The sequence below is a fragment of the Sinohyriopsis cumingii genome, unplaced genomic scaffold (genome assembly GCF_028554795.1).
Source record: "Sinohyriopsis cumingii isolate HCF-2022 unplaced genomic scaffold, ASM2855479v2 utg000695l, whole genome shotgun sequence".
Lineage (NCBI taxonomy): Eukaryota > Metazoa > Mollusca > Bivalvia > Unionida > Unionidae > Sinohyriopsis > Sinohyriopsis cumingii.
The window spans coordinates 2,256,480-2,400,658 of record NW_028315924.1 but is presented as its reverse complement, the minus strand read 5'-3'; the positions used below and the strand labels follow the sequence as shown (position 1 = coordinate 2,400,658).

The 144,179-nt window shown below is 37.5% G+C and overlaps 2 protein-coding genes and 1 long non-coding RNA gene across 4 annotated transcripts; 1 reads left to right on the top strand and 2 right to left on the bottom strand.

The window, feature by feature from the left end:
* Positions 1–61,902: 61,902 nt before the first annotated feature.
* On the bottom strand, positions 61,903–139,713 carry LOC149773290 (uncharacterized). Of its 2 annotated transcripts, XM_089946522.1 has the most exons (12): positions 139,635–139,699; positions 135,336–135,443; positions 125,942–126,265; positions 113,051–113,181; positions 109,836–110,064; positions 103,329–103,607; positions 81,278–81,559; positions 77,708–78,034; positions 76,548–76,847; positions 75,286–75,402; positions 69,038–69,062; positions 61,903–64,854 (listed from the first exon to the last, which is right to left on the bottom strand). In XM_089946522.1, the coding sequence occupies exons 2-12, from the start codon at positions 135,385–135,387 to the stop codon at positions 64,719–64,721; spliced, it is 2,202 nt and encodes a 733-aa protein (XP_089802648.1). In that variant the 5' UTR covers positions 135,388–135,443; positions 139,635–139,699; the 3' UTR covers positions 61,903–64,718. The 2 variants fall into 2 exon arrangements, with proteins under 2 accessions (XP_089802648.1, XP_089802649.1); XM_089946523.1 differs by lacking the exon at positions 77,708–78,034 and having other exon boundaries at positions 139,635–139,713.
* Positions 86,489–95,135, bottom strand: LOC149773292 (uncharacterized). The gene is made up of 8 exons (XR_016417400.1): positions 93,054–95,135; positions 92,324–92,399; positions 91,648–91,867; positions 91,123–91,202; positions 90,530–90,645; positions 89,839–89,898; positions 87,627–87,806; positions 86,489–86,687 (listed from the first exon to the last, which is right to left on the bottom strand). It is a non-coding gene; the product is annotated as an uncharacterized LOC149773292 (long non-coding RNA).
* On the top strand, positions 95,371–103,312 carry LOC149773291 (uncharacterized). The gene is made up of 6 exons (XM_089946466.1): positions 95,371–96,239; positions 96,270–96,380; positions 96,572–96,623; positions 96,765–96,833; positions 97,742–97,803; positions 98,563–103,312. Exons 1-6 carry the CDS (start codon positions 95,744–95,746, stop codon positions 98,886–98,888), a joined length of 1,116 nt encoding a protein of 371 aa, XP_089802592.1. The 5' UTR covers positions 95,371–95,743; the 3' UTR covers positions 98,889–103,312.
* Positions 139,714–144,179: the final 4,466 nt, after the last annotated feature.

Below are 144,179 nucleotides of genomic sequence, written 5' to 3'. Positions count from 1 at the left end.
ATGTCTCCGCCCAACATGTCAAACAATTCAGGACAAAATAAGAAAGACAGGATTTTACCCCCCTCAGGAAATTTCATCAGGAAGCGACGAGCTGTTTTGTGGTATTCCAGGGTGACACTTTTTTTGACATTCTCCAAAGCTCACAAAAACACGGCATTAAACCTGGAGCTTATGGTACTGACCAAATGTTGACCACTAAAATAATAGCTGGGGGAATGAACAATTGGTAGGTTCACGTTTTAGTTTTGTCATTATAGGTTTTGTGATCATATTTGACATTGGGGGGATTCAAGTGCTGTTGCAGTTGCTCGTCATGAACTTCCACCGTAAAATAATTTTGATTGGGAAGGACATTGTGGACTTGGGTCGGGTGAATGATTTCCACTAAAGCCACTTCCCAATGGGCTTCGTGATCTGACGGGATGGCTTGAGGTAATTTGGCCGTGTAACAGCACAACTTGTTGTTGGGAAACACCTCCATGGAACTGTCACTGGGTAAGGTTAAGTAAAATTGGTTTTGGTGACTCATAATTCTAGAGTTCTGTGGCTGTCCGAGGGGTTACTGGACGTCAGAGGCGTGTCTCCGCTCAAAAATGGGGTTCTGGTTGTGGTTGGAGTGGTGACTGGCACTGGTACTGGACACAAGGTTCCCGTGGTTCCCGTTGGAAGAGAATTTCAGGGAGGGGTTGGGAAGCAGGTAACCGATGCAACTGCTCAATAAAATGGTCCACAATTGTTTGTCTCCTTGTTGCAAACTCAAATTGGCGATGGCTGCCCCGATGACACAATACACCACGAAGATTTGGCAGAAAAAGACGATTTGCGTTTTAGGCACACGTTCTCCGCACCACACCCACAAGGGTTGTTTTTGTAAATCTTGCACAGAAGAACTAGGTGAAGGAGTGGTCGACGTAGCTGCGTCTGTGTGAAAGGGCATGATGGTCACGTCTTTTTATAGTCGATGACTTGCGAAGCGTCGATCCAAGAATCAAAACTGGGTGGATATCCTTTCCAACGTACTTTCACTTCTTTGACACGTCGTTTGCCTACTTTACGGGTTCTGCGTTCGAGAATGCTTTCGATGTCGTACACGTCGTCTTCTTTTTTGGTCACACGTTGTAACTCGGGCAAATAAAACGTTCCTTTGAGCACTTCTCCGTTCATGTCTTCCAATTTATAGACGGCAGGATGACGACCATGCACTCGTCCAGTGACGCGAAACAATTCGGTCGTCCAGTTAGGTAAGTAACCTTTGTCGAAAGTGCGTTTGGTTTTGCCAATGCGCACCCAATCTCCTACGGCCAACTCTCCACTTTTCTTGGGGACAGCCCTCGTCTGGGACGTACCAAACAGACGCTCAAACACCAGCACTTCGTTGTCGGGAGTCATGTCTTGCGGGGCACGTCCGATGCTTCGATGGTAAGATTGGTTGTACGCTTGCACCAGGTGCGGTAAGATGTCGATGTAGTTCAGAGTGTGGTGATGCGTACAATATTTCCGCATGCGTTCTTTCAAAGTGCGTTGAAAACGTTCCACGATGCTGGCTTTGGTTTCGGGATTCTCGGTGGTAAAAAAATGAATGTCACGTTTCTTTAATTCTTTTTGGAAAGCTTGGTTCAGAAATTCGGTGCCTTTGTCTGTTTGCCATCGAAGAGGGTGACGACCGCTTTGTTTCAACACCCGTTGCAGGGCTCGCACTAACTCGCTGCTGGATTTGGAAGTCAAGGGCACGACCCAGGCAAATTTGGAAAAGACGTCGATGACACAAAACAAATATTTGTAGCCACGATTGTAGCTGGCCAAATGAGAGACATCGGCTAAATCGGCTTGCCATTGATGATCGATGCCTTCCACTCGGGTGCGACTTCTGGCAAACTTGCGTCGAATGGGTTTGTGTAAAGTGTAGGTAGCTTGTTCTTGTAACCATCTGAGGTAAACGGAGACTTTTCAGTCGAGTTTTGGCAGCACGATACAATTTTTGAACTCCTGCGTAACCTGCAGGATGCGAGGGATCGTAGTAAATGCTGGCTAAGACTTTTTCCATTTTTTTTGTGTTGGTTGGTGTGTTAATAAGACACCCACTCTTGGAGGATGCTACTCTTTTTCTCTTGGGGTACTTTCTTGGATTGCAATGCTTTGCGTGTGCAGCCGGCAATAGGTGTTGAAGAGGAGGATATCTGAGCGGGGGATATCGGTTCTTGTTTCACTTCTGTCTTCACGTCTGTCTTCACTTTCTTTTTCTCTTGTGATGAAGAAGGGGTGGCCATCATCTTTTTAATCCATCCAATTCTGGAGGTAGGTGGTGTTGTTAACTTGCGTACTTTTTCTGGTGGAGTTTGAAACCCTTCTTCTTCTTCTTCTCCTTTTTCTGTCTTGGTCACTGGTAGTGGTGGTACTGGTACTGGTACTGGTGATGGTGCTGGACTTTTCATCAAGGTCTTAAAATCTTTCAGAGTGGGTAGAGCTGTTTCGTCTAAAGCTTTCTGGTGAAAGAGTTGCAGTCGTTGCAAGAGTTGACCGTACTTTTGCGATTTTTCTGTTTCGGACAAATCTTGGCGATCCATTAAGGACTGCAATTCGTGTTGTAACTGGGACATCTCGCTCAAATGGGGATTGGGAGGTAAATGCGGGGTGCGTTGTTCTTGCCACCGATGGTATTCCATCCATCGTTTGTAAGGCACTAAAGCTAGTTTTCGTCCTTCCATGGGGTTGTCAGGGGTCGATTCTGAGATCTTGGGACTTCCGAGGGCCTTTTTATCTTGCTCCCACCAGTCCTCCCAACATGGTTTCCAAGACTCCTTTCAGTATGGGACCTAACAAGAGAGGTAAAATGCCTCCACGTTGGACCAACATCTTCTTCTTTTGACGAATGGGAATTTTCTTTTGAACCATTTGGCGAAGAACGTGATGATGTTTGCTTAAGCATTGTTTCTGGTGTTTGGACAAAGAGATCGTGCCTTTCAAAACGTTCAAACAACATTCGCACACGGTATCGATGACCTCTTTGGAGGCCGATTGAATGAGTTTTTTTCGTAGAGGTGGAGAAGCTTTGGACAGGACAGATAACATGTCCCCATGTTTGACTAAACGTGGTGGTAGTCCTTTTCTTTTCTTTCCTTGGGGTTTTCTGGAGGGTGACATCTTTGAGTCTTCAGGAGCACCAAAAAACACTGATACCCCCGACTTGGTCACAGGTCTTTTTTATACTGGAACGCATCGCCACTGATTGTCTTTACGTCGTATTAGTTTGAGGACAGGCATGACACGTCGTGGAGGGGTACGCAACGGACTAAATCGAGCCAGTTCTTGCTTGGACAAATCCAGTAAACTTTGTAATATGCCCGATCTTTCATGGACTTTGATTTTGGGAGAAGGTACTTTGTGAGCAGCAGCCACTGCCACTAAATTGGAGGGTCCTGCCACTGGCGAAGTTCTTTTTGGGGTCATCAACGGAGAAGTTCTTGGTGTGATCAACGTCTCCAAGTACTCTTCAGTTCTTGGTGTCATCAACGGAGAAGTGGATGAACGTGAGGCTGCCGGAGAGGCAGTCACCGCCGTGGCAGGTCGTGGTTTGCGAGTGTAAATTTGCGTCCTGGCCGAAGTGCCTCTCTTGCGACTAGTTTTCTTCTGTGGACTTTTCTTTTTCTGGGGACTTCTTTTCTTTTTCCGGGGTGGCGTCTGGTAAGAGGAGGATCCCGCCACTGGAGACGGTCTCCTTGGGGACCTGGTCTTTTTCTTCGTCTTGGAGCTTCGTTTGACTTTTTTCTTGGGGAGAACTTTGGGAGCATTAGGATCCCATCTTAAGAGAGAGCGAATGATGAACCCTCCTAGAGTAACGCTCCCTCCATGTTTCATAATGATTTGTTTTTTGGTTTGAGTATCGATGCGGGGATCAGCCAGTTGGACCAAAGCGACTTTGTTTCGATCGAAAAAGCGTTTGGTTTGATGAGGAATCTGAATGATCCCTTGGAGTATTTGACGTGCCGTCACCGTGAACCATCGTAAGACTTCTTTGAGACTAGCTTCTAAGACACGAGCTCGTATTTGTGGATTTTTTTCTCGACTGATGCCATACAAGGCACGAATCAATTTGACGGGAAGATGCGACTGAAGGGACGTCATGTTCACACTGTGTGTGAGACAGACGAAAAGGGTCTGAGGTTTTTATAGATTTTTTTCATGTGGAGTGAAATTAAGTCGAGGACGGAGACGTGTACAGGACAGGCCGTCCGTCTTGGCACCAGTGGTGAAACAAGTGGGTACGAAATCGCAAATCCTCGGGGGTCGTAGGTTTCAAATCGACGAGTAAATAGGCGTGTGGAGTTTGAGTGGCATCGTCGTACGCCTGAGTCAGCCAAGGGGTTCCTAACTGTTTGGCTAAGACTTGCACTTGCGATTTATCTCGAGGGCTTTTAAACAAGATCACATGATGCGCATTGAGACTGATGGTGCGATGGGCTTTACTTTGTTGAAACAAATTTTGGGTGATGTAAACGACACTGGCATTACGGTGATGCCCTTTGCGCGCGAACCACAGTTTAATGTCTTCTTCGTCTTCTCCTAACATGTCAAAAATGACCAAATGGGTTAGACGGGAGTCAGAGACGATGCCGTCGTCTTCTTTAGGAATGCCTTCCACAAACACGATGGAATCGCCTTGACTTTCTCGCAAGAGGCTGTACGCCGATTGCCACTCTTTGTAACACCACACGATCCGCTGAGCGGGTCCATCGATCAAATGATGTTTATGTTCGATCAAACGTTTGACGAATTCGGTTTTGCCTGAACCGCTAGGTCCAGCAATGAGCATGTTAAAGGGATGGCGAAGATACAAAGCCTCCCAACTGGCACGATCTAAGTGTTCGTCGATGACTTTGACAGTAGAGGAAGAGGGAGCAGAGACAGCAGAGGTAGCCATAGTGTCTGGAATGTCACTTGTGATACGAAAACAAACAAGACTAGAGTTTATATACTTTTTTTCAAAACACATTTATTGAATGTTTCAAACATGAATACGAAAGACAAAAATACATAAAAGCCAAAGGCTTAAGTACAAGGATAAAAGGCACATGATAACCATTAACGTGGAATAAACACAAGTGTCTGTACTACAACATGTTTTGGGTAATGTTCTGACCAGATCTATAGTAGGGGGTAAGGTCACACAAGTGTCCTCCCGAAAGGGTCTTTCAGGCCTGTCCACGACAGTCCTGTCCTGGGTGACGGGTTCTTCTGGCACCGTCACTAACACAGGTTGAAAAGTCGCAAGGCTCACAATCGCATTCCACTTCACAAGCCCCACACTTGAATTGTGCCTGTCTAAACTTGTTTTGTGTTTCTCTGAAAGTATTCATCTTGTTCGCTCGGTCTTGGTAGTCACAATGAACTATCGATCTTGCCTAGGGTTCCTTTTTATATACAGACCAATACCGACGTGTCCATACGGTAAGGTGAAATGATTGGGAAGTCGCACTCGCTTCTGGTACACGATTTGATAAACTTTTTCCAAGGGTCGACTGACGATGTGGTTTGTGGGTAAACGTACAATTTTGTTCGGTTGATAGGTGGTCACTTTAAAGTTTGCATCCTCTCCCGATTGCAAGGCTTCTTTCAATACCCCAAAGTTCACCACACGACTGGTACGATAATTCAGAGTCAATCCTTTCACTTTACACGTCGTGTGCAATTCTCCTTGTGGGTCCCGGTATTCGTAGCCGTAATTTTTGGGACCACCACTGACGAAACTTAGAATCTTGTCGTCGGGATGTTCGTCTGTCCAGGCTCCTAAACGGTCTCCTTCGATGTCAGGGTGCTGTTGACTCGGGTGATGGATGTAAATGCAACTAACCGTGTCAAAGTACAGGACGCGTTCCCCTAACAGTTCTAAAGCTTCGTACAATTTTAAGCGAGCATGAGCTGTCACGTAAGCCGCAATGATGACATTTCCAAAGGGGTCGTCTTGTAGAAAGTCCAGATCTTCTTCATAATTGACCAGGATCAAATCCTCGCGAACGACGTCCACGTGTTTCATGTATTTGGTTTTGTCGTGAATCATCTGAAAGTAGCGGGAAGGTTCTGTCAAATATTCCGTCTTGGGTAAACACGGTCGTTGTGCCATTTTACCCCAAAAACAATTTAACATCACTTTGGCAAACGACCGCCTGCCTTCGTTTTTCTCGATGTGGTCTAAAGAGATGCCTTCTTGTTCATAGTATTTCTCTTTGAATGTCTTTTCGTCTTCGGAAGTGTGACACCAGGAAGGATAGCCGCTGGCTTCTTGCTTCAGTTTCAAAAAGGCATCCACGTAGTCGGCGAAAATGCCTTTCTGACTGGGGTCACCCTTGTGGTATTGTTGTGTGTTGGGAAAGTGGCAAATTTCGTACACTTCTAACAGTTGATATCCCATGTCCAGAGCTTTGAACAATTCTGCGCTGACCCAGGTTCCCGTCAAGGCCCGTTCTTCCTGGGTGTGCTGACAAGGTTGGTCTTCGTTGCACGTTTCGGCACAAGTACGACACAATGGAAACATCAGTTTGCCTTGACAATGGTGAGGTAAGACGGGATGGTATAGGTTCGTGGGTGGCAAAACTTTACACTTGATCAAGCCTTCGTATTGTCGAATGTTTTTCAGGTCGATGTGTTCCGTGAACAATTGTGGGTGCCCTGCAGGAAAGCGACAATATTTGCACACGTAAGGATACAGCGAACACACGTCCAAATATTTGATTTCTTCTCCTTTCTCTTCGTCGGCTTGGTACAGCAAACAGGTGGCATTGGTCCTTCCTCCGTACAAACTATCCCTCGGGTTTAGGGGGTCCATCAGCTTGTAACTTTCCACGGCTCTTTTAAACTCGGGATCGATTTTCATACGGTGATCGTACTCGTGTTCCCACATTTCCACCACTTGGTATCCTTGCTGTTCTAACTTTAGGCGTCGCTGACAAGTGTCCTGGTACAAGTCTTCCATGGTTCGTTGTAAAAACTGATTTTTAGTGCTACGATCAGGGTAACAGACGGGACATCCGTGAAATAAGCAACCGTTAAACTCGTACACGATCTTGGGGTTTTCTAAAGTCCCAGCCATTAACCGAATACGTTCCGATTGTCTTTTCGCCTCCTCCGTTGCGGGCATGCTGAATCCATTTGTCTTCCTTGTCGCACAAGTAATGTAACCAACGTAGGGCTTTGACCGAGTACTGACGTTTGACATAGTGGGTCGTTTGAGGACTGATGACAGCCACGGTGTTTTCAGGCATGAATCGTTGTCGATACACTAAGGAACACGCTTTGGCAATGGTGCAAGCTTCTTTCAAAGGATCGACCCCTCCGTGTTCCATGAACAGTTCTCGAAATTTTCCACAGCAACGCCGTAAAATGTCCACGTCGGAACGACAATACTTTAGCATTTCTTCCTGAAAGTCGAAAGGGTCCGAGGCGTGAGTCTGGTACCAAGCATAGAAAGCTTCTCGTTGTTCGGTACGCATGTTGTCGGGGTCGTAATAGTGAGCCTCAGGCAAATGGGGTAGAACGGCGTGTTGATTGGCTTCCGTATTGAAAAAGTGTGGAAAGTACCCTTTAGCCATTTCTGTCATTCCAAACGTTTCAGGCATTCGACTCAAAGGCATGGCCAAATAGCTCATCGAATCTTTAAACTGTACTTGTCCCACTTGCATGAAAATGATTTTGGCTCCGTTCAAAGTCACTTTAGGACGTTCGGTGCCTTGTTCCGTATAGTATCTGAGAAGAAACTGTCCATCGTATCCGGAGAAATTGTGAGCCATCACTGTGGCATGACGATGACAATCTCCGTAACGTTCGATGTCCTCTTGGCTCCACGTCTTGTCGATGGGATCTAAGACCCATTGGGCAAAATCGGCTAACGTGTTCGGTCCTCGAAAGATTTTTTCACGCCCTCCGGGAATCTTGCTGCAGTGAGGGCAATGACTGAAGATAGGTTCTTGAATGCACTTCTCGCACGCTCGATGAGCCACGCAGAAATTAGGAATGTGAATGCCTGTCTCTTGCATGCATTCGAAATCGAAAAAGATGAAATTGCCTTTCTTCTTGTGACCGTCCTCTTTCTCTGGTGGGGGTTGGTATTTTTGCACGTAACATTCGTGTTCCAAGTCCACAATGTGGTGACAAATGTGACATTTTTTCTTTCCTGAACATACGTGTGCCTTGGCATTATTGGTACGTAGGCCTTGTCGACACGTAGGGCACAATCTCAGCAGTTGACAAGCACATTTCTGCTGTGAACCTTGCGTCTTCAGATGTTGTTGGTAACAGGCAGGGCTGACAAAGGTGCGCAGACAAGCAGGACAATGTACTCTTTCTTGTCCTTCGCTCAGACAGGGTGGAGAGGCCAAACATCCTGGACATTTCCATCCGCAATGTTTGTGTTGCTCTCGATTGTTATAGCCATAGTCACATTTCTCACAGTAATAACTGTATCCCAGGAATCCAGTGATAGTGGTAATGGTATCGAAATGGTCATCGTGATAATAGACATGAATGTATTTTCCGTCCTTAAAGTCTTTCCCTCGAAACAACAGAGGTCCGCGCATTTCTTGAGGGTGCACTTTCAAGGTGTAGAGTGGAGCTAGGACATCTTGCAATTTCTGCATCTCAGGAATGCCACAGGGTGTGTCTTTGGACAGTCCGGCTTGTTGTAACAGGAGTTCTGCTTCGTTTCGTTGTTTGGCTCGGTCGGATCGTTGAATAGTTTTCCAGGCTCTTTTCCATTCTACCGTGTCGTTCTTGTTGGCATAGGTTCGTCCCACAACGATGGCTCGGGCTAAACACATCTGGTCTTGAGAATTGTGAATTTGGACGAGACTCTTTTTGGTGTTGCGAAGGTCGTTCACCAATAACACCTTATTGCGTTGTCCGGTCCCTTGAGGAAGAGAGACGTGGGCCATTTTCAGTGTGGCTTTACCATCGGTGATGTCAAACTGGTCATTAGATTGTTGTACGTGTTGAATCTTGTCCATGACTTTGGAAGGGGTTAGTTCTGCGGGTCTGCTAAACTCGATCCAAACAGGGGATTTCAAGCTGTCGTGATCTATGGATAGTGTCAAGCGATCGTCGTCTTTGGGTTGAGATTGTCGCTTGAGTGCGGTGAGCAAATAATCCCACATCTCGGTGATAAACCCTTCTGCTTTCTCCAATGGTACGTCGGACTTGAAATCTTTAAACTTCACTGTGTAGGTGTAAGCCGTGGTTCTAAATTTTCTAGAGGAGCGCTTTTCCGTCTCTCGAATGGAATAGTACTTTTCAGGGTTGACTAAGGGTGGTGAACTTTGTTTAGAGGGTTCGGATTCTGGTTCACTCATGTCCTCTTCAAAATCACTGGCATGAATTTGTGCCAAGACTTCAGCTCTGGTACGAGGCGATAGATCACGTTTCTGCCTCTTACTTTCTTCTTCTTCTTTCTTCTCGAATGAATAGGATCGTTTCATCTTGAGTGCAAAACGTCAAATGACTCAAGTTTAAACACCATAGACTAATTTATAGTCATGGCAAACCAGCGTATATAAAAAGGGTGTGTGTCTTGTCCTTTCACTATTCATTTCACTCTCAAACCGAGCACAACGATGGAAGAGACTACCCAGATGGAACGTTTCATCAGAGCTTTGCGAGGGGTAATTAGAAAATTCTCTTCAGACCAGCCCACGGACTACTCTCCTTACTTTGGAGACAAAAGTCAAGATACTTGCTATATCTGTCAGAAGAAAGGGCATTGGTCTTCAGAGTGTCCAGACCGTCAAAAAAGAACAAAAACAGGGGCTAGAAAAGACAAAAGTCAAGATACCTGTTATTATTGTCAAGAAAAAGGACATTGGTCTCCAGATTGCCCAAAAAGGAAACAAGAGGAGTCGGAAGAAAAGAGGGATTCTTCAGAAGAAGAGAGAGATTCTTCAGAGGAAGAAAGCAGCCAGGTGAAGAAAAAGAAACAGGAGAAGAAAAGAAGAAGGGAAGAAAGTGAGGAGGAAGAGGAGGAAAAGACTGTGACGGTGAAGAAATTAAAAAAAAAGAGAGAGTAAAAAAAGAAACAGAAGAAGTGAATGTAATTTATAAAGTGTTCTGTTGTGAATTGTGAATTGGATTGTAACTATGGAGAAAAGAATACATTAATTATATAAGGTAAGTGTCTCTGAGTTTTGATTTTAAAATAAGAAGCTACACTCACGCACTCATACACAGACATGTACTATAAGGGTAAAATGGGTTTTTTTTGTTGATTTTTGAGTTATTGGCAAATTGAAAAGCTATCTCTTTTCGAGAGAAGTGGGTGGCCCTGAAAAGGGCCTTTTTTGGTGTAGGGGTGAGTTTAAGCAATCAACTTTAACTGCCTTAAGCCTTTGCCACGGCCGAGGCCTACTTCTGATGATGATGATTGGGTTGAAATCACTAAGGGTGGTACGATACGCTTAGTCACAGGGTTGGCGTGTTTAGCTCGGGAAGGTCGTATTCTCTTCGGTCGTGATAAAGAAGTCTGATACATTTGTTTCAGACTTCTTAACTCCGCTAAAATGTCCAACAGTACCGTAGCCGTTTGATTTTCACCCTCTTGTTTCTTTGCTGCTACTTCTTGTTGTTGTTGTTTTTTTTCTTACCTCTTCTTGTTGCTGTTGCTGTTGCTGTAGGAGAAAACCTTGTTCCGCTTCCTTTTGTCGTTGCATAAATTTCTCCAATTCTTCTTTCTGTCTCTGTCTAAAATTCTCCACTTGCGGTAATGAAGAATGAGACGAAGGTTCCGGAACAAATTCTTGCGAGGTAAGAAAATCCACAAAATCCCAATGTACCTCTTCTGAAAGTAAGTCCGGGTTCCCTTGGGCGGTCTCCACTGCTGGTGCACCCCAATGGATCGTTTTCTGAGTTTCCGTCATGTTGAATCACTGTCGCATAGATTGACAGCACACAGGCGCTAGCGAATCTATATAGACCACATGACGTCACAGACTGCTCTCTTCGGATTGGATGCGGACTGACTGAATTTTGTAACGCGTGATCGGATTGGTGAATGAACTCAATCCGTTTCAATCCTTCCTCTACCTATAAATAAGCGCAGTTCACTGCATTGATTCACCTGTTCTCGTCGCCTCACGATGTGGACCACAGTTGAATCATCCACCCTTGTGTCTTCAATGATGTTTAGGACGGACATGCTCATGTATGTCCGGTCCAAGTGGACTGTTGTTGATAGGACAGATACTAGTCTATGGATGAGAAGAGTTTACATAGAAAGACAAGGATGCCTGAAGAGGGTACTTGTGTATGGACTTGCAGTTAGAAGGAGTTTAAGAAGAAGAAGATGTGACAGATGCCGTCTATGTTAATATTAATATTAACATAAACCCAAAGGCCCTTTTCAGGGCCACCCACATTTCTCGAAAAGAGATAGCCTTTCGATTGCCTACCCCTTTATAAAAATTTAAAAAAAAAAAAAAATCCCATGTTCAATTCCCCTTGTCCCTAAAGTAGTTTTTTTTCTGACATGTTCAATTCCTCTTTGTCCCTAGACAAACCCAAACTCTATTCCCATGTTCAATTCCCCTTGTCCCTAGACAGACCCAAACTCTATTCCCCATGTTCAATTGCCTTTGTCCCTAGAATCGATATTTTTTTTCCATTGTTCGAATACCTTTGTCGCTAAAATCAATATTTCCTTTTTTTTCCTTTCTCCAATGTTAAATTCCATTGTCGCTAATCTTACCCAGGGTTTTTTGCCCATGTTAAATTTCCATTGTCGCTAATCTTACCCAGGGTGGTTAATGTTAAATTTCCATTGTCGCTAATCTTACCCAGGGGGTGTTTTTAATGCTAATTCCCATTGTCGCTAATCTCACCCCTTTCACTACTATTATTTTTTGATTTGGTTCTTAATGCTACAACCGCTCAGGTGGCATAGTGGTTAGAGCGTCCGCCTCTGATGCGGGAGGTCGTGGGTTGAGCCCCGGCCGAGTCATACCAAAGACTTACAAAAATGGTTTTTACAGCTGCCTCGCTTGGCGCTAAGCATTAAGAGGTTAGTGTTAGGACTGGTCGGCCTGGTGTCAGGATAATGTGACTGGGTGGGACATCATGCTACATGTCTGCGGCATGATGCCCCAGTGCTAGACATCACTATACACTGCCACACTGCAGACATCGTAGCACTATGACTGAAAAAAATGTTAAAGTTACGTTAAAAATCCAAATCACATCACATCACACATCTTAATGCTACAAGTTCCTCTTAAATTATAATTTTTAAAACTTAGAGAATTAAATTATTTGCTAAGTTTTACAAGAAATTGTTGGTTTTGGTTCATTCTGTTACTTAGTTTATGACCATAGAGCCGTAATAATAGAACTTCTATACACGTTAAAGTGTATTTGCAATCCAGTTATTATTTTCCCTTGATGTGTCTATGTCAGTGTTGCATTCATGCAACATCAAACACCGCATCAAAAATCTGATTTTTGGTTTTCATTTTGTTAATAAAAGTAAGGGGGTTGTGATCATAGCATACAGTAATCGGATAATGAGCTGAAGTATTTTACACTTCAAAGTGTTGTAAAGCTAAAATTAAAGCCATGCACTCGTTCTCGGTCTTGGAATAATTTCTTATGTGCTCACTTAGTGTTTTTGGACGAATAGCACACTAGACGATAATCATCATTTTTGTCTTCTTGAATGAATACTCCACCAGGGTCTACATAACTTGCATCAAGAGACATTTCTAATGATTGGTTAAAATCTGGAACTGGAAGAACTGATGCAATCGTAACTACGGTCATTAACTTATCGAAAGCCTTTTGACATTTTTCAGGCTAATAGAACTTGATTTTCTTACTCAACAAATTAGTCATGGTTTCAGGAATTATGGAAATATTCCAGCAAGCTTTAATAACTGATAATATTCACCCTAAAATTCGCATCAGTCGATTGATTTCTACAGACTGAACTTGACCGTGTCTCACAATACAGTATGTCTTAAAATTTTGCACAAACACGACATAATTTACTTTTTTTCTATGTAATTGTCAAATCTGCATAACTCAGTCGATCAAAGAACTTGCGAATGGTTTCCATACGATCTTTCCAAATATAGTTGTATATAATGAGGTCATCAATGTATGCAGTATATACCATTAGTTACCATATTCATTAAACGCTGGAATGTTGAGGGAGAATATTTCTTGCCGAAATTTCTTTTGCTTTAGCCATGCTATATATGTTTAAGTATTATTATTTCTTATTTTTTTTTCTTCATGATTATATGTTATATAGATCTTTATTATGTACTTGATAAATAGTCCCATTAGTTTAACATTGTTAATACGGGTCAATACCAACGGTATTGACCGGAGCTAAGTAAAACTATTCACCGCTTCCTTCTATGCTAATTACTTGCCCGCGTTCAAAGAATTATTTTTGTCTACGTCGAAATAAAATTGCAAACCAACGCTGACTGCGTCCAAATTGAGACGTTTTCAAATGTTTAATCGAGATGAATCCAGAAGAGATAATTTTATATATTCAACTGTTTGAAGAAGAGATAACGGTGGAAGCAAGAGATCTATAAATAAATCCAGTTGATGTGGAAAATGTCATATAAAATCAGAAAAGGCACATTACCATGAAGTGGCGAAGCAGCGATATGTAACAAATGTTCAGCTATTGTTATGGAATGTGAAGAGCGTAGGACAACAGAAAATATCCACCCAGATCTATTGAATATCTATCTTAGTGAAATTTTGGTTTCTATTCTAAATCTGACGGCTAGATTTGAATAACTTAACAGAGTAAAAAAAAAAAAACCTTCCATATATTGCACTGTTATGCAAAGATCCCAAAAATTCAAAACATTATTAAAAATGGGAAACCTGTATCCTTGTTAAATTTAGATTATAATATTTTGTCTAAAGTCATCCTAAACTGATTAAGTAATGTTATGCTAGCCATCATACCCATTGATCAAACAAGTGGAGTTAAAGGACTCTCAGTTTTCGATAATGACCACTTTATAGAGCAAAAAGAAATCCTCTGTGCGTTTATCTACCTAGATCAGGAAAAGGCATTCGATAGAGTTAACACAAATTCATCTTTAAAACTTTAGAATCTTTAGGTTTCCATGCAAATTTCATCAAATGGATTTCAGTATTTTACACAGACAGATATATAATCATCCGTCAGGGGTGTAGGCTTTCTCCATGATGGTAGATCATTTGTTTTATCAATACTACCATATCCCGCACATCTCACGTATAAGATGCTTGTGTGTTTGTGTGTGTGTGTGTGTGTGTGCGCGCATCTTTGATATGCTATTTATAGAAAATGAGATTGGCGTCTTGCACCTTCACTAGAGCAGCATGCCATTCCACAACTAGTATGGTATGGTATGCCACAAATGGACAAAGACATATAAACAAATGTATGCTTGCAAAACCACCACTAACAACAAAATCCAGATTTATCATTGCCAGCAACGTAAATTTTAAATGTCCAAAGGGTTCCGAAAATGTTGGAAAAAGCCAGGCCAGCGGAAACAGACATCATCTGAAAGTACTAAAAATTATCATAAATGACAAATTGTAGAAACTAATGTGCTTACAGAATATTCTTTTTCACCATCTTAATACCCAATCAGTTTAATTATACAGGAGTGTGTGTGTGTGTGTGTGTGTGAGAGAGAGAGAGAGAGAGAGAGAGAGAGAGAGAGAACGAGAAAGAGAGAGAGTCTTTCATAATGATTCATTTAAGTTTATAAGAAATGTAGTATATTTGTGTTTTGCGCGAGGATTCTCTTTGACATGTAACGTGTGTGTGTGTGTGTGTGTGTGTGTGTGTGTGTGTAAAGTTTTTAATCTCATGTAAAGACTAGTTATGGCAAATCTGCACTGTTAACAATATTGCTTTTTCTTTGTATTACATCAGATAAAAACAACATACAGCTTCAGGGCAGATGATCAGAAATGGTCGATTGAGATGGTAGAAGCAATGATTTAGTTCCTTTGAACATTTTCGCAGCACTGTACAAACTAAACAAGAAAGCAAAACCGAAAATATTTGAACTAAACATCGATATCAAAATTAAAATTGCTTTTAACTGGTCTTTTGATATGGTGTAATTTGCGGAAGTCTGTCATATGACGAATTGTAAACAATATCGCGGTCCCAAACTCATTATATAGAATTAATTTGTAACCATGATTTAAATTTCGTTCCTAAAATACAAGGAGGAGGGGCACGCTTTTTTTTTCTCTTCAAAAATAAACTTTACATTACATCTGTTAAAAAATAGAAAATAACATATGTTGTGAAATGCTGTTCAAATAACCTCTCCTTTCTATACATGCGACCAATATATTGAATTATTAGGGAAAATTGTAGACACTGTATCAGCACAGTCGTCATTTTGGGGAATAAAAATAATATACAGAAAGAAATGTACATCTAGTTGCTCAGTAGTATTAATATTAGCACACCGACTTCGTGGAGGTTGATGCTACGACATGGTACTAAAATGCACTTAAATACTCTTAAATATACTCCAATACAATCAATTAAAGTTTTTTTATTTCAATGTTCTAATGAATGTAATGGATGTTTTACTGATTATGAAAAAAGAAATGCAGAAACAGAATCACTTGTATTGTGTTCAGTTTTGATTTGGATTTAATTTTTTAATCCAATTATTATCCACTGGCTGGAAATACAAAATGAGTAGTGAAGGGGGGGCCATTCAGGGTCTATGGGACTTACCATTAAAAACAGGGTCCCGGCACTATAGGGTCTATGTAAATTTAACATGGGGAAAACTAGCCCGGCACTATAGGGTCTATGTAATTTAACATGGGGAATACAGGACCGGCACTATAGGGTCTATGTAAATTTAACATTAACACCCCCCTGGGCCTGTACAGGGTCTATGTAAATTTAAGATGGACAAAAACCCCTGGGACTGTATAGGGTCTATGTAAAATTGAAACAGGGAGGGTCTCTATTTTTTGTTTTAAAAAAAATAAATAAAATAAATAAAATAAAATAAAAATAAAATTAAAAAATGGGTAGGCAATTGAAAGCCGATCTCTTTTCGAGAGATGTGGGTGGCCCTGAAAAGGGCCTTTGGGTTTCTTCTTCTTTTAATTTCTTCTATTTCTCCACCGGCTTCTTATTTTCTGTCCTACACTCTTTCTCTTCTTTTCTTTCTTTTCTTCCTTCTTTTTCTCTTCTTTCTTCTTCTCCTCCTCTTCTTTCTTCCTCTTCTCATTTTCTTCTTCCTTTTCAATTTTTTCGTTCCATACTCTCATCTTTATCCTTTCCTCTTCATCCTCCTTCTCCTCCTTTATTTCTTTCATCAGAGCACTGATCATTTCCTTTACTTTTCTTAAATTGTTGATCTCCATCTTCACTCGATGGGGACTATAAGAATAGTGATCCTCGTTTAACCTCACTAACATTTGCTCCATCATACCCAAATTGCCCAGGACGTCTTGCAATGTTTTCATTTTATCAAGTTGGTTTGAAGCCATCTTCTTTTTTATTCTATGTAGAATGGTTTGAACGACGAATACTGTGGGTTCTTATAGTGAAAGCGCGGACGTGATGGAAAACATCCCCATAAACGTAAAATTGATATTGCCTCGATTATCACTTAAAACGCGCGGACGTGAAGGAAAACATCCCCTACTTTTCTCATTTCATATGATCTACTATTCACATACGTAAAGCAGCATTAAACAAACACCCAAATCTACTATCCACACACGCAAAGCATTAAAATGAAACCCAAATCTACTATCCACACAAACGTACGTGAGCGCTTACAAACAAACACACACACACACACACACACACACACACACACACACACAAAGAAAAAAGAGTCAGTGTTTATAGTCACACTACTCTACCTACATACACACATTGGCAAATCGATTACTATTTCTTTTCTAAAGGTTTGGGTAGCCCTGAAAAGGGCTGTTTTTTTTTTAACTCCATGGCACCTGGTTAATGATGGCACCTTCCAGGCCTGGCACCTCACACACATCTTCTTCCCCAGTCTCTTTTCACTCTTTTTTGGGGGAGAGCAGAGGCAGGATAAGTGGCTTCAGAATCCCAATTTTCTGTCTCTGGGATTCTGAAATTTTCTTCTTGTGGTTGTGGTACAGCCATTCCTCTCTCCTTTTCCTCCTCTTCTTTTTTTCTTCTCTCCTCCTCTTCTTTGTTTCTTCTCTCCTCCGCTTTCATCCTTCCCTCTTCTACAATGGCTTCCGCGGCCAGTTCATTTAGTATGTGCTTGACATATTCCAGGTGCACATGAAGTTCCAACAGTTTTGCTAGCCTTCTGCTCATTATCAAGTGTTGATCAATCAACAAGGGTAGCTAGACTGCCGAGCGAGTTTCAATTTATACTAAAATCGCGGACGTGAAGGAAAACATCCCCCTAAAACAAAAGTTATATTACCTAGATCATGACCAAACAAACGCACGGACCTAAAAGAAAACACTCACTTTTTTATATTACCCATTACTAATTTAAAAATTTTCATTAATCACTTTAATATACTATCCACATACGCAAAGCAATCAAATCAAACCCCAAATCTGCTCTTCACACATGTCAAACAGCAAAAAAAAAAACATGATCATTCTCTACTATCCACACAAACACATACACTCACACCAGAAAAGAGTTAATGTTTATATTCACACTACTCTACATACACGCATTGGCAAATCGATTGTTATTTATTTTCTAGAGTATTGGGTAGCCCTGAAAAGGGCTGTTGTTTTTGTTTGCTTGTGTGAAGTTGAAGCTAGGGCAATCTTTTAGTTTCTAAGAATGCGACGTCCTCTGATGATAGACTTTCTGACGATAGGTCTGCTTCTTCGGAAAGAGAAGAAGAACTCTTTGGTGTCGATACGACAATCGACAAAGCCTCTGTCAGCTTCAGGTTCCTGCTGCTGTTGTTGCGGTTGCTGCTCTCTCTGCTGTTTCTGAAGTCTGTACTTCTCTGTCCATTCTTCTTTCTCCCTGTTCACTTCTTCTCTGAAGAGCTCTTCTATCAGGTCTTCAGTGACTTTTAACATTCTCACATTCTCTATCTCTTCTGGCTTCGGTATCACACTGTGCCTGACCCTATGCAAATTCACGTAGGCTTCGTTTAGCTTAGCTAGTTTGGAGTACATCTTCGTAGGAGGATGAGTCGACAATGGATAGTTAGACTGGAGGCTGCCCCGGCGTTAAAGTCAAAGCGCGGACGTGAAGGAAAACATCCCTCTACGGTTTTCGAGTCGCAACGTTCAACGAGTGTCATGAGAGGGATAGTAAGAAGTCAAAGAGCATGAATCAAAAGTCTTATAGCCAAACAAAAGACAAAGGCATTTTTTTTTTCAAAACACAACATTTTTTATTCAAAAATCACTTAACACTAACAAACAACTATAATATTTTTTAACAATAATTCAACAATATAACATTTTTTTTCAATTACCAAACATTTTTTCAACTAACACTCTACTTTAAACAGGGCTGATAACGTTGTGAATGAAATTGTGATTTCCACTGTTGGAAGTCATTAGGCCATTGATGGACACTACGTTTCCTACCTTGAGACAAAAGATAAGCATAATGGTCACAAAACCATTGATCTACTTTCACATCGTTTCTAGAAGAAGAACGAGGATTAAAATGAGTCACTAAATGTTCTAAGGAATAGCCCAGGCTGCGATGATGCAGAAAATACACACAATATTGTCCACACACCAAGGAATCTGTGCCTTGTAATTTCACATTATTGAATCGGGTGGTCTGAGCATTTCTTCTCATAAAGTCAATGATATCGTCTTCCAAAGGGGGCAATCCGTACGAATCGAAATATTCCACACATCCTTCTTGAGGAAAGTAGACGGCTACCCAGTGGGTTCCTGGAAGATGACTGTCGTCCGTGTTGATCACATAAGCTAGATGGTCTTGAGGTTTGCGATGAGGGAGTTCATCTTTAGCACAGACGACAGGATTCCAAGAAGCCGTGTAGGAACTGTGGTTCAAAAGGTAATAAAGTTCCCTGGTATCCATTTTTTGTGTGGTTTTTCTTCTTCACAGGTAATAATAAGTCATCAATTCGATCCTGACTTTTTGCTTGAGAATGTCTGACAAATAACGGTTTCTTCGTTTCGTCTCCCCACTCTGATTCAGGAGAGGTTCGATACGATGGATCTCTTGCGTGGTTAATGGTGGACAAGAATGTTCACGCAAGTCTTTATACCACTGGTGCAACACGACTTCGTCTGAGATGAGACTCCAAGCTTCGTCCAGATACTCATCCAATTTTTCTTCTTGACTCAGCATCAGGCATTTATCGTGTTGAATTTGACTGGGATGATCGTTTTGACATCCATAGCAATCTTTCTTGATCAATTCCGTCATTTTTTCCACCAAGCGTTTGGCAAAACAGGAGACTAAATGGGCTTCTTGTTCTGGCCATCTCGACTTCATCATGATAACTTCTTCTTCCACAGTCTCTTCACATTCCATGTCTAAAGTTTCCCCACTAGGTAAAGAGGGATAACAGTCTTCCATGGCTTCTAATAGTCTAGAATGACTTCTCTCAAACTGTTGATTTCTATGGTATTATCAAATTCGGCATACAGGATGACGTTCACCGTTACATCAGGGTCTCGGTTTGGAAACTGAAGTTCCACACGAATCTGACCAGATTTTATAGGGTGGAAATGTCCTTCGTCGCTGCCTTGGTCTGGAGTGAAATCAAAAGCCCACAAAGAGTAGCCTCCTGCATAATCATCGTACGAAATACCGTGACTGGTGTTGGTTCCTAACTGACCGGTGGCTTCGTACAGCGACAAGTACGATCTCAAGTAATTGTTCTGGGTAAAGTTAGGCTCGAAAGGTCGGGTACACATGGTCTTGCCATCGCGACTGACTTCAATGTTGGACACGCCAAAGTGTCGAAAGTTGAAAGGATTTTTATCGACAGCTCCGTTGAAGGCTGTATTTTCGACGATACCAAGGATCAAACGTTTGGGTAGATGTCCGTGGAACAGATGATCTTCGATCATAGATCGCTGTCCAGCGGGAATGGTGAATGTTTTCACTTCCACTCTTCGTATCGGATACTTGGCAGTAGTGAAGTGGGTCACTTTAGCGACAATGGGAATTAGCATTACAGAGACCCCTGGGTCACTTTAGCGACAATGGAAATTTAACATGGGGAAAAATCGTGGGTCACTTTAGCGACAAGGGGAATTGAACATGGGAATAAATCGTGGGTCTGTCTAGCGACAAGGGAAATTAACATGGGGAAAATTGTTGGGTCACTCTAGCGACAAGGGGAATTTAACATGGTACTATAGTGTGGGTCTGTCTAGCGACAAGGGAAATTAACATGAGGAATAGAGTTTGGGCTTGTCTAGGGACAAGGGGAATTGAACATGGGATTTTTTTTTTGTTTTTTTTTAAATATTTTTTTTTTAAATTTAAAAAGGGGTAGACAATTGAAAAGTCATTCTCTTTTCGAGAAATATGGGTGGCCCTGAAAAGGGCCTTTGGCTTTCTTCTGCTTCTTCTTCTATTTCCTCCATTTACTCATCCAGCCCCTAATCTTTCCCCAAATTCCTTTTTTCTTCTTCTTTTCATTTTCCGGTATCCAGTCCGGGTGACCCATGGCTCGGAACTTCTGTTGGTTTTTTATCCAGTTATTGTTCAGTCTCTCATATTCTTCTTTTTTCTTTCTATTCTCTTGTTCTTTTCTATCTTTTGCCCACCTGTCCTTAATTTTCTGCACTTCTTCCTCTATTATCTTTTTCATCTTTTCATCCGCTTTCTTTAGTTGTTCAATGCCCCTTTTCACGAACTTCCACTCTGACCATTTCTCTAGCTCTTCTAAATAGCATCTCACTGCTTTTACTTTGTCGATAGACTCTTTTATAGTCCCCACTCTTACATACTCTGGTTGAATCAATCCTCTCAATCTCTTAACTTCTTCCTCTATCATCTCCTCTATCATCTTCCTCGCTAATTGTAGTTCATTGACATAGTCAAGACTTTTTCTCAACCTCCATTCTCTTTCTATCCTTTCAATAGTATACTCTCCATCCATCATCCAAAAGTAAACATTTCTTAAGTCGTTAAACAACGCCGACACTTCCATCTTGTATCTGTTATTCCGTAGAATGGTTCGAACGACGAACGTGATGGGTTCTTATAGTGAAAGCGCGGACGTGATGGAAAACATTCCCCTAAAAACATAAAATTGATCTTACCTAGATCATGACCAAACAACGCGCGGACGTGAAGGAAAACATCCCCCTACTTTCTCATTTCATATAATAAAACCCAAACTATACTCTCCACATACGCTAAGAAACAATTAAGAAACCCATAATCTTCTATTCACACAAACATACCTGAGCTCTTACAAACACGAACACACAAACACATACCCTCACACTATTAAAAAAAGAGTTAGTGTTTATATTCACACTACTCTACCTACACACATTGGCAAATTGATGGTTATTTCTTTTCTAGAGTATTGGGGTAGCCCTGAAAAAGGCTGTTGGTTTTTTTTGAACTCCAGATGCACCTATCTAATGATGGCACCTTCCTGGCCTGGCGCCACACACGCATCTTCTTCCCCAGTCTCCTTTCACCTTTCTTCTTGGGAGTGCAGAGGCGGGATGATTGGCTTCAGCACCCCAATCCTCTGTCTCTGGTATCTTGTAAGTCATCCTCTCTCCTATTTTCTTTTCCTCCTCTTCCCTCTCTCTTCTCTCTTCCTCTTCCTTCTTTATTCTTGCCTCTTCTACTATGGCTTCCGCTGATAGTTCATTTACTATGCGCCTGGCATATTCCAGGTGCATCTGGAGTTCTAGCAGTTTCACAATTCTGGTGTTCATTCTTCTGGTTGTGTTGATCAATGAACAAGGGTAGCAAGACTGCCGAGCGAGTTTCAAGTTATACTGAAAGCTCGGACGTGATGGAAAACATCCCCCTAAAAAACATAAAATTGATCTTACCTAGATAATGACCAAAAAAAAAAACAACGCGCGGACCTAAAAGAAACACTCACTCACTTTTTATGCTACCCATTCCTATTCTAAAAAATTTTTTTTCATTAACCACTTCAATAGACTATCCACATACGCAAAGCAATCCAATCTAACCCCAAATCTACACCTCAAACACCAAAAAAAGACATCATTTTAATCTACTATCCATACCAACCTACGTGAGCACTTACAAACACACAATCTTATACACAAACACATACCCTCACATTTTTTTAAAAAAGAGTTAGTATTTATATTCACACTACTCTACCTACACACATTGGCAAATTGATGGTTATTTCTTTTCTAGAGTATTGGGGTAGCCCTGAATAGGGCTGTTTTTTTTTTTTTTTTTTTTTTTTTTTTGTTTTTTTTTGTTTGCTATGGCAATCTTTTTTTAGTTTCTAGAATGCGATGTCCTCTGAGGATAGACTTTCTGGCGATAGGTCTGCTTCTTCGGAAAGAGAAGAAGAACTCTTTGGTGTCGATATAATAATCGACAAAGCCTCTGTCAGCTTCAGGTTGCTGCTGCTGCTGTTGTTGTTGTTGTTGCTGTTGATGCTGCTGTCTCTGAAGTCTGTACTTCTCTGTCCATTCTTCTTTCTCCCTGTTCACTTCTTCTCTGAAGAGCTCTTCTATCAGGTCTTCAGTAACTTTTAGCATTCTCACATTTTCTATTTCTTCTGGCTTCGGTATCAGACTATGTCTGACCCTATGCAAATTCACGTAGGCTTCGTTGAGCTTACCTAGTTTGGAGCATATCTTCGTAGGAGGATGAGTCGACAATGGATGGTTAGACTGGAAACAACCCCCGGTTCTTAAAGTCAAAGCGCGGACGTGAAGGAAAACATCCCCCACACCGTTTTCGAGCCGCAACGTTCAATGAGTGTCATGAGAGGGATAGTAAGAAATTAAAGAGCATCAATCAAACATTTTTATAGCCAAACAAAAGACAAAGGCATTTTTTTTCAAAACACAACATTTTTTATTCAATAATCACTTAACACTAAACAACAACAACTCTAACATATTTTAAACAATAATCCAACATTATAACATCAAACACTTTTTTTTCAAAACATGACAAACATTTTTTTTTCATTCACAGTCTACTTTAAACAGGGCTGACAACGTTGTGAATGAAATTGTGATTTCCACTGTTGGAAGTCATTAGGCCATTGACGGACACTACGTTTCCTACCTTGAGACAAAAGATAAGCATAATGGTCACAGAACCATCGATCTACTTTCACATCGTTTCTTGAAGAATGACGAGGATCAAAATGAGTCACTAAATGTTCTAAGGAATAGCCCAGGCTGCGATGATGCAGAAAATACACACAGTACTGTCCACACACCAAGGAATCTGTGCCTTGTAATTTCACATTATTGAATCGGGTGGTCTGAGCATTTCTTCTCATAAAGTCAATGATATCGTCTTCCAAAGGAGGCAATCCGTACGAATCGAAATATTCCAAACATCCTTCTTGAGGAAAGTAGACGGCTACCCAGTGGGTTCCTGGGAGATGACTGTCGTCCGTGTTGATCACGTAAGCTAGATGGTCTTGAGGTTTGCGATGAGGGAGTTCATCTTTAGCACAGACGACAGGATTCCAAGAAGCCGTATACGAACTGTGGTTCAAAAGGTAATAAAGTTCCCAGGTATCCATGTTTTGTGTGGTTTTTTTCTTCTTCTTCACAGGTAATAATAAGTCATCAATTCGATCCTGACTTTTTGCTTGAAAATGTCTGACAAATAACCGATTCTTCGTTTCGTCTCCTCACTCTGATTCAGGAGAGTTTCGATACGATGGCTCTCTTGAGTGGTTAATGGTGGACAAGAATGTTCACGCAAGTCTTTATACCACTGGTGCCACACGTCTTCGTCCGAGATGAGACTCCAAGCTTCGTCCAGATACTCGTCCAATTTTTCTTCTTGACTCAACATCAGGCATTTATCGTGTTGAATTTGACTGGGATGATCGTTTTGACATCCATAGCAATTTTTCTTGATCAATTCCGTCATTTTTTTCCACCAATTTTTTGGCAAAACAGGAGACTAAATGGGCTTCTTGTTCTGGCCATCTCGACTTCATCATGACAACTTCTTCGTCTTTGTCTTGGGATTCTCCTTCCACGGTCTCCTCACATTCCATGTCCAAAGTTTATCCACTAGGTAAAGAGGGATAACAATCTTCCATAGCTTCTAATAGTCTAGAATGACTTCTCTCAAACTGTTGATTTCTATGGTATTATCAAATTCGGCATACAGGATGACGTTCACTGTCTTGTCCAGTGGTTCTGCAAACTGAAGTTCCACACGAATCTGGCCTGATTTTATAGGGTGGAAATGTCCCTTGTCGCTGCCTTGGTCTGGAGTGAAATCGAAAGTCCACAAAGCGTAGCCTCCTGCGTAATCTTCGTACGTAATACCGTGACTGGTGTTGGTTCCTAACTGGCCGGTGGCTTCGTACAAGGACAAGTACGATCTCAAGTAATTCATCTTCGTGTCACTAAAGTCAGGTTCGAAAGGTCGGGTACACAAGGTCTTGCCATCGCGACTGACTTTGATTTTCTTCACCTTAAAGTGTTGAAAGTTGAAAGGATTTTGAGTGAAGGCTCCGTTGAAGGCTTCATTCGAGACCATACCAAGGATTAAACGCTTGGGTAACTGTCCCTAAAACAGATGATCTTCGATCATGGAATGATGGCTAGCGGGAATGGTGAACGTTTTTACTTCCACCCTTCGTATGGGATACTTGGCGGTCGTTCTGCTCAACGTTTGACTGATGTCGTTTCCCACTTTGGGTAACATTTCCACGCGTCGTACGTAGAGTTTGGCCTCCTCGATTTTGCTTTTAGGATTAAAAGCATCAGTATCAGCCAACAAATGGAAAGCGGCACTGCTACGATTCAGTCTCAAGCGGACATTGACCCCGTTCAGCAAACATTTCTCTTGCATCCACATGTCCAAATGCAAACGATCCATCAGTTCTAAACTCTTTCCACCTGTGATTTTGCTTCGTCTTTCCACAAAGCCCTCATTGTCTTTTTTTAATGTGTCAAACTCCTTCGCTTCGTCAGGCTCCCATAGCACACAGGCATTGAGATGAGTATTCTTGGCATCTATTCCGTACGTCAAGAGATTTTCCAGGTAGGCACGGTAAGGGTAAGTATCCATGCTGCATGGTCATCATGGTGGGGGGCATGGCAAACAGATCCAGTTCCGACTTGGAACAGGCGCATGACTCTCGGTGCATCATTTTTTTGTTGATGTGTCTCAATAATCGAAAACGTCTAAGTCTATAACGGTTATTCTTCTTTTCTTGATCTTTCTCGCTTGAAGTCTGGTGAAAGGGTGTTTTCTTCGTCGTCTCTTTCTGCCTTGTCCTTGCTGAATGCCTGACTCGGTAGCGTGCAGGGCATTTATAGGTGTGTCTCGGCGGCCCAAAAGGTCTTTACCCGTTTGCAGCAAGAAATTTTTGCCTGCCCTCATGAAGGCTTCTTTAGGGCTTTTTTTGTCGATGATGACATTTTGGAGAAATTCTTTGCCTTGCGTCAGTGCCGCGTCTTTCAAGGCATGCAATCCGCGTGTCACCATCGGTTTCAACACCGGAGCCACCGAACGAAAGGCCGATTTTAACATGTCTCCTAAACCGTGTCCTCGCTGTCGAGCAACCCCTCGGTACACTGGATACATGACTTACGAGTCGTGAGAGAATCGTTTTCGAAAATGGAGTTTCACCGTGACTTTTCCTTTGGTGAATGGAATATTTTGTCCCAAATCTCCTTTTATAGCAATGTTGACCGTGTCCAAATACGACTTGCTGACAGGTAAATAGTGAGGATGGACAAATTCGCGGTGGACGTGGTAAGTGTTTCCACCTTCCTCGTCAGTGGCCGTGGCATAATTTACTTTGAAAGGAATGACACGCAGTAACGGCACAGAGGTGTGTCCCACCACGTTGTACTCCACCACATCGGAGTACACAAAAATCAAATTCAGTCCCTGGTACAGTTCTACCGGGAAACGAAAATACCTTGCAAAATGCCCGTTGTTGTCAATGTTTGCTTTCTCAATTTGTTAGGTCAGCTTATCCGTGACCATTTTGAGGTCTCCACCCAAAATGTCATACAATCCTGGGCAAAATTTAATACGTATACTTTTTTCCTCACTTTCAAAACTGATGAGTAGACGGTGAGACAGTTTGTGGTACTCAATGGTGACACGTTTTTTTAGTCCGGTCAGAACTTTGTCAAAGGTTGCATAGAATGTGTCAGCGATGGCCTCCACCAGATGTTGACCACTAAAATAATGGCCTGAGTTAATTTTAAAGTGATAAATGTAAAAAGTAGGTGAAGTGTCACTGCTGTTACGTGGTGGTAATGGGTCCTTCGCAAGATGTGATCTATGTTGATGAGTGTTCGTCATGGTTTGCTGCACAGTTGGGTCCAGAATTTCGACGTCAAAAGTGTTTTGAGTTTCAGTGATGTTTTTGATTTGTGTTGGGTGAATCATTTCTACCAAAGCCACTTCCCAATGGGCTTCGTGATCTAAGGGGATGGCTTGAGGTAATTTGGCCGTGTAACAGCACAACGTGTTGTGGGGAAACACCTCCATGGAACTGTCACTGGGTAAGGTTAATTAAAATTGGTTTTGGTGACTCATAATTCCAGAGTTCTGTGGCTGTCCGAGGGGTTACTGGACGTCAGAGGAGTGTCTCCGCCCAAAATGGGGTTCTGGTTGTGGTTGTTGTTATTGGAGTGGTGACTGGCACTGGCACTGGACACAAGGTTCCTGTGGTTCCCGTTGGAAGAGAATTTCAGGGAGGGATTGGGAAGCAGGTAACCGATGCAACTACTCAATAAAATGGTCCACAATTGTTTGTCTCCTTGTTGCAAACTCAACATGGCAATGGCTGCCCTGATGACACAATACACCACGAAGATTTGGCAGAAAAAGACGATTTGCGTTTTAGGCACACGTTCTCCGCACCACACCCACAAGGGTTGTTTTTGTAAATCTTGCACAGAAGAACTAGGTGAAGGAGGAGTGGTCGACGTAGCTGCGTCTGTGTGAAAGGGCATGATGGTCACGTCTTTTTATAGTCGATGACTCGCGAAGCGTCGATCCAAGAATCAAAACTGGGTGGATATCCTTTCCAACGTACTTTCACTTCTTTGACACGTCGTTTGCCCACTTTACGGGTTCTGCGTTCGAGAATGCTTTCGATGTCGTACACGTCGTCTTCTTTTTTGGTGACACGTTGTAACTCGGGCAAATAAAACGTTCCTTTGAGCACTTCTCCGTTCATGTCTTCCAATTTATAGACGGCAGGATGACGACCATGCACTCGTCCAGTGACGCGAAACAATTCGGTTGTCCAGTTAGGTAAGTAACCTTTGTCGAAAGTGCGTTTGGTTTTGCCAATGCGCACCCAATCTCCTACGGCCAACTCTCCACTTTTCTTGGGGACAGCCCTCGTCGGGGACGTACCAAACAGACGCTCAAACACCAAGACTTCGTTGTCGGGAGTCACGTCTTGCGGGGCACGTCCGATGCTTCGATGGTAAGATTGGTTGTACGCTTGCACCAGGTGCGGTAAGATGTCGATGTACTTCAGAGTGTGGTGATGCGTAAAATATTTCCACATGCGTTCTTTCAAAGTGCGTTGAAAACGTTCCACGATGCTGGCTTTGGTTTCGGGATTCTCGGTGGTAAAAAAATGAATGTCACGTTTCTTTAATTCTTTTTGGAAAGCTTGGTTCAGAAATTCCGTGCCTTTGTCCGTTTGCCATCGAAGAGGGTGACGACCACTTTGTTTCAACACCCGTTGCAGGGCTCGCACTAACTCGCTGCTGGATTTGGAAGTCAAGGGCACGACCCAGGCAAATTTGGAAAAGACGTCGATGACACAAAACAAATATTTGTAGCCACGATTGTAGCTGGCCAAATGAGAGACATCGGCTAAATCGGCTTGCCATTGATGATCGATGCCTTCCACTCGGGTGCGACTGCTGGCAAACTTGCGTCGAATGGGTTTGTGTAAAGTGTAGGTAGCTTGTTCTTGTAACCATCGTTGCACTTGAGGTAAACGGAGCATTTTCAATCGAGTTTTGGCAGCACGATACAATTTTTGAACTCCTGCGTAGCCTGCAGGATGCGAGGGATCGTAGTAACTGCTGGCTAAGACTTTTTCCATTTTTTTTTGTGTTGGTTGGTGTGTTAATAAGACACCCACTCTTGGAGGATGCTACTCTTTTTCTCTTGGGGTATTTTCTTGGATTGCAATGCTTTGCGTGTGCGACCGGCAATAGGTGTTGAAGAGGAGGATGTCTGAGCGGGGGATATCGGTTCTTGCTTCACTTCTGTCTTCATTTTCTTTTTCTCTTGTGATGAAGAAGGGGTGGCCATCATCTTTTTAATCCATCCAATTCTGGAGGTAGGTGGTGTTGTTAACTTGCGTACTTTTTCTGGTACAGTTTGAAACCCTTCTTCTTCTTCTTCTTTTCCTTTTTCTGTCTTGGTCACTGGTACTGGTGGTACTGGTGCTGGTAGTGGTACTGGTGACGGTGCTGGACTTTTCATCAAGGTCTTAAAAACTTTCAGAATGGGTAGAGCTGTTTCGTCTAAACCTTTCTGGTGAAAGAGTTGCAGTCGTTGCAAGAGTTGACCGTACTTTTGCGATTTTTCTGTTTCGGACAAATCTTGGCGATCCATCAATGACAGCAATTCGTGTTGTAACTGGGACATCTCGCTCAAATGGGGATTGGGAGGTAAATGCGGGGTGCGTTGTTCTTGCCACCGATGGTATTCCATCCATCGTTTGTAAGGCACTAAAGCTAGTTTTCTTCCTTCCATGGGGTTGTCAGGGGTCGATTCTGAGATTTTGGGACTTCCGAGGGCCTTTTTATCTTGCTCCCACCAGTCCTCCCAACATGGTTCCCAAGACTCCTTTCAGTATGGGGCCTAACAAGAGAGGTAAAATGCCTCCACGTTGGACCAACATCTTCTTCTTTTGACGAATGGGAATTTTCTTTTGAACCATTTGGCGAAGAACGTGACGATGTTTGCTTAAGCATTGTTTCTGGTGTTTGGACAAAGGGATCGTGCCTTTCAAAACGTTCAAACAACATTCGCACACGGTATCGATGACCTCTTTGGAGGCCGATTGAATGAGTTTTTTTCGTAGAGGTGGAGAAGCTTTGGACAGGACAGATAACATGTCCCCATGTTTGACTAAACGTGGTGGTAGTCCTTTTCTTTTCTTTCCTTGGGGTTTTCTGGAGGGTGACATCTTTGAGTCTACAGGAGCACCAAAAAAGCACTGATACCCCCGACTTGGTCACAGGTCTTTTTTATACTGGAACGCGTCGCCACTGATTGTCTTTACCTCGTATTAGTTTGAGAACAGGCATGACACGTCGTGGAGGGGTACGCAACGGACTAAATCGAGCCAGTTCTTGCTTGGACAAATCCAGTAAACTTTGTAACATGCTCGATCTTTCTCGGACTTTGATTTTGGGAGAAGGTACTTTGTGAGCAGCAGCCACTGCCACTAAATTGGAGGGTCCTGCCACTGGGGAAATTCTTTTTGGGGTCATCAACGGAGAAGTTCTTGGTGTGATCAACGTCTCCAAGTACTCTTCAGTTCTTGGTGTCATTAATGGAGAAGTGGATGAACGTGAGGCTGCCGGAGACGCAATCAGTGCCGTGGCAGGTCCTGGTTTGCGAGTGTAAAGTTGCGTCCTGGCCGAAGAAGAAGTACCTCTCTTGGGACTAGTTTTCTTCTGTGGGCTTTTCTTTTTCTGGGGACTTTTTCTCTGTTTCTTTTTCTGGGGGTTCTTTTCTTTTTCCGGGGTGGTGTCTGGTCAGAGGAGGGTCCCGCCACTGGAGAAGTTCTTCTTCTTCTTGGGGACCTGGTCTTTTTCTTTTTCTTCTTGGGGCTTCGTTGGACTTTTTTCTTGCGGAGAACGTTGGGGGCATTAGGATCCCATCTTAAGAGAGAGCGAATGATGACCCCTCCTAGAGAACCGCTCCCTCCAGGTTTCAAAATGATTTGTTTTTTGGTTTGAGTGTCGATGCGGGGATCGGCCAGTTGGACCAAAGCGACTTTGTTTCGATCGAAAAAGCGTTTGGTTTGATGAGGAATCTGAATGATTCCTTGGAGTATTTGACGTGCCGTCACCGTGAACCATCGTAAGACTTCTTTGAAACTAGCTTCTAAGACACGAGCTCGTATTTGTGGATTTTTTTCTCGACTGATGCCATACAAGGCACGAATCAATTTGACGGGAAGATGCGACTGAAGGGACGTCATGTTCACACTGTGTGTGAGACAGACGAAAAGGGTCTGAGGTTTTTATAGATTTTTTTCATGTGGAGTGAAATTAAGTCGAGGACGGAGACGTGTACAGGACAGGCCCACCGTCTTGGCACCAGTGGTGAAACAAGTGGGTACGAAATCGCAAATCCTCGTGGGTGGTAGGTTTCAAATCGACGAGTAAATAGGCGTGTGGCGTTTGAGTGGCATCGTCGTACGCCTGAGTCAGCCAAGGGGTTCCTAACTGTTTGGCTAAGACTTGCACTTGCGATTTATCTCGAGGGCTTTTAAACAAGACCACGTAATGCGCATTGAGACTGATGGTGCGATGGGCTTTACTTTGTTGAAACAAATTTTGGACGATGTAAACGACACTGGCATTACGGTGATGCCCTTTGCGCGTGAACCACAGTTTAATTTCTTCTTCGTCTTCTCCTAACATGTCGTCAAAAATGACCAAATGGGTTTGACGGGAGTCAGAGACGATGCCGTCGTCTTCTTTAGGAATGCCTTCCACAAACACGATGGAATCGCCTTGACTTTCTCGCAAGAGGCTGTACGCCGATTGCCACTCTTTGTAACACCACACGATCCGTTGAGGTGGCCGATCGATCAAATGATGTTTATGTTCGATCAAGCGTTTGACGAATTCGGTTTTGCCTGAACCGCTAGGTCCAGCAATGAGCATATTAAAGGGATGGCGAAGATACAAAGCCTCCCAACTGGCACGATCTAAGTGTTCGTCGATGACTTTGACAGTAGAGGAAGAGGGAGCAGAGACAGCAGAGGTAGCCATAGTGTGAGAAATGTCACTTGTGACACGAAAACAAACAAGACAAGAGTTTATATACTTTTTTCAGAACACGTTTATTGAATGTTTTTTCAAACATGAATACGAAAGACAAAAATACATAAAAGCCAAAGGCTTAAGTACAGTGATAAAAGGCACATGATAACCATTAACGTGGAATAAACACAAGTGTCTGTACAACAACATGTTTTGGGTAAAGTTCTATAGTAGGGGGTAAGGTCACACAAGTGTCCTCCCGAAAGGGTCTTTCAGGCATGTCCACGACAGTCCCGTCCTGGGTGTCGGGTTCTGCTGGCACCGTCACTAACACGGGTTGAAAAGTAACTTTTTTCCTTGAACAACTCTCGTGCATACTGGGCCACTTCTTGGGTCCAAGCCTCAAAATCCCATTCTTTCCAGGCACGGACATCTGTCCAATGGGGATGTAAGTCACAAGCTACACACACATCGTCATACACGTCTTCGGTAGCTAAACGTTGACGAATCTTTTTTTCCCGTAGAGGTCGAAAAGTATCCAGATGAAAACGCAAGGCTTTGAGCAAAAGGAGTTTTTCGTGACCATTTAAGGCCATTGAGGTGGTAAGTACTGATCGTAAAGAGTCCACAAGGAATCGGCTGGTAAACGAAATCCCAGAAAACAAGTCACTAAGACACACACCACTAATCGACCCAAATTGAATGGATACAGGTCTTGTAATAATCGATGGTAATGATCCACGGTTTGAATATGGTCATTGCGTTCCTTCCACGGAATCTGTTCAATCACTTGTGACATAAGCCGTGGCATGGATTCCTGTTTTTGTACTCTCTTTTTTTCGGAAGCAATACACGAACAATCTACCCACACATCTTCGTTCTCCAAAAGGAAATCTAGAATACTGTAACCTACAGTTCAAACTTCGATTAGAAGTTTTCTCTTCCACTAAGTAGATTCCATGTAACAAATGTTGGTAATCCTTTAAGTCGTCTTCCTCAATGCGTTGCTCTAGGTGAATCTCGACGTAATCAAAATGATGAACATTTCGTTCATTCACTAACTCACTAACAAGGTCTGACCACTGAAACAATTTCTGACGAAATCAGTCCTCTTATACCATTCAGGTACCAGTGGTTAAAGATCTGGTGACGTAACGGATGCAATTGTTCTTTACGTTTGACTTGTATTTTCACCAGCTCTCGGTAAATCCTTTCTCTCAACTCCTCAGGCAAGCCCAAAATGTTCTCTTGTAAAGTATCCATAAGTATATACACTGTTTTTGGAATCCTTGGGTGGTGGCCAATAGCCTCGTTTACCTTTGTGCCTGATGTAATATCCACTCATAATCAGTCTTCTTATACTTTGAAACAGAGCATAATTTAAAAACGGTTCAATAACTTTGAGTTTGCGTTTCACTTGTATTTTGATCAGTTCTCGGTAAATGAATTCTCTCAACTCCACAGGCAAAGCACAAATGTTCTCTTGTAAAGTATCCATGAATAGGTCATACTAAATCCTCTTTTGGCTGACACAAGAAATGTACTGTTTGCACAGACATCGTTTTAATTCATTGTCGAATCTAAATCGTTTCATCACTAATCTACACATTAAAATTCGTTCAGAAGTTTCCTCTTTCACTAAGTTGACATTGCGTAAAAGATGTTGGTAATTCGTTAACTCTTCCTCTGGAATTGGATCCAGTACGTTTACAATGTAGTAGATAGAATCATCCATACCAAACCAATTCTTTTTATAACCAGGAGGTCGTTGATCAATGTCTGTCCAATGGAACAGTTTGAACTCAATCAGTCCTTGTATAGCATTCAGGTACCAGTGGTTCAAACATCGGTGACGTAACGGATGCAATTGTTCTTTACGTTTCACTTGTATTTTGACCAGCTCTCGGTAAATGCGTTCTCTCAACTCCACAGCAAAGCACGAATGTTCTCGTGTAAAGTATCCATGAACAGATTATGGTAAGTTACTTCAATGTCTCGGTCCCACTATGGGTAAGTAATGACAATTCGGTGACCATCGAGCATGTTCTACGTAGGCCGAATCTTGCGGTTCCCAGTAATGAAGTGACACACCGCAACTGAAGCACTTGACTTTATCTCCTTCGGCCAAGTAGAAAAATCCGGCTCTGGCTAATTCTTCGGGGGTTGATCCTCCCAGATACTTAGGCCATTTTCCTTTGAACGATTGAAGACGATTTTCAAAGTCGCAGTATTCCGACAAACGCACAGGAAACGAATATTCGTCTTTCACAGGTTCGTTTCGATGAGGGTTGGGTGACATAAACAGGAGTTTGCTCAGGGCTGGATGACATCCGTAGGGGGGTAGACGTGAAGGTGAACATTCCCCTTTAAAAGGAAACCCAGTAAAATGTCCAAGAGGACGAGCGCCATCACTTTCGCATCCCTCAGGTTTGACACGCACAGCATCACTTTCCATGATAGGGGTAGTGACACTAAAGTTCATGTGATGCTTTACGGCATCGCTAAGGTCACAACGTACAGCATCGTACCCATCGCAAGGCTCACAATCGCATTCCACTTCAGAAGCCTCACACTTGAATTGTGCCTTACTAAACAACTTGTTTTGTTTTTTCTCTGAAAGTATTCATCTTGTTCGCTCGGTCTTGGTAGTCCCAATGAACTATCGATATTGCCTAGGGTTCCTTTTTATATACAGACCAATACCGATGTGACCGTACGGCAACGTAAAGTGATTAGGAAGTCTCACTCGTTTCTGGTACACGATTTGATAGATTTTTTTCCAGGGGTCGACTGACGATGTGGTGAGTGGGTAAACGTACAATCTTGTTCGGTTGATAGGTGGTCACTTTAAAGTTTCCATCCTCTCCCGATTGGAAGGCTTCTTTCAATACCCCAAAGTTGACCACACGACTGGTACGATAATTCAGAGTCAGTCCTTTCACTTTGCACGTCGTGTGCACTTCTCCTTGTTTGTCACGGTATTCGTAACCGTAATTTTTGGGACCGCCACTGACAAAACTTAGAATCTTGTCGTCGGGATGCTCGTCTGTCCAGGCTCCTAAACGGTCTCCTTCGATGCCAGGGTGCTGTTGACTCGGGTGATGGATGTAAATGCAACTGTCCGTGTCAAAGTACAGGACGCGTTCCCCTAACAGTTCTAAAGCTTCGTACAATTTTAAGCGAGCATGGGCTGTCACGTAAGCCGCAATGATGACATTTCCAAAAGGGTCGTCTTGTACAAAGTCCAGATCTTCTTCATAATTGACCAAGATCAAATCCTCTCGAACGACGTCCACGTGTTTCATGTATTTGGTTTTGTCGTGAATCATCTGGAAGTAGCGGGAAGGTTCGGTCAAATATTCCGTCTTGGGTAAACACGGTCGTTGTGCCATTTTACCCCACAAGCAATTTAACATCACTTTGGCAAACGATCGCCTGCCTTCGTTTTTCTCGATGTGGTCAAAAGAGATGCCTTCTTGTTCATAGTATTTCTCTTTGAATTGTATTTGGTCCTCGGGAGTGTGACACCAGGAAGGATAGCCGCTGGCTTCTTGCTTCAGTTTCAAAAAGGCATCCACGTAGTCAGCGAAAATGCCTTTCTGACTGGGATCACCCTTGTGGTATTGTTGTGTCTTGGGAAAGTGACAAATTTCGTACACTTCTAACAGTTAGTATCCCATGTCCAGAGCTTTGAACAATTCTACGCTGACCCAGGTTCCCGTCAAGGCACGTTCTTCCTGGGTGTGCTGACAAGGTTGGTCTTGGTTGCACGTTTCGGCACAAGTACGGCACAATGGAAACATCAGATTGCCTTGACAATGTTGAGGTAAGACGGGATGGTATAGGTTCGTGGGAGGCAAAACTTTACACTTGATCAAGCCATCGTATTGTCGAATGTTCTTCAGGTCGATGTGTTCCGTTAACAATTGCGGGTGCCCTACAGGAAAGCGACAATATTTGCATACGTAGGGATACAGCGAACACACGTCCAAGTATTTGATTTCTTCTCCTTTCTCTTCGTCGGCTTGGTACAGCAAACAGGTGGCATTGGTCCTTCCTCCGTACAAACTATCCCTCGGGTTCAGCGGGTCCATGAACTGGTAACTTTCCACGAGGCGTTTAAACTCGGGATCGGTTTTCATACGGTGATCGTACTCGTGTTCCCACATTTCCACCACTTGGTATCCTTCCTGTTCCAACTTTAGGCGCCGCTGACAAGTGTCCTGGTACAAGTCTTCCATGGTTCGTTGTAAAAACTGATTTTTAGTGCTACGGTCAGGGTAACAGACGGGACATCCGTGAAATAAGCAACCGTTAAACTCGTACACGATCTTGGGGTTTTCTAAGTCCCAGCCATCGACCGAATACTTTCCGATGGTCTTTTCGCCTCCTCCGTTGCGGGCATGTTGAATCCACTTGTCTTCCTTGTCGCACAAGTAATGTAACCAACGTAGGGCTTTGACCGAGTATTGACGTTTGACATAGTGAGTCGTTTGAGGGCTGATGACAGCCACGGTGTTTTCAGGCATGAATCGTTGTCGATACACTATGGAACACGCTTTGGTAATGGTGCAAGCTTCTTTCAAAGGATCGACCCCTCCGTGTTCCATGAACAGTTCTCGAAATTTTCCACAGCAACGCCGTAAAATGTCCACGTCGGAACGACAATACTTTAGCATTTCTTCCTGAAAGTTGAAAGGGTCCGAGGCGTGAATCTGGTACCAAGCGTAGAAAGCTTCTCGTTGTTCGGTCGCATGTTGTCGGGGTCGTAATAGTGAGCCTGAGGTAAATGGGGTAAAACGGCGTGTTGATTGGCTTCCGTATTGAAAAAGTGTGGAAAGTACCCTTTAGTCATTTCTGTCATTCCAAACGTTTTAGGCATTCGACTCAAAGGCATGGCCAAATAGCTCATCGAATCTTTAAACTGTACTTGTCCCACTTGCATGAAAATGATTTTGGCTCCGTTCAAAGTCACTTTAGGACGCTCGGTGCCTTGTTCCGTGTAGTATCTCAAAAGAAACTGTCCATCGTATCCGGAGAAATTGTGAGCCATCACCGTGGCATGACGATGACAATCTCCGTAACGTTCGATGTCCTCTTGGCTCCACGTCTTGTCGATGGGGTCTAAGACCCATTGGGCAAAATCGGCTAACGTGTTCGGTCTGCGAAAGATTTTTTCACGTCCTCCGGGAATCTTGCTGCAGTGAGGGCAATGACTGAAGATAGGTTCTTGAATGCACTTCTCGCACGCTCGATGAGCCACGCAGAAATTAGGAATGTGAATGCCGGTCTCTTGCATGCATTCGAAATCGAAAAAGATGAAATTGCCTTTCTTCTTGTGACCGTCCTCTTTCTCTGGTGGGGGTTGGTATTTTTGCACGTAGCATTGGTGTTCCAAGTCTACGATGTGGTGACAAATGTGACATTTTTTCTTTCCTCGACATACTTGTGCCTTGGCATTATTAGTAAGTATACCTTGTCTACAGGTAGGGCACAATCTCAGGAGTAGACAAGCACATTTCTTCTGTGAATCTTGCGTCTTCAAATGCTGTTGGTAACAGGCAGGGCTGACAAACGTGCGTAGACAAGTTGAACAAGGTACTGGTCCTTCGCTTAGACAGGGTGGAGAGGCCAAACATCCTGGGCATTTCATTCCACAATGTTTGTGTTGCTCTCGATTGTTATAACCATAATCACATTTCTCACAATAATAAATATATTCCAGGATTCCGGTGATAGTGGTAATGGTATCGAATTGGTCATCGTGATAATAAACATGAATGTATTTTCCGTCCTTAAAATCTTTCCCTCGAAACAACAGAGGCCCGCGCATTTCTTGAGGGTGCACTTTCAAGGTGTATCGTGGAGCTAGGGCATCTTGCAATTTTTGCATCTCAGGAATGCCACAGGGTGTGTCTTTGGACAGTCCGGCTTGTTGTAACAGGAGTTCTGCTTCATCTCGTTGTTTGGCTGGATCGGATCGTTGAATAGTTTTCCAGGTTCTTTTCCATTCTACCGTGTCGTTCTTGTTGGCATAGGTTCGTCCCACCACGATGGGTCGGGCTAAACACATCTGGTCTTGAGGGTTGTTAATTCGGACGAGACTTGTTTTGGTGTTGCGAAGGTCGTCCACCAATAACATCTTTTTGCGTCCAGTCCCTTGAAGAGGAGAGACGTGGGTCATGTCCAGTGTGGCTTTACCATCGGTGATGTCAAACTGATCATTAGATTGTTGTACGTGTTGAATCTTGTCCATGACTTTGGAAGCGGTCAATTCTGCAGGGGTGATAAACTCGATCCAAACAGGGGATTTCAAACCGTCGTGTTGTATGGAAAGTCTCAAGCGATCGTCTCCTTTGGGTTGACATTGTCGCTTGAGCGCGGAGAGCAAAGAATCCCACACCCCAGTGATAAACACTTCTGCTTTCTCTAACGGCACTTCAGCCTTGAAATCTTTAAACTTCACTGTGTCTTTGTAAGCCGTGGTTCTAAATTTTCTAGAGGAGCGCTTTTCCGTCTCTCGAATGGAATAGTATTTTTCAGGGTTGACTAAGGGTGGTGAACTTGGTTTAGAGGGTTCGGATTCTGGTTCACTCATGTCCTCTTCAAAATCACTAGCATGAATTTGTGCGAAGATTTCAGCGATAGATCACGTTTCTGCCTCTTACTTTCTTCTTCTTTCTTCTCAAATGAATAGGATAGTTTCATCTTGAGTGCAAAACGTCAAATGACTCAAGTTTAAACACCATAGACTAATTTATAGTCATGGCAGACCAGCGTATATAAAAGGGTGTGTGTCTTGTCCTTTCACTATTCATTTCACTCTCTAACCGAGCACAACGATGGAAGAGACTAGCCAAATCGAACGTTTCGTCAAAGCTTTGCGAGGGGGTCATTAGAAAATTCTCTTCAGACCAGCCCACGGACTACTCTCCTTCCTTTCGAGATAAAAGTCAAGATACTTGCTATATCTGTCAGAAGAAAGGGCATAGGTCTTCAGAGTGTCCAGACCGTCAAAAAAGAACAAAAACAGGGGCTAAAAAAGACAAAAGTCAAGATACCTGTTATTGTTGTCAAGAAAAAGGACATTGGTCTCCAGATTGCCCAAAAAAGAAACAAGAGGAGTCAGAAGAAAAGAGGAAGTCTTCAGAAGAAGAGAGGGATTCTTCAGAGGAAGAGAGGGATTGTTCAGAGGAAGACGAGGAAGAAAGAAGACAATTCTATTTACAAGAGGCAAAGAAACAGGAGAAGAAAAGAAGAAGGGAAGAAAATGAGGAGAAAGAAGAGGAAAAGACGGTGAAGAAATTAAAAAAACAGAGAGACTAAAAAGGAGAAAGAAGAAGTCAATGAACTTTTTATTAAAGTGTTGTGTTGTGAATTGTGAATTGGATTGTAACAATGGATAAAAGAATAAATTAATTATATAAGGTAAGTGTCTTTGAGTTTTGATTTTAAAATAAGAACGTACACTCACGCACTCATACAGAGACACGTACTATAGGGGGTAAAATGGGTTGGTTGTTTTTTGTTTTTTTTGAGTTATTGGCAATTGAAATTGTATTTCTTTTCGAGAAATGTGGGAGGCCCTGAAAAGGGCCTTTTTGTGTCGGGGTGAGTTCAAGCAATCAACTTTAAGTGTCTTAAGCCTTTGCCACGGCCAAGGCCTACTTCTGGACTGCGTAATGTTGATGATGATGATTGGGTTGAAATCACTAAGGGTGGTACGGTAGGCTTAGTCACAGGGTTAACGTGTTTAGCTCGGGAAGGTCGTATTCTCTTCGGTCGTAATAAAGAAGTCTGATATATTTGTTTCAGACTTCTTAACTCCGCTAAAATGTCCAACAGTACCGTGACCATTTGATTTTCACCCTCTTGTTTCTTTGCTGCTACTTCTTCTTGTTTTTCTCTTACCTCTTCTTCTTGCTGCTGTTGCTGTAGGAGAAAAGCTTGTTCCGCTTCCCTTTGTCGTTGTATAAATTTCTCCAATTCTTCTTTCTGTCTCTGTCTAAAATTCTCCACTTGCGGTAATGAAGAAGGTAACGAAGGTTCCGGAACAAATTCTTGCGAGGAGAGAAAATCCACAAAATCCCAATTCACCTCTTCTGAAAGTAAGTCCGGGTTCCCTTGGGCGGTCTCCCCTGCTGGTGCACCCCAATGGATCGTTTTCTGAGTTTCCGTCATGTTGAATCACTGTCGCATAGATTGACTGCACACAAGCGCTAGCGAATCTATATAGACCACGTGACGTCACAGACTGCTCTCTTCGGATTGGATGCGGGCTGAATGAATTTTGTAACGCGTGTTCGGATTGGTGAATGAACTCAATCCGTTTCAATCCTACCTCTACCTATAAATAAGCGCAATTCACTGCATTAATTCACCTGTTCTCGTCGCTTCAAGATGTGGACCACAGTCGAATCATCCACCCTTGTGTCTTCCATGATGTTTAGGACGGACATGCTCATGTATGTCCGGTCCAAGTGGACCGTTGTCGACAAGTCAGACACCAGTCTGTGGATACGAAGAGTGTACGTAGAAAGACAAGGTTGCCTCAAGAGGACACTGATTTATGGCCCTCGAGTAAGACGCAGCTTGAGGACAAGAAGATGCCGCAGATGCCCTTTATGTTAATGGATACATTAACATAAACCCAAAGGCCCTTTTCAGGGCCACCCATATTTCTCGAAAAGAGAATGACTTTTCAATTGCCTACCCCTTTTTTAAATTTAAAAAAAAATATTTTTAAAAAAAAAAAAATAAAAAAAAATCCCATGTTCAATTCCCCTTGTCCCTAGACAAGCCCAAACTCTATTCCTCATGTTAATTTCCCTTGTCGCTAGACAGACCCACACTATAGTTCCATGTTAAATTCCCCTTGTCCCTATAGTGACCCAGGGTTTTTCTCCATGTTAAATTTCCCTTGTCGCTAGACAGACCCACGATTTATTCCCATGTTCAATTCCCCTTGTCGCTAAAGTGACCCACGATTTTTCCCCATGTTAAATTTCCATTGTCGCTAAAGTGACCCAGGGGTCTCTGTAATGCTAATTCCCATTGTCGCTAAAGTGACCCACTTCACTACTCTTGGCGGTCGTTCTGCTCAACGTCTGACTGATGTCGTTACCCGCTTTAGGTAACACTTCCACACGTCGCACGTAGAGTCTGGCTTCTTGGATGACAGTTTTGTAATCGTTAGCATTAGAGAAAAAAGAGGGAAAGCGGCACTGCTGCGATTGAGTCTCAGGCGGACATCCACTCCGTTCAGCAAATACTTTTCTTGCAACTACATGTCCAAATGTAAACGATCCATCAGTTCTAAACTACGACTTAGTGCAATTTTCATTCTTCGTTCTATAAATCCCGATAAATTTTGAGCATCCCCATCAATTGTAGTGCTGTCGAACTTTGCACCTAATGCGTCAGGCTTCCATACCACGCAAACATCCAGATGAGTGTTTTTGGCTTCTTTTCCGTACGTTAAGGATCCATGCTGCTGCTGACCAGTTTGTTATTCAAATACAAGTCCACTCCACTAAACAAGGAATGCATGAAATTGTTGACGGGAGCTACTCTGGACGTATTAATGAGAGGGTCACCGTCCGCTTCGGTTACTTTGACCTTCAAGTACAGGTAACTGCTATTCAGATCGATGTAATCTTCAGGCTGTCCTTTGATTTCAAACTCGATGGGAGCGGAATCCGTCAAAGAGGAGACGGGATTAAATTCCACCCACTGGGATTCTTGCATGGTCATCATGGTGGGGTGTTTGTCAAACATTTCATGTTCCGACTTGGAACAAGCGCAAGACACTCGGTGTATCATTTTTTTTCTGTTTCTCAATACCTTAATAATCGAAAACGTCTAAGTCTCGAACAGTTCTTCTTTTCTTTGTCTTTCTAGTTTTAGACGTGTGAAGTCTGGTGAAAGGGTGTTTTCTTCGTCGTCTCTTTCTACCTTGTCCTTGCTGTGGCGTCAGGGAAGTAGGAATGCCTGACTCGGTAGCATGCAGGGCATTTATAGGCGTTTCTCGTCGGCCCAAAAGGTCTTTACCCGTTTGCAGCAAGACATTTTTGCCTGCCCTCAAGAAACCTTCTTTGGGATTTTCTTTGTCGATGATGACATTTTGGAGAAATTCTTTGCCTTGCGTCAGTGCCGCATCTTTCAAGGCGTGCAATCCGCGTGTCACCATCGGTTTCAACACCGGAGCCACCGAACGAAAGGCCGATTTCAATATATCTCCTAAACCGTGTCCTCGCTGTCGAGCAACCCCTCGGTACACTGGATACATGACTTACGAGTCGTGAAAGAACCATTTTCGAAAATGGAGTTTCACCGTGACTTTCCCTTTGGTGAATGGAATATTTTGTCCCAAATCTCCTTTTATAGCAATGTTGACCGTGTCCAAATAAGACTTGCTGACGGGTAAATAGTGAGGATGTACAAATTCGCGGTGGACGTGATAAGTGTTTCCACCTTCCTCGTCATTGACCGTGGTACTATTCACTTTGAAAGGAATGACACGCACTAACGGTACGGAGGTGTGCCCCACCACGTTGTACTCCACCACATCGGAGTACACGAAGATCAAATTCAGTCCCTGGTTCAGTTCTACCGGGAAACGATAATACCTCGCAAAATGCCCGTTGTTGTCAATGTCTGCCATCTGAATCATTTTGGTCAGCGGATCCGTGACCATATTGAGGTCTCCACCCAAAATGTCATACAATCCAGGGCAAAATTTAATACGTATACTTTTTTCCTCACTTTCAAATTTAATGAGTAGACGATGAGACAGTTTGTGGTACTCAATGGTGATAAGTTTTTTTAGTCCGGTCAGAACTTTGTCGAATGCTGCATAGAATTGTCAGCGATGGCCTCCACCACATGTTGACCACTAAAATAATGGCCTGAGTTAATTTTAAAGTGATAAACGTAAAAAGGAGGAGAAGCGTCACTGCTGCTGAGGGGTAGAGCGGTCTTCGCAAGAAGTGATTTATGTTGATGAGTGGTCATCATGGTTTGCTGCACGGTTCGGTCCAGAATTTCGACGTCAAAAAAGTTTTGAGTTTCAGTGATATTTTTGATTTGTGTTGGGTAAATCATTTCTACCAAAGCCACTTCCCAATGGGCTTCGTGTTCTAGTGGGATGGCCTGAGGTAATTTGGCCGTGTAACAGCACAGCGTGTTGTTGGGAAACACCTCCATGGAACTGTCACTGGGTAAGGTTAAGTTAAATTGGTTTTGGTGACTCATAATTCCAGAGTTCTGTGGCTGTTCGAGGGGTTACTCGACGTCAGAGGCGTGTCTCCGCCAAAAATGGGGTTGTTGCTGTTGTTGTTGGAGTGGTGACTGACACTGGCACTGGACACAAGGTTCCCGTTGTTCCCGTTCGAGGAGAATTTCAGGGAGGGATTGGGAAGCAGGTAACCGATGCAACTGCTCAATAAAATGGTCCACAATTGTTTGTCTCCTTGTTGCAAACTCAAATTGGCAATGGCTGCCCCGATGACACAATACACCACGAAGATTTGGCAGAAAAAGACGTTTTGCCTTTTAGGCATACGTTCTCCACACCACACCCACAAGGGTTGTTTTTGTAAATCTTGCAGAGAAGAACTGGGTGAAGGAGTGGTCGACGTAGCTCCGTCTGTGTGAAATGGCATGATGGTCACTTCTTTTTATAGTCGATGACTTGCAAAGCGTCGATCCAAGAATCAAACCTGGGTGGATATCCTTTCCAACGTGCTTTGACTTCTTTGACACGTCGTTTGCCCACTTTACGGGTTCTGCATTCGAGAATGCGTTCGATGTCGTACACGTCGTCTTCTTTTTTGGTGACACGTTGTAACTCGGGCAAATAAAACGTTCCATTGAACACTTCTCCGTTCATGTCTTGTAATTTATAGACGGCAGGATGACGGCCATGCACTCGTCCAGTCACACTTTTCTTGGGGACAGCCCTCGTCGGCGACGTACCAAACAGGCGCTCAAACATCAGCACTTCGTTGTCGGGAGTCACTTCTTGCGGGGCACGTCCGATGCTTCGATGGTAAGATTGGTTGTACTCTTGCACCAGGTGCAGTAAGATGTCGATGTACTGCAGAGTGTGGTGATGCGTAAAATATTTCCACATGCGTTCTTTCAAAGTGCGTTGAAAACTTCCACTATACTGGCTTTGGTTTCGGGATTCTCGGTGGTAAAAAAATGAATGTCACGTTTCTTTAATTCTTTTTGGAAAGCTTGGTCCAGAAATTCGGTGCCTTTGTCCGTTTGCCATCGAAGAGGGTGACGACCGCTTTGTTTCAACACCCGTTGCAGGGCTCGCACTAACTCACTGCTCGATTTGGAAGTCAAGGGTACGACCCAGGCAAATTTGGAAAAGACGTCGATGACACAAAACAAATATTTGTAGCCGCGATTGTAGCTGGCCAAATGAGAGACATCGGCTAAATCGGCTTGCCATTGATGATCGATGCCTTCCACTCGGGTGCGACTTCTGGAAAACTTGCGCCGAATGGGTTTGTGTAAAGTGTAGGTAGCTTGTTCTTGTAACCATCGTTGCACTTGAGGTAAACGGAGACTCTTCAGTCGAGTTTTGGCAGCACGATACAATTTTTGAACTCCTGCGTAACCTGCAGGATGGGAGGGATCGTAGCAAATGCTGGCTAACAATTTTTCCATTTTTTGTTTGTTTGTTTGTTAATAAGGCACCCACTCTTGGAGGATGCTACTCTTTTTCTCTTGGGGTACTTTCTTGGATTGCAATGCTTTGCGTGCGCAACCGGCAAGAGGTGTCGAGGAGGAAGATATCTGAACAGGGGATATCGGTTCTTGTTTCACTTCTGTCTTCACCTTCTTTTTCTCTTCTGATGAAGAAGGGGTGGTCATCATCTTTTTAATCCATCCAATTCTGGAGGTAGGTGGTGTTGTTAATTTGCGTACTTTTTCTGGAGGCGTTTGAAACCCTTCTTCTTCTTCTCCTTTTTCTGTCTTGGTCACTGGTAGTGGTGGTGGTGGTAGAGGTGATGGTGCTGGACTTTTCATCAAGCTCTTAAAATCTTTCAGAGTGGGAAGAGCTGTTTCGTCTAAGGCTTTCTGGTGAAAGAGTTGCAATCGTTGCAAGAGTTGACCGTACCGTGCGATTTTTCTGTTTCGGACAAATCTTGGAGATCCATCAAGGACTGCAATTCGTGTTGTAACTGGGACATCTCGCTTAAGTTAGGATTGGGAGGTAAAATGCGGGGTGCGCTGTTCTTGCCAACGATGGTATTCCATCCATCGTTTGTAAGGCACTAAAGCTAGTTTTCGTCCTTCCATAGGGTTGTCAGGGGTCGATTCTGAGATCTTGGGACTTCAGAAGGCCTTTTCATCTTGCTCCCACCAGTCCTCCCAACACGGTTGCCAAGACTCCTTGCAGCAATGGACCTCACAAGAGGGGTAAAATGCCTCCACATTGGACCAACATCTTCTTCTTTTGACGAATGGGAATTTTCTTTTGAACCATTTGCCGAAGAACGTGACGATGTTTGCCTAAGCATTGTTTCAGGGATCGTGCCTTTCAAGACGTTCAGACAACATTCACACACGGTATCGATGACCTCTTTGGAGGCTGATTGAACGAGTTTTTTTCGTAGGGGTGGAGAAGCTTTGGACAGGACAGATAACATGTCCACATGTTTGACTAAACGAGCAGGCAGTCCTTTCCTTTTCTTTCCTTGGGGTTGTTTAGAAGAGGGATGTTTTCTGGAGGGTGACATCTTTGAGTCTTCAGCACCAAAAACACTGATACCCCTACTTAGTCACAGACCTTTCTTATACTGGAACGCGTCGCCACTGATTTTCCTTACGTCGTATCAACTTCAGGACAGGCATGACACGTTGTGCAGGGGTACGCAACGGACTCAATCGAGCCAGTTCATGCTTGGACAAATCCAGTAAACTTTGTAACATGTCCGATCTCTCTTGAACTTTGATTTTGGGAGAAGGTACTTTGTGAGCAGCGGCCACTGCCGTTAAATTGGAGGGACCTGCCATTGGGGAAGTTCTTGGGATCATCAACGGAGATGTTCTTGGTGTGATCAACATCTCCAAGTACTCTTCAGTTCTTGGTGACATCAACGGGGAAGTGAATGAACCTGAGGCTACCTGAGACGCGGTCACCGCCTTTGCAGGTCGTGGTTTGCGAGTGTAAGGTTGAGTCCTGGCCGAAGTGCCTCTCTTGCGACTAGTTTTCTTCTGTGGGCTTTTCTTTTTCTGGGGACTTTTTCTCTGTTTCTTTTTCTGGGGGCTTCTTTTCTTTTTCCGGGGTGGTGTCTGGTAAGAGGAGGGTCCCGCCACTGGAGAAGTTCTTGCAGACACGGGTCTCTTTGAGGACTTGGTCTTGACACCGTGGCTCCTTTTCTTCTTCTTGGAGCTTCGTTTGACTTTTTTTGGGGGAAGAAGTTTGGGAGCATTAGGATCCCATCTTAAGAGAGAGCGAATGATGACCCCTCCTAGAGTAACGCTCCCTCCAGGTTTCAAAATGATTTGTTTTTTGGTTTGAGTGTCGATGCGAGGATCGGCCAGTTGGGTGAAAGCGACTTTGTTTCGATCAAAAAGCGTTTGGTTTGATGAGGAATCTGAACGATCTCTAGGAGTAATTGACGTGCCGTCACCGTGAACCATCGTAAGACTTCTCTGAGACTAGCTTCTAAGACACGAGCTCGTATTTGTGGATTTTTTCTCTACTGATGCCATACAAGGCACGAATCAATTTGACGGGAAGATGCAACTGAAGGGACATCATGTTGAGGTTGTGTGAGACAGACGAAAACGGTCTGAGGTTTTTATAGACTTTTTGTGGAATGAAGTTAAGTCGAGGACGGAGACGTGTACAGGACAGGCCCACCGTCTTGGCACCAGTGGTGAAACAAGTGGGTACGAAATCGCAAATCATCGGGGGTCGTAGGTTTCAAATCGACGAGTAAATAGGCGTGTGGAGTTTGAGTGGCATCGTCGTACGCCTGAGTCAGCCAAGGCGTTCCTAACTGTTTGGCTAAGACTTGCACTTGCGATTTATCTCGACGGCTTTTAAACAAGACCACGTGATGCGCATTGAGACTGATGGTGCGATGGGCTTTACTTTGTTGAAACAAATTTTGAGTGATGTAAACGACACTGGCATTACGATGATGCCCTTTGAGCGTGAACCACAGCTTAATTTCTTCTTCGTCTTCTCCTAACATGTCGTCGAAAATGACCAAATGGGTTTGACGGGAGTCAGAGACGATGCCGTCGTCTTCTTTAGGAATGACTTCCACAAACACGATGGAATCGCCTTGACTTTCTCGCAAGAGGCTGTACGCCGATTGCCACTCTTTGTAACACCACACGATGCGCTGATGTGGTCGATCGATCAAATGATGTTTATGTTCGATCAAGCGTTTGACGAATTCGGTTTTGCCTGAACCGCTAGGTCCAGCAATGAGCATGTTAAAGGGATGGCGAAGATACAAAGCCTCCCAACTGGCACGATCTAAGTGTCCGTCGATGACTTTGACAGTAGAGGAGGAGGGAGCAGAGATAGCAGAGGTAGCCATAGTGTTAGGAATGTCACTTGTGACACGAAAACAGACAAGACAAGAGTTTATATACTTTTTTCAGGACACGTTTATTGAATGTTTTAAACATGAACACGAAAGACAAAAATACATAAAAGCCAAAGGCTTAAGTACAACGATAAAAGGCACATGATAACCATCAACGTGGAATAAACACAAGTGTCTGTACAACATGTTTTGGGTAATGTTCTGACCAGTTCTATAGGAGGTAAGGTCACACAAGTGTCCTCCCGAAAGGGTCTTTCAGGCATGTCCACGACAGTCCTGTCCTGGGTGACGGGTTCTTCTGGCACTGTCACTAACACAGGTTGAAAAGTAACTTTTTTCCTTGAACAACTCTCGTGCATACTGGGCCACTTCTTGGGTCCAAGCCTCAAAACCCCCCTTTTTCCAGTCACGGACATCTGTCCAATGGGGGTGTAAGTCACAAGCTACACACACATCGTCATACACGTCTTCGGTAGCTAAAAGTTGACGAATCTTTTTTTCCCGTAGAGGTCGAGAAGTATCCAGATGAAAACGCAAGGCTTTGAGCAAAATGAGTCTTTCGTGACCATTTAAGGCCATTGGGGTGGTAAGTACTGTTCGTAAAGAGTCCACAAGAAATCGGATGGTAAACGAAATCCCAGAAAACAAGTCACTAAGACACACACCACTTGTCGACCCAAATTGGATGGATACAGTTCTTGTAATAATAAATGGTAATGATCCACAGTTTGAATATGGTGATTGAGTTCTTTCCACGGAATCTGTTCAATTACATGTGACTTAAGCCGTGGCATGGATTCCTGATTTTATAGTCTCTTTGTTTCGGAAGCAATGAAGTTACTTTCTAACTAGACATCTTCGTTCTCCAGTAGGGAATCTAAATCTTGCATACTGTAACCGAGACGTCAGAGTTTATTTAGATGTTTCGTCTTCCGCTAAGCAGATTCCACGTAAAATATGTTGGTAATCCTTTACCTCGTCTTCCTCAATACGTTGCACTAGGTGAATCTCAAAGGAACCAAAATTACGAACGTTTAGTTCATTCACTAACTGAAAGTGTTCAACAAGGTCTGACCACTGAAACAATTTCTGACGAATCAGTCCTCTTATACCATTCAGGTACCAGTGGTTAAAGATCTGGTGACGTAACGGATGCAACTGTTCTTTACGTTTCACTTGTATTTTGACCAGCTCTCGGTAAATGCGTTCTCTCAACTCCACAGGTAAAGCACGAATGTTCTCTTGTAAAGTATCCATGAATAGGTCAGTCCGTAACAATTCACAATCTTCTCCTAGAGCAAAAGTAATCCAGATAGTGAGTAATTTCTGACCACTGCCATTCAGGGTAACGTCCAAGAATCTCACTGAACTCTTTTGATGTAAACGATCTAGAGTGATATAATAGGACGAATTCACTCTTGACCCAAAGAAATCTAACACAATCTGACTTTTTTCACTTTCTTCTTGTGAATTTCTCGGCACAAAAGTTCTACAGTCACCCGTTGAGATTTCACTCTGGCAAGTCCCTGCCAAACTTCCTTGTAAATCTTCTCTTGCAGTTCTTTAGGTAATGATTCAATATCGTTTTTGAAATGAAGTTTAAACACCGGTCTCGGTGATGTCCAACATTTCACTCCTAGCCAATCTGGTTTCTTCTTCGTCAACGACATGGTAAGTTACTTCAATGTCTTGGTCCCACTAAGGGTAAGTAATGACAATTCGGTGACCATCGAGTATGTTCTACGTAGGCCGAATCTTGCGGTTCCCAGTGGTGAAGTGACACACCGCAACTGAAGCACTTGACTTTATCCCCTTCGCCCAAGTAGAAAGATCCGGCTCTGGCTAATTCTTCGGGGGTCGGGCCTCTCAGATACTTAGGCCATTTTCCTTTGAACGATTGAAGACGATTTTCAAAGTCGCAGTATTCCGACAAACGCACAGGAAACGAATATTCGTCTTTCACAGGTTCGTTTCGATGAGGGTTGGGTGACATGGACAGGAGTTTGCTTAGGGCTGGATGACATCCGTAGGGGGGTAGACGTGAAAGTGAGCATCCACCTTTAAAACGAAACCCAGTAAGTGTCCATGAGGACCAGCGGCATCGCATTCGCATCCCTCAGGTTTGACACGCACAGCATCACTTTCCATGATAGGGGTAGTGAGAACAAAGTTCTCATGATGCTTGACTGCATCGCTAAGGTCACAGCGTACAGCATCGTTCCCATCGCAAGGCTCACAATCATATTCCACTTCAGAAACCCCACACTTGAATTGTGCCTTTCTAAACTTGTTTTGTGTTTCTCTGAAAGTATTCATCTTGTTCGCTTGGTCTTGGTAGTCACAATGAACTATCGATCTTGCCTAAGGTTCCTTTTTATATACAGACCAATACCGACGTGTCCATACGGTAAGGTGAAATGATTGGGAAGTCGCACTCGCTTCTGGTACACGATTTGATAGACTTTTATCAGGGGTCGACTGACGATGTGGTGAGTAGGTAAACGTACAATCTTGTTGGGTTGATAGGTGGTCACTTTAAAGTGTTCATCCTCTCCCGATTGCAAGGCTTCTTTCAATACCCCAAAGTTGACCACACGACTGGTACGATAATTCAGAGTCAATCCTTTCACTTTACACTTCGTGTGCACTTCTGCTTGATTGTCCCGGTATTCGTAGCCGTAATTTTTAGAACCGCCACTGACGAAACTTAGAATCTTGTCGTCGGGGTGCTCGTCTGTCCAGGCTCCTAAACGATCTCCTTCAATGTCGTGGTGATGTTGACTCGGGGGATCGATGTAAATGCAACTGTCCGTGTCAAAGTACAGGACGCGTTCCCCTAACAGCTCTAAAGCTTCGTACAATTTTAAGCGAGCATGAGCTGTCACGTAAGCCGCAATGATGACATTTCCAAAGGGGTCGTCTTGTAGAAAGTCCAGATCTTCTTCGTAATTGACTAAGATCAAATCTTCGCGAACGACGTCCACGTGTTTCATGAATTTAGTTTTGTCGTGAATCATCTGGAAGTAGCGGGAAGGTTCGGTCAAATATTTCGTCTTGGGTAAACACGGGCGTTGTGCCATTTTACCCCACAAGCAATTTAACATCACTTTGGCAAACGATTGCCTGCCTTCGTTTTTTCTGGATGTGATCTAACGTGATGCCTTCTTGTGCATAGTATTTCTCTTTGAATGTATTTTGGTCTTCGGGAGTGTGACACCAGGACGGATAGCCGCTGGCTTCTTGTTTCAGTTTCAAAAAGGCATCCACGTAGTCTGCGAAAATGCCTTTCTGCGTGGGGTCACCCTTGTGGTATTGTTGTGTCTTGGGAAAGTGGCAAATTTCGTACACTTCTAACAGTTGGTATCCCATGTCCAGAGCTTTGAACAATTCCACGCTAACCCACGTCCCCGTCAAGGCACGTTCTTCCTGGGTGTGCTGACAAGGTTGGTCTTGGTTGCACGTTTCGGCACAAGTACGGCACAAAGGAAACATCAGTTTGCCTTGGCAATGGTGAGGTAAGACGGGATGGTACAAGTCCGTGGGAGGCAAAACTTTACACTTGATCAGACCTTCGTATTGTCGAATGTTTTTCAGGTCGATGTGTTCCGTCAACAATTGTGGGTGCCCTACAGGAAAGCGACAATATTTGCACACGTAGGGATACAGCGAACACACGTCCAAGTATCTGATTTCTTCTCCTTTCTCTTCGTCGGTTTGGTACAGCAAACAGGTAGCATTGGTCCTTCCTCCGTACAAACTATCCCTCGGGTTCAGCGGGTCCATGAACTGGTAACTTTCCACGAGGCATTTAAATTCGGGATCGGTTTTCAAACGGTGATCGTACTCGTGTTCCCACATTTCCACCACTTGGTATCCTTCCTGTTCTAACTTTAGGCGTTGCTGACAAGTGGCCTGGTACAAGTCTTCCGTGGTTCGTTGTAAAAACTGATTTTTAGTGCCGCGATCAGGGTAACAGACGGGACATCCGTGAAATAAGCAACCGTTAAATTCGTACACGATCTTGGGGTTTTCTAAGTCGCAACCATCGACCGAATGCGTTCCTTGTCGCACAAGTAATGTAACCAACGTAGGGCTTTGACCGAGTATTGACGTTTGACATAGTCGTTTGAGGACTGATGACAGCCACGGTGTTTTCAGGCATGAATCGTTGCCTGTACACTAAGGAACACGCTTTGGCAATGGTGCAAGCTTCTTTCAAAGGATCGACCCCTCCGTGTTCCATGAACAGTTCTCGAAATTTTCCACAGCAACGTCCTAAAATGTCCATGTCGGAACGACAATACTTTAGCATTTCTTCTTGAAAGTCAAAAGGGTCGGAGGCGTGAGCCTGGTACCAAGCGTAGAAAGCTTCTCGTTGTTCGGTACGCATGTTATCAGGGTCGTAATAGTGAGCCTCAGGCAAATGGGGTAAAACGGCGTGTTGATTGGCTTCCGTATTGAAAAAGTGTGGAAAGTACCCTTTAGCCATTTCTGTCATTCCAAATGTTTTAGGCATTCGACTCAAAGGCATGGCTAAGTAACTCATCGAATCTTTAAACTGCACTTGTCCCACTTGCATGAAAATGACTTTGGCTCCGTTCATAGTGACTTTAGGACGTTCGGTGCCTTGTTCCGTATAGTATCTCAAAAGAAACTGTCCATCGTATCCGGAGAAATTGTGAGCCATCACTGTGGCATGACGATGACAATCTCCGTAACGTTCGATGTCCTCTTGGCTCCACGTCTTGTCGATGGGGTCTAAGACCCATTGGGCGAAATCGGCTAGCGTGTTAGGTCCCCGAAAGATTTTTTCACGCCCTCCGGGAATCTTGCTGCAGTGAGGGCAATGACTGAAGATAGGTTCTTGAATGCACTTCTCGCACGCTCGATGAGCCACGCAGAAATTAGGAATGTGAATGCCTGTCTCTTGCATTCATTCGAAATCGAAAAAGATGAAATTGCCTTTCTTCTTGTGTCCATCCTCTTTCTCTGGTTGGGGTTGGTATTTTTGCACGTAGCATTGGTGTTCCAAGTCCTGAACATACGTGTGCCTTGGCATTATTGGTACGTATGCCTTGTCCACAGGTAGGGCACAATCTCAGGAGTAGACAAGCACATTTCTGCTGTGAACCCTGCGTCTTCAGATGTTGTTGGTAACAGGCAGGGCTGACAAACGTGCGCAGACAAGCAGGACAATGCAATGGTTTTTGCCCTTCGCTCAGACAGGGTGGAGAGGAGAAACATCCGGAGCATTTCGATCCGCAATGTTTGTGTTGCTCTCGATTTTTATAGCCATAGTCACATTTCTCACAGTAATAACCGTATCCCATGAATGCAGTGATACTGGTAATGGTATCGAAATGGTCATCGTGATGATAAAGGTGAATGTATTTTCCGTCCTTAAAGTCTTTCCCTCGAAACAACAGAGGTCCGCGCACTTCTTGAGGGTGCACTTTCAAGGTGTAGAATGGAGCTCGGACATCTTGCAATTTTTGCATTTCAGGAATGCCGCAGGGTGTGTCTTTGAACAGGCCAGCTTGTTGTAACAGGAGTTCTGCTTCACTTCGTTGTTTGGCTCGGTCCGATTGTCGAATGTTCTCCCAGGCTCTTTTCCATTCTGTCGTGTCGTTCTTGTTGGCATAGGTTCGTCCCACCACGATGGCTCGGGCTAAACACATCTGGTCTTGAGAATTGTGAATTTGGATGAGACTCTTTTTGGTGCTGCGAAAGTCGTTCACCAATAACACCTTATTGCGTTGTCCAGTCCCTTGAGGAGGAGAGACGTGGGTCATGTCCAGTGTGGCTTTTCCATCGGTGATGTCAAACTGGTCATTAGATTGTTGCACGTGTTGAATCTTGTCCATGACTTTGGAAGCGGTCAATTCTGCAGGGGTGATAAACTCGATCCAAACAGGGGATTTCAAACCGTCGTGTTGTATGGAGAGTCTCAAGCGATCGTCTTCTTTGGGTTGACATTGTCGCTTGAGTGTGGTGAGCAAAGAATCCCACACCCCGGTGATGAACCCTTCTGCTTTCTCTAACGGTACTTCGGACTTGAAATCTTTAAACTTCACCGTGTATTTGTAAGCCGTGGTTCTAAATTTTCTAGAGGAGCGCTTTTCGGTCTCTCGAATGGAATAGTATTTTTCAGGGTTGACTAAGGGTGGCGAACTTTGTTTAGAGGGTTTGGATTCTGGTTCACTCATGTCCTCTTCAAAATCACTGGCATGAATTTGTGCCAAGATTTCAGCTCTGGTAAAAGGCGATAGATCACGTTTCTGCCTCTTACTTTCTTCTTTCTTCTTGAATGAATAGGATCGTTTTATCTTGAAAGCAAAAAGTCAAATGACTAAAGTTTAAACACCATGGGTTACTTTATAGTCATGGCAGACCAGCGTATATAAAAGGGTGTGTGTCTTGTCCTTTCACTATTCATTTCACTCTCAAACCGAGCACAACGATGGAAGAGACTACCCAAATCGAACGTTTCATCAGAGCTTTGCGAGGGGTCATTAGAAAATTTTCTTCAGACCAGCCGACGGACTACTCTCCTTCCTTTTGAGATAAAAGTCAAGATACTTGCTATATCTGTCAGAAGAAAGGGCATTGGTCTTCAGAGTGTCTAGACCGTCAAGAAAGAAAAACAGGTGTTAAAAGAGACAAAAGTCAAGATACCTGTTATTATTGTCAAGAAAAAGGACATTGGTCTCCAGATTGCCCAAAAAAGAAACAAGAGAAGTCAGAAGAAGAGAGGGATTCTTTATAGAAAGAAGACGAAGATGAAGAAGAGGAGGAAGAAAGCAGACAGGTGAAGAAAAAGAAACAGGAGAAGAAAAGAAGAAGGGAAGAAAGTGAGGAGGAAGAAGAGGAAAAGACTGTGACTGTGAAGAAATTGAAAAAACAGAGAGAGTAAACAATGAGACAGAAGAAGTCTATGAACTTTTTAAAGTGCTATGTTGTGAATTGTGAATTGGATTGTAAATATTGATAAAAGAATAAATTAATTATAAAAGGTAAGTGTCTTGGGGTTTTGATTTTAAAATAAGAACGTACACTCAAACACTCATAAACATGTACTATAGGGATAAAATGGTTATTTTTTTTTCTTTTGAGTTATTGGCAATTGAAAGTGTATCTCTTTTCGAGAGACGTGGGTGGCCCTGAAAAGGACCTTTTTTGGTGCAGGGGTGAGTTTAAGCAATCAACTTTAACTGTCTTAAGCCTTTGCCACGGCCGAGGCCTACTTCTGATGATAATGATTTGGTTGAAATCACTAAGGGTGGTACGGTAGGCTTAGTCACAGGGTTTACATGTTTAGCTCGGGAAGGTCGTATTCTCTTCGGTCGTGATAAAGAAGTCTGATACATTTGTTTCAGACTTCTTAACTCCGCCAAAATGTCCAACAGTACCGTGACAATTTGACTTTCACCCTCTTGTTTCTTTGCTGCTTCTTCTTGTTTGTTTTTTTTTTTTTTTACCTCTTCTTCTTGTTGCTGTTGCTGTAGGAGAAAAGCTTGTTCTGCTTCCTTTTGCCTCTGTATAAATTTCTCCAATTCTTCTTTCTGTCTCTGTCTAAAATTCTCCACGTGTGGTAATGAAGGTGACGAAGGTTCCGGAACAAATTCTTGCGAGGTAAGAAAATCCACAAAATCCCAATTTACCTCTTCTGAAAGTAAGTCCGGGTTCCCTTGGGCGGTCTCCACTGCTGGTGCACCCGAATGGATCGTTTTCTGAGTTTCCGTCATGTTGAATAACTGTCGCATAGATTGACTGCACACAGGCGCTAGCGAATCTATATAGACCACGTGACGTCACAGACTGCTCTCTTCGGATTGGATGCGGGCTGACTGAATTTTGTAACGCGTTTTTGGATTGGTCAACAAACTCAATCCGTTTCAATCCTACCTCTACCTATAAATAAACGCAGTTCACTGCATTGATTCACCTGTTCTCGGCGCCTCAAGATGTGAACCGATGTGCAATCTTCTACACTTGTGTCTTCAATGATGTTCCGGATGGACATACCCATGTATGTCCGATCCAACTGGACAGTTGTCCACAGGACAGACACCAGTCTGTGGATACGTAGGATCTAGAAAGACAAGGATGCCACAAAAGAGTCCCGATTTACGGTCCTACAGTGAGACGCAGCCTAAGAACAAGAAGAAGACCAATGCGGTGCCCCTTATGTTAATACATTAACATAAACCCAAAGGCCCTTTTCAGGGCCACCCACATCTCTCGGAAAGAGATCGACTTTCAATTGCCTACCCATTTTTTAATTTTATTTTTATTTTATTTTTTTTAATTTATTTTTTTAAAACAAAAAATAGAGACCCTCCCTGTTTCAATTTTACATAGACCCTATACAGTCCCAGGGGTTTTTGTCCATGTTAAATTTACATAAACCCTGTACAGCCCCAGGGGGGTATTAATGTTAAATTTACATAGACCCTATAGTGCCGGTCCTGTATTCCCCATGTTAAATTACATAGACCCTATAGTGCCAGGCTAGTTTTCCCCATGCTAAATTTACATAGACCCTATAGTGCCGGGACCCTGTTTTTAATGGTAAGTCCATAGACCCTGAATTGCCCCCCCCCCCTTCACTACTAAAATGTTATTTGGACTTGGAATTATAGGGAATTCGAACAAGAACATCTTTGATTATTTTGTTGTGATTCATCAAAAGGCTGTTGGCACATATCCACGTTACAGTCCACTACAGGCACGTCAACATATTCAACGGTGGATCTTATTTCGAACACCACTTTAATTTAATTAGAACTTTATTCATTAGCACTGGTGGTAGAACATGTGGGGCTATTTTGGATTTAATTCCCATAGTTCACTTCGTATTGTAGGGAAATCAATTTTTCGTTGAAGTTTACAAAACATCATGGCTTTCGCCCTTTCCTATTACTGAGTTTAAAACCATAGGGTCGTAATAATCCTTTAGTGGAATTTGCCAATATTCTTTCAACATATCGATCTTGGTGACATATTTTGCATTTCCAATTTCGTTAATGCAGTCATCGGTTCATGGGATTGTATATCAATCTGTTTTGGTGATATTGTTTTCTTTTATATAATCGCTACCTGTACGGAAAGTATCATCTGGTTTTGGCACAGAAATAGACCCGAATTCCAGTTACTGTAACTGGCTACAATAAAACTATTCTCCAATAAATATTTAATTTATTTTCTTAAATATTGCTGCTTCAGTGATTTCATTTTGTAAGGTTGCTGTTTCACTGGTGTACAATGAATACTTTCAGTATCATGGTAGAGTGTATTTATTTGTTTTGGATCATCTGAAAACATTTATTCTTGTATAATTGTTCCAAATGCTATAGTTTCGGGTCCAGATTGTTTAATATTTCCCAATTCCGTGAAAGCTAACCTAAAGTCATTACAATACGACTGCATGCTATCCCTTCAGGGCAGTGGGGAGCAATTACGGGCCCTGGGGTAAGATACACCCGGGCCTCACCTAGTTCTTGTTCAAACAAACTTTTTCTTTTATAAAATTAAAAGGTGTTGTTTGTCCCGGGCCCCTTTACGGGCCCTGACCCCGGGGATACATCCCTGGTTGCCCCCACCCCCTCTTGTTGGCCCTGCATCTTTTAAATCCTCACTGTGAAGGACGGGTACAATTGAACTGATTGAACGATTAAAAGGGATATCTCAACCAAGATACTCTTTTAACTGATTTATATGGTAAAATAATAATGATGTAATTTAAACCTTTTACTTTCTCTTTGACTTATAAGTTGACTGGAAGAGGAGTTTGCGGTATGGGCAAGAAAGCCAGAACTCTAACACTAAGCTGAAAACTCGTTTCTTTCGCAATTTTATCATGCCTTAATTTAGTTCTAATTGAATAGAGTGAAGTTTATTTCTTGCAACTTTACAGGAATTTGACAACTTGTATTTAAAATCAGACACATTTTCAGGAATACTAATCTCTGACACTTTGGTTCCAAGAAGTTTCTCTTTCAATAATGTAATAAATTTTGATTATGCGGATTTGTTTATAGCGCCTCGTTTTAAGTTCTTAGATTTTTCTGATTACATGTTTGATTATGGGAAGCCAGTCGTGGGGAAATATTCCTCAGACCGAAATAATTAGCCAGTTACTAGGAGCAAATGTCAAGAAGCGAAGTCTTTGTGAATTTCCATGATGCCATGGTTTACTTCTGGTGAATTCATTACAGAACTGCAGGATTGTCCCTGTCATATATTCCCTACTAAAATCTACTTGTGTACATTGATTGTGTGACTACAGGTGCATTATTTAAGATTGGAGACTGGTATATTACACAATGGAATAGAAAGAAGGGACTGTTCCGTCGTCGGCAGGCGCCCTTTATCGTTGCCATGGTGGTATATGTGACGTAATTTTAAAGGCGAAATGTGGCTAAAAACAATGATCTGACTGGCTTAAGGTGGCATACTAAAAATAGTACCCTGTATTAAGGGAGTTGTATTGTTTTACCGCGTAAGGTGTTGACGGTACGTTGCGGATGGTTAATGAAGAGAAACCATGCATATGTTCGGTCGATAGGCAATTGGGAAGTTGTGAGTCTATGGTGTTGTAATAATTAGAGTAAATTATTATATAATGTACACTTTGGACCTTCTAGTTTACAACAGTAGTTGTATGGAATTCTTTGGAATTAAGGGGAAATTTATTACTTCTAGCGGAATCGCGCATGGGTTCGACAACGCACGGTCAAGTAAAACCCCTGGATTGTTACAATAACTTCAATATTTCATGAACAGTATATCCAAAAGCTAGTTCAAAACGATTAACACCTATTGATTCTTGAAATGATTTCTTAACTTAAATAACAACAAATAAACATTCTAGTTCTAATCAGTTCCGGTATAAATGCAATATGACCAGATCATATTCTTCAAACGTGTTATCAAATAATTTCATAGCAAATTATTATCTTCAACCAAATGCTGAATTGAAATGCTCTTGTCTCTTGTTTTGTAAAGAAGCTTTCGATTTAGAAAGTTCGATCATGATAGTGCCTGAACAGCTGAAACGGCTCAGCCTTGTAGCAAGAAATTGGAGGCTGGCCCGGGACACGAATTTCTATACAATATTTCAGAAAACTTCGGTTTCCTATTTTTGAAATTTCAATTCACCTAGATTTGGAATTTTCCAAGTCCCAGGTATTATTTCACATTTTAGAAATCAATAGTGAAACCAACAAGCTTTTACAATATTATCTAAAGCAGAGAACTCTTGTTTTGGGTCCTACCCAAGAGTGGTTAGAAATTTTGAAAATGGAAATTATAGCTAAAAAATGGCATTACAATTAAGATAGGTGCAGTTTCAGATAGAAATTATGCAGATGCAATGAGAGAGAGAGAGAGAGAGAGAGAGAGAGAGAGAGAGAGAAGAGGAGAAACACAACTGCAGAAAGAAAAAGAAGATAAGCTAATGCAAAGCAAACACATATGCAAAGAGAAAAGGAAGACATGGAATTCAATTTGGATTAAAAAAATTAGAGATGGCAAGTGGAATGTACTCCCCCACTTTTGATGATGTCAAAAATATCAAGTTAGAAACCCCTTTTCAAGAAAAAAAGTAGATCAATATTTAATTCATTTAAATGGAAGAGAGCACTGGACTTTATAATTACAAAGTGTACTTATTGGCAAAGCTCGTGATATTTACATTTCGCTGTCACTACAGCGGAGTGCTGATGATGATGTGGTTAAGTAATATATCTTAAATGTTTATTAGTTTGTTCCTGAGGCATATATGCAGGGGGTAAGGAATTGTAAAAAATCAACTGACCAGATCTATGAAGAATTTACTTGGGAAAAAGCACAATAATTTGATAGGTGGTGCTCTTCTAAAAGGGTTTATAAAGATTACGATAGTCTCAGATAACTAATGTTAATTGAAGTATTCAAGAACTGCATCATTAGTGATGTTAAGACTTACCATGATGAGTTTAAGGTCAAAACCTTTTAAATTTTTTGTCGTACTGTTGAACAAGTATTCTTAGCTCAAAGTTTCTTTTGTTGGCAAGTCTTTCACTCAGCAGTCTTCTGGTAAAAACCTACTTCAGTCTGACATGAGCACTTCTAGATTTTGAACTGGCTAAACGTTTAGAAATCAAGTTTCTGATAAGACTGATCAGAAGTTCTTATCTTTTCTTATGCATAACCATTCTAATAAGAAAAAGTACCTTACTTCTGATTGCTGCAAATTGAAAAATAAGCAACATGATCAAGACCGATCTATTCCAAATGCTAATATTTCTATGAGGTCAAGGGTACAGTCATATATTTGAAAGCAATACATGTGTTGGGTCAAACAGACCCCAATCTGATATTAATATGGAGAAGTATGAACCATTCATGTCAAATGCTTCTATATCACATATTGGTAATTTGGCCAATCTTATCCCTATTAAAATTCTAAGGAACACAGGAGCTTCTCAGTCTTATATTATCATGTACTTTGCCTTTTTCTGAGAAGTCATCTTCTAATTTGCCTTTTTCAGAGATGTCTTCTTCTAATAAGAATGTTTTTATACAGGGAGTAGGGATTGGCTTTGTTAATGATCCTCTCCATTGTGTAAATTTGTCATCAGACTTAGTCTCAGGACCCGTGACAAGTCAAAACAATGTCATCTTTACTCATCAAGGGTATTCATTTATTACTATGCAATGATCCAGCAGGAAATATATTTGTGATTAATCCATTTGCAGCTGACAAGCAGTCGAACCTATTGCGAAAGAAATCCCCGATTTATACCGAACCTGTACAGTTTATAAAGCTATAGCAAAGAAATTTCTTGAAAATGAAGTTAATCAGGAAATTATTCCATTAGCTGACATATATATTGTCAGGCTTTTGATGATGTCACTTTTACTTTTCATTTGGTATTGATTACAGTGATCCTCTTTTAATTACATCTTCTCTTTATTGTTATCACTTGTTATCGAACAGGAAACAATTTTACATTGCCATTTTGTATTCTAGGAAAATAAATGATTTGTTGAATTTTATTAAGTGAGTTGCTTTTCACTCTTTTCTGTTACATATTTTAAAAGCATAGACTCGTAACACGGTGCACAATGAGTAATAAGGGACTGGTGTTGATCTGGAAGTGAACTCTGTGACCCATTGCATGATGCTTTGTTTACAGTCTATCCTCTCAAAAAATGTCAGATAACCTATCACAAGAACTTCACTCTGGGTTCATCTTTGAAAGTATTTTGGATTAATGTGATTTTTCAGGATTTGGACACAGTGAATATTCATTGCTAAGAAACAAACTTAGAGACCATTGTCAGAAAAATAATTGTGATCTGAGGCTTCCAGTTCAGAATTAACCACAGTGGTCCTAATATAACTAAGTGCTCCAAACTTTTTCTAAAGGCCATCATTTTAATTACATGAATAAATTTATTTGCACAACCTTACATTTTTCAGATGCCCAGGTGAGTGATATCAAGTTATATGAGTTTCTTGTTAACCGTAGGAGCAACATTACAAAATTATGACAGTATGTAGTTAAAACAGTTTGTTCATTTGTCCATGTACATGCACATAATAAGGGACAGTATGTATTGTTATAATGTTGTCTCTCCATCGTTTGTATCAATTTTGTTTCCAGTTAATAAATTGAGTTGTCAAATATCTAAAAATACCAAGGTCAAAGATCAAGGTCACTAAAATAATTGTGTTTTTCAGAATAGCTCTGGTTCAAAATGTAACAATTTTGACAAAACTTTCTAGAAGGATGTGCAGTAGGTTAATACAAATTATATAGAGTCTAGTTGTAAAGGTCAAAGGTCACATATCTGGTAACACAAGAAGTCTCAGGCCAATATCTCCTGTAGTCACAAGGCTGCTGTCCTCAGACACTGTATCATAGGGTACTAAAAATAGTAATCAGCAGGGGTAGGTGTGTGAAGTCATATGCTGATTACCCCAAAAAGTCTGCCATGTCGGAATTATAATAAGCTTTATAGACACTGATAACTGAATATAGATTAACCTGGTACAGACAGTCACTTATATGAAATAAGAAAGGTTTCCACTGAAGACAGGCTACTGTGTAATAGAGGAGTCTAATAAATCAAACCCCCAAATCTGTGTTGATACTGATGGATGATTTGTGATTATGATGTCACCTGTTCATTACAATGTGCAATTTTCCTCCTGCAAATCTTTCTGGGATGCACCTGTTTACAGTTTGTTTACATCCCCATATTTGGTAACAGCCATATCTAGTGCAAAATTCAAAATGGCCACATGAAGTAGGATAGAACTATTCCACGAAGATTTACAAGTAACCAAACATAGGATTTAAGTTATAAATATGATGTACATATTGCCTCCCAAAAAACGTTAAACTGATGGTAACTTAACACTGCAAGAAATCCCAGTAAGTGTACAAAATGTACACTGATGTGTGCAGATGAGAGTGTCTGCAAATATCTGCATGTTTTAATGAATAGGTGAGATCAGCCCGTAAAACTTCAGTCAGTATCATTACAGGTGTGGTGCTGATATATCAGCCTATTAAATGAGATGAGCACAATAAATAAGGCCTATCTTAACACAATACAGTCTGTCAAAAGCAAACATATATGTGAAGAAAAGTATCCACTGAAAACAGGTGATTGTGTAATAGAGGTCACCAATATCAAAACATGGATATCTTAACACAATACAGTCCGTCTAAAGTAGCCACATCTGTGAAGAAAAGTATCCACTGAAAACAGGTGATTGTGTAATAGAGGTGACCAATATCAAAACATGGATATCTTAACACAATACGATCTGTCTTAAGTAGCCACATCTGTGAAGAAAGGTATCCACTGGAAACAATTGATTGTGTAATAGAGGTGATCTCTGTAAACATGGATATCCACCTCTGGAAAGCAAGATAAGTATCCACTGAAGGCCAATGGCTGCTTAATATAAGTGTTCTTTATGGCAGGTTTGACATCACTTTTTGTAAGTAATAAAACAACAGAATCACATTCTAAAATTAGATTTCATTAGACTTTGTGCTTAAGTTTATTAAAAATGAGATATTATTGGACAGAGTGCTAATCGTTTTAAGTGAGATGTTATTGGACAATTGAACTTCATCTTTTTAAGTGAGCTTTTATTGGACACTGTACACAATCTTAAGAAGTGAGCTTTTATTGAATATCATGACAATTATAAATAATTGTTTTTCAGAGTTTTCTTTATAATATTATGTATACAATCAAAACAACAAGTGATAACAGTTTTAAGAAAAAGATGCATACGAGACATAAAACATGGTGACAGCAACTACAATTTAGCAGGCACATGTGGGTAAGATACAATGCAAAAAAAATTAATTTCAAACTAAGTATACTGCATTCATAAAATGTAGTTGAGTTTTAAAAAAAACATGAATAAAACAAAATACCAAGATGTGATTACAAATCAAACATAGCACATGCAGAACCCGTACATACAGCAATTATAATTATCTAGAACAATGAGAGTATGATGAAGTAATTTATCACAGAACATAAGCATTGAAGTGACCCTCTTAGTGATTTTATACTAATAGATCCATTTTTCTTATAAGTTTTAATGTTGATACTGACATGTACATCTATATTGGAGGTCATTCCAGATAAGTGACCCAAGTCTCATGAAAGATTACTGTGAGTTCTAACAATGAGTACATCTAGACTTTAAAACAATCTAGTAGGGTCTACAATAACAAGACAATTTAATGTCAATTGGTAATGTTATGTGTCTGAAGCCAAGTCATACATGACATTCCACATTAATTAGTAAAGTATCTAGAAGCCAAATCATGCATGACATTCTACATTAATTAGTAAAGTGTCTGGGAGCCAAGCCATGCATGACATTCCACATTAATTAGTAAAGTGTCTGGAAGCCAAATCATGCATGACATGCCACATTAATTAGTAAAGTGTATGTGAGCCAAGTCATGCATGACATGCCACATTAATTAGTAAAGTGTATGTGAGCCAAGTCTTGCATGACATTCCACATTAATTAGTAAAGTGTCTGGAAGCCAAATCATGCATGACATGCCACATTAATTAGTAAAGTGTATGTGAGCCAAGTCATGCATGACATGCCACATTAATTAGTAAAGTGTATGTGAGCCAAGTCATGCATGACATGCCACATTAATTAGTAAAGTGTCTGGAAGCCAAATCATGCATGACATGCCACATTAATTAGTAAAGTGTATGTGAGCCAAGTGATGCATGACATGCCACATTAATTAGTAAAGTGTATGTGAGCCAAGTCATGCATGACATGCCACATTAATTAGTAAAGTGTATGTGAGCCAAGTCTTGCATGACATTCCACATTAATTAGTAAAGTTTATGTGAGCCAAGTCTTGCATGACATTCCACATTAATTAGTAAAGTGTCTGGAAGCCAAATCATGCATGACATGCCACATTAATTAGTAAAGTGTATGTGAGCCAAGTGATGCATGACATGCCACATTAATTAGTAAAGTGTATGTGAGCCAAGTCATGCATGACATGCCACATTAATTAGTAAAGTGTATGTGAGCCAAGTCTTGCATGACATTCCACATTAATTAGTAAAGTGTCTGGAAGCCAAATCATGCATGACATGCCACATTAATTAGTAAAGTGTATGTGAGCCAAGTGATGCATGACATGCCACATTAATTAGTAAAGTGTATGTGAGCCAAGTCATGCATGACATGCCACATTAATTAGTAAAGTGTATGTGAGCCAAGTCTTGCATGACATTCCACATTAATTAGTAAAGTGTCTGGAAGCCAAATCATGCATGACATGCCACATTAATTAGTAAAGTGTATGTGAGCCAAGTGATGCATGACATGCCACATTAATTAGTAAAGTGTATGTGAGCCAAGTCATGCATGACATTCCACATTAATTAGTAAAGTGTCTGGAAGCCAAATCATGCATGACATTCCACATTAATTAGTAAAGTGTCTGGGAGCCAAGCCATGCATGACATTCCACATTAATTAGTAAAGTGTCTGGAAGTCAAATCATGCATCACATTCCACATTAATTAGTAAAGTGTCTGGGAGCCAAGTCATGCATGACATTCCACATTAATTAGTAAAGAGTCTGGAAGCCAAATTGTGCACAACATTCCACATTATTTAGTAAAGTATCTGGGAGCCAGGTCATGCTTGACATTCCACATTAATTAATAAAGTGTCTGGGAGCCAAGTCATGTATGACATTCCACATTAATTAGTAAAGTGTCTGGGAGCCAAGTTATGCATGACATTCCACATAAATTAGTAAAGTGTCTGGAAGCCTTAACTCTTGATTTGGTCAATATTGTTCAGGTTAAGAGATATATTTGTGCCAGGTTTGTCAGTGTCAGCTGTGTTAGTGCCAGGTGTGTTAGTGCCAGGTGTTTTAGTGTCAGGTGTGTTAGTGCCAGGTGTGATAGTGGCAGGAAGATTTGTTTCTTTCACTGTAGTAATATCATTGGTCTTGTCATTGTAGAGACTTCATTTGTTTGCATTCAACTTTAGTAAGGTCGGACTTGAGAACTGACTTAATTCTGTCATTATGTGAATTTAGTTCCTAGCACATGGCATTATGATATTTAAAACTACATATTCAAAATGTGCAGTTAAAGATAAGGCTGACTTTGTATTAAAGTGGAGCATTCCAAGCAGTCACCTGCCTTTTTAGCAGTAACCCTAAATGTAGATAGTATTACAATTTGCATCCTAACTGTTATCAAGCAAAAAGTTGGTTTGTGCTTAGGGAACCTTCTAGCAAGTTTGATGATGCACTCTCCATTTTCTTGCTTAATTAATATAAATCATTTTCTTCCCTCTACTCCATTAAAGGAAAGATACTGGAAATAAACATTAGGCAACTCTTCTTGGTGTCTTATCTCTATCTACCCTTCTACAGAGGTGTAATTTTATCATACACACTCCGTTCTGTGTTTCCTTTATTCAGTTCCTCATAAATTGGTTTTACAGTCTGTGGATTCATCTCAGTATTGGAATATGTATGCATTTCTTCATCTGTCTTCCCTTGGCTGAAGAAAAACGATAATGCATGCATCATTAAAATTAGGAATTGAAGAAACACATGATTGTACATTTCATATTCATATTTTAATTAGATTACATTATATTCTGAAATTATATTTGAAACTATCAGGTGAACATTAATAGCTTGCACTAAGGTGAAATGCAAGGTTGCAATGCCCTTGTAATGAAAAATGTCATTTTCTTCCTGTAATAAACAGCAAGTACTGTTAATAATTGACTTTGAAACAAATTTTAAACCATGAACCTTTTATAACTCTGCATCATATAAAAACAACATTGGTGTACAATACATCATTTCAAGCATTCTAGAATTACAGAAAATGGTTCCTATGAAAATAGCTTATATTGTGAATTAGGTTAATGTTAGATATTTAATACTCTGTACTTGTTAATTAGTTTAATATTGGATATTTAATACTGTCTCAATTAGTTTCACACTGCATACTTAATAATGTGTTAATTAGTTTAACTGGATATTTACTACTTTGTCAATTAGTTAAACATTGGCTATTTAATACTCTGTTAATTTTGTTTAACATTGGATATTTCATGCTGTAATTAGTTTAATATTGGATATTTAATACTTTGTCAATTAGCTTAACATTTGATTTTTAATACTTTGTTAATTATGTAAACATTGGATATTTAATACTGTTTCAATTAGTTTAACATGAGATATTTAATGCATTGTTAATTAGTTTAACATCTGATATTTAATACTTAGCTAATTAGTTTAACTATGGATAAATAATAATGTGATAATTAGTTTAACATTGGATATTTTATACTGTTTCAATTAGTTTAACATCAGATATTTAATGCTTTGTTAATTAGTTTAACATCTGACATTTAATACTTAGCTAATTAGTTTAACTATGGATATTTAATAATTAGTTAATTAGTTTAACATTGGATATTTAATACTGTGTCAGTTTGATATTGGATTTTTAAACCTGGTAGTGCTGTGATGTTTTGCTTGACCTTGAAGCCAGTGCTGATTTGTTTCTAACTGCCATGGTTGTACATGCTGATTTGTTTATGAGCAATACAGACTTTTTGGGCCAACAATTGTTTATAAACGGATCTTATGTTGAATGTTTAGGCTCAAATAAACAGTAACACAAGAAAGAGTGAAGACAACAAGCTTTGTAAAATATAAAAAATAATTTATTTCCCTGGAAAAATACTGTACAAATGAAGAAATTTGGGAACGTATGGTCCCAGAATCAAATCCAAAACTAATACAAGAATAATCCATGGATAAAAATGTTGAAGTCCTAATATTGATATGTTTGAATGATTCCAAGTTTGAGTGCCGAAGAAGATACAAGATAGAAGGCGATGACAATATGCTGTGACCTGTACTGTGTTGAGGTCTACAGTTCCTTGTACAAACACAAAATTTTATTCTCCAGTCTTGGAAATCCAAACAGAATTGTCAATAAATGTATTTGTTTAAGAATTCTGTATAAATACAATAATATTTCCAGAAAAAATAATTAATCTTTTAGAGTCCAAATAATTTGGAGAAAAATTAACTAATAACTAAAAAACTCAACAGTTCCTTTCTGGTCACAACAGAAGAAAACAACTTGACATCAAGTGTTTAAAAGCACTGGACTCTGAGATCTCTCCTTCTATACATCACTATTAAAACTACCATAAGTATTTTACAATTTCGGAAATGCCTAATTGCAAAATATATTGCAAAACAGAGGATGACGTGATCATGTTTACATGTAAAACCTGTATGTCCTAATGAGAACCAATCACTTTACTCTGAGAAAAAGTTGTTTACTTGACCCTGAATGAAGACCACGAACTATATCAAAAATGGAAACAAGTGTTAGGTATCTATTAAAATGACATGTAAAGAAAATAAAAAGATTCCAAAACCAACAAACAGTCAAATCAAATCAAGTCAAATAAAACTTAAATCAAATATAAATTAAATCTAATATCTGTAACACAATACAGATGTTTTTGGCCCAACAATTATTAATAAAAAAGATTGCAGTGAAATTGTACAAAGTGATGCATGCAGATTTCTAACACAAAAAATGTCATTGAAATTGATGTTTGTTCATGGTTACCATAGCAACCATATAGAGAAAAAGGCTGAAAAATTAATTTTTTACAAAAAATAGAATATAGTGTATACTTTTCCATGAAAATATAGTTATTCTGAATGTGTTCATGGGCAGTTAATTTTTTTTTACATACCATATATCCTCAGTTCATTACTTTGTTTAGTAGTTTGCTATAATTACAACTTTACTTTCAAACATGTGTCTACATGTCAGTCTGTTAGAATATTTAGATGATGCAATCTTTGTTTTATTATTTTAAAACTATTCTCCACATAAAATATAATTCTATTCACTTATAGTTCTTTGGTAAGGAGCCAATACCAATCATAATGAAAATAATAAATAATTTTACATTAATTTGGTTGCCATAACAACCAAAAGGTAATGTTAGTGTTTAAAGGGTTTAAAAGACTTTAAAATAATATTGTTGGCAGAATCTTGTATCCAACTAAATACAACATTCATTTTTTCAAAGAAATCAATGTTATCAAGCTGTTTTAATTACGAAAGTAAAATACTAATTACCATAATGTAGAACAATTACATTGGTCATATTTTATGGTGAAGAGAATTAATTTTAGGCTATTTTTAGACTAATACTATGTACACTTTTATTTGCTTGCATCATTAATAAATCTTACGTATGTCTTTACTTTCCTTTACGATCTATTAAGATGCAAACTGAATGCATTAAATATTATGGGATATATTATGTCTTTGATTTCTTTAATAGCTTTTATAATTAATGCATTCTTTAATATATGACAGCACATTAAGTTTTAGAATAACTTTCTTTACAACTCAAGTTGTTTTAAAATCTTATTTTTAATCCCTCTTTGAGTGTTCAGCTAGTTTGAGCACAACTGTTAATGGCCTACCAAATACACATATTTAATTATTTAACATTATAGTATCCCATCTGAATGATTTTAATGTTATACCAGGTAGTGGTCATACGTTTTTGGACCAAATCACTTCTTTGGGATTATAGAAGACTCGTTGAAAGATATTCTGGATTATATAATTATGGTGCATCAAGACTATTGGTGTATCAGCACATTCAAGATTATTGGATTTCATTGGAACATTCTATGCCTTTTGACTTGTGATAGAACATTTATGATTATCTGGCATTTGATCCACAATACTGTAAGTTCCTCATAATTTTTCATGTCACAACGCAGAGACTTAAAATATTTCTTGATTTTACAAAACTTGATGGTTTTCACTGTTTTCTGTTACTTAGTTTAAGACCATAGAGTTGTAACACACAGTATATCCATCCACAATTTGTGTTAACCTGTCCTATTGTCCTGTGGAAGGAATCCTGAATTTTACACATGCTATGCTCATTGAATGAAACGTTCCATTATCCTATTCAACTGGCATACAGAAGGAACCATGTAGCAGGAATCCTGATTGTCAAACATACTATGATCATAAGGCATGCTAAACTCAGATTTTGGCCTGCACTTCATTACTACACATGTTAATCAGTCACCTTGGTCAGTAGCCTGATTTCTATACAAAGGTTGCATTAACCTGTCTTCTTGGCTTGCAGAAGGAACCCAAACTGTTTATACACACACTACACCCATCCGATCATAAGTTATATTGTTATGTCCTCTTGGCCTTGAGAGGAACCAAAATTGTTGCACATAATAACCTGGGTTATTGCACATAACATATATATTCATCCAACTTCATCATCTCATGCCATATAAATATCCTATATAACCCATCCTCTTGACCTATGAAATGACTGGCATGAAAAATTATTGCTATGCATAGTATGCATGTAAATCTCATTGTTTCCTCATTTAGACCTACACAGCAAACATAAGGAAAGAATATTGACCAGAGGTATCTGTTTTGATAACAGGACTTCAATTCTATCAGTATAGTGTCTCTGGTAATGATGTCAACTTTGAAAAATAACAGCAATTCAACTGAAGCAATATTGCAGTTTGAAGCTGATAGTGAGAAAACAAAATTTGACATTACCCAAATATATCAGTCCTGCTTCTTTGAAGTGGACATAGATTTCTGGGTAATTAAACTCATGTTATATACTCACCTCCTGAAGCAAGAGTTTGTAGGTCCTGAAAATAAACAACAATAGTTAAGTGAGGCAATAAATTACCATATATATATATATATATATATATATATATATATATATATATATATATATATATATATATATATATAGTGTGTTTAGTAGTAATAGTAGTAGTATTAGTAGTAGTAGTACCAGTAGTAGACAGTGATCTTTATATTGGACACAACTATGAGCAAGCCCTTTTGTAACCAACAATGTCAGAGAACATAAATTCTCAAATTTAAAACAATTTTTATTCTTAAATTTGCTTGATTTGAGATTAAAATAAATTGTAAAAAAGTATATTTTATTTTATTTATATTCTGACATGAACATTTTCAATGTTGATTAAATACTCATCCTGGTCAGAGTTAATCTACCATCTTTAAGTTGTCCCATCTTTAAGTTGTCCCATCTTTAAGTTGTCCCATCTTTAAGTTGTCCCATCATTAAATTGTCTCATCATTTATCAGAAATGGAGGATACAATTAATAGGAGGAAAAAGATTCTAAGTGTATTGGCATTTCACTAGTCAAGTTTATTTCTAGTAGGTCTTCTGATATTACTTAAAAAAATACTTATTAAAATATTCCTCTTCCAAAATACAATAAATACAAGAAACATGATGCCAATACAGTCCTTAGATCTTTCATGTGTCAGATGTTTGCATTAAAGTAAAGCTTAAAAGCTAATGGCAAGAAAATAAAATAGCAAGACCTTGATACTAGAATGAACCTAATTAATTAGTTTATTCAAACTCATCAATCATTTTTTTAAACAATTCTGAAATGGTTTTCTTTTGGGTTTCTTTTAAGAGGATGGCAGTGATTAATGTCAGCAAATTGGTAATATTAATTTGAAAAGGAGAGATGTCTTGATCAAATGCCAAACAATCCATGTTGACCATGTGTTTTTGGAAGATTAGATTAAATATTTATCTCTCCTGTAGCAACTATGGACATACACATCAGTGGACAAATGCATTTTCGATAAAATGGAAAGGTTTAGATAAATTTGAAATTTAAGGCCAAAATCAGTTTTAATTGATATACTTTTTTTAAAAAAAGTATTAGGTTTAGGAAGAGCCATTTGGCAACAAATTAATCATTAGAATACATTTAAAACACACAGATTGATCATTAGAATACATTTAAAACACACAGATTAATCATTAGAATACATTTAAAACACACAAATTGATCATTAGAATACATTTAAAACACACAGATTGATCATTAGAATACATTTAAAACACACAGATTGATCATTAGAATACATTTAAAACACACGGATTGATCATTAGAATATATTTAAAACACACAGACTGATCATTAGAATACATTTAAAACACACAGATTGATCATTAGAATACATTTAAAACACACAGATTGATCATTGGAATACATTTAAAACACACAGATTGATCATTAGAATATATTTAAAACACAGATTGATCATTAGAATATATTTAAAACACACAGATTGATCATTAGAATACATTTAAAACACACAGATTGATCATTAGAATACATTTAAAACACACAGATTGATCATTAGAATACATTTAAAACACATGGATTGATCATTAGAATATATTTAAAACACACAGACTGATCATTAGAATACATTTAAAACACACAGATTGATCATTAGAATATATTTAAAACAGGCATGTGCAACTTCCTTGAGTTCATGAACCAGATAAATGATTTTTAAAGCTACACCTTATGATGTCAGATGTGTATAAGCAGATAAAACCAGGATGCAGGCTGGCCATAGGTTGCATATGACAGACTTAAAAGGTGGTTAATTATATAAGGAGATTTGTTTCAATTATTATTAAATTCTGTGTAATAAATTGTGATAATGTTATCATTTTTGTGATTCTCCTTTTCTGCAAGGACAATTTTTTATATTACAACCATATCTTCTGTACAAATATGAAATACTTTAATACCAGAATGTCCTCTGTTGAAGCTCAATGAATCTCATATAGTTGTTCTCAAGAAGTTTTTTATTTTTGCTCTGTCTATATAGTAGGCACAATTGACAGTGAATCATTTTCTTAAACTCTTTTTCCTAATGATCTCATTATGTTGATAACTTTCTAAAAATATTTTTTAAAAAAATAATAATGACAATAACAATTGCTAGCAGATCAACGTATATTTTAGAAACTAAAAAACTTTATGACAGTATACACGATCAGGTATTTTAAACATAGCTGATTATCTAATGTGAGATACTACAAGAAAATTAAAGTAAACTCACTATATATAACTAAGTATATGGCTTACACTGTATGCTCTTTACCTTTTTACTGCAGTTTTCCCCACTATAATACACAGTACAACCTTTATCTATTCCATTATCAAATGATTCTATGCAATTTCAGTTGGGTACCATCTCAGACGAAAGCGGTAATATTATTAATTGAAAAGTTGAAAGGAAACAATAGATTGGTATAAGTGATTTTTAAAATTAAAATAAAGCTCTTCTTTTAATGTCTTTACCTGTTTAAACTGCATTACAGCTTTGAATTATATTATATCTCTCAACCCAAGTTTATGATATTTTCAAACAAATTACAATAAATAAAATATAAGCCTTTATTTTTAAGCGAAAAGTTATTTGTGTTCTGATACTTTTGTCTTGGCTACAAGGAAATAAAATCATATGTATATTGCTGCCTGTCAAATTGATGAATTTCCCATGCGACCAATTTTTAAGAGAAGAATAAAATACAACTTTTAAACAGAGAAAATGAGCAGAAAACACATATCCCTCAGCTTAGTTGGACAGACAGTTTTATATGCAATATCTTTGGTGTAAAAAACCCTGTTCTGTCATCCGGGTATCAGTGTTTGACTATGCTAGAACATTGTTTAGATAAGAAAATAGCATATAAATCTTAGTGTAAACAAGGCTATCTTGACTGTACTTACCATATTCTTGTCATACCCTAGGTATATTTTTTATGAGGAAATTCCAATATCCTAGTACAAGACCCAATAAACATGTTTATTTCTATTGATAATGATCCTAATAATTAACCCACACTCACTTTGGTATATTAGCTGAGTACAAAAAATAACAGGTACTGGTCAAATACAACATGAACTTATTTTTGGGAAAGGTTATGTGTGTGTGTGTGTGATTTAGATTTTTAATGTAACTTTAAAACAAATTAAGTCATATCACTACGATGTCTGCAGAGTGACGTTTATAGTGATGTCTACCACTGGGGCATGATGCTGCAGAAATGTAGCATGATGTCCCACCCAGTCACATTATCCTGACACCAGGCCAACCAGTCCTAACAATAACCTCTTAATACTGAGCACCAAGCAAAGCAGCTGTTAGTACCATTTCTGTAGGCCTTTAGTATGACTCGGCCGGGGTTCGAAACCGCGACCTCCCGCATCCAAGGTGGATGCTGTAACCACTAGGCAACTGACGGGGTCTGGAAAAGGGTAGGTCCAAAGTATGATTATACATACCAAATAATCACAGTGAAAAAAACTAACAACAATACAAAACATTATACAGAACACTCAAAAGTACCAATAGGTCAAATTATAAAGTGAGACAGTTTTTTATTAGAGACATTTTTCATTATTAGAATGAGACTTACATAGACCCTAATGTAGGGAAATGTTCTTTGTTAGCTTGTGTAGTGTATAGATAGACTATTCAGTTAACAAGTCTTTGAACTGAGTGTATTTTACTTTTATTCTGTTTATTTTTCTCTTGCATAATTAATTTGAATTTCAGTATCATAGTAAAATTGTGTCATGATACACTGTTGTTTACCATTTAAATGGAATAAAAACATCCAGAGAATATTTAGTCATGATAAGTTTTCTTTTGATGCCAACATGGCAATATGACATCCCACTACAACATGGCAATAGGACATCCCATTGCAACATGGCAATAGGACATCTCACTACAAAATGGCAATAGGACATCCCACTAAAACATGGCAATAGGACATCCCACTACAACATAGCAATAGGACATCCCACAGCAACATGAACTTTTATTTAGTATTTTAATCATTTCAAATGTGTGAATGATATAATGCTAATGTGAAATCTTATAAATTTATGAGATCGTGGAGTACTGTTAAATTAGTGGAATCTAAATTTGGGATTTATCCACTTTTGATAAATAATTTATTCTTTCTTCTTACTGCACTGTTCAGACCATCTTGTCTTGATCTTATTATCACTGAAAGTAATTCATAAATCTGTGTTTTGTGTTGAGCTTTGCAGGATATCCATGTTGCTTCAAATCAAAATGTTTGTACTGCTGAAAGTTATATGTGCTCTATAAATTTGTCTTGCATCCTTATACAAGATTTTTCAAAAAAGCAAAATATGCAAGTGGATGAAAGATCCATCTCTAAACTGTTACTGTTGAGAAATCTGGAGGTATTTGTTATAAAAAGAAAACTTTGTTAAGCTCTATATTGTCACAATAGTCTGAAGACTTGGTGTATTTTCATTTTAAATGTGAGTGTTCCAGACTTGTAATTGTCATATGTGTATACGAGTTGTAAAGTTTTAGACATTACTGTGGCTTAAACCCAATTAAGACAGTTTAAGATGACAGAATGTCCTCTTTGTCCTCTTGTTAAGTACTGATGTTGCTGTAAAATTAGTTTTAAATACAATCTGAAATATGTTCTAGGAAGAAAGGATGATAAAGCAAAATGAAACAATTTAGGCAATCTGGATCTAAAAGTGTAAAATACTAGACTTTGAAAATGGAAATAATGTACCAGTTTCTTTGATTATATATATATGTATGAAATCAATGACTTAGAACTTTCCATTCATAGAATTTAAAGTCTCATTAAAATTAGCAGCTTTAAAGTAACTAATGACCTTGGAGTTAATAAAAAATGTTTTGAAAGGTATTTTTTATAACATTATTTTCTTTTGAAAGAGCCAAGTCATCCTACTCCACACAATAACATTCATTAACATTCCATACTGACGTTTCATGTTAAGCTAAGATTCTGGAATATTGTCCTTAATATACTCCTTATAAACACCAATTAATTGTACTTAATATGCTGCTTATATATACCATTTAATTGTCTTAATATACTCCTTATGCATACAATTAATTGTCTGTAATATACTCCTTAATTACATGCCATTTATTTGTCTTAATATATTCCTTATACATACCATTTAACTGTCATTAATAAACTCCTTATGCATACCATTTAATTGTCTTAATATACTCCTTATACATACCACTTAATTGTCTTAATATACTCCTTTAACATACCATGCAATTATCTTAATAAACCGCTTATACATAGCATGTAATTGTCTTAATATACTCCTTATACATACCATGTAATTGTCTTAATATACTGCTTATACATACCATTTAATTGTCTTAATATACTCCTTTAACATACCATGTAATAGTCTTAATAAACCGCTTATACATAGCATGTAATTGTCTTAATATACTCCTTATACATACCATGTAATTGTCTTAATATACTGCTTATACATACCATTTAATTGTCTTAATATACTCCTTTAACATACCATGTAATAGTCTTAATAAACCGCTTATACATAGCATGTAATTGTCTTAATATACTCCTTATACATACCATGTAATTGTCTTAATATATTCCTTATGCATACCATTTAATTGTCTTAATATACTCCTTATACATACCACTTAATTGTCTTAATATACTCCTTTAACATACCATGCAATTGTCTTAATAAACCGCTTATACATAGCATGTAATTGTCTTAATATACTCCTTATACATACCATGTAATTGTCTTAATATACTCCTTATACATACCATGTAATTGTCTTAATATACTCCTTATGCATACCATTTAATTGTTTTAATGTACTCTGTACACATACCTTTTAATTGTCTTAATATATTCCTTATAAATACCATTTAATTGTCCTTAATATATTCCTTATACATACCATGTAATTGTCTTAATATACTCCTTTAACATACCATGTAATTGTCTTAATAAACCGCTTATACATAGCATGTAATTGTCTTAATATACTCTTTATACATACCATGTAATTGTCTTAATATATTCCTTATACATACCATTAATTGTCCTTAATATACTCCTTATACATACCATTTAATTGTCTTAATATATTCCTTATACATACCATTTAATTGTCATTAATAAACTCCTTATACATACCAATTAATTGTCTTCTGATTGTGAAGGCAATGATAGCTGCAATCAATCCAAGAACAACTCCTCCTACACCGATTCCAACAGCTCCACCAACACCTATTCCAGCTGATGATCCGACCTCTAATAAAGATGGGCATGAAGATTCTATTGAATAGGTTTTTCTATCTATGTATTAGCATATGCCTCATTCAATATGATGCAACACATTTCAAGACTAATTTGTTTAATAATTTGTTTGGTATTGACAAATGTATGATTAAAATTGTTTTCTTTTCCAACAGATATTTCTGTATAAATATGTCACAAATATAAAGGAAAATTAGTATATAGAAAATACAATGCTATATATTTAAAAGATAGTATAGTATTCAGAGTACACCCAAAAGTCTTTTCTTATGGAATAGAGTATGGCCCAAATTATTTTCTTATCCGATATATTTAGCCTGCTAAAGTTTAGTGTCCCTTAAATTCCAGCCAGAATTCCCATTCTGAATAAATGGCACCACTGTAACTTTCTATTAGCATAAAATATAAGATTGGAGAGTGATCTGTTCCTTATATGGACAATAATGAATCCAACTTCATTACTCAGGGCACCAAGAAGGATTGACAGATGTGTCTGATTTGACAGCTTCATTAGTAATGGCACCAAGAAGGACTGGCATACATGTCTGATTTGACAACTTCATTACTCATGGCACCAAGAAGAACTGACAGTCATGTCTGATTTGAAAGCTTCATTAGTCATGGCACCAAGAAGGACTGACAGACATGCCTGATTTGACAGCTTCATCAGTCATGGCACCAAGAAGGACTGACAGACATGTCTGATTTGACAGCTTCATTAGTCATGGTACCAAGAAGGACTGACAGTCATGTCTGATTTGACAGCTTCATTAGTCATGGCATCAGGAAGGACTGACATATATGTCTGATTTGACAGCTTCATTACTCAGGGCACCAAGAAGGACTGACAGTCATGTCTGATTTGACAGATTCAAAATTTTCTAGTGATACAAAAGTTGCAGCTTAACAAATACAAAGGTTACCATTCATGAATCTACTAATTAACATCTGATTGCAGCAAATGCCATAATATTTAGATGTGTACAACATTTGATTGTGGCAAATGCCGTAATATTTAGGTGTGTACAAGATGGATAACTAAGAATATTCATCTATATTTATGTTCCATTTTCTTTAACCTCATGGGAAGATAACAGGAAAATGCACTTAAGGAATGAAAATATGCAAAACAGTACAACCTTTCAACATCCTTATGACAACTTGTACATCAGCAAAGTCTCCTCTTCCATTTACGTTGTATGCATACAATCTAAAATAATATTCAGATCCTGGGATAAGGCCCTCAATGACTGTAGTAAACCATCCATCCCTGTTTCCAGCACTGACTTCAGACACATTATTCCATGTGATGTTATCAAGACTTATCTCAACCACGAAAGTTTGAGTCAGTCCCCCATCATATCTGGATTGCCACATCAGTGACAGTTGTTTTTCCTGTATGTTGGCAGTATGGAAATTTATTGGCTTCTCTGGTGTAACTGAAATACAAAGACATGCTAGAATACTTGTCAGCAATACTCTTACTGAGATTATTTAGACTGTCAGAAGAAATATCTTCTTTGACTTTCATTTGCATCTTTTTAGAAAGGTATGTGCATTTTCTTGTTAGGATAGGAATCATGTTAAAATTGTATAATTTAAAGAGAATTGTCCCAAAATTGGCTGCATGGCTGCAATAGATAATTTAACATTTTCAGTATTGTCATGAACCTTTTCCAATGCTAAAATAATTTGTATATAGACAAAGAGAAATATTTGCAAGACAATATGATTTGAGTGTCGCTCTGAATAATTTGACAGGTGATCTAGTTTTCAAACAACTTGTATTATTTGTTTATAAATCATCTCTTTGTGACAAACTTTTTATTCATTAATTTAGTTATTTGGAATAACAGTCAAAGTACTTTCCTCTCAAAAATGATAAATGTTCTTATTACATACTTTCAACTTAGAACAATTTAAAAAAGAGAAACCTCTCATATATCTAAAGGTCATACATCTTTTGAATATTAAATCATTCATAAACTGATGGACAATGTTTAAACAAAAGCTTTATTTTCATATTTATATGTCAAAATTGAGAGAGGAATCAATGCACTGTCAGTTCTTCCCCCCTCCTCCAACAATATCAGTTTGTTTGTAAGCTGCCCCTACATCTACAAAGTCTGCATAATTTCTTATTTATGCCTATGTATATGAACTATTCTATTAATACCTGATAATATACTTGACTTTTTATGCAAATTTTATTTCAAGAAAATAAAATATATCTCAAAGTAAATTTGTAAATTTCTGACCCAGAAATATATTGATTGCAAGGGAAATATATGTGACTTACTCTGTTCTATGACTTTAATGTCTTTTGAATCTGAACCAATAACATTTTTAACTTCTATGACATACAGTCCAAAATCATTTTCACTCTTCATGCTGACGGCTAAAGTTGCCCTGAAATCTGGAGCTGGTATCTGTGATGAATAAATTTGTAGATCATTATGAAGAGTTGGTTTTATTATTCCTTGATGTAGTAATCGACTAGAGTTTGAATGTTGTGCTGTGACGGTTAAGTTCTCATCCGTATTAGAGTAGAAATTGAACTGGATGATGGTATATTGGCCGACATAACCTTTATAGCTTGGAGAGACATCAAGTATTTTTGGAGCAGCTGTAAAGCAAACATTCATATTTATTGTTGGCAACTAAATAGAATTAATCTTTCCGTTCAATATTTGGGCACATAATCATATACCACATTACTGAAAATATTCACGAACAATGATAACGCCATAATACTACATACTTCAAAGATTACTGAAGACATGCAATATCCAAATTGTAAGAAAATATTGAAAAAAGTATATATTACTTTTTCTTAATATGTCCAAAGGCTTTGGAGATCAGATGAGAAAAAATAACAATGATTCAATATATATATCAGTGTGGAGATCTGTAGTTTAAACCTGTCAAAAAGAACATCTTAGAGTGGATCTTTGATTCATGACACAAGGAAGTGGGAATAAATGGGATTTAGTATTTTAATACTAAAAATGTTAAAATAAACAGTAATTACTGCTATCTTCATATAATGAGCATTGTTATACTCTCCATAGAGGGCCTCAAGGGAGAATAGTCATTAACACATGAGTCACCCTCCATAAATAAAGCAATATTTCTTATTACTATTATTATTATTATTATCCTTTGCACATTCCAGGTCATGGGATGTGTTCATCATAATCCCTGACATTGAAATTAAGTTGAAAATGGAACATCTTTTAGAAATGTGTTAGCTATTGCTGTTGTTTGTAAACTCTATCTGACTGTAAATCACTGATAGATTAATGCATGTTTATTAAGAGACCTTGCAATGTAAAGCATAAACAGTTAGCCTCTGAATGAATAATACACAAAACTAAATTGGATGGAAAATAATAATCATTAAGATAACCTCATTTAAACAATCAAAGTTATCCTAGATTTCTACAGGTGCTATAATACACAATGGTACACCACTGATAACTGAAAGTGGGGATCAGTTGAAAAGTATAAAACTAAAAAATATATGATATTAACTATTAAAAGTAAGATCATGCCATCTTAATCAAACTCTGTGATGTGTCTAACTTTTCTATTTATGGATGTAATCAATGATGACTGTACACACACAAACACACACACACACACACACACACACACACACACACACACACACATATATAAACACAGTTATTTCGAAGTTATTTATTTCTTAAGACTCTTAAAACTATAAACACTATATAAGAAACATAAAACAAACAAAAATATAGACTTTCACAAACAAGTTTCTCTTCTTGTCCAGACCTAGAGAGGCGAATATTTATTTAACATTACATGCTTGATTACCTTTTTGAAAATTGTTATGTATCCATCTAGAGATATCAGACTGACATAACTGGCCATTTGGATTAAAATTTGCATCTCAACACATGTTTTTGTGTATTCTCTCTCTCTCTCTCTCTCTCTCTCTCTGTACATATATATATATATATATATATATATATAGATGCTGGTAAATTTACAAATTCAGTAAAATATAAATTACGTTCATCCTTTATTCCTTCATATGCTTTGACTGCCATCATTCCATTTCTAATTATCTGTTTTGATGGAGATTAGCAGGATCCTAAATCAAATAACGCTCTGCATACAAAAAACAAACCTTTCTCTACTAGACAACAAAAAGACCATAAACCTGTACCAAATATTACATATAAGAGTTGGTCTACAAAGAATCTAGAAGCAGCAAGAAATGAAGAATATGGTCTGGAGAAATTGATGCAGGGCCATTTTTTTTTTAACAAAGCATGCAGAACAGGAACATATTATATATATCTCATACACATTTGTAAAACATAAATTTAGCTTGCATATCAACAGTGATGTTTGATACAATCAGCAATCTTCAGCAGCAGTTACTCTTGTAAAGTCTGGTGAACACATCCTATAAAACTTATGAAAAGTATCTGTATGTAGGGTAAGAAATCAATGATGCCAGGTAAAATTATTATCATCAAAGAGAGAATCTACATGGGGGGCCCTGAGTGGCCAAGTGGTCTAAACTGCTCTCTGTCATGGATCACTGCCATCTCACCTCTGTCTGCGTGGGTTCAAGTATCGGGCTCGGCCAGTGAGGGTATGTGAGAAAGCTTGCCAGTAGCTTCTCGTGGGTTGGTGGATCTTTCTGGAGTTTTCCCAGGTTCTTCCTCCACTGTTTATACTGGCCACCGTGTATAGCCTATCTTGTGCTGAAAAATGGCATTAAACCCTACAACAACAACAACAAGAATCTAGATGACCCATAGCCAACAGAAAGGCCAGGTAATATGATCAAAGAGAGAATCAACAGGTTATGTGGCCTACATATAGGCCAGGTAGTATTATAGTGAAAGAGAAAATCGACAGGTTATGTGGCATACATATAGGCCAGGTAGTATTATAATCAAAGAGAACTGACAGGTTATGTGGAATACAGATAATAATATAATCATAGAGAGAACTGACAGGTTATGTGGCCTACATATAGGTCAGGTAGTATTATAGTGAAAGAGAGAATGAACAGGTTATGTGGCCTACATATACAATAGGTAAAATTATCATGAAAGAGAGACCAGAGAGGATACATGGCCTAACAATCCAGCTTTAGGAGACTAGCTCTGTATCCATATCACATAATATTTAGATGTTGTTCTGCCACCAGAAGACAAGTAATAACATTTTGAGATATATATGAAAACTGCCTGTTAGCATTTTACTTCAGTGTGGGAAGCAATGGCTACTTCATGCAGGAAGCTGTTAAGCAACAATGTTTTATTGCTTCCACTATGTAAATCTTTATATATATATATATATATATATATATATATATATATATATATATATATATACATACATTCAGGTTACAAATAGGTTCTTAATATCTCTATTCTATATGAGAATATATATCTTATAGGGCTAATTATCGGTATCACATTATATAAAACTCTTCACATTTACCATATCTACACAGATTAAACTTATAAGTAAAACAAGTTTGCATATTTGTTATGACATAAGATAAGGAAAACTAAATCTTAATGTTTGGTTTTCTGCAAAATTAGCAAATACTGGTATAATATATTGTAACACATGGGTTTTCCTGTGAAACTAATTATATTTGCAAAGGTAGAAGGTTGTCAGCAGCTTAATCCTGGACATTATCGGATAAAGATACTAATGAGGCAAAATTTTAATAAATATAAATCTTATCTGCAATACAAATCTTAAAAACACACAAATCTCTGGTATATGATGTTTAAGTGTGCTTTTGTTTTATTTCATGAATGCAATTACACCTTAATTCAAATTTACCGACTTTATCTCTACCATTTACCTCTCACAAAGAGTACTGGTTTATTCGACATCACTAATTGATTTGGATCTATGTTATAAGCCTGGCAGTAAATTGTCTTGTTATGGTCCTCATTGGTCGGGATAAAGTTTAGACTGGTTCCATTGCCTCTCTTCCAAGATCCGATGTACCAGTCTATGTTGGCGGCAGGTCGGCTGTTTCCTGTAACACAGGATAGGGTTGTTGGTTTCCCAGAAGTAACCATAAGAGTTGCATTGGAAATAGTCTGGCCATTCTGCTGTAAAACTGCCTCTGTCACTCTCACTAAAAAAAAAGGATCAGTTGGCTAGATAATTAATACATAGTAATGTGACACAAGCAAGTATCTGATACAGCTTCTTTCACCTACGACAGATTCTTATGTCCATGGACCATGTAAAGGTGACAATGTTTACAAACCCAATTTATGTGTTTGTATGAGGAAAGAAACATTGTTTTCATTATGTGCTTTCCAAACCTGTCATCCATTTTGCAAATATTTTGTCCATTTTCTCCCTTAATTTCTTTATTTAAAACTAATATGGACTTTTGATTTTGATTCACATCATATTCCTTTTAAATTGTATGCATATTTATTTAGAGACATTTCCTACATGAACACATTCCCACTCTTCCAATTCATGTAAAGTAAATTGTCTCTTTAAAACACATATATCTTTGTGCCATAAATGATTTTTATTAAGAATCTAAGAACAAATGTCATGTTTTCCAACAATATAAATTGCAGTCATACTTCAGTACGAGCTCGTGTTCTTGAGCAAATGATGTTTGTGTCATGATCTCCAACAACATAAATCGTAGCTATATTTCAATATGTGCTCAAGTTTTTGAGCAAAAGATTTGTGTGTCATGATCTGATAATGAAAATTTACAGGCACAAGGCATAACGTAGATCATTCTGGACTTGAAATGATTATGTGCAATATATCATTTCTTGTTACATCATATTTTACAGTTAATGAATTCTGGAATAAAATCCCCTTCTGCCACATTCTGTACATTTTGGAACAATTTAAAGAACATCCAGTCTGACTTTTGCATTCACTAGTTTCTCATTGAAATTATTCACACTTCTGACTGTTCAGTTTAACTGTATCTTGAATGATCGTATATGTAAGAAAACTTGTTGGGAAAATACAACTGTGCAAAAACAGCCAACATGCAGCCAGTCATGCAATACCTAAATTGATAATAGTGTGTATTGTAGTGGTAGTAGATGTAATCTAAGTAGCCATCATATTGGTAGTACATACATTAGTAGATAATATAAACACTGGTAGTTTATCATTGTTACTCATCTAGATATTTGTCTCCATGATACAGGTCAAGATGAGATGTTTGTCTCCATGATACACATCAAGATGAGATACTTGTTTCCATGATACAGGTCAAGATGAGATGTTTGTCTCCATGATACAGGTCAAGATGGGATGTTTGTTACCATGATACAGGTAAAGATGACATGTCTGTCTCCATGATACAGGTCAATATGAGATGTTTGTCTCCATGATACAGTTCAAGATGAAATGTTTGTCTCCATGATACAGGTCAAGATGAGATGTTTGTCTCCATGATACAGGTGAATATGAGATGTTTGTCTCCATGATACAGGTCAAGATGATAGGTTTGTCTCCATGATACAGGTCAAGATTATATGTTTGTCTCCATGATACAGGTCAAGATGAGATGTTTGTCTCTATGATACACGTCAATATGAGATGTTTGTCTCCATGATACAGGTCAAGATGAGATGGCTGTCTCCATGATACAGGTCAAGATGAGATGTTTGTCTCCATGATACAGGTCAAGATGATATGCAATATCGACTGAAACTTGTTCTGTTTACATGGTATCCATTTAAGCTTCTTGTTTTGAGCATTTATAAGGTAAGGCAATTATTACAAATCTATGAGCAACAAGTTATCGTAAAAGTCAACAATTAATTGAATTCCTTAGTATCCTATCATAATTCCAAAATATAGAGTTCCAAATGAATTTTAGTGGTGATCCAAATGAATTCCAGGTCTTGGTTATGCCAATGTACCAATAGTGTGATATGTGCTGATCAGATAACAGTATTGTTGATTCACAATGATAATATCCATCATGTCCCTGAATGAATTCACAGCAACTCCAAAATAGGGATTAGTCCTAATGTCAATGTGCACTTTACAATTCCAAGAACTTATAAATACTTAAATAAATCCTCTCAAATTAACTGAGGAGAACACGAATCTGATATTATGACAATTCAGGCAATGCAGTAATAACATTTTAGAGATGGTCACTACAGTGGCCATATTAGACATCTGAGCAGCACAATTTCATTTATGACCAGCTAGACGCCATTGGTCTTTTAGTTAAAGTCCCATGTTGATACAACCATCGATTCAGTAGTAGTGATTGCATTATTTTAATAAAGGTTGAAGTGATGACCGTACTGGACATTAGATCAGCTCCATTTTCACATAGAACAAACCAGACATTACAAAACATGTTTTACTGAAATCCCATGAATATATGACCATCCATTCAGGTGAAGCAGCAAAAAAAAGAATTATAAGATGGCATTATCATGGAATTATTGGATGTCCGTGTAACACCATTTTCTTTGTGTCCATGTAATGCCATTTTCCTTTGTGTCCATGTAAAACTATTTTCCTTTATGTCCATATAACACCATTTTCCTTTATGTCTATGTAACACCATTTTCTTTTATGTCTATGTAACACCATTTTCCTTTATGTCTATGTAACATCATTTTATTTATGTCCATGTAATACCATTTTCTTTATGTCCATGTAACACCATTTTCTTTATGCCCATATAACATCATTTTCTTTATGTCCATGTAACACCATTTTCCTTACATCCATGTAACACCATTTTCTTTATGTCCATGTAACACCATTTGCCTTTATGACCAACTAGATATTTTAAGTAGTTCCGTGGTAAAAGCCCTTGCCGATGTTGATTTATATTCAGAAGGATTAACAATAATGGGATTTTCAAACTAACTGTAACCATGGTGGACTGACTGTAGATTTTCCATCATATTCTATATCATATTTTATGACAAATTATGGAAAACGCTGGAAAATTCTTATTAAGCATGGAAAACGTTGGATTATTTGAACTAATATTCCAGCCTCTGTCCAGGGTAGGCTGGAAAACCCTAGACAATCCTAGCATGGAAAATGCTGGAAAATTCTGGCATGGAAAATGCTGGAGTATTTGGACTAATATTCCAGGCTATGTCAAGGTAGGCTGGAAAACCCTAGACAATTCTAGCATGGAAAACACTTGAAAAGTTTGTCATGAAAAATGCTGGAGTATTTGGACTAATATTCCAGGCTATGTCCAAGGTAGGCTGGAAAAACCCTAGACAATTCTAGCATGGAAAACACTTGAAAAGTCTGTCATGAAAAATGCTGGAGTATTTGGACTAATATTCCAGGCTATGTCCAAGGTAGGCTGGAAAAACCCTAGACAATTCTAGCATGGAAAACACTGGAAAATTCTGGCATGAAAAATGCTGGTGTATTTGGGCTAATATTCTAGCCTATCTCCAGGGTAGGCTGGAAAACCCTTGACAATTCTAGCATGGAAAATGCTGGAGTATTTGGACTAATATTCCAGGCTTCATACAGGGTAAGCTGGAAAACTCTTGAAAATTCTAGCATGGAAAACCCTGGACAACACTACAATTTGGCTGAAAATCCCAGAAGTTTTTGCATGAAAACAAGAGATTTTAACAGCGATGCAATTTTTATTTGATGATAATTTCAAGAAGAACATGATCCAAATTACCTTAACCAACTCCTTATATGGATTGAGGTGTTTAGTAACTTTTGAACAAGGGAACAAAAATTAAAAACTATACTTGTCACTGATAGCTTAATAAGTTGTGCACTAGTATTCAGTAGATAACATGGCTTAAGTTGTCATAAATGTCTTTACACTTCTACTTGTAACCGAATGGGTTTTGGATTAAATGAATAATGCAAACACAATGTGATGGACGATGGGAATTTAAAAAATGAATTAATAAAAATGTATATATATATATATTATAAATACAATGATTTTCTCATGCTCTCAACATACGATTGATCCAATCACTACACAAACATTCACAGATTGAATAACAAAAATATGATTCATGTAATCTTACGTATGGAAAGTGAGATTCAAATAATCTCAAGGAATTAAAATAAGTTTCAAATAATATTATGCACTGTAAGTGAGATTCACATAATCTCCTATATTATGCATGTAAGTGAGATTCACATAATCTCCTGGAATACAAATAAGATTTAAAATAATCTCATGCAGTGGAAAATGTACTCAATTGAAACATCACTTAGAACATACATATGACTCTTGATACTTGTACAGTCGTATGATTCATAAACTGATGAACCACAGTCTCACCGAGTCCTTGGGTTGGCCCACACTTTTATCGGCTGCTCACACCCTTCATGGATCCACCACATGTACAGACATACGTATAAACATACATACAGACAACATACATCACCCTTGTATTGGCTATGTCTGCATTCGTGGCTCCACCACATGTACAGCCACAGACATCTCTACACAGCTACCGTCAGCCCTAAACAGCTCTGAACAGCTTCAGACATCCCTAAGCAGCCCTGAACAGCTACAATGAAACCAAACTGGTCATAATAATGGGTTCTGAAAAATCTTTAGATACATGCTAACAAATTAAACTCTAATAGCAACTTGTAATTCAAAGTCCACAACGTTTCAAATCTGCATAGTAGTAATAGATCCAAAACGACCAGTGTCGGTTAGAAATGGAATCTACCTTAAATCCATAGGTGAGTGAGTACTAGTCAGGGTAAAATACCCGTACATATCGTGGTTTTAATGTCTCTCGTCGCAAGTAATTTTCAACAAGATACATGCTAGTACAGTCGCTTACCTGGAAAAACAATTATTCACCCTAGGTAACGTTGTACGCATGTGCAAAGAAAGATGGTCAAATCGTTTTAAGGCAAAACCAAGTTATTTATTTCCTAATTCTGTAACACTACTGTTGTGTCATAAAATCCAGATTACTGGCTCCTTACATCATCTGAGTTTATAGAAATATGTACTCTTACTCTAGTTACAGTATGAATTTATTCTGAAGCAATCTTAACAACAAAATAACAGAAATTAACATTCATTTCTATTCAATTTTAATAGTTTTAAAAAAATATATGTCAAGTGTTTTTTCATAGTTCATTCCCCACATTTCTTATTTTTCTGTTATCACCACTGGAGTCTGTGGAAGCGATGATACTCTTGATGGTTTAACCAAATCGCAAAGCTTCTGCCACACCATCACCTCCTCAAACATTGTACCTCTCCTTGATGACTTCTGAAATACAAATCATTGGATATTAATAAATAGAATCCAGCAAAATTTCAAATTTAGATCAATCCCATATATATATATATATATATATATATATATATATATATATATATATATATATATATATATATATAGATAGATAGATAGATAGAGAGAGAGAGAGAGAGACAAAGAGAGAGAGAGACAGAGAGAGAGAGAGAGAGAGAGAGAGAGAGAGAGAGAGAGAATGAGAGAGAGTTTAATTCTTGAAACATTCATGCAATTACAGTACGTTTTAAATCCGAGGTTGGTAATTCTAATGAGGCACTTGGCTTGATGACCAATTTAATAGACTTGAAAACCTGGGGTTTCCATCACAAATTAAACTGGCTATCTAACTGCTCCAGTGGTCTAAGTAGTTAGAGCGCTTGCCACGGATGTGGGAGGTCACACTGGTTTGAACCCTCTGCCGAGTCATACCAAAGACTTATACAAATTGGTACTATTAGCTGCCTCACTAGGTGCTCTTGCATTGAGAGGTTAGTGTTAGGACTGGTCAGGCTGGTGTCAGGATAATGTGACTGGGCGGGAGTCATCATGCTACATGTCTGTGGCATGATATCCCAGTGCTAGACATCACTATAAACTGCCACACCGTAGACATCATAGCAATATGACTGAAAATTTGTTAAAGCTACATTACTAAACACCTAAATCACACACAAACAAACCGGCTACCATATACAATCAGTTGTGATTATACCATTTAAACTGAAAGTAGATTTACATTGTCCATTTGAATATTGCCTGTCTACACTATAATGTTTCAAGTAAGTTGTTTACATGTTTAAATTTCAAATTAATGTTCCAGTCTTAGTTCATAAAGTTTTTGTTACAGTTTGGCATATACTTTGTCATAGGTTAACAATGTTTAAAATGCAAGGTTAATAATTTAAAATATACCATAAATTATTTGAATTGTGGACTGGTCTTGGAGAGGTGGCCTTGTTGTGTACTTATTATTGGCTCTTGCCCTAAGTTAACATCTTGCCAATATTTTCATCAGAGCTGTACAGCATTCTGAATATTTATTTAGCAGCTTTGCTAAAATTCAAAATTCCACAAATTTCCCTCATGCTGGGCCTGAAAAAGATTTTAGATTAAAATTTTCGCCATCATATGCATTAAGTTTGTGATGTATTTACTTATGTAAATACACCATAGATTAGTTAAAGACTACATCTGCCAATTAATGGTTTCCAACTGGAATTGGTTGAAATTATCATCAAAAACAATTAGGTTCACAAGACACTTTACATTTAATACATACTGGCCATTGCCACATCTGAGTTACACATTAGTTTAAGAGTAACCATATAAATTAAAGTTCTGTAAATAAATGTTAACAAATAAGAAGTCAACCAACAAAATACAAGAAACATCAGACCCAAATTTATTGATTATTTTCATTGCTTCAGATCTCATACTCAAAAGTTACCCAATAAAAGCATAGCAAACCTCTGGTACTTATTTGGGATTGAGTTGTTTTTTTCCTAATCAAGCCCATAAATATCAAGCAATTATGTTATAAAAAGTTGTAACAAAACTGGACAGACTAAAACAAAATGTCTTTTTGTTGAGTACATGAAGAGAACAGTGTAACAGCATGTGACACATCAAGGTCAGTAAATTATTAGATTCTCATGGGATTTGGATAGAGGCGAAATGGCGTGACATGTAAAAGCTGCACGTCACTTCATATGTGGCTTAAGTCTAATAGTCGTGTCCAATTTTCTGACAGTTTTAAAATTTATATGGAGGTTTCATCCACTTTCAGTTTCTTTTGACTGCAATAAAGCTTTCTTTGCTATTTTGTTTACCAGTAATGCTGGCCAAAATGTCATATTTCAATGAACTGATGCATTATATGATTAATGTTAACATAAACCATGTGAATTTTTTTTATATGTTGTAGAGAAATCCAACACGTCACCTTTAAATCCTTAAATCTTGCTGCATCCGATATGATCTTCCTTGATAATAATCAAAAATCTCATATGACACTGGAAACTGAATTACTTTACTAATTTAGCAGATGAAAATAATTTGTTACTGAGTAGTCTTGTACCTGCTAAATATAGGAGAAACATGTCACAGGACTTTTAGATGTCACCTACTCAAGTAATATGGAAAACAATGGTCTAAAATGAATGAAGTCTTTTTGGAAACTTTAAGTTCTACAGCATGAATTTACAAGTCATTATTCAAAGCATTTGAGAATATCTATCAAGCACCTTGAAGATGAAATTATTTCTTACACACTGAAAACTAAGTGCATCTTGAACTGATTCCTGTCAGGATAGTTTAAATAAACTTAATGGGTTTTTTTCTCTCTTAAGGTAAAAAAAATATGTGGGTTTCCATTCGTCAAACCATCCCTGTCTATAATGCTCCTGACTCTAGTACTTTTTTCACACCAGGCTAAAAAGATTTTTTTAAAATCCCCCAAACTGATGTATGCATCTAATTGAGATGGTTTTGCCTAGTACTTGAAGTGCTTAGTACATTATATATACTATTCATTATAAGATATATACAGATTTTGTTTTTAAAAAAACCTACCTGCCTACCCTAATTTTAAAACCAGCGCAACAGGAAACATGTTTTTGCCTCATCAATAATAAGCCGATTAAAAAGCCAAAATTTACCCGAAATATCTGTAAAATGTTGTAATATGAAATCCCCCTTCATAAAGTTTTGAAAGAATTTAATAACTAATTTTCAGTATAACAAAAAATTTATACTTGAGAAGATAATTGAAAGAAACTTTTGCAGTTTCTTTTAGAAAGATGGTACATTTATACTTTGGTTCCTGAAAATGGACTAAAACGTGCCTGAGGTAATTTCTCCACAATGAAACTTAGGGCATCATCATCTGCTGGAAATGATTAAGTCCAATATTTTTTTTATCACTTTATCAAAATATCTCGAAATTACATAGCTCACAGGTGTTTCAGAAAACACTGTTTACACCCATCAATATTAAAAACAATTTTTGATTCATCCTAAGTAACATCTTAAAGTGACCTAACACTTTACATTCACAACATGTATTTCACTTTGAAAGTAGAGGAAGTGCTTAATATTAAACACAATTTCTAAAAAATGATGTTACATTCAAAAATCATGCAAATGATGGGGGTTGGTTTGTCTGGTCTACATTTATTTTGCTGAGCTGAAACAGAAGTAACATTCCATAAAAATATATATGGAACCAAAACTTGTATAATGAAAAGACAGAGTTGTGGTTCTGTCATCTATAATGATGCCTACACCAGAGACACACAGCTCAAATTATAGTTATTTCAATTTTGCACAGAGTTGAACAATCCTTTTTTACTGTTTTGAAATAGACAAAATATTGATGTGTATTTTATTTGCTATAACTCCTTAGAAAATATAATTTCATTCTACCAGTTCACATCTGTTATGTTAACACATTCAAGTTGAAAATGGTTTATCATTCAACAACAGCAAAACAAGATTTTATTGGCAGGTCCATATTTTAGGTGGTACGAATATAAAAAACTATTTTTACAGCATATATTTTAAGATAACTGATCATTGCCCATTTTGAATTTATTCACATTCAAATAGTGAATAGATCTGATGCAATAAATAGGTCTGTTGCAATAAATAGGTCTGTAGCAATAAATAGGTCAAGATAACGGGCAGTGAAATGAGTCTGAATTTCATCGATTTCAACATTGTAAACATCATTTATAACTATGATATCACCCCTTTTTGCAGTAACTGATTATTGTCATAACAAGCTGAACAATGTGAATTGTTAACATGGTACTCACATAATGAATCCAGCTCCAGATGTTCCTGACTTCATATTCTAGAGACTGGAATTTGGTTTGAAAGTTCTTATTTTCAGCTTCAATGGCAGTAACTCTGTGCTTACAAGGACAACAGTCTAGAAGATGAAAGTACTTAAGTTTACAATTGTTCAAGGCAATCAAAATTTCCTTATTGCTTGAAAATAATGTCTTCAGGGAACAAAATCTATTTTATTTTGTACTTATTCTGATCCATATCATTAGACCTGCATTTGTACCCAGGTAACTAGTGCTGGAAAACAGTGTAATTCACACTTGCTAAATATAATTTGTATTTTAAAACATCCCATTTCTGCTCAAAGCAAACCTTTTACTGGCAGAAAATACAATTTTACTGTCTAAACTGGTATATTTCATTATTTGGGGGGGACATAAATTCACGCATCCTCTTGGATGAACAACTAGTAGTTTTCACTAGTAAAAACCCAAAACCTGCTTGTAAATGAGGAGAAAAGTGAAACTTGTTTTCCTCATAACAAAAGTGATCTTACATGATAGAAAGTTGCATTCACTTTCTCACAATGATACTGTTACTAAATGATATTCTAACAAACCTCTCTCTTACAGTAAATCTTCATTACTGCTTCCCGGGAGCACCCCGAGACTTTCATCGAAGACAGTACCAAAAGTTTGTCTGAAATTAAATTGAAATTAAATGTGAACTTCTTAAAGCATAAACCATTGCTGATGCCATAAACTAGGAAATATGTGTCATTCAAGTCTTATAAATTTAACTTGTATCTTTCTTACATCCCTTTAAAAAAAAAAAAAATTGAGTCAGCAGGAAAAAATTGGGTCTGAGGTAACCAAACCTGCAAATGCTTTTTTATTTGGCCTTTCCATAAAACTGAAAGCTCTACTTGCACTGTCAGCCTGGATTACAGTCATAATATTTCAGCACTTGTTATGTGTTCAACTAAAAGAATTTATAGTGGATAAAATAGTTAATTATGGTGTAAGGAGATTCAGATTTTTGTTATATAATTATTATTTATTAAACCTGATTTATTCATATCAACAAAAGTTATGTTAAAATCAGTTTATTTGTACCCCAAAGTAATAGTCTCTATTGATGATACCTGTTATTTCTTTTGTCAGCACTGGATGTCAATCCATCTGGAACACTAAGACTTCAGGAGCATCAGTTGTATATCCAACAGGACCATACACTGTCCATCGATTGGCAGCAAAGACTGAAGATTGATAATGATCATTGGCCATAGAACCATCAGAAACAGTTATTGTAGAGTCAAGGTACTTCTTCAATTCCATCAGTTCTAGGTCATTTGCAATGTTAACCTGAAATGGCATCATGAAGCAAAATATTAAGTGATTATTTGTTCAAATCTTGGCACAAAGGTATACAAATTCTGGTTGAAATGGACAGGAAAAGCACAAGAATCAGACATACAACTATAAATATAGGCTTTCTGATTTATGTTTATTTTATACATGTAGATACATACTGATTAAAATAACATTTTTTTACAAGTCATCTGACCTTGAATTATTTTTTATCAGAATAACCATACGTAAATAATAATTTAAATGACTGACAAAAGGGCAATATATTGTTTAATGTCAAAATAGAAACAAAGTATTGTCTTGAAGTAACATTTAAGAAATGTAGGATTTATGAGCATATACTGAAGTTCAAAATTTGCTCAAAACTGACAATTGCTGATGAAAATAGAAAATAACAAGTCTGCAGTGTTAAATTAGGGACATGTCTTTAAACACAGATCAAAATTTTACCTGTCTGTTGTTTTTTTCGTCATCCTTTCCATCCAAATGGTGCTTCTGAATTTCTGGTATGGATGTATCATCTTTGCTGCAAGATTAGAAAACCACGTCAGACTTCAAAATTAGTGCCTGCCAACAATTCCTTGAACTGTAAATCTATGCTTGAGCCTGTGAAACTGTCCAGAATTTTACAGTGATTTATGATATAGAAGGAATAAACATAAATATTCGGGGCATGTGAAATCTACACCTTTAATTTCTGTGAATACCATCTGTACAATCATGTACATGAAAATTAAATAGAAAAGAATTAACTAAGTCACTCACCATTTGAAGTTTATGATATATAGCTATATTTATGTCAGGCTCATTGTGATAATTCGGTCATAACCAGTAGGTATAAGCTGAGCACTAATGCTCTGATGGCTGGATTTGTGTCACATGACTGTCAATAGACCTTCTAAAAAAAAACGTTTGCAACTTATTGCTCACAAACTGCATCGACATAAGAGGAAAAGTCATTAAAACTCCAGGTAGCTAATGTTCAAGATATTTGAGTGAGTATGTGTGTGTTGGATTTTTAACGTAGCTTTAAAAATGTTGCAGTCATATCACTACAATGTCTGCAGTGTGGCAGTTTATAGTGATGTCCAGCACTGGGGCATCATGACGCAGACATGTATCATGATGTCCCACCCAGTCATGTTATCCTGACACCAGGCTGACCAGTCCCAACACTAACCTCTTAATGCTGAGTGTCTAGCAAGGCAGTTGTTAGTACCATTTCTGTAAGTTTTTGGTATGACTCGGACGAGTTTTGAACCTCCAACCTCCTGCATCTGAGGCAAACGCTATAACCACTAGGCCACTGGAGTGGTCATTTGAATTTGAAGACAACAGTTGTGGTATTACCTCACACTTGCTTGATACAAATTGAAAGATTGAAGAATTTAAATGAAGCTGTCACTGTCAAGTTGTTTACAAAACTGTGCCTTGCAACTGTTTTCTGAAATTAAAGGACACAAACTAAACAAGTATTTTTGGTGAGGAAAATTGATAATCATTTGCAACAGTTTACAGCTGTACATTCTTATTAATTATACAATAAGTTACTATTAAATATTACTGAAATGACTGAATATAAATTGGATAGAAAGAAACAAGCCATAATCTGAGTCAAAGATTAATTTATTGAAAAAGTGATCTACCGGTATGTTTCTGACAGTCTGAAATTACTTAAAACAAATATAACTTATTGCTACAATGTCTGGAAAATAATAACGAAAAGGTCAAGAATACAAATACCAGTCAGATCATTAATAATATCATGGGTGAATAAAATTTAAAGGAAATTTACAATTTGGAAATGTATATTCACATGGCCGGCATGTACCAACTTTCAGAAAGACAGTCATGAGATGACTGGTCATTGTGCATTGGATAAATAAAACTAATGCCAATTATGTAAATAAAGCTTAAAACATAACACATACCCATCAATATCTTTGTAGGTTTGACATTTAATTTATCATTCAAACAGCATAAAAAAGAAATTGTTCTATAGGACATATTTTATAATAGCTTTCCATAAATTTCATGTCACACAAAGTCTTTCACAGCTAAGGTGCTTGGCGGCCATGTGAATAATTTTGCTACATTTGTTACATTAAGAATGAATAATGACTTACCTGCAATTTTTGCAATAATACACTCATGGTATCCCTTGAAATATGACAAACAGCCATCACTTTCTCTCCCATGCGATATTCCCTCATTTCTTTCCATGGAGAGTGAATATCAGCCATAGAAATTTAATGCCTCCCTGAATGGGATGATCATTCACCATATAACCAGGGCTATTTCTGGTTCAGTGGTCATCTTAAAATCCTGGAATATTTTCTGTTGTACAATTTCAATGACACTCTAACTGAAAATTGCTCCCAAATTCCAGACTGGTTTTCAATACTCTTTTACGGTGCCAAAATTTGAACCAAAATTTACAGAAACATTTTTCATATTTTTTTATTTTTGGCTGAAAATTTTGTTCAAAAGCATGAACTCAAAATATGTTGGCATTTACAATGTAGTATTTGGTTACAAAATTTATTTTAACATGCATTCTGTAGAAGAAGTTCATAATTTTATATCCCATCATAGTCAGTTTCATCAGCCATCATGACATGGAACTGCCTGGGCTATTTCTGCGTGACAAAAACGTGACTCCGATACATGAAGTCGAATACTTGACACAATAATCAGACATTTTTTCCACTTCCGATTTATGATTTATCCAAAGAGCTAATTTTTATACATGGATAACAATGGCGTGATTTGTATATTTTGGGGTTGACAGTAAAGTGGTTTTAGAAGACAAATTTTATGACCAAGAGGCAATATCATGACAAGGTGTGGAACACAAATGGAAAGACGACAACACAAATTGGACACCCAAATATATAGGTGAGTATGGAATAAAGGGAGTCTAGACTTCATCTTGTTAGCCCACGTATAAACTGACTATATGATGCACCGCCCAACACTAAATAATTCATTGGTTTCAAGACTGATCTAAAATGTATTCTTCCAGACAGGCCACAGGGGCTCATAGTGGTATCTGTGCGTACAATTTAATTATCAGTGATACATGTACTATATTACACGTATGATTGGTAATTAAATTGTAAGCAAGTATAGGAGCCCATGTGATACAAGCATAGTTATGTGTGCATTACCCATGTTAAAATGGTGCATGCATTCACACTGGATTTGTTGAACTAAACTACTATAATATCAACTGTACATATTAAATTCCCACAACAAAACAACAAAATAATAATATTTAAATGTGAAAATTTCAATATTAATTACACATGATCACTAAAATCTGTATTTCTCATTACAGTGTTGTTGATCTAGGTGAATCCAGCTCTTTTGGTCATGGAGATTATGAAATTGGTGACTGTACGAGTGCAAGTAATACTAACTCTTCAAATATAATGAGAATATCAACAGATGAACCAACTAGATATGGTGACAGTGACACAAGTTTTTCATCTGAGTCAGAAGAAAGTATAGAGTTTGAAGCAAGTTCAGATGATGAACAGTATCCTCAGGTGAATGAAGCAACTCAGTCTTACCTATCCCATGTCACAGATCCACCATTTTATGTCAATGCCCCATAACAAGATATATATTGTTGTGAAATCACAAAGTCTGAACATGTTATTGCCCTTGGGACTTTGGCAACAAGACATAATTTGTCAAATGCTGCAGTAGGTGACTTGATGGACTTTATTCAGTTGCATCTTCTTTTAGCAAACACAGGATTGACAAGTGTCAAAGATTTGAAGGAAAAATGTGGATTCAATAAGGAGTATCTCATACCATTTTTATTGTGAGAACTGCAAAAAACTGTACCCAGATAAAGAAGAAATGTGTGAAACTTTGGGTTGTACAGGTGCAACTAATCCAGATAGTCAAAAGTACTTTGTGACTAGTAAAATCAACATACAACTTGCTGAAATATTTGAACATCCTGAGATTTGGAATTTAGTACAAGAGAGCCATTCGATGCCAGAAAGTGAAATACTCTCAGATATCAAGTCTGGTAATGATGATAAAAAACTGAAACAGCCAGGAGGCTTTATGTTCCAGTCTAACAATATAACAATGTCATTATTTACTGATGGTATCTCTCTATCCAAAAGTTCATTAGTATCACTATGGCCTGTATACCTTTTGATAAACGAACTCCCACCTAAGGGGCATTTCCATTGCAGAAATATGATCTTATGGAGTATTTGGCAAGGAGCTAGCAAATCAAATATGGTGATGTTTTTGAAGCCACTGGTACTTGAGCTGTTAGACTCGGTAGATACCCATGAATTTACATTCAGGCATGAAAGTGAGGAGGTATATACCTATGGATTTACATTATAACTTGAAAGTTAGGAGATATATTCCAAAGCTATGTTGATTAAAGGTACCATGGATCTTCAAGCAAGAGCGTATCTTTTGAATATGACACAACACAATGGTGCCTTTGGTTGTCTGTACTGTTTTGAACAAAGTGAAACAACCCCCAGTGGTTAAGGTCATTGAAGAGCATATCCAGCTATGGATGTAGCAGCCACCCTTCACACTGATAAAAATGTCAAAGCCAGTGCAATAGCAGCTCAAAGAACAGGTCAGAGAGTTTCTATGGAGAAAGTGTTTGGTTGTGTCTACCAAAGTTCTCTGTAACAACAAATGTGGTGATAGATTATATGCATAGACCTCTGTTAGGTGTTGCCAAGAAATTTCTTGAATTATGGTTTGAAAATAAACATTCGTCAAGGCCACGGTGTATTGGGGACTAAACAAAACAAATTGACAAAAGTCTGCATGGAATAGAACCCCCATATTTCATTCACAGATGACCTAGACCTATTACCAAAACTTACAACCACTGTAGGGCATCTGAACTGCAAAACTGGTTGCTTTTCTACTCACTTCCATTGCTGAAGAATCACCTACCTGAATTGCATCTTACTCACTTCCATGCCTGAAGAATCTCCTACCTGAATTGTATCTTACTCACTTCCATGCCTGAAGAATCTCCTACCTTAATTGTACCTTACTCACTTCCATGCCTAAAGAATCACCTACCTGAATTGTATCTTACTCACTTCCATGCCTGAAGAATCACCTACCTTAATTGTATCTTACTCACTTCCATGCCTGAAGAATCTCCTACCTGAATTGTATCTTACTCACTTCCATGCCTGAAGAATCACCTACCTTAATTGTACCTTACTCACTTCCATGCCTAAAGAATCACCTACCTGGATTGTATCTTACTCACTTCCATGCCTGAAGAATCACCTACCTTAATTGTATCTTACTCACTTCCACGCCTGAAGAATCACCTACCTGAATTGTATCTTACTCACTTCCATGCCTGAAGAATCACCTACCTTAATTCTATCTTACTCACTTCCATGCCTGAAGAATCACCTACCTGAATTCTATCTTACTCACTTCCACGCCTGAAGAATCACCTACCTGAATTGTATCTTACTCACTTCCATGCCTGAAGAATCACCTACCTGAATTCTATCTTACTCACTTCCATGCCTGAAGAATCACCTACCTGAATTCTATCTTACTCACTTTCATGCCTGAAGTCATCACCTACCTGAATTCTATCTTACTCACTTCCATGCCTGAAGAATCACCTACCTTAACTGTATCTTACTCACTTTCATGCCTGAAGAATCACCTAACTCAATTATATCTTACTCACTTCCATGCCTGAAGAATCACCTAACTGAATTCTATCTTACTCACTTCCATGCCTGAAGAATCACCTACCTTAATTCTATCTTACTCACTTCCATGCCTGAAGAATCACCTATCTTAATTGTATCTTACTCACTTCCATGCCTGAAGAATCACCTACCTAAATTGTATCTTACTCACTTCCATGCCTGAAGAATCACCTACCGAATATTGTATCTTACTCACTTCAATGCCTGAAGAATCACCTACCTTAATTCTATCTTACTCACTTCCATGCCTGAAGAATCACCTACCTTAATTGTATCTTACTCACTTCCATGCCTGAAGAATCACCTACCTGAATTGTATCTTACTTCCATGCCTGAAGAATCACCTACCTGAATTATATCTTACTCACTGCCATGCCTGAAGAATCACCTACCTGAATTATATCTTACTCACTGCCATGCCTGAAGTATCACCTAATTGAATTATATCTTACTCACTTCCATGCCTGCAGAATCACCTAACTGAATTCTATCTTACTCACTTCCATGCCTGAAGAATCACCTACCTGAATTCTATCTTACTCACTTCCATGCCTGAAGAATCACCTACCTGAATTCTATCTTACTCACTTCCATGCCTGAAGAATCACCTACCTTAATGCTATCTTACTCACTTCCATGCCTGAAGAATCACCTACCTTAATTCTATCTTACTCACTTCCATGCCTGAAGAATCACCTACCTTAATTCTATCTTACTCACTTCCATACCTGAAGAATCACCTACCTTAATTCTATCTTACTCACTTCCATGCCTGAAGAATCACCTACCTGAATTGTATCTTACTCACTTCCATGCCTGAAGAATCACCTACCTTAATTGTATCTTACTCATTTCCATGCCTGAAGAATCACCTACCTTAATTGTATCTCACTTCAGCTGCTTAGTTGAAGGAATATACATTTGAAGGAATTGCTTCATAAGATCTACAAAGGGCTGATAAACTACTTCAAACCTTTGTTGGAAATGACAGTGAACTATATGATTCATGCATGAATGTGCATAATATGACCCACATCACTTCACTGGTGGAGAGATGGGGACCACTTTGGGGATGGCCATGTTTTCCATTTGACTCATACAATGGGGAAATCATGAACACTATTCATGGGACAGGGAATGATTGCAAAGATGTACTCTGGCATCTACTGGCACAGAATAGAGTTGCAAGAAAAGTCTCTGACTTCCCAGATGGTTCAAAAGACCAAAAATTTCATGCAAAAGATGGTAAATTCTGGCACCTTAGATAACAAGATAAGCTCTGATAATGCTAGACAGTGTCATGTAATAAAGGGTGAAGTGAGGAAGAACGATCTAAATAATTATGAGAAAAAATCTCTTTGGAATGAAGTTGGCTCCAACAAGAAAGAAGACTTCCTTTCATCATCAAAAATAGTTCGGGATGGATTTCTGATGTACAGTAAACACTCTCCGAAAGTGACAAAACAAAATTCATTCACAACACAAATGAATAACACTGATATCATATAAGTGTCAAGGTACATACCCAAAGCAAAATGCATTCTTAACGACAAGCTAGCTGGGGTTGTGCAAGCTTGCAAAAGGCATTTTTTTAAGTCTGCAAGCTTGGAAAATTTAAAGTTTAAGCTTGTGCATGCTTGCAAAAGGAATTTTTCCAAGTCTGTAGAGCTTACAAGCTTGCAAAATCTAAAGTTCAAGCTTGTAAAAGGACTTTTTCTAAGTCTACAAGCTTGCAAAATCTAAAATACTTGATGTCAGCTTGTGCAAGCTTGCAAAAATCAGTCATGAAAGTTGAAAGTTGGCAGTTCTGCATGAGATCAGTACTTCCTGAAATGCTGAAGAATATATGTTGTAACTAGATCATGCTCAGTATAAGAAACTACACTGCCAAATTAAAAGATGTTACCGGTAATCTAGCTTTTATTTATAGCACTGAGTTTAAAATAATATACATTTTCAGTGTTGCAAAATGACAAGAACTTGAATTACTTGTACCCATACATAAAAAAAATATATTATTACAACATTTCTCTATGTTTCAATTAACTATGAACATTATTAATATATTTAAAAATAAACTGAACTATTTCTTGACCAAGACAAATTATGAAATGTTATTTTTCTACAAATGTCTTTTTTCTCTTTTTCAAATTTTTACAAATATTATACATGTTAGAAAAACAATTAAGTTTTTTTGCATAAAGAAAATTCTATAAATGATTATACACTCAATTAGCTATGCAGTCATTTTGTCAGGGAACAGAAGACTGATAAAGTAATCCATTTAGTAAAATCCTGTAAAATAGATAGCAATTTCTGACTGCAATGTTATTTACAGACTAACTTAATACAGCAAGATACTTGATGTCAAGTACTTGTAAATGCTATTTAACAACAATGTATGCACCATCAAATATAGTCTCTGTAAATCTTGTAATATTAACTTCTGGCATTAAGTTTTTGAAAGAATCGTCATATATTTGTTTCAAGGACAATCTGCTGCCAGGAGAAAAAAATAATTGTCGGTTATTTACTTACTAAATATTTTTGTAAAAATATATAAAATTTTTGTTTTTCTTTGAGAGAGAGAGATGCATCCCATTCTGCCAACGTTCTATAAAGAACAGAGCGTTGTGAATTTTGATTGTTTAAAAAAAATCAAATCAAATCATGGAAGATGAAATGTGGTTTTCTGCGACAGAGACTTAATTTGGTATTGAGTCTTTAAAGGTGGTTACTTCTCCCTGTTTATGATCAGCAGACTGGTTTACAAACTCTAATATACACACAACATATTTGAGTCACAAGAACATAAAATAACCATTGTAGCCTCATGTAAAAGAAACTAGGCGCAATTTTCAAAATTGAACTGTCACAATTTAGCTCGTTAATTTGGTAAATTTCGTTGCCCACAGAACCAGTATATGTGCAGTAACTGATCCTATAACCCGAGAGATAATCTGACGTCACGAAGTTATCATGTTTGTGAGTAAACTCAAGAGTGTTGTATTTTGCCAGTTTTTAGGACTGTAACATTTTGTTTCACTTTTACAATTTAAATACATCAAAAAATGATTTTGTAATGTTCCTTCACCCAATGATTGAGATGACAACTCTGAAGACCATTATTATTTATTGATCCACTTGCCAAACTGCTGTAATCAATGCAGTGCTGTCAGTTTTCAACAATAGGGTTACAAGATTACAAAATTAAATGCACACTTGTGAATCTCATTTCTGTTATTCTTAGGGTCTTTCTTTCCTCTCGCATATCAAAGTCAACAATTGTTCAGAGGTTGTTACATTTAATTCTTTTCATTCTCAAAGAAGATGGTTGTTATTATATTTCAAAATGTCTTAAGGTACCTAATCAGTTTCAACCCATTTTTTTAATATATAAAGTTCTGAAGTGCCATTTGTCTGACGTGTGTCAAAGCCCTTTCAAAATGAAATTGGTAAAACTAAAATTTAGGAGCTCATTAATGGATGATCTTGAATAACACTTATTGATATTTTTTGGACTAGATAAGTGATTTTGGAATGTTGAACTGCAAATGAAATGCTTTTGCCAAAGAGGTAAATACTTGGTTTGTAATCCATTTCAGTGGATCATATATATGAATCACACCCGAAGCAGAGGAGGATGCAGAATTTTATTCTGAGGATTTTGTTTAGAAGAGTTGGTTCAGAGTAATCCAAATGGCAAACAATCTTGTTTTCACCTAATAGTTTATCAATTTGACAGATGAGAGAGGGAACCTAACCATTTGACACCAGCCTCCACCAAAATGGATTTCTTCATGGAAGTAAATAAGTAGAACATTTCTAAAGCAATAGACAACAAAAGTATAAAGAGTTTCCTCACACAGATTCATATGCTCTTATATTTTTATCTGATTAAATATTAAATGATTTGATGACTTCATTCTTTTCTTTCATTGTTAAGATCTCATGCTAATTAATGTTCACCACATTTTAATATTTAATATTACATACTTTTTGCACATCAAGGGCTAGAAAAATAGAGGTATGTGACCATGAATAGAATAATTTAATTGATGCCATATCAGTTCTTCTGATGCAGCTAGATAGGTCAGCTTTGCTTGCAAGCTTGTAACTGGCAAATTGGCAAGCTTGCGTGGTTTCAAATCTAAGCGTGCCGCAAGCTTACATAACAAAGCTTGCCATAACCTTAAACAATAAGCTTGCAATTTTGGTTTGGGTATAGCGCACAATAATTCAAAGCAGGTATTTGCCTCAGGTCAGCTTCTTTCAGCATCAGGCTCTGTTCTTCCAACCAGTTACACATATACAGAAAATGGTAAAGAGATGTGTAGTTTTCAATTTTAATAAATATGACATGCGAGTCCAACCAATAACTGAAATACTTGGACAGCAAAAAGCTTAGTGTGTACGAAAAATATAAATATGTCTTATAATTTCTGCATCTGTTTCTATATACTTCCAGACTGTTTATTGTATACTTCCATACTTCAGTGATGTACCAATCTTTCTGTATTAGGTCCATATGCAAATTTAATTAGATAATAACATGCATTGATATCAACATGAAGAAACGAAATGTCTCAGAATGTCAGATATCAAGTAATTTGATTGTGATTCTCTATGATAGTGCTTATTAAATCTTTTTTTTTGCTTTCTTCAAATACATAATACGCTCTCTCTCCCACTGTAATCTACTTTTAAGGAAGGTGCTGTGGTAGTTAGGACCGAGTGTCTTCAAGAACCTATTATCGTCGTTGAAATTGAAATTGATATTTATGGTGTTATTCTCCACAATCATCATGAAAGCGACTAAACTGGCTATCTACATTGTATTGTCAAGCTCATGTGGTGAACAGATTTGGACATATTAATGGTTGTATATGCACCAAGTATTTTCTGGTCAAGATTTAACTATTTTTTCAGGATATCTTTTCATACATGTATAGTTTGTGTTAAACCAACATTTTTGTATAATGATATTTATTGGATCATCAACATCTAATTACATACGTTTGTACATACAACAAATTATGTACTACTTTAACACTTGTGGTTTGTCTTTTTAAAGCAGGGGTCAGGTGTGTATGTTTGTGTGGTTTCATTTGTTTATTTGAATTGTTTCCTCTTTTTCTCAGTATATATTGATCATAGGTTTGAAATAATACTTTAGTTTCAAGTTGAAAAGTCTGTCCAAAATGTACAGCATTTTCCAGGCATGTCCAGCATTTTCCAGGCACAATGTCCAGGGTTTCCATGCTCAATTCTGCAGAATATTTTATATTTCCATAGTTTTCCAGGGTTTTCCATGATATTCAATCCTTTTCCAGAGAATACAATGGAAAAAGTATAGATCGCCATCATTTTTGTTTACAATCAACCAGACCTCATAAAATGTCTTTTTGCAAAAAATATTGATGTTACCATCCACTCACAAGGAGTAGAGTTTCAAGCCGTCTGCTGTAGTGGCCATATTGGATGTTTGAGAAACATAATGTTTATTTAGAACCAATCAGACCATGGTTTGAATGTGTGTGTAAAGTTTGATGGCAGTCCTCCATGTAGTTTTGGTGGCATAGTGACAATAGTTTTGTACTAACTGACAGATGGACATCGCATGCCACACAACAGACCATCCCATAAGCTCTTCTTGTTTATGAGAAGTAGAGCTAACAAACAAAACACCTATATATATGTATGTATACCTCTAACAAACAAAATGGGTTTGTTGGAGTCAACTTTAAGATTTGGGTCAGTGTTGTATGCCTGACAGTAGATCATTTCATTGTGGTCTGTGTTAGTGGGAGTGAAGATCAGACTGGTTCCACTGCCCATTGACCGAGATCCTATATACCAGCCTATACTAGGTGCAGGTCGACTGGTTCCTGTTACACAGGTCAAGGTAACTTGTTCTCCAGAGGTGACAGTCAGGGTGGATGTGATGTTCTGGTTGTTTTGCTGTAAAAATGCCTCTGTTATTCTAACTGAAATGATTAAATATAAATTATACTTCAAATTCTCAAAACTTACAGAAGTTGAAAAACATTCAAGTACATAAAAAATGTACCTTTATAATTCAATATGAAATATCTTACTGACGCATAAGTAGGAGACAAATGTAGCCTATTAACAAAATAGGATGAACTTAGCCATTTTTATGACAATACTGTTTATGTTTAGTAACTGACTAATTAAATACTATTGTAGCACTGAGACTGTACCAAGCAAATTTGCATCCAGTGATACTGCTATGAACATCAGCATCACAAAAACAGATACGGTATAGACACCACTCACCTTGATTAGATCCTATGCAAACACTTACACATAGGCGCAAAGTGCAGATTGTTCAGAACAAAATTGCTATAAATGCCTGTATTGCAAAACCTAAACAAACTCCACTGACATTATTTAATCTTTTGTAACCATGACCACTTAAAAGGTGAAGACTGCTCTAAACACAAAAATAAGGCTGGCTACTAATTTAAATGTCATTTGTTTGTTTTGGGGTTAATCCATAATACCTAGGATGAATGAGATCTGTGTCATCATCTTTAATTCAAGTAAGTAAACATATACTCACTAAGTTTGTATAACTGTCAAGTTTAACAGCTGAAAGAAATATTCTATTTGAAGCAAAATAAATCTTTGATTTTCCTTACATACACACATTTAAGTGAATGATTAGATCCCATTCTTCCCCATACCAGGTACCTATCCCCTTTTTGTACTTTTAATGTTTTAAAAATAAAAGTATTCAAAGTTCAAAAACAACCAATTACTTGTTTTACAATTTAAACAACACACATAACTGGTGACATAACCTGTGCTCTTAAATAAAAAATCTTGCATCTAACTTGTGAGGAGCCCATTATGGGTATTGTCAAACCCATGTGTTTAGTTTCAGTATGGGTTCTTAGACCTGTAGTAAAAAGGCTAATAAACACTGTCATCCCCTCAACTTCATAAAAGGTGTTTTCTAGATATGGGGTATACAATTTAAGTTAGGAGGGTTGGGGTTAATTACAAAAATGCCACGTAATATAATAAATCATAAGTATTTAATGGATCTACTTTGTAACAGCTCTGAGATACATGGATCTTAATTAAATGTGAATTTAACCCATACAATTGGAATTAAGTGTGATGCCATTACATAACATTTTCTCACTTATTTATATTTTTTACTTTGTTACCATCCTACCAATGGTCCATTTTTCTCACATGCTATGGTAATAAAACATTATCTTTTAAGTGTCTCCCATCAGATTTCATCTCAGATGATACCCAGCAATGACTGTAAGCAATACTTCATGTGCTGATTACTGATACAATAAGATACAAATCAGATGGCAAGTCTGCTAAAACATTTTGGGGCTATGTTTTTAAAGTAGTAATGCAACAATAATATCATCATCCTGCTATCAATAACTGATGACAACACCACATAAAGCATTACATGATGTTTGCCTGCAAAATAACTGTCTCAATGGAGCAAGATTATAAAGTCATTTCATTATAAATTAAATCATGGGGCAAAACTGCAAGATAATTCTGTGCAAGGTTGTGGATAATGAACCAAAAGAATGAACCAGAACATCAACATAATGAATTATATTAAAGTTATATCACAAGTCTTTTTAATTCATCTTTCAAGTTGCCTAATTCAGTTTGTAAATGCTATCTTCCTTTTGATTCTATTCCTTATTCAAACTGAGAAGGAAAAGTTGTAGACATTTGTGAAATGGCTCCTCACTGTCATCATTCATTAATTGCTATTTTAAAGAAATCAAATCCAACTTTTATTATTGACACCTTTAATAATTGAGTCACAGGTCATATTTCAATATCTGAATCAGGTCTCTGTCACCCAAAATACATTTCATTTATCATTTGTTATTTTCTTTAAAAGCTAAATTTGTGCAGCATAATCCTGTATCAAATGCAGGCAGAATGGAATATAATAATAATTATAATAATTATAATAATAATGCTTTATTTATAGAGGGTGACTCATTAGTCAACAAACCATTAATAATAATACAAATATCATTCTGTACTAACTTTTAAGAACAAGAGGTGTTCAATCACGACACACACACACATGAATGAATGAAAATAAGGACTCCTTATAAAGTCAGATTAAATCAAGTATATTCATTCCTCTATTAAAGCAATAAAACAGAATCAAGATGAGTACACATAAAAAGAATCAGCAAGGATAGGAATTAACAAAATGCTGAGCTAAAGAAAGAAATAAAATAAGCTTCAAATACAATAAATGCTTCACTGACACCCTCTGGCAAAAGAAACAAAATGCAAGGCTATGAACAAAAAATGGAACCAAAAAAATAACTTGAGAGAGAGCCATTTTCAAACAGAAACACTAGTTGATGTAAGTAATTTCACATGGTAAAAATGATGCACATAATTAAAATGTTCAATGATGTATGACTTTAAGTGATGGCAATTTTTCTTCAAATATTAACCGTAATGATGGTTGCAACCAGAAAAAGAAAAGGACTAGTGAGGATGTGTTAGTCTTGAGAATGGTTTGAAAGTCACACCATGGAAGGATGAAGTCTTATCATATAGTCTGTCCCCAAAATATGGAAAACTGCAAAAGAAACTCCGATTCACAAATCTGGTTCTAAGGATGACACTGATAACTACCAATCAACCTCAATACTACCAAACTTGTCAAAATTGATTGACAAACATGTCCATGATTCATTCATGTCATATTTAACCAAACACTTGCTGTTACACCCTAATCAATCAGGCTTTAGACACAAACATTCCTGTGAGACTGCCTTGATCTACCTAACTGATAAATGGCTTCAAGCACTAGACCAAGGTAGAATAATAGGATCTGTATTTGTAGATTTCAGGAAAGCTTTGACATGGTGGATCATGAAATCCTTTTGAAGAAACTGAAAATCTACCAATGCGATGAAAGAACAATTAGATGGTTTACTTGATACTTAAGTGAGAGAACACAACATGTTTACATAAATAATGTTCTGTCTGAACCTGGAACAATGAGATATGGAGTACCACAAGGCTCAATTATAGGTCCATTACTATTAATTTTATTTATTAATGACCTACCACTTTTACTAAGAGACTCAATATCATCTACAGATCTCTATGCAGATGACACAATATTGTCAGACATCCAAAACACAAAGCATGAACTCAGACTTTCTTTACATAATGCCCTAAACAAACTCAGTCTTTTTGTACTCATGTGAGGCATGGACCCTGACAGCAGAATTACAACGAAGAATCCAGTCACTTGAAATGAGATGCTACAGAACCATCCTTGGCATCTCTTACATGGACCACATCACAAATGAAGAAGTGCGTAACACCATCAGGCGCGAAGTGGGCCAATATGAGGACCTCCTCACCACCGTCAAAAAGAGAAAGCTGAAATGGTATGGCCATGTCACTAGAGCCAACAGTCTATCCACAACAGTCCTGCAGGGCAGCGTCCAGGGTGGCAGAAGGAGAGGTAGACAGAGAAAAAATTGGACTGACAACATCACAGAATGGACCAGGAAAAGTTTTGCGGAGACACAGGTATTGGCACATGATCGAGACAAGTGGAGGGAACTGGTCAGATGTTCAGCAGCACAGTGCTTCAACGACCACACTAGGTCATGAGAATGATGATGATGATGATGATAAACAAACTGGACAACTGGTGCACATGCAATGGCATACTGGTAAATACTGGTAAAACTAAAATATTACTTATTTCAGCACAGCAAAAAAGGACAAATCTTGATAGTGATGCACTGTGTCTGACATGGAAGGATAAAATCTGCAAATGGTCTGTCATGACAGACTACTTGGTGTTCTGGTAGATAATAACCTATCATAGACTGAACATATCAAACATATCAGTAAAACAGTCAATTCAAGTGTATGGCTTCTCAGTAGGATAAGATATTTTCTCCCTGAAAGGCACAGAAAACTATTTCATAACAGTTACATACAACCCTATTTTAATACTGTAATACAGTATGGGGTAATTCAAATGATAAAAACATAACAAAGCTGGCATTTCTTCAAAAAAGAGCATTAAGGATAATATCAATCAAGAAGGAAGCAAAGGAAAATTTAGTTGATAGGTTAAAAATATTACCTATTAAAGACTGAATCTGTTTGAGAAAAGCCAAATTAATGTACAGGATATCCAATAATAGTGCTCCTGAATATTTACAATCACTATTCCAGTATAGGCTACCTGGTAATACTCCCCACCTGTGATCCATGTCTACCAAACAGTATAAAATTCCCAAACCAAATAAGGAGTTATTTATAAAAAGTTTCCAATACTCTGGAACTCTGCTCAGGAATAGTATTCCAGTTGTGGTTAGAAATGCCCACTCTATTTCTTTCTTCCAAACCCAATATATCCAGTGGCTTCAGAGATGCAGCTAAAATAAATAAATTCCTTTGTATGAGGGCCTAACCGCTCCAGTGGCCCAGTGGTTAGAGCATCCGCCTCGGATGTGGGAGGTCGTGGGTTCGATCCCCAGCCGAGTCATACCAAAGACTTACAAAAATGGTACTAACAGCTGCCTCGCTTGGCGCTCAGCATTAAGAGGTTAGTGTTAGGACTGGTCGGCCCGGTGTCAGTATAATGTGACTGGGTGGGACATCATGCTACATGTCTGCGGCATGATGCCCAGTGCTAGACATCACTATAAACTGCCACATTGCAGACATCGTAGCGATATGACTGAAAAATTGTTAAAGCTACGTTAAAAATCAAAATCACATCACACCTCACATCACTGTATGAGGGCCTCAAGTTAGATTAGTTCTTAGCTAATTGTGTTACCCTCTTTAAATAAGGTCATTATTATTATTATTATTTTTATTTTTCACATGGAAAAGAGTAGCTGTGCAATAACTACAGGTTAATGTGAATTACTGACATTGTGTCAGGACTTCATATTCTTCATTTCATGTGATTCACTGATTATAAAGTGGGACAGTATTTTATGTCAGTATAAATGTTGTTTCTCAAATAAACTTCATCCCATTACATACAGAACAACAGATGGCAGATCTTCGATCCCAATGCATTGTTAAGCTTAATACACCATCATATTACCTTCAATGAAAATTCCAACAACAAACATCTAGCTTAGACAATAAAATTTACCTGCTTAATTTCATTACCACATTGTGGTCTTAAGCTAAGACATTAAAAAGAGTAAAAACCAACAAGTTTTCTAAAACTGATCATACAATTTAGTTCCCTAAAATGGAAGTGAAATATTGTCAATAACTTCCAACATGGTGAAGGAAATACTAAATAGTCCTAAAAGTTACATCTCAAGTCCAAAATTATTGAGCATTGTGAATGACTAGAAGTGGTAATGTGAATAAAGTTATTGATGATGTGCTATTAGTCAATATGTCACAATGAATTTACAGTAATTTCAAACAGCCACTAGATCCTAAAGTCTGAACACTTTGTAATTCCAATTAATAATTGAAATAAATAAATTAGATCCACACAGAAATTAGACTGGCATGGTTTCATCAAATACAGGTAGTTTAATTGAGACTAAGGCATTAATGACTACCACAAAACAAAAGATAGCAAAATTGGAAAAAAACAAATTTAATCTTAAGTCACAAATGGTTGCCCACAACAAAATCCTTGGAGTGACACTTGGCAACAATTTGCAACAGGATGAACATATTCAAGTCATATGTCATAAAGTCATTTCATGTCTGTGGTTATGTAGCAAGATACGGCCATATCTATCAACTTAACTTAGGTTAATATATTACAAATTATATGTACAACATACCTAGACTACTGTAATGGTATGTGGGGAAACACTTCTGACAATAGTATTTACAAATTATTCCACTTGCAAACAAGAGCTTGCAGATTCATCCTAGATGATACTGAAAACATACCAGATGCAGTGAACGATATTAAAATGTTAACATTAAGTCAAGAAATATTCTTGAGAAAGAATAGACTTATGCCAAAGTTTCAAACAATATGGCCCCATTATATCTCAATGAACTATTTCATGCTAGAAATCAAGACAACACTCCCAATAAAAGATGAGATTCTGCTTGTTTTGTCCATATATAAATATAGCTTATTATCAATGTTGTGTGTGTGTGCATGTGTGTGTGCATGTGTGTGTGTTACTCTTGGATCTGCATACCAGCAAATCGGATAGTCTGTGACCCAGATGTGATGAGGTTCATGTTGGAATCTGGATACTCAATTCTACAGGAGAAAATGAATATTTTGTCACTGTTATCACTCCATGTGGTGTGCTGTTGGAATACTAGGGTGCTTGTGTAGATTTGTTCTGGTAATACACATGAGCCTCCTGACCCTGTTGGATTAAGTGTTGTATAGACTTCATAAGGAGATGATGCTGACTGACCCTGGAATATGAGTAAAGTTTCAGTTTTATCTGGGTATGAAATCAGCAAGTTTAGTATACACGAATCTGTGCTTTATATGGGTATGAAATTAGCAAGTTTAGTATACATGATCTGTGCTTTATCTGGGTATGAAATCAGCAAGTTTAGTATACACGAATCTGTGCTAAAGTTGTACTTCATCTACCATGATCATGATCATAAACAAATGAAATTAAAGCATACACAAATATAAAAAGGATCTTAAGTTAAAGTCAGAAGTAATTATAAAGAGTCATACATAGTCATGACCAATTTATAGATATGCAATAACAACTAAAATCTGTTACATTATATAATAACACACAAAAAGTAACGATAAAGAAGCATGTTTAAGTCCACCATCAGACATCTTCATCATCCAAAAAGTAACAGCCAGTGGTTGGCTTGCTTTTGTTTCTGATGTACATTATTCATGCTTGTGGGGAATGGGGATTTGGGTAAAATGTTGCAAGTCATCACTTCAGTTGAAACAGCAAGATAATCAAGTTTCACTCCACGCCTTGTAACATAATCACCTAATGGCAAGGTTTAGAAAGAATACAAGTACTGTATACCATGACTGTTGTGTGCAATGAAGAAAAGTGTTTTTTACCCTCTAATAAAAGCCTACACCTCAGTTTACAATAGGCATAAATAAATGCAAACATAATTGTATGTACCGTGTTTGGGGAAACAAGAGGCCAAAGTATGCCTGACTTTGCTCACCTGGCTGACATGAGTCAAACAGCAGCAGGTCAATAACATGCATTATTTGGAATTTTTCCATTAAAAAACAAGTCTTTTGAAGGGACTGATGCACTATTGGCTAAAAAGATTTTCCAGGAATTCAAGAAAAGACAACTTCTTTTTTCTCTGCTGAGTGCTGAAACCTTCTGTTATATTTATGTATAATAACAAAATTTTGAAGTCAGTAGTTCTGGCAGTCATAATGGATGAAAGATTAGAACCATTTTCATTTAGGACCAACTAGATGCCATTTAAAATGATGACAAATAACAATATTTTTAGTCTAAATAAAATGATCACAATGGTAATCATATTGGAGGTTTAATTTAAGACCAATTAGATATCATATGTAGTCTTCTGGAAATCCCATGTTGATATGAATTTCCATTGTGGAGGAATAGAAGTAGCAAGATATTTGTGACAGAAGTCTGTCACAAAATTGTATAAATCCCTTTATTAATTAAATATATGTACTCAGGTTTTGTTTTATGTGTTCAATGATACTCGAGGGTGATTTATGTATATTGTACAAATATTTTGAAACAGTGAGTTCGGTTCATCCTATACCAAATGTGCGAAGTGCTTTTGATGGAAAAAACCAATTCATCTAGTTCACAGATGATGTAGGGTTACATTGTTTGTGTATAAATGCCTCACTGTAGGATGAAATCTCTATATTACAGAATGTTTTGTCAGTGAGTAGTCTACTTAAGGACTTGCAAATCTTCAGCTGTAGAGGCATGTGCTATTTATTAATTTCTTGTGTATAAGTTAGAACTATTGTACTAACATGTTTATTTTTGTATATTATCTATGTAACTCCAGCTTGCGAAGTATAATGCAAATATTTTCTATTCTTCTATGTGACTTAACAGGAGATTTATATTAGCAATAAAGTTGCATTTTATTAAGAAATGTTTAGTACCATCGGATTCTTATTGGACCCAAGTAGGTTCACTTCTGAACCTGTTTATTGCTTTGTAATTATTGTGCTGATAATGTAATATGTGTAGTTTACCGTATTTAACATCATTACGTGTTATCATATATGCCTGTGTCATATATGCCTGTGTCATTCATAATACATGGTGTTAGATTTATTTTCAGCTGATCAGAGTCGACGAGGTACCAGATGCCTGTGTCATTCATAATACATGGTGTTAGATTTATTTTCAGCTGATCAGAGTCGACGAGGTACCAGATGTGGAGCTGACCACTGAAGCTGACCACAGCAGCTGTAAAGCTGACCATAGCAGCCATAGTGCTGAATGAACAGTGTGTTGCTGGTTGAGTAGCAGGTGGTCGGGCACTGCTGACCAATTGTTGGGTGCTGATTACTTGATTGACCAAGGAACTGAATAGTGGTCAGTGACTAACTGTAATGCTGACTGCTTGATTGACCAGTATGACTGGTTGCCAAATATGCTAAGTGAGGGAGTGTTTTGTGTATTTCCACACATGTAATCTTTTAGCCGTGGGCTAATTTTGGGGTTTGTTATACCCAGTGTTGTGGGAGTGTAAAGATATTTGGATGATATCTGTCCCATCAATTATTCATTTTACAATTTGAGGAAAGTACCTCATTATTTACTATTTGAGTGAACACATCACTTTTACTATTTGAGTAATACACATCATTCTTTTCATCATATGAAATTAATGTGAATAATAAACCTTTGTCCTTGTACTGTGTAAGGTCATTTACTTGTATTCACATATCTGTTACACCAACAAATGTGGGTGTTCTTGTATGCTGTAGAGCAGAAACCAACTCTTTAAAAACATTGACTTCTATATGTGAGTGTCAAAATGTAAATTAGTTATTAAATATTAAACAGCATTCAAAATTAGAGTAATAAAATTATTACATATCATAGTTTTAATTTTAATTTTTGTATTTTGTTTATTTTTTTATATATTTATTTACCTGTTTGCTGTTTTGTTTGTCTTTCTACAAACGGAGACCAATCGTTATTTTACATTAATTAGAACAATGACATCTGGCAATCAGCCATATTCGTCTTCTTCTTAGCAGTAGTAGTAGTACTAGTAGTAGCAGTAGTAGTAGCAAAAATTAATTTATGTTGTCCAAATATATGTGATATCCCATTATATACAGTAAATGTGCAACTGAAATTATGTTATCACAAATATCACATGCACATGTATGCATTAACTCCAATGCACATCACTTCAATTTATTGCCAATACACTGACATACCTTTATGAGCCACTGTATCAAAGGGGATGGGTAGGTACAGCTAGATGTTGTACACTGCAGTTGAGCTGATGTAACACTGAGGTCTACATTCATATTTGGCACCTGTATGAAGTCAAGACGTGATGGAGTTGCTTCAAAAGGAAACAAATATGGAAAATAAGTTATCTTTTCTCTAATTATCTGGACATATTATAATCATAAGTAGTGGATTGTGTTTTACTGGGACTAATATAGACAGTGACTGAAAACTCTTGGTCTTAAATAGCTTACAAAATAAAACAAAACCCTGACTGTAATTACCTAGACACATATTATGATCATCTAACCCTGACTGTAATTACCTAGACACATATTATGATCATCTAACCCTGACTGTAATTACCTAGACACATATTAAGATCATCTAACCCTGACTGTAATTACCTAGACACATATTAAGATCATCTAACCCTGACTGTAATTACCTAGACACATATTATGATCATTTAACCCTGACTGTAATTACCTAGACACATATTAAGATCATCTAACCCTGACTGTAATTACCTAGACACATATTAAGATCATCTAGCCCTGACTGTAATTGCCCAGACACATATTATGATCATCATTATAAGAAAATGCAGTTTTGCATTTTGCTGCCTGAAACTAACATTCGCAGAGGAGACACCTATATGTTATCATATATTATCTGTGCACTTTTTACATACAAATTAGGTTGCATAACAACTAACATTCAAGTGGGGGTGGGGACTTTAAAGATATCACATTTAAGAGAGGCTCGTGTATGGTACATATTTTCTAAACAATACCGCTTCATTATTTAATCATCATTATAAAGTATGTTATTTGCAAAAGATGTTGACTGGTTGGTTAGTTGATTTTTCCACTTTCAACACATTGGATATAGCATGCAATGCAAAGAAGAGAGTTATTGGTATGCAGAATTATTGTTTTAGGGTTTGTCACTTTGATAATTACTGGCTATTGCTGCCAAGATAAATATCAAGATGACCACTATGACAATAACTATCATGATGACCACTATGACAATAGCTAACAAGATGACCACTATGACAATAACTATCATGATGACCACTATGACAATAGCTAACAAGATGACCACTATGACAATAACTATCAAGATGGCCATCCATGACAATAACTATCAAGATGGCCACTATGACAATAACTATCAAGATGACCCCTATGACAATAACTATCAAGATGACCCAATATGACAATAACTATCAAGATGACCACTATGACAATAACTATCAAGATGACCACTGTGACAATAACTATCAAGATGGCCACTGTGACAATAACTATCAAAATGACCACTGTGACAATAATTATCAAGATGACCACTATAACAATAACTATCAAGATGGCCACTATAACAATAACTATCAAGATGACCACTATGACAATAACTATCAAGATGACCACTTTGACAATACCTATCAAGATGACCACTGTGAAGTACATTATTGTTCAGCTCATGTCAGCATGAAATCCAGTCACCATAAATAAAAATGTATGTAAGCAATTCTAGTTTCTCCCTTATATTATAAAATGTACTTGAAAGGGTATCATAATAAAATAAAATTGATCACATGACAAGCTTTGTAAGCAATGAGCATCTCAAGTAAAAACAAGAAATTACCAATGAAGGAATCCGTTGTTGCAGAAAAGTGCATAATGTTGTCAGACATTTTCAGTTTAGAATAAAAAGTAAAAGCAACTGGACTAAATGAAAAGTGAGTCCTGTGATCAATCCTTGGAAACTTATAAAAGAAAGATTCAAATAAACATTATCAATATACATCTAACCACATGAGTGGCAAACATAACTGGCTGACAGAGATAGTGTACAGCCAGTTGTGACCAAATTTTACTCACAAGGTGGTTTTGGACCACAGTTGATGATTTTTCATAATTATTTTAAATAACAGTGATACAACTTTTAGCAGAATAAATCCATAACCTGATAACATTCCTGTGAATTGTAAATGAAAATATTAAATATTAAAAAGATTAGTTACATACAGAACTATATATTTATTTACTACTCACATATTTATAATATATTTGTAATCCCTGTCTACAAAAGGCCATCCAACTGAGGAGGCCTATTTTCTACTGCAGAAGGGTTGATTTATAAGAGGGGAATCACTGTTCTGAATTGGCCAGCCCAGGGAATCACTGTACTGAATTGGCCAGCCCAGGACATCACTGTACTGAATCGGCCAGCCCAGGGAATCACTGTACTGAATCAGCCAGACCAGGAAATCACTGTACTGAATCTGTCAGCCCAGGGAATCACTACTGAATTGGCCAGCCCATGGAATCACTGTACTGAATTGGCCAGCCCAGGGAATCACTGTACTAAATTGGCCAACCCAGAGAATCACTGTACTGAATCAACCAGCCCAGGGAATCACTGTACTGAATAGGCCAGCCCAGGAAATCACTGTACTGAATTGGCCAGCCCAGGGAATCACTACTGAATTGGTCAGCCCAGGGAATCACTGTACTGAACTGGCCAGCCCAGGGAATCACTGTACTGAATTGGCCAGCCCAGGGAATCACTGTACTGAATCAGCCAGCCCAGGAAATCACTGTACTGAATTGGCCAGCCCAGGGAATCACTGTACTGAATTGGCCAGCCCAGGGAATCACTGTACTGAATCAGCCAGCCCAGGGAATCACTGTACTGATTCAGCCAGCCCAGGGAATCACTGTACTTAATTGGCCAGCCCATGACATCACTGTACTGAATTGGCCAGCTCAGGGAATCACTGTACTGAATTAGCCAGCCCACGGAATCACTGTACTGAATTGGCCAGCCCAGGGAATCACTGTACTGAAATCGGCCAGCCCAAGGAATCACTGTACTAAATTGGCCAGCCCAAGGAATCACTGTACTGGATCAGCCAGCCCAGGAAATCACTGTACTGAATTGGCCAGCCCAGGGAATCACTGTACTGAATTGGCCAGCCCAGGACATCACTGTACTGAATCAGCCAGCCCAGGGAATCATTGTACTGAATTGGCCAGCCCAGGAAATCACTGTACTGAATCAGCCATCCCAGGGAATCACTGTACTGAATAGGCCAGCCCAGGAAATCACTGTACTGAATTGGCCAGCCCAGGGAATCACTACTGAATTGGTCAGCCCAGGGAATCACTGTACTGAACTGGCCAGCCCAGGGAATCACTGTACTGAATTGGCCAGCCCAGGGAATCACTGTACTGAATCAGCCAGCCCAGGAAATCACTGTACTGAATTGGTCAGCCAAGGGAATCACTGTACTGAATTGGCCAGCCCAGGACATCACTGTACTGAATCAGCCAGCCCAGGGAATCATTGTACTGAATTGGCCAGCCCAGGAAATCACTGTACTGAATCAGCCATCCCAGGGAATCACTGTACTGAATAGGCCAGCCCAGGAAATCACTGTACTGAATTGGCCAGCCCAGGGAATCACTACTGAATTGGTCAGCCCAGGGAATCACTGTACTGAACTGGCCAGCCCAGGGAATCACTGTACTGAATTGGCAAGCCCAGGAAATCACTGTACTGAATCAGCCAGCCCAGGGAATCACTGTACTCAATAGGCCAGCCCAGGAAATCACTGTATTGAATTGGCCAGCCCAGGGAATCACTGTACTGAAATCGGCCAGCCCAGGGAATCACTGTACTAAGTTGGCCAGCCCAGGGAATCACTGTACTGGATCAGCCAGCCCAGGTGGCGCTCACCAGATAATATGTACTTTTGAGAGAGTGACGTATGTAAGGTGAAGTAGTTCGCATTTAAAACATGCACAGTAGAGAGAATGTTTGCATATCTCTATGCTACATTAATGTAATGTGGATGATATTTCTTTTGGATATTGTACTTTTGGAAATTTTACACGATTTAAGCACACTGCTAACTAAAATGACTGCTCCCTTGTGTTAAAAAATCAGTCTGAATTAGTCTAAAGTACACTATACATAGCAGCTATTAAAATAGGGAAAATGAATTTTGCCAGACTAGACAATACCAGCTTCTGGAAGTGCAATGAATGAATTACCAAATATATAAAATGTAAAAAAAGTTATCGGCTCTTTTTTATACAACTGACCTCTGAAGTTCAGGAAGTGAAAATGACCAAGTAGAGCTAGCACTTTTTTGAAAGGTGCACATTTGAAGTAAGGCCAAGCTGTATACTCTATAACCCATAGTACACCCATCAATCATACACCAAAATAAAGGGAATTAAAGGTTCTTTGCATTATACCTAAGATATACAAGGTCTTTTTTAAATAGCCAGTATAACCAGTGAGGAAAGCCGGGGACATTCTTTTTCTTTAAATTCCTAACCCTATGCAAAATGCGAAACTGTATAGCGCCACCTTAAAGAAAATAAAAAAATGTTTGCAATTATTTTTTTTTATTTTCATATAATTATGTATGATGTTCTGAATAAAATGGTACATTCATATTGCATTTAAGCATGAAAATAAGCTAATTATGATCATTTTTCTCTTGCTTACATAATTTGCCATGAGGTATGTTTGTGTGAGTAGTGACCTTAATTATGGGGAAATTAGAAGACTTAGAATATAGGAATAGAGTCAACTTAAATTTAAAACTGTTGCAATAAGTGACAGAAATATATGTTGAAAATGTTTCTTTTCATTTATTTGCAATGAAATAAAAAAATAAATGAAGAGAAAGTGAATTCGCTTCTTCCATATTAAACAATAGGCAAATATTTTACAATTTGACCTTTGACCTTTATGAAGCTGATGAGTTACCTCCCTTTTCTAATTGTAAAATTCATTGTTGATATCTCAGAAATAATTCTGGCTAGTTTCATGTTCCTGTCATTCAGCATAACATTGGTTGCTATGTTTACAAAATGTAATGTACATTCTTAAAATAGCTCACTTTTATCATGGGGGGGGGGGGAGGATGGACTTGTTAGAGACTCTGACACTCATAAATACTGTTCTGTGGGGAAAAATGCAGGAGAATAATTCATAAGGATTGTTTTGATGCTTGCGACTTAAATGTTTCAGCCATATAAACATAATTAAATCATACAAAAATAATACCTACATCTTCTTTATGGTGGCGCTCACCAGATAATATGTACTTTTGAGAGAGTGACGTATGTAAGGTGAAGTAGTTCGCATTTAAAACATGCACAGTAGAGAGAATGTTTGCATATCTCTATGCTACATTAATGTAATGTGGATGATATTTCTTTTGGATATTGTACTTTTGGAAATTTTACACGATTTAAGCACACTGCTAACTAAAATGACTGCTCCCTTGTGTTAAAAAATCAGTCTGAATTAGTCTAAAGTACACCATACATAGCAGCTATTAAAATAGGGAAAATGAATTTTGCCAGACTAGACAATACCAGCTTCTGAAAGTGCAATGAATGAATTACCAAATATATAAAATGTAAAAAAAGTTATCGGCTCTTTTTTATACAACTGACCTCTGAAGTTCAGGAAGTGAAAATGACCAAGTAGAGCTAGCACTTTTTTGAAAGGTGCACATTTGAAGTAAGGCCAAGCTGTATACTCTATAACCCATAGTACACCCATCAATCATACACCAAAATAAAGGGAATTAAAGGTTCTTTGCATTATACCTAAGATATACAAGGTCTTTTTTAAATAGCCAGTATAACCAGTGAGGAAAGCCGGGGACATTCTTTTTCTTTAAATTCCTAACCCTATGCAAAATGCGAAACTGTATAGCGCCACCCCAGGAAATCACTGTACTGAATTGGCCAGCCCAGGGAATCACTGTACTGAATTGGCCAGCCCAGTTGGAGCCTGATGGCTTAAGACATGCTCTCATGTCATTGTCATTGCTGTCAGTTGGATATTCTACTGCAGAGTGGATGATGCCTTGACAACTTCCTAGGCTGACACAACTCTATCCATAGCATAAATACCCTTACTCTGGTGTGACATTGATCAAATGATTGAATGATGAGAAAGTGACACAAGACTGCTAGAAGCTGACTTTCATGGCATCACCCAAAGAGGAATAATTTAAAAAGGCCTGAGATGCAGCAGTAGCCATGATCTCATGGGCTTTGATCTTCATTCTCTCTCTCTCTCTCTCTCTCTCTCTCTCTCTCTCTCTCTCTCACACACACACACACACACACACACACACACAAAGTGAGAGATGACAAGCTCTTTTAATAGCTTGAACAATCCATCTTGACATGGTAATTGCCAGAATATCAGAAACATTTTAGAAATAGATGGTTAAGACTCCTTTCTTTTTCTTTTCATTTGGACAGATAGAACTGCAATGCAATCACTGTGAAAAGAAGTCTATCCACAAACGATATAATTGAGACTGGGGAGTACCAATTCTCCAATGTACCAGCTCTCTACTTATATACACCTTCTATTACAACTGTATTTCACAACATACCCCAACGTGACATCTTATTACTCATTCTAATGTTTCAAAATATCTATTTATGTGACCTAACTGATCCAATGGGAAAGTACTTAATTCTTCCAGAACCATCCAAACCCCACCAGTCAATGGGAAAAAATCCGAATCTTGTAAACATATTTACTAATAATTCTACTATTAGTAACTGTCAAGATGTACATAAGCATCAATTTATAGATCCTATGTAATTTTACGTTTTTAATATTCCTAAAACAGACCCTAGTCATGTAGGCAAAATCGAAATAAAGATCTTCATTACAATAATAACAACTGCAAAAATTGTATAAAATCATGTACAAGAACCAGGAGTTAGAAAAGATATAATACACACACACACACACACACACACACACACGTAAATGCACAATTCACAAGCATTTACATAAATGCTACATTGCTGCAAAATTGAAGATGAAAAATAGAATAGGAGGGGCATGGTGTGACTTGTACTTTAATATGTGCACCATATTTTCTTTTATGATTTGATCCATCTAATACACCTATTGTGGATGGAAGGTACTTGGAGCTGATTTAATATCATGTGTAATATTAAATGACTAGGACTTGAACAAATCTGCATGTGTTGGATTTGGGCTGCCAGAAGCAGAAGATTGCTGAACTTTGACCACTGAGGCCACAGTGAGGCTATCAAATGAGCTGAGAGTAAAGATCCTTACTTTGAAAGCACTCATGGAACCATCTTGAAGGGTGGAGAAGTGTAAATGAACAAACAGTCAAACTTCAGGCTGAAAGCATCCATTGTCCTGGTTCTCTAGTCTGGGAATGTGAAAACGAAAAGAAGGAGCTTGTTGTTTAGCCTTGTCAAAAGCAAGTCCACTAAGGGTCTCCCCCAAAGTCTGAACAGGAAATCTGACACAAACTGGTTGTTGGAGAAGACCATCACACAGCTATTTCTCATTTTACAACACCCATCAGAAAGGCTAACAACACTGACCTCATTTCCAAAGTTACTGATGTGGAGGATAGATTCTTCCACGAATGATAAACTTTGAAAAATCAGCAATTTCATTCCAGATGATTGCTACACCCCCAGTCTGGTGCATCTACAAACTGACAGGAGTTGGGTTTGGTGACATGCATTGGAATTCCAACTACAAATCAATCCCAATTCATCCAACTTATCAGATGAGGGTGGAATTCCAGACCTAGAGGAATTTAGGCAATTGGAAAATACATTTGTTATTTCCACCTTACTAGAAGGATAGGGTTAGGGTTCACTGCTAATTTAAGTCCCCAGAAGAGATAGAAATAGATGAGTTGACTTGGTTTTGTCTCTTATTACCTCCAATGAGGTCAGGGTCATCTCTACTTTGTTCCACAAGACATGGACGAGCCCTCTGCTCGATAGCAAATTCATCCCGAATCTAAGACCAAGTCTTGAAATGGAGTAAACTCCAATATCATAACCTTGATTACACATCATAGCAATTCACAATCTCATGCAAACAAATACATACAACCTTAGAAATCAATTCTGGTTCTCATTTTAATGGCCACACTTAATTTATGTTAGCCTGTTAACTACATTTTCTCTAGCAATACTTATAATTTATTCCATTTCGTACTTTATAAACTACAAATTATTAAGTTTAACCATCAATGTATATTATTTTACTAATTCCGTAAATGCATTTTATATCCCAATTTTTTTTCTTCTATCAGGTTTGCAAAATTGTACAATGGGAAGAACACTTTTTAAATGAAAACATGCTATTCACAACAATCATTATAATGGGTTACTTCCTTGGCTTACCTTGCACAGATAAAAAAGTCAAAGCCACCCACAGGGTAATACATACCTCACCTCTACCTTTATTATTCTCTTGCACTAATGGCAAACATTTTCATATCAAAATAAAGTTGTAGTAAAGTGATCTTGATTGACCCATTTTCCATTTGCATGTATAGATGTTTCCCTTATATTTATCTTTAAATTTTAACTTTTAATTGGCAATATATAGCATGTATTGTACTAACATACTATGAATTCACCTACCTACCTATGAACCTACCCACCCAATCATCTACAGTCCACCTACCTACCTATCTACTGTGACAGAGCACAACAAGACATGCAACATTTTAAAAAAATTTAAAAATGATATTTTATATGAAACCAAAGTAACAAAATCAATTTTTACAGTTTATATATTAAAGCAGAAGTAATGTACTGAAACGATAAACAGAAAAACAGGTATTAATATTGGGTTCTAGATATTTTGTATATTTTTTTTTACTCATGTTTAAAAAAATATTTATTTAAAAGTATCATCATTGACCACCCTGAGAAACCAGATTTTAATGTGCAAAAGTCACAGATTTCGAGTAACCTTGAAGTAAGGACCAGCATTACAAATATAGTTTATGCATCACTAAGTATCTGGATAGCCACTACAGGTAAGGCCTCACATGAAAAGCCTCCAGCATGAAAAGTATCTGGATAGCCACTACAGGTAAGGCCTCACATGAAAAGCCTCCAGCATGAAAAGTATCTGTATAGCCACTACAGGTAAGGCCTCACATGAAAAGCCTCCAGCATGAAATTTACTATTCTAATTCCTATATGTTCACATGTACAATATAGAGTTAGACATATGAGGGTAGTATATCACAATCTACATTGTACTATTAACGTGGTGCATTGAATAAGCATAAATATTTCAATAATTAATATCATCATTTTGACTAGAGTAGTGTTCATATTGACCTAACTTTGTTGTGGGGTTTAATGCCATTTTTCAGCACACAATAGGCAATTCATGGCGGCCAGTATTAATGGTGGAGGAAGAACTCGAGAAAACCCTGAAAAGAACCACCAACCCACGAGAAGCTACTGTCAAGCTTTATCACATACCCACAGTGGCCGAATCCTAGACTCGAACCCACGCAGACAGAGGTGAGATGGCAGTGATCCATAACGGAGATCGCTTTAGACCACTCAGCCACTCAGGCCCCCCACAAGTGTGAATTGAATAAGCATAATTACTTCAATAATCAATTGCATCTATTTGACTATAGTGGTATTCATATTTACCTAACATCAATCAGTCAATATAATCAAAATACAAGTGTTTTACCCATGCTAGTAAAGCACAGCATGTAGGTCACAGTGACCCTTGGTTTTAAGGGTGTTGCACATGCATCCAATTATTGAATTTTATCTCTGAAATATAAACAGCACTGATTAAGGGAAATTGAAATAAAGCCAATGAAGCATATCTATATGCCACTGAGACTTTATGCAGAAGGGATGCAGAAAAAAAACATCCCCTTACAGATTTTTCCTGATTCTAGGTATAGTAGTTTGTATACAAGATACCAACACACAGGTGAGAACTAAATGCTACAATCTGACCAAAATGGTAAAAAGATGAAATATTAGGTCACAATGAGTATAGTGGCGCACACATGCATATAAGCAAATCCATTATTCCAGAAGAAGCAAAGTCTGAAAAATGAATATCAAACAAAATTTATCTCAAGTCAGTGAAGCATACATTATGGGTCACATTGACCTACTACTAAAATGAGAGAGTAATGCTCATCGTCATGTTTCATAATTCTTGACAGTATCAGCTTTTAAGATAAAGGTGTAGTACTCATCAAAATGCATTTTTTTTCAAGTTTCATGATTCCAGGTGTAATTGCATAAAAAAGAACCTAATGTGGTCATGTCAGTCAAGTCAATGAAGCATAAAGTTTGGGTCACATTGACCTAGTTTGTGATGAGGTTGTAGTAAACCAAAAGATACTTCTCCTTGCCTTTATCTATCACAAAAGAACACAAAATATATAAGAATGGATTGGAACAGTTAGTTCTATTTGTTTAATATTGTCCATGCATAGGTAACCATAGGTCATGGACCTATCCTGCAGAATTACCTTAAAATTTAAATTTTATTTACTACATGTTTTGTTTTCTGTATGAAGGTTTTAATCAGCTAAACCTCGAACTATTAAAATGGAAAAGGTACAAGAGGAAAAGATGATAGCCTGAAGAAAGAAGACAACATATATATATAATATGTTTGTAATTTTTTATTTTTTTAAAATTTCATTATATGCTATTGTATTGTAACATTGTATGTTGGAGTTAACATTAATCATAATCAGGTTTGTTTTTTACTTTACCTGAATTATTGATTATTTTAATTTTATTCTGTAAATAAATAATACATGACTACAATATTCTCTATGTGTATGCATTTAATATCAGGATCATTATTGATAGAAGTAAATATCTTTATTTGGGTCTGGGTCTAGGTTATTGGAATTCCCCTACAATTTATATGGTGTACCTAACATAGTCCAGGTCATACATTATAATTTTAGTAACAGACTTTCTAATAATAACTAACATTTTATTTTGTAAACATTAAGAGCTTTCTAGAAGGTTGTTTTTCATTTGGTTGAATGTTCTTGTTGTTGTTGTTGTACTAGGGTTTAATGCCATTTTTCAGCACAAGATAGGCTATACATGGTGGCCAGTAAAACTGGTGGAGGAAGAACCCTGGAAAATCCAGGGAAGTACCAACAACCCATGAGAAGCTACTGGCAGGCTTTCCCTTGTACCCATGCTAGCTGAGCCTTGGACTCGAACCCATGCAGACAGAGGTGAGATTGCAGTGATCCGGAATGGTGAGCGCTTAACACCACTCGGCCATGCAGGGCCCATTCGTTTGGTATTGTTTTTCTTTAGAAAATGTTAATTGTGACCTAAGATCAAGTGGAAGACTATATTTTGTTACTGGGAAAACTGATTATTTATCCGTGCTTTAAGATCTAACAAAATAAAGTTTCATTTGGGCTGGAATTTATTTCTTCAAACTATTAAATTCAGTGATTATTTTCTCTGGAAATACAGAGTGCTCATCAAAAATTATTCTTTGACAGAGACATTAACAGAGCTTTATAGTAAATTCAAACCTGGAATTATATTACTGTTTTTCAACAAAAGACTTTTGGTACAACAACACAATACAGGCTGCCACAGGCACATCAACACCTTAAATGTTGGACTTAATTTAGATTTTCATTAAAATTTATTCAGAACTATATTACTATGACTTGTGTCTGTGATTCTTGGATTATTTAGGGATTTAATTTGCAATGCTGTAAGTTCCTTTGTATTCATTTTCACTTTGTATTGATAGGAAATAAATTTGTTATTGAATTACACATTCAGGGATAAATGTAAACATCTGCTTTCTTTTAGTTCTGAAATTAGCAAAGCAATTATTATTATTTTGGGTTTAATGCCATGTTTTTGCATGATAGGCTATATGTGGAAGTCAATATATCTGGTGGAAGAAGAATCTGTGAAAAACTCCTGGAAGTACTAACAAGCCATGGGGAAATATGAAAAGCTTTCCCACATATGCACATTGGCCAAGACTGAGACTCAAACCCACATGGACAGAGGTGAGATGGTAATGAATAGGAAATGTGAATACATTAGACTGCTCTGCCACCCAGGGCTGCTAGCAAAACAGTAAATACTAATTTAATACAGAAAGAGTAGAAAATATTTGATTTGGATTTTTAAATGTAGCTTTAACAATTTTTCAGTCATATCACTACGATGACAGTTCATAGTGATATCTAGCACTGAGGCATCATGCCACATGCATGTAGTTTGATGTCCCCACCCAAGTACATTATCCTGACACCAGGCCAACCAGTCCAAACACTAACCTCTTAATGCTGAGTGCCTAGCGAGGCAGCTTTTCATACCATTTTTATAAGTCTTTGGTATGACCTGGCCAGGCTTTAAAACCACATCCTCTCACATCTGAGAAGGATACTCTAACCGCATAGAAAATATGAATTGCTTTCTAAAAGAACACTTTTGTAACTAATGTCAGCTTGCATCCTAGATAGTCTTTGCTCTTGGTTTATAGCCTAAGTGCAAATTCATTCCTGCTGTACCTTGGAGTCTTGTTACTGAATTAGCACTAACTCTTGTTTGCCTATCAAAAAGGAACAGGTGATACCTAGTAGCTCTCTTGAGATTCAAATTCCTGTGTTATATTAGATTCATGTTACAATTAAACAGAAGATGTATATGCATTGATGGACTGGGTGACTGATAAATGGATCAAAAATATGTCCCCTTTCATTGGCAGCAAAAGAGAAAATAAACACTACGATAATGTTGACAACATAATGAGAGGAGATGATTGAATAGAGAACAAAACCAACATCTTCAGCAAATTTTGCTTAAAATCCCAACATCCATGAACATACTTAAAAAAATTAAAGGTGGTTTAAGGTAGTGAACATAAAGCAAGTGCTAAGAGATACAAGAATTAAAAGAGGAATGAATAGAGCATACAAATTAGTTTACTTTAAACACGTACACCAACAGATTCTTACTTACTGTAAACAGTAACAGAAAGCTCTGCCTGAACCTGTCCTTGGCCAGTGTATATACATTTCCAGCGTCCTTCATCCAGGCTCCTATTCAGCACTTGGATGTTCAGATAGGATCCATTTTCATCAGCTGTCAGTTGGCGTGTCATAGAACCACCTGTACAGAATGTTCCCTTCCTGTAGCATATTCCAAAATTTACAATGGTTGGTGAAGACCAAGTTGTATCATACCTTCCATCATCTGAAGTGGTATCCACAATACAAGACAACTGTAAACTATTGCCTTGCTTAGGCACCTTGTTGCTGCTCTGAAAGTTGATTGTAAAACCACCTAGAAAAAAAATATCAAGGGCCTATTATCCTTCACACACAATACTTCAATGGTACTGACACTGAAGAAGCCAAGAAGATTTTCTTGAGTTCCTGTTAAGACATTAAGCCTCTCTCCTATTGTATTAATTGCTAAATCTGATTTGCTAAAGCAGGGACAACCAATTCAATAATATTAATGTTGGTTCTGGGGAGATAAATATAAGTTTAATCTGGAATACTTATATGTCATTAATACCTTACCAATCCCTTCCAGGACAGAAGTCCCCATGTCCAAAATTCATAATTCCTCCCTCCTATAAAAGTTTTGAAATAACTAGAATACAGAGGAACATAGGCACAATCCATGTCCATTTGAATTACGCTTCCTCCTTGACTTGGAAATAAACCACACTTTGGATATCGGAGCAGTGTGGGAGAAGGAAATCTTGTAATGATGAGAGGTAAGTATTACATACTTAGAATTAGTTTTTACACCATCTCCACACCAAAATAAATATATTAATAGCAGTAATATAATAACTGTTACTACTGCCATGCTGAGTAATTGACGATTTGGAGAGAGGCTGGTGACCTGTTGAAATGGTATAAACTTATGCACTTGCCATTATGGTACAAGTGTTATAGTACATCACTGTAACCTGGCAGAAGGTTTGACCATTTCTGAGCTGTCGCTCAAGAACACAACGAGAATATACCTTTGTGCATCTAAAATTGAAGGCAAAAGCAGAACAAAGTAGCATGACAACCAAAACTTGGCTCTCATAACACACTCCGGTGAAAAAGAATTAAGACACGGTCAGGAGAAGTGGCAATCAAATGTAATGTTCATGAAAAAAACATCCCTCTCTGATAAGCTCTCTTGATAGTGAAAACAATCTACCTGAGACAGACTAGGAGACATCAGCTTCACCCTTAATTGGTAGGATGATATGCTTCCAGTCCTTCAATGTTTTAAAGTGGCCAAATAAAACTGTAAAGCTATGACTAGCCAGAGAAGCCTATCTTGATTGTCCTCAACTGAAATGGGACATCTTAATAGGGAGTGAAGGTACTTAATAATAATAATAATAATAATAATGACCTTATTTAAAGAGGGTAACACAATTAGCTAAAAACTAATCTACCTTGAGGCCCTCATACAAAGGAATTTATTTATTTAAGCTGCATCTCTGAAGCCACTGGATATACTGGGTTTGGAAGAAGAAAATAGAGTGGGCATTTCTAATCTCAGCTGGAATACTATTCCAGAGCAGAGTTCCAGAGTATTGGAAACTTTTTTTAAATAACTCCTTATTTGGTTTGGGAATTTTATACTGTTTGGTAGACATGGATCGCAGGTGGGGAGTATTACCAGGTAGCCTATACTGGAATAGTGATTGTAAATATTCAGGAGCACTATTCTGAGATATCCTGTACATTAATTTGGCTTTTCTCAAACAGATTCGGTCTTTAATAGGTAATATTTTTAACCTACCAGCTAAACTTTCCTTGCTTTATTTCTGGATTGATATTAGCCCAAATGCTCTTTTTTGAAGATGTGCCAGCTTTGCTATGTTTTTATCATTTGAATTACCCCATACTGTACTACAGTAGTCCAAATAGGGTTGTATGTAACTGTTATAAAATAGTTTCCTGTGCCTTTCAGGGAGAAAATGTCTTATCCTACTGAGAAGCCATAAACTTGAATTGACTTTTTTACTGGTATGTTTGATATGTTCAGTCCATGATAGGTTATTATCTACCAGAACACCACGTAGCCTATCATGACAGACTATTTGCAGATTTGTATCCTTCCATGTCAGACATAGTTCATCACTATCAAGATTTGTCCTTCTTTGCCGTGTTGAGATAAGTAATATTTTAGTTTTACCAGTATTTACCACCATGCCATTGCATGTGCACCAGTTTTCCAGTTTGTTTAGTGCATTCTGTAAAGAAATTTCGAGCTCATGCTTTGTGTTTTGGATGTCTGACAATGTTGTGTCATCTGCATAGAGATCTGTAGATGATATTGAGTCTCTTAGTAAAAGTGGTAGGTCATTAATAAATAAAATGAATAGTAGTGGACCTAGAATTGAGCCTTGTGGTACTCCATATCTAATTGTTTCAGGTTCAGACAGAACATTATTTATGTAAACATGTTGTGTTCTCTCATTTAAGTATGAAGTAAACCATCTAATTGTTCTTTCATCACACTGGTAGATTTTCAGTTTCTTCAAAAGGATTTCATGATCCACCATGTCAAAAGCTTTCCTGAAATCTACAAATACAGTTCCTATTATTCTAACTTGGTCAAGTGCTTGAAGCCATTTATCAGTTAGGGAGATCAAGGCAGTCTCACAGGAATGGTTCTGTCTAAAGCCTGATTGATTAGGGTGTAACAGCAAGTGTTTGGTTAAATATGACATGAATGAGTCATGGACATGTTTTTCAATCAATTTTGACAACTTTGGTAGTATTGAAATTGGTCGGTAGTTATCAGCATCATCCTTTTAACCAGATTTGTGAATAGGAGTTACTTTTGCAGTTTTCCATATTTTGGGGACAGATGAGGTTGCAATACTTAAATTAATTATGAATGTTATGATATCTACAATAGCAGAGGCAGAAGATTTAATGAGTCGTGGACCAATCTGATCAAGTCCTGTAGCTTTCTTGGTATCAAGTTCACTGAGACATTTTTTAACAAAGTTTTTTGACACTGGTGGGATAGAGAAACATACCTCCTTTGAGATTTTACTGCTGCAGAACTTTTTCAGTTCATTAAAGTTGTTTTCTATCACTGGCTCTTTTAACTTTGTGGTAATGTTGATGAAAAAATCATTGAAAACATTTGCAATGTCAGTTTCATCAGTGACTATGGTGTCATTTACCAGAAGTGAGTGAATTTTATTTGTCTGTTTTTTGTGTGTTCCTCCAGTGAGTTCATTGAAGACTTTCCAAATGGAGTTTGTGTTGCTCTTTTTGTTTTCAAGTAATGATTGATAATAAGTTTTTTTAGCTTTTTTGATCATACTTGTTATTTTATTTCTCCATACTTTATATTGTGCATGGTTTTCCATAGCCTTGAATTTGTCTCATGTTTTCATAGCATCTAGGATTTCAGTAGTAAGCCAATTAGGTTGAATATCAGTCTTTACTCGATGTACTTTCAGTGGTGCATGCTTAGATACTACATCCATAAATAAGTCAGTCCACACCCTCATGGCTTCATCTATGTCATCCAAATTTTGGATCATACTCCATGGAACTTTATATAGGTCATTGAGAAATTGTTCTTCATTAAAAGTTTTGAACGATCTGTAAGTGATCGTTTTATGTGTATTTTTCTTATTTTTCTTGCATTTAACCTTTCTTGTCAAAAAAGTAGGATAGTGGTCACTAAGACCAACATTTGGTACATTAACACAAGCCACATTGTCTGGTAGGTTAGTATAAATGTGATCAATAAGAGTGCTTGATTTTTCTGTTACCCTTGTAGGCTCATTTACCAGCTGGTCTAGGCCTAATGATTCAATAAATTCCATCCAATTGTTCCTTATTTGAGTATTGAGAAGGTCCTTATTTATATCTCCGAGTATATATGTTTCTTTCTCCTGTGCTAGAACATTTTCTATTTGTTTCAAAAAGTTATCATTCCAAAATGCTTTGGAGGAAGGTGGTCTATAAATGAAATTAAGAAGCAAGAGTCCTTTGGTATGCAAAGGAGAGAGCTGGACTAATAATTACCACTGAACCATTAACAACCCTTTTGTACAGAGAAGGCACCAAGCTCATTAACAACCCTTATGTATAGAGAAGGCACCAAGCTCATTAACAACCCTTATGTATCAATAAGGCATCAAGCTCATTAACAACCTTTTTGAACAGAGAAGGCATCAAGCTCATTAACAACCCTTTTGTACAGAGAAGGCACCAAGCTCATTAACAACCCTTTTGAACAGAGAAGGCATCAAGCTCATTAACAACCCTTTTGTATAGAGATGGCATCAAGCTCATTAACAACCCTTTTGTACAGAGAAGGCATCAAGCTCATTAACAACCCTTATGTATAGAGAAGGCATCAAGGTCATTAACAACCCTTATGTACAGAGAAGGCATCAATCTCATTAACAGCCCTTTTGTACAGAGAAGGCATCAATCTCATTAACAGCCCTTTTGTACAGATAAGGCATCAAGCTCATTAACAACCCTTATGTATAGATAAGGCATCAAGCTCATTAGCAACCCTTATATATCAAGAAGGCATCAAGCTCATTAACAACCATTTTGTACAGAGAAGGCATCAAGCTCATTAACAACCCTTATGTATCAAGAAGGCACCAAGCTCATTAACAACCCTTGTGTATCAAGAAGGCATCAAGCTCATTAACAACCCTTATGTATCAAGAAGGCATCAAGCTCATTAACAACCCTTATGTATCAAGAAGGCACCAAGCTCATTAACAACCCTTGTGTATCAAGAAGGCTTCAAGCTCATTAACAACCCTTATGTATCAAGAAGGCATCAAGCTCATTAACAACCCTTATGTATCAAGAAGGCATCAAGCTCATTAACAACCCTTGTGTATCAAGAAGGCATCAAGCTCATTAACAACCCTTGTGTATCAAGAAGGCATCAAGCTCATTAACAACCCTTGTGTATCAAGAAGGCATCACAGTAACTGACACAGGCTAATCCAATGGTAGAATTCAGACCTGCACTCTTTCAGGCATTGAGTCCAGCACACTAATCATTGTGCCACTGCACTGTCCCAAATGCAAATGAGAGAAGGAAGACAGCCATAAATGTAAGGTTCTCAAGAATAATAATAATAATAATAATAAAGACTTTATTTATTGATGGGAACTCCGTTAGTTACAAAACAAAACTAATTTACATTCAGGCCCTCAGATATAATGTACAGGTATATACATAGTGTTGTCAATCATTACCCATCTCACACATATATTTTCACATACATTAGTTATGTACATAGTTATGTACACAGATAATACAGACTGAGAATAGGTAACTCTACATGTAAAGTATAAGCACACTACCAAATGAAGCCACTACAATCAGTGTACACTAGTCAAAGTTAAACTCTGGCAGTAACATATACTGACATATAATTATATATAAAATTGTAATTGGAGGAGGTGGATAAGCCATGTGGTATTAATTAAAATTTAGATTTCATACAATTATTATACCCCTAGTGATAAGCTGACATGTAGGAAGATTCTTAAATTTTTGGGAATATTATTTCATATAATAACCCCTGGGTACTGAAAACTTTTTATAAATAATTCTTCTTTGGTTTTGGAATCAGGAAGTTTTTGGCTGTCATTGATCTAAGGTTAGGATGCTGCTGGTTTCTCTGCAGTTAAAACTATTCTGCAAGTAAACTCAGACAAATATAACAGAAACTATACATCAATTTGGCTTTCTGCAGGTGAAGTCATTCTTTAAATGGAAGAATGTTTAATGTATCTATTGTCTCTATAATGTTTTCAGGCTGCCCAATGTTATTGTACAGGCTCACCTTTGTAGTCAGAATATCTTCTTAATACTGACATCAGAATTATTTCCCATTTAATGTTACAATAGACAAAATAAGGCTGAATGTAAAAAGTTACATGGTATTACTTTGGAATGAAATACTTTATTTTTCTTAATAACCCAAGATTGTAATTAGACAAAGATTGTAATTAGACTTATTTGATCCCAACAATATATGTTATTATCAAGAAGAATACCAAGAATTTTGTTTTTGGAAACAACTTTCAATTTTTCATTATTAAAGAAAAGGCTCGAATCATTAGTCTTTAATATTTTGTTTGGCTTTGTTTATGGTTATTGAGATGCCTGTAAGTCAAAAATGACTCATGCACATGCTTTTCAATTAATTCAGAAAGAGTTGGAATGATAGAAATTGACTGAAAATTGTTCATTAATCTTTTGCACCTGCTTTGTGGAGTGGAATTACCTATGCTGTTTTTCATAATTGTGGAGATTTACCATTCCTTAGTCTATGATTACATAAAAATGTGAACTGTCTCTGCAATAGTATGTGGTTCTGCTTTCCAAATCCTTGGGCCAATCATATCAAGTCCTGTCTATTTAGTAATATGAATATTTACAGATATTTTTAACCAAAATTTAAACTTACTTCAGGAATTTCAAATTTGGCATCTTCTGATAAACTTTCAGCGCAAAATCTTCTGAGAAGTGAGTGGTCTGATGCAAGTTGAGGTACTTTCTGTTTTAAGACCACATTCACAAGCCAGTGATTCTAAGTATCTTATGTTTTGGGCATGACTTCACTTGAGCAAATCAATTAATTATAAACTGACCATCAATTGGTTATGATCATTTTATGAGAAGTCATACAGATTTATTCAGTTCCAAAAACTTAAATCTTATAATCGTTTCTAAAGTCATGCTGATAAAAACAAAGTTAGGAGGATCAGCAATCAGGATTAACAAACCCTGTAAATGATGTCATCAAACATTGAAAGTAAACTCATTCAGGGTCTCCTCAATGAAAAAGATTCATGCAAATTTCAGTTAAACACAAGGTATTCTTGTTAATCTTAAGCTATGAAAACCAAAGACAGAACAATTAAGGTAGATAGATTTTGTTCATAATTACATGTAATAAGGCTGCAAATGAAACTCCTCCTATAGTCACATCATTACTGAAACAAAACATGTTTTGGTCAAGTTAAGTTGCAGGACCAAATTTACATGGAAGGCTGGAATCAAAGTTACATAGATGCCTGAAATTGAAATTACACAGATGACTGGAATACAAAATAATTGGATGCCTAGAATCAAAAGTTGTTAGATGGCTAGTAGGACTCAATAGGTGAGATGGATAGTAGGGCTTGAAAGGTGAGATGGATGGCAGAAATCAAAGTTATGTGGACGGCTAGAATCAAAGTTACATGGATGACTGGAATCAAAGTTACATGGATGGCAGAAATCAAAGTTACATGGATGACTGGAATAAATGTTACATGGATGACTGGAATCTAAGTTACATGGATGACTGGAACCAAATTTAGGTGGTGCTCTACAGTTTCTTATTTTGCATAGGGTTAGAATTGTAAAGAGAAAGAAAAATCCCCGGTTTTCCTCACTGGTTATACTGGCTATTTAAAAAAGACCTTGTATATCTTAGTTATAGTTCAAAGAACCTTTAATTCCCTTTATTTAGATGTATGATTGATGGTTGTAATATGGGTTATAGAGTATACAGCTTGGCCTTACTCCAGATGTGCATCTATCAAAAAAGTGCTAGATCTACTTCTGGAATCAAAATTATGTGGATGACTGGAATCAAAGCAAGTTGGATAACTGGCATGAAAGTTACATGGATGACTGGAAACAAAGTTACATGGATGGTTGGACTCAAAGTTAGATGGATGACTGGAATCAAAGTTACACGGATGGCTGGAATCAAAGTTAGATGGATGACTGGAATCAAAGTTACATGGATGGCTGGAATCAAAGTTAGATGGATGACTGGAATCAAAGCAAGTTGGATGACTGGCATGAAAGTTACATGGATGACTGGAAACAAAGTTACATGGATGGCTGGACTCAAAGTTAGATGGATGACTGGAATCAAAGTTACACGGATGGCTGGAATCAAAGTTAGATGGATGACTGGAATCAAAGTTACATGGATGGCTGGAATCAAAGGTACATGGATGGCTGGAAACAAAGTTACACAGATAGGCATTCAGGAATAATAACTCTTGTAAATGCTCATGTAAAACACAGGAACTTTAAGTCATTCAAAGATAAAGCTGCATGCAAAATTTGGTTAAAATCTAATTGCTTTTTTAAGTTATGTTTCAGAAAAACAAGTTTGGTAGACAGGCAATCAGGGGTCATAACTCCTCTTGATAGTAACATAGAAGCTGGAAATCATACCTTAAAAAGCAGCATTCTCTCCCCAAATATTTAAAGATGTAGTGGTAAATGTACCAGAACTTCAGTCATCTAAGTGTCAATTGTAGATATTAGTAAGAATAAGAATACAATTACTGAATGGGTCTTCAGTTAGTTGAAATAGGACGCTTTTTCAGATAAATTGTAAATAGGTATGCAAAGTTTGGTTAAATTATTTTAAAATTGATGAACATCACTGTATTCAGTAAACAAATGGCAAATTTCAATCAAAGAAAAAAATAAGTTCTGACGAAAGTAAACTTTTTACATCCCAGAAAGATTTATCCTTTGCCAGGAGAGCAATTGTTATGATTACTTGGTACTAATCAGTCTGAAATACAAGAAAAATAAAACCAAATTGGGTTTTGGTTAATTAGTGTTAGCATTATATAAATGATTGATGTATGAAGTTATGGTGATAGAATGAGTCTGTTAATGACAGATGTTAATTAGGAGTTTCTGTCAACAAATATCCCAGCTTACTGCATGCGTGGTTTCTTGTTCAGGAGTTAATAATAATAATAGCAATAATAATAGCAATAACAATAACTTCATCTAAACAAGGTGGCCCACTTAGTTGCATGGAGCAAATCCTTCTTGTGGCCCTCTATTATATGTATATTTACTTACAGAGTACATAGTTACACAAAAAATAAAAAAGATGCAACTCTCAACTTATCTAGATCAAGTAAAACAAAAGTACCAAGTTCATACCAGAAAAAAATCATTACTAACTGCTAAAATTTATATATAGAGAAAATGAACAAAATAACATGATCTAATTTGATGCATTGTGTATATAGAATACAAAACAGCAAGATAAAGTGGAATGCATTTATAAAAACAAAACAGGTTTCACTTTTATTGGGAGTGTTGTCTTGTTTTCCTCCATAACACATATATGGCATCATATTATTTGACACTTTGCAAATAACTTTTGCTTTTCTAAACAATATTCATATGGTACCATTAACTTGTTGATATCATTCATTTCATGTTCGATGTTTTTCAGCATCAATTATAATGAGTCTGTAAGATCCCTTTAGCAAGTGGAGAAAATTGCAAATATTCTTGTCAGAAGTGTTTTCCCAGATAATATGACCATTTGACATCAACATGTTACCTGAAATTATTCCAGTGTGAAGTGCAGTCAGGATGAAAATGACCCAAGGCATCTTTTATTGGGAACAAAATGCAGTTCCCATATCACTCAGGTTAACAAGATTCAGTCCTGAAAAGGAGTTGAGAATTTTCTCATAGTTAATCTGCATGTACACTGGACAGAATTTTAGCATTTTCTTTTTACTGAGTATAACATCTTTATTAATTACTCTTTAGCATTTAACCCATGTGAACCCAAAAGTTAACATAATGTTCATAATTCCAACTCCAAGGTAAATATAATCATGATTATCCCAATTTTCCAAAACTCAGCATCTATTCTTTGATAAATAATTGCAGGATTGACTCTTGTTTCTAAAGGAGAGGCCCAAGTGGCCTTGAAATCACTCACCTGACTGACACCTATCTCAAAGCCCAATCCAAGCACTTGGCCAAGAAATATGGGTTATTATAGTGCTACATTTATTGTTTCTATTTTTAATAACATCAGCCATATTAGATAACAGCATAATTTATATAAACCTGAGGCATCCATAAAATAATGCTTTTCATATTGTGAAAATGTAAAAATGTGAAATGCTTCCATGCCAGTATGCTATTTGTCAAGTTTAAAGTAATTCTGTTTATTGGTTTTTAAGAAATATAGTTTAAAGTTTTCTCATGTTAACAACATATGCAATATTTAATGGCTGGTTGGCATCATTTATGTAAACTTAAAGGTCTCCATGCCATAATGGTTTATGTCAAATTCTTGTCAATTTAGTTCAACAGTTTTTGAAAATAAATTGTTCCTTCCATTCTTACAAACTTAAACCCATATTTGATGGTAGGTAATCATCTTATACCACTCAGCCACCCAAGGCCCCTGTATATATGTCATGCATATATAGCATGTCCTCTGTAAAGGAGAGAAACTTAATCCACTCAGCCAACCAAGACCCCTGTATATATGTCATGCTTATATAACATGTCCTCTGTAAAGGAGAGAGACTTAGACGACTCAACCACCCAAGGCCCTTGTATATATGTCATGCATATATAGCGTGTCCTCTGGAAAGGAGAGAGACTTAGACGACTCAACCACCCAAGGCCCTTGTATATATGTCATGCATATATAGCATGTCCTCTGGAAAGGAGAGAGACTTAGACGACTCAACCACCCAAGGCCCTTGTATATATGTCATGCATATATAGCGTGTCCTCTGGAAAGGAGAGAGACTTAGACCAGTCAGCCACCCAAGGCCCCTGTATATATGTCATGTTCATAAAGCATGTCCTCTGTAAAGGAGAGAGACTTAGACCGGTCAGCCACCAAAGGCCCCTGTATATATGTCATGTATATAGAGCATGCCCTCTGTAAAGGTGAGAGACTTAGACCAGTCAGCCACCCAAGGCCCCTTGTATACATGTCGTGTATATATAACATGTCCTCTGTAAAGGAGAGAAACTTAGACCACTCAGCCACCCAAAGCCCCTTGTATATATGTCATGCATATATCGAATTGTTAGTCAGTATGTATCTATGCCCTGTATATACAAATCTTAAGTCATAATGTATGTATAGATATTATGAATATATAAAGTTTTAAGTCACTGAAATAATAAAATTCATGCTTTGTATAGAGTATAGATTTCATAGTAAAGTTCAAAACTGATATAAACTTGACTAATTAGTAAATTCTTTAATTAACAGGTGAAGATGAAAAATGCATAATGATACTTTGTATCCGAATAATAGTAATTTAAGTTTTACACTGAGGACTGTCTAAAGCAAGATTACAATTTCACTGAGCTATCATTTTTAAATTAAGACATTATTATTATTATTAAAACTATTATTATTATTATTCAGGAACAATTACATATTGCAAGCATTTTAGTGAAATTTAAATGTTAATGCCACATTTTTTGCCAACATTGATACAAGAGGGACACTTGATTCTTTTTCAATGGTCAAATTATTGTCACATTAGAGGTCATTTTCATTCAGAAACAATTATATGTACCTTTGTTCCAATGAATGATAATTAAATAAATGAATTCCTTCAGTATAACTGGATATCTTCCATTAAAGACTTGCACTAATACTAGTTTTACAACTCTATGGTCATAAGGACTAAGTAACAGAAAGAAGCAAGACAAACAGCTTTTGTAAAAGTTAACAAACATTAATATCTAAGCCTTGAAAAAGCATCTGCAGACTTGATGTTACAACAAGAATAAAATAACTGACCAGTCCTTCTAGCTAAATGTGATTTAGTAAATCTTCACATCATACAAGAACCCACCTGGCCTAACCCATTAAATAGGAAATAACTAAATTCTTCTAAGAACCCACCTGTCTCACCTGTCCAATAAGAAACAAACCCATGCTTGTAAACAGGTTTTATTATTATTGTTATTATTACTGATCAGAAACACCTATGTTTATACCTAGTTATATGTATGTATATACGAATTTATACATCCTATGCAATATATACACTTAATATATTAAAATAGGATCTATACCCACTTAAAAAATTTATCTATTATGGTAATCACAACAGTTAACAGTCAGGGTTAGGTATTATAAAACTTATAGATATACATTACAACTAGGAGTACCTTATTCCATGAAATAACTGTCTTATATAGATAACTAAGTCGTAATATAATTAAGAGATTCCAGAATGACTTGAAATGGTAAACAAAGTAAGGTATTTTACACCAACCGATCACGAAATATGTCAACTTGATTTTTCAAAAAACTCTGTATTCAAATCACATGTTTTTTTTACAGATAGATAACTAAGTCGTAATATAATTGAGAGATTCCCGAATGACTTTAAAGGGTAAGCAAGGTAAGGTATTTTACACCAACCAATCAGGAAATCTGTCAGTTTGGATTTTCAAAAAAACCTCCATTCAAATCACAGGATGTTTTCCTGAATTAGAGTGCAACTCAACCTTGGAACTTTATAATGAATCAATGCACTTGACACAGTTCTGACTCATCTCTGAAGTGCAAACTAATGATCAGGAAGAAAATTGTGTTTAACATATTTTTAACTAAATGATCCTCACAAACTATATTCATGACAATAATACACATATTATATATATATATATATATATATATATATATATATATATATATATATATAGTATTAGAATAGGTGTGGTTGTTGGTCAGTAAGGATGAATCTTATGGCAAGAAAGGATGTGTATGCTGATCAGTGAGGATGTGTACTGGTTAACAAGAGTGAGTGTTAGTAAGGATATGTGTTAGTCAGCAAGTGAAGGCGTTGGTCGATACAAGTGGGTCTTTGAAAGTTAAACCAAGTGTTTGTTAGTAAGAATGGTATTTGGTGAGTAATATACTGTGTGATCTTCCATGCCGTTGTTAAATGTTATATTCTCAAGCATCCCTATACAGTTATACTTTATTAATAGTATAATAGAAAAAACAACTGATGCAAATATTCATAAGTTCCACAATCCCAAGATAACAAACATTCTAATTACAGACCTCTAGTATAAATAAATAAATAAATAAATAAATAAATAAATAATGTTGAAACTTAATTTGAAAAAGAAAATTTTAATGAAAGCAATAAGTGACACAACAACAGCTAAGCTGTATTAACTTTATCAATGCTTTTATATACATAAAGGAATAAATGCTCACTTCTAGTGAGTATCCACCATAATACCTCTAGGCAACACAAAGAATTATCAATGTATGTTACAATGTTTGTATCAGATATATCGACGACAGGTTAAAATATCTGCACAAGAGTAGAAGGTTATGTGCTGCAGGAAAAGAAACCCCCACCCCGTACTGTATTCAATTATTAGGGCGGATAAGGAGTGTTAACCTGCAATGAATAATAAAACCGTTAAGCAGGTCAGTGAGAGAGGAGTGCCTTCTTTAGAGTGATCTAGTGCAGTGGTCTTTATTATGAATGTCACGTGTGCCTGCTAAACAGGATTCAAAATATCAAGTCTGTACAAATAAATACATGTATGAATAATTTTCTAAAAGAGCTTGAATCATTTTGTTTTATTCTGGCTGTCTCTGTGACTTTATATTGAGAGAGCACGACGACATGTCTATGTTAAATTTGTTTCCGTATTATATGATGGCTGTATTGATTTAGAAACTCTTGACAGAAATTATCACATAGACGTTCTAGTGTATAGCACGAGCAATAATTCTGATACAATTTGTTTGAAGGAATATAATTATTCATACAGATATGTTGCTTGTCGTCTACTTATACTGGCATGGCATGTATCTTATAAATGAAACACATACCTTTATCTTTTCATCAATTGTCCAAACACCTCCCGAGTCAACCAGGAAGTTTGTTAGGCACAAAAGTATGGTGCACGAGAAGGATCAAAACAAGAAATATTTCCTCACTGCATCGTAATTATAGTCCGCACTTTTAAAAAGAGGTTTCCTGAAAAATAGCGTTAAACCCTACAACAACAACAGCAGCAACAACAACAACAACAACAAATTAAGACATACCTTTATTTTTTTTAGATCAATTATCCAAATACCTCCCCAGGCAACCAGGAAACAAGAAATATTTCCTCACTGCATCGTAATTATAGTCCGCACTTTTAAAAAGAGGTTTCCTGAAAGAAAGCGTTAAACCCTACAACAACAACAACAACAACAACACATTAAAACATACCTTTATTTTTTTTAGATCAATTATCCAAATACTTCCCCAGTCAACCAGGAAGTTTGTAAGGCATAAATTTATGGTATACGAGAAGGATCACAACAAGAAATATTTCCTAGCAGCAAAGGAGGCGAACAGACTTTTTGCTGGAACGTCATTTTTGGGAGAAAAAATAAGGCTTTCTACAAAAATGAAAATACAAGGTCACTAACGCCAAACAAAAGCGTCTAATTAACCGAGAGTTTCCCTAACTGAGTTAATTTTTTGTTGTTACTTTATTGCTGTCGTTCGTGTCTTTTTTTAAAAAAGTATGCGCGCGTGTTTAGCCACCGTGACGGTTCAATCAGGTCGCATCTCCTCTGCTGCTGTAATTAAATCAGTCTCTCATCCAAAGATTTTATCAAGGCCTATAAGATATAGTGATCGAGGATCATGTTGATTTATTGTTATAAATCCACGCGGGGTTTACTGTGCTCGCGAAAATAGATTTTTAAATTTAATTATATCCATGTCCCCGCTACACCAAGTCTGATGAATATTTCGCACAGTATGTGTATCAACTCCATTAAATACAACTAAAATCTTGCAGTTATTTCTAATCGCTTTTGGTATGTGTGTATATCGTTGAGTAACATAAAACACGTCTATGATTTTGTGTCTTCCTCTGGAAAATATATGAGCTGGATTTGAATGTTTGTCCAGTACCACATCATCGTATACTCTAAATTATTAATAAATCCATTGAGGTCATCTACAGATGGGGCATCATCAATATCAGTAATAAAGTCAATAATATCATTGCCATTTTCATTTAACAATTTTGCATTTAGATTAAAATCGTTAAGTACTTCGTAGTATCGTTGATCATCTACTGATGGAGCTAGTAAATACAACTTATCCCATTTCAACCATCTCATTATCAAATTAAGTAGCAATTGTGTTTTACCAGGCCCAGATGGGCCTATATTAATTTTTCTGATAGAATTTGGTAACGCTGGATGATGTGTGACTGGTTGTTGCCATTTTTTCTCTGAGAAATGAATTACATCCATATACTTTTAATATGAAACTAAATTGTGTTCGATGCAGAACATTCACCCCCACAAGTGGACTAACAATTACAATAACAAAAAATAAAAAGCGTGCGGATACAGGCAAGTGTGTACGATATGGTACAAAATATATATAAATATATTTAGTTTGCACAGTTAGGCGGCGATATCGCTACTTCGTTAGGAAAATTGCCAGGCTCCGAATCATATTTTACCTTTCATCTCAGATCTTAACACCCAATCAGCTAATAATTCTCTGAAAGTTTTAGTTTTTATAGAATTTAACGCATGAATTAATTTCACATCTGCAATATGTCTTTGCTGAAGATCTTTACTTTTGTAAGCTACATCATGAATATGACATGATTTATCACTAGCCTTTATTGGATATTCACCAGGTTTTGGCTGATATTGGTTAACAAGTCGAATATCAAATCGTGTTCCAGGACCACAATAATTATATCCTGGTAGTGAGTCTGACAGCAATCTCAGAAACTCTATATATCATCGATAATAGATTTATCGAAACTTACGCAAGCATTGAAGATCTTAAACGAGTAAACTGCGGTGACTAACAATCCATATAACTCACAATCCATATAACTCTCGATTGTACCTAATTTAGTTCCATTTGGCAAGAAAACTGTTTCTCGACTTATAAACTTATAAACTTTGTTTACTCGTTGTATGAGTAATTATAAAATCTAACTCGGCATCATCTATAATTATTCTTGTACAATGTCGTTTATGATCATATGATCCTCCTTAGGTGAATTTACCGATTATTTTCATGCCAAGATCTTTTGCTGTATTATTTTCATAATCAGTTATATTAAGAACTTCTTCAGAATATTCCTTTTGTGGCGGTAACCAAACATCTTTCTGAGAACGATACGATATAACTGCTTCACTTACAATAAATAATTTCATCGAGCATATTTCATAATAAAACTATTGGTGCCCACATTTTTTCTAATAAGTGTTTACCAAACCAGATATAACAAATCTTTAGCAAACTCGAATGACTCACGAATACAGGCGAATCCAGCCAAGTCAAAATTCAGTAATGGTCCATTTATCGATACTCTGGTCATCTTGTGCGTGGGATATCCAAATCTCTTAAAATACTCAGCACATTCTCCCACACCAAGAAAACTTCCCGGATAACATGCAACTAAACGAGATGACATCTGTACAATCGTATTTATTATACAACAACCCACCTTGTCCATATTCTATACAACTACGTTGTATTTCTTCAAGAAAATCAAACCGAGTTGGTTTCCACGAATATTTCTTTTGAACAAAATAAGCCAGGACTGACGGAACGGTAAAACAACTAATCAGTAATTGTTCAGACCTAACATCGTCAGGATCAAGAGGTTTATACAGCGATAAATATCGCCGCGCAAGATTTTTCATTTTTTCTTGGAGAGATTCTTTACGATATATTTCGCCGATAGGTCTTACAAACTGATCAAACTTATTGTTTTCTTTGATACAGATACTTCCATATGGTCTAATCAATTCATCGTCATTTTCAGAACTCTGAAAGAACAGGATCGTTCTTACTTATTTCGTTAATATAATGAAATATTTCTCCCTGGTAAAATTTAACAGTTCGATTTCGTGGAAATATTGTTACTACATTACTCCACGCATGCACATTATGATCAATAATTTCAATTGAAGCTACCTCGAACTATTCTTTGATTTGTACAAATTATATCCGGTTATAGTTTTTACTTTTATTCGGGATTATAACTTCTTTCATTATTAAGCAGCATCATTTATTGTAGCTCCGGTATCCTTGACTGATTCATCCCATTTGTTTATTTTTTTTCACGTCGCTGATCCGTTAAACCATTTCCACGTATCGCGTTTGTAAAATGTTCCTTTACTCGTTGGGCTACACAATTTAGTCTCGATAATTTCATTGGAGCAAGATTATGAACGCTAGGTTTATCATTCAGAGATTAAATTCCATAACTATCCGAGGTCATAGGATATCCTCGTTCACAACACGGTTTTTGAATACCAGTCATCATTCCTGGCTTGGACTTTTTACTTAATATGGCGATTTTTATTATGAAGAACAGGGTCACGTTTGTCGCGGATAATCCAAGTAGTATCGTCTGTTTCTGCTAATACGATAAACTTTATTCTGAAAAAGATCTTTGATCATTGAGATAATTAATAGTCGTTTTCGCTCAATTACCGTTCATTATAGCATTGAGAATACCTTCGGCGACACCATCGGTGTTACGCGTGATTTTGAATGTTGACCACACGTGAGATGCACCATCGTTGCGAAGTTCTTTCTTTAAGAACTCGAATACTATTAACCAGTGCTCGCATCGGTAAGTCAGGGGTTCTTCTTTCGAGGCCGAATCTATATTCAGAGGGTTTAATCTTAATCGCTGATAATATCTCCATATTATAATTAAGACAAGTATTTAAATTAAAATATTATATATATATATATATATATATATATATATATATATATATATATATATATATATATATATATATATATATATATATATATATATATATATATATATATATATATAATGATTCAAACAAAGAACAAATGTAGGTGGCTAATGATATGCTCTACAACTCCCTGTAACAAAATCTGTGTAAATAAATTATGTGGATATCATTTACAAAGCGTGGAAGTCTAGGACAAAACCCGTGTTTACGGTGTGGTTTTGGAGTCAGAGGAAAAATGTTACTGTGTGTGCATTGTGGTGGTAAAATATACATTGAGCTGACACGATATTATGATAAAAACAATAAAATCGACAATAATAAAGTTATAAGAGATGTGAAAGATTATCTAGCTAGATTTTTAAAATAATTTAAACAAATACTATTATATACAAATGGAGCAAAATAAATTTGTGAGACATCCTATCATCAAGATTTATGAATCATCTCGTGATGGTGTAATCAGACACTAAACAACTGACAAAACATACTAAATTCGATAACACTTTAGATAATTTGTAAGCTATTACACAGAGTGAGAATTGCAAATCTGGAAATACTGGAAAATATATATATATAAATTTCCTAGGATCGTTAAATCCATAAATACAGAGACTG

Coding starts and splice junctions, on each gene's coding strand:
- LOC149773291 (XM_089946466.1), top strand. CDS start 95,744: ATGTGTGAAACTTTGGGTTGTACAGGTGCAACTAATCCAGATAGTCAA. Junction 96,834..97,741: donor AAGAATCACCTACCTGAATT/GCATCTTACTCA, acceptor CCATGCCTGAAG/AATCACCTACCTAAATTGTA. Junction 97,804..98,562: donor AGAATCACCTACCGAATATT/GTATCTTACTCA, acceptor TTGCTTCATAAG/ATCTACAAAGGGCTGATAAA.
- LOC149773290 (XM_089946522.1), bottom strand. CDS start 135,387: ATGCCTTGGGTCATTTTCATCCTGACTGCACTTCACACTGGAATAATT. Junction 126,266..135,335: donor TCACACTGGAATAATTTCAG/GTAACATGTTGA, acceptor TTTTTTTTCTAG/GTGGTTTTACAATCAACTTT. Junction 75,403..76,547: donor TGTCATAAGGATGTTGAAAG/GTTGTACTGTTT, acceptor CATCTTTATTAG/AGGTCGGATCATCAGCTGGA.